Genomic DNA, 144,179 nt, shown 5'->3' with positions numbered 1-144,179 from the left:
AAATGTGTGCATCAAAAAAATTACCCTTTGGGGTTTATCCCCTATTATCATAAAAGAAGAAAACTTGATACACGCACCTGTTATAAAGAAGGCTTAATGATCCTGATTATCTGGTCAGCTGTTGGGCATTTGTCTAAATCCCTGTAGCTTGTATAGTCTAGTAGTGTGTTTCTCCTTTTACTGTCTGGTGCTGGAATCCCGCTCTGTGATGTTGCAGCTTACCTCTCCTCGAAGCCTGCTATAACCAGCGTCCTGGTCCTTCCTCTAGGTGAGTAAGTCTGTGTGGAGCGGTGACCGGCGGCGAGTGTGCACGCTGTTACTCGCTGCTCGTGTGTTCCCGGTACACTGGAGAAGGGGGTGTGGCCAACGCCTTTCACCTGTCCAATGGCGTCTGGCTTCGTCAGGGCATCCTGTGCAAAAACCAAATAGGGATGGTGTATGGGACTAAAGCTACTCACTATTCCAAACCCTACATTGACTATACTTTTTAGCCACATGTTCTGTAATTACTTCATACCCTGGTGATTATGCTGGGCTGTACTTGTGATATTGTTGTATTTACAGTTAAGGTTATGTTTTACCGTGATACAAAACATGTACTTTTTTTTTTTTTTTTATCCATTTGTCTCCCAGTGCCTGCCCTTTATCTACATTCACTACGTACATTTGTTACTTTCCCATAGCATGTCTGCTCACCCCCATACTGTGTTTGAATCAGCCTAAGTATTGGTAACATGTGAGACTGTTATGCTATTTGTTACACCGGAGGTGGGGTATTCATGTTGGCATTAGAGCTTCCTATTGTTTACTTGTGCCAAGGAAATAAGACTGTCTATTCACAAACCTACAAACCCTGTATTCTCACATTTGGTGGCAGCAGTGGGATCAATCTACAAGCGTTTGGATCAAGTCAACTATTGACTAAGGCTAGTGTTGCGAGGGGTATGATAGTGGATAATAGCCCCAGAGGATCCAGCGCCAGCGAGATGTTGAGGAAGAAGTCGCCACGATCGCCATACCACCACTCGAGCAACAGAATCTTCAAAAGAATCCCTCAGGTGAGCGCCAATGAGACCCGGCTCCTGAGCCATTCACAGTTGTGTTTTGGGGAGGGGAAATTGGCTTTTGAGGGGGAAGAATTGAGAGTTAAATTGTTAGATCTCGATGATTACCTTCAGCCCAAGTGCAATCTGTCTCTGGCACTAGGGCAGGAGCCCCACCATGTTACTGCCATTGGGCAGAGTTTAGGGCAGCAGTCTGAGGAGGTGGGAGGAGAGGCCCACACTGTATCGGGAGCCATACCAGAGCGTTCAGTATGTGCCAACTGACACATTTTATGTTTGGGACAGATGGAGAAAATACACTAAAGTACAAGAGGCGAGAGATGTGATGCAACTCCAGGAGGGAAACTGCTCCCAGCCAGCATACCACTATTTGCTTGTTCTCAGATTGTTGCCCATGGAACGAGTAGGAAAGGGGCGGCCTTGTACAAGTGGGTTTTAGACCAAAGCTAATTTGCTACCAGAGACCAGTAAATGGGAATCTGGTTGAGAACTCAAACATTGTAAACCGCTAATCCTAATTCCACCAGACCCAAAAAGCAGTGCACTAGACTCCTCAGGTAGTATGGCCTCATTCCTTTTTGATCCTAGTGAGGTTATTGCACCAGTTCGTTTGTGCTAACCGGGAACATGGACTAAAAAGTGGGTGAGGAATGTAAAGAAACAGGGATTGTGTATGGGACTAAAGCTACACCACTGTATTCCAATTCCTACCCGGACTATACTTTTTAGCGCCATGCTCTGTAATTACTTCATACCCTGGTATTTATGGCGGGCTGTGCTTATGGATTGGGTACGTGATCCTGGCGGTCGGGATGCCAGAGGTTAGAATACAGTCAGCGGCATATTGACAGGCAGAAACCCGACCCATCTAGGTAAGTGTGCTAGCCCTAACCACTAACCCTCAACAGAACCCTCCCCCTAACCCCAATACTTTCGGGATTCTGGCGCCTGGATTCCGACTGCTGTAGGGAATCCGGCACTGGTATAATGAGTTCCGGCATCCCTACCACCGGGATGGTAAATATCCCGAATGTATGATATTGTTGTATTTACTCGCTGTGTCATCTTAATTAGGAAATGTGGATTGTATTCCAATGCCTTGAGATCCTAAAGCCACAGAAGAAAGATGAACACACCCATGAGGCATAAGGCTATTCTGAAAGCATAGGGAGGGGCTACCTGCTAGTATTGGCATGTTGCGTCTTGACAGAGCATCACCTCCTAGCCAAGGCCAGGGAGTGATGCTCTGCCAAGACGTTGGAATTTCAACACTTATGTTGGACCTTGTCTTTGCTAAAGCCATGCAAATAATGATTTAATGAGCTGTAGAGCTGGTCCGGGACCCTTGGGTACGACTGATGTGCACAGGAAATGTGGAGGCTTGATGATACTCTGACTTATGAGTCTACATAGGAGAATAGACACACTACTGACTATGGGCCTGATTCATCAGGAAACGCAGCTGCTAATACACACGCAATTGGTCAATTGTTGCGTTCTGCGTATGAATCGCAGTGCGCGAACTAGCTGTTGGGATCGGGACAGCGATTGCAGAGGCTAAGCTGAGATTCAGCAGAGTGATTGAAAGACTGTGCCGTCTGTGGGAGGGGTTGGCCGAGCGCAGGGGTGCCAGTGCATGGGCGTGCATAAATTATCCACTGCGAAGCCATACGCAGCCTAAGGTCTCATATCGTGCGCTGAAATAAGCAATTTCTGAGGTGAGGTCAGGGCTTGTGCGTAATGGCTCTGATGTTACCAATTGTTTTGCTATGTTGGCCAGGTATACGGATGTGAGTAAGGTGAAGTGGGCGTCCTTATCTCAGGCTGCGATCGCAATGGGAATGCAGACTTTTACATATCACCGTTGATCTTAGTAAATGTGATGCGTGCGTATAAGCAGAATAGCGATGTGTAGTGAATCGGGCCCCTATGTAAGAACCTTGGACTGGTAATATGCATGGGTATGTAACTGGAACTGGAGTGAACATCCAAATCCTCTGGGTGACCCCGAGCCTAGTGACCTGCAAGACCAGGGCCACACTCCAGGGACAAGGGTGACCTCCGGAATGCAGAAGCATACATTACCAGCAGAGCAGAACTCAGAACTCCAGCAATATGAGTCTTATGAAATCAAGGTAGATCTTGAGGAAGCCAAAGCCCTGATACTGCTCTGACGCAAGACCTGGAACCCAGTGAGAAACCCAGGTACTGAGTCCGGATAGGTAATGCAGCTTACCGAGCACCTCCCTGTACACACCGTATACTGCACACAGAACCCTAGCCCTGCTGGAACCTGCCCCCTACTCAGAGCCAGCCCCAGACAATAGCACACAGCACAGGGAAACCAATACAAGTCGGCACAATAGTATAGCCATTTAACCTGCAGTGAACCACAGAGCGTGGCGTTATCAGAATACAGGTAGCGTGCATTCACCCAATAGTAGCAGCCAGCAGCACCGATGTACAGTGGATCCACGGAGATGATACACAGCGGCAGATGGGATGAGCCACAGATGCGTATGCTAGCTCAGTAATGGAGCAGCAGAAGGGAAAGTCTGTATGCAGCGTGGAAGCTGCAGCACTGGCAGATGACCATGGTACACAGCAGCAGGTGGAATGCAGGTAACTGCTCACATACAGTGGCACTGGATAGCTGAGGATGGTAAACAGCAAGTAGCCCACGATGTAACAAATAGAAGTCACTGGAGACACGATAACAGGACACAAGGAATGAGACCTGGAGCCAAGAACTATCCTGGGAAGGAACATGTTGTTCAGGCAACGGGCTGTATCCAGGGGCTGGATTATATAGGGAGTGGTGATATGTCATTGGCCTGGCTGACCAGGTGAGCACACAGATGCATCAGGAAATTACAGGGAAACGTGCTGAAGTGTTTTGAACACAGAATTAATGAGTGTTTCAATCTGTATGGGATGTGAAGATCCCAATTCCTGACACTTTTCTTGTTGGCTTGTCAGCAGTCTGTGCCTAGCCACGGGACATTGTTGGACTCACTACTTCTTTTGTTGGAATTTTTTTATTTCCATGTGTGCATTGCTCTTTTTAACTCTGTTCTGCAGAATAAAACCTCATTCAGTGTTCATCTAGTACCGTGTCTGAGTGGTTTATAAACCCTGTATCCTCACAGTACTCATCAAGGGTGGATCCAATACATGATCTTGAGGAGATGATCTCATAGCACACCCGCTGCCAGTCAGCCTCTTTCGGTGTTAATACACCTTTTGTCAAGGAACACACACTGTGATACCCTGGGGGTAATTTAGCTCAGTAAGAGGTCAGTATTGCCATGTATAGGTGCATAATAAGGGTCCACTCACAGCTTTGCAGTTTATACAAACAAAATAGAGCTTTACTGTCCACATACAGGAACAAAATTAACAACCTAGCCCCCATGCACAACATAATTTCACTTCTTGAACCTTGACTAACAGGGCAGCTAGTCTGCACGTTTAACAGTCTCTTATAGTCCTGTCTCTTATAGGTATGGATAAGGCCTCCCAGCTTCAAGTTACACAAACTCTTTTGGTCCTCCCTGCCCCAAGCAGGTATGGACACTGGCCTCTTGACCTGCAGTTTGGCTGCTACAACTTCACACACACACACAGATTTGTGGTCCTCCCTGCCCCATGCAGGTCTGGACACAGGCCTCCTGGTCCCTACTGGCCTCCAGGCACACTGGGCTCTATAGCTGCCACAGTCCCACTTGGACTGTTTCTACTGGCAGTCTGACTAGTCTGTCTCATCAGCCCCACCTTGGTCACACTTCCTTTTTCTTCCTTGTGTGGGTGGATCCCATCAGTCCCACACATAATCCGTGGCTCACTATCGCCCTCTATTCTGATACTGCCACACATCCCCCTCAGCTCACAACCCTTGGGTGGGTGACTTTGGACGAAGGATTTCTATGATGAAATTTCTCCTCAATTTTTCCATCAGGGTCCTTCTCTACATCCATGAATATCATCCAGACTTTTCTGTCATCTGCTGGTCTCCTCATCCTAGTTCCTGTGTTCTTTTTTTTTTTTTTTTCTGACCTTATGGAAATTTATATGCTTCTGTAAATTGCTCAGCAGTTGTAAGACAATACTTTCAACTTTTGCAACAACTTTCTAAATTTTAACACATTTCAAGTTAATCCTTTTTATGCTTCTTTCGCCATTCCTATACTTTTCTTTGAACATATAGCCTTTTTGGCTGTATTTCAGAATGTTACAAATTTTCCTCATATCAGACGGCAGGAGGCCATGACCTTCGACCTGCACACTTTTTTTTTTTTTTTTTTTTTGAATGTCTAAAGTGGACGTTTTTTTAGACCCTTCTGGTTCAGACAAAGAACGGCTTTTTCTTGGCTTCTTAACAGAATCAAGGTTTCTCTTGCTTAAACCTTACAGCGACACCAATTGACCGACTTCTGCTTGAAACCTATCTAACCGTCAACCTTGAACTGTTTTGGGTACCAGTCTTGTTTCACTGGTACCTCATCCTTTTTCTAAAGCCACTATCATCCTGAGAGCCTCCAGCATTCTAATCTCCAGACATTGGCTTTATGTAACTAAAAAATGTATTGGCATTGCCACTCTGAATCTAGACTCTCTTGTCCTCGTAACATACTCAAATGTTTATTCCACAAACTTCATCTCATGGGTTATCTGCCACTTCAGTTATCTTCCTATCTCTTGGATCTTCTTGGGCATCTGCTTGTTGGGCATTAAAAATATACTTCAACATTTTCCTTCAGACACATTCAGCGTCACTCTCCACAGAGGTTTTTAATTTCAGGTTCTACTTAGCCGGTTTACTTGCTTCATGTCTTGTAGCGTGAGACAAATTGACTTCCTCCAAACAAATTCAGCTTCACTGCATGTTCCATCCAGGTTGCATAAATACAGTTTCATGTAAAGATGTATTACTCTTCACAAGACTGTCAATATTAACGTTCTGTAACTTTTTTTGCTTTCTATTGCAGAAGTATATGAGCTGACCACACTCATTACTCTGGTCACTCGGTATTATTAAAGTCTCATCCTGTGAATTCATAAACATCTCTGTAGGCATCTGTATGTCTTGTACCTTTCCTTCACGGGACAAACGATGACCAATTTGTATTTGTCCGTTCCATATCATTAACTTGAGACACCGCTATATTATCTGGAAATGTAACCCTTTGCGTGTACTGAATACCTTCAGCTATCACTGGGAGCTGAAAGCCACTGCATGGCATTTTCTTTCTTTGCAACAAGTTCCTTTGGGGAATTTCTCAACTTTGATACATCAGCCGCTTCTTGCACACAGGGAAATTATAAAGATGACATCTCCATTGTCCAATTGCTGCTGACGGCTATAATCTTTCTGGAATATCTTACTTTGTTAAAGAACTTCACTGTTTATCTGCTGAGCATCATACAAGTCCCTTTTGCAGCTCTGGCATATCACTCTTTATGGCAGCCCTTCCTTTTCATCCATCTGGGGGATGCCATTACTTCTGGGTTATGCTTAGTGAGGTGTGGAGTTGGACACTAATTAAATCTGGCTCCCACCCCCTATATAACCCCTCCCCTTCCACCTATAAGCTCAGACTTTTTTTTAGTGCCTTGGAGTAAGGCACTAGCTAGGTCCTAGCATTTAGTTAGGTTTAATCTTTATTTTGATGTTTAGGTGCTTAGTTCCCAGCACCAGGTGATGAGCACTAGCAGAGTGGGAGTTAGATAGAATAGAGGATGCTGTGTGGTTTGGGTGGTTAGTTCCTGGCACCAGGTGACGAGCACTAGCAGAGTGGGTGTTAGATAGAATAGAGGTTGCTGTGTGGTTTGGGTGGTTCCTGGCACCAGGTGATGAGCACTAGCAGAGTAGGAGTTAGATATAATAGAGGTTGCTGTGTGGTTTGGGTGGTTAGTTCCTGGCACCAGGTGACCAGCACTAGCAGAGGGGGAGTTAGATAGAATAGAGGACGCTGGGTGGTTAGTTCCTGGCACCAGGTGACGAGCACTAGCAGAGGGGGAGTTAGATAGAATAGAGGACGCTGTGTGGTTTGGGTGGTTAGTTCCCAGCAGCAGGCGACGAGCACTAGGAGAGTGGGAGTTGAATAGAATAGAGGTTTGTGTGACCCCTGTATTCCACTCTAAAGACGGCCCCTGGGAGAGTCGCCATACTACATAGTCCCTGGGTCTCTCTCCATGACACAGACATCTGAGGAGGCCACTGGCAAAGAGAAGGTAAGCTTTATACATGTTATATGTAGAAGACCTTGTTGCCTCTATGTACTGCCTCCCGGCATGCCGCTTTTAAGCAGAGCGGCCGGGTATTATGTAACTCACATGACTGTGCTGTATGGCCGGCGTGTCTCACACCTCCCCGGGCTTCCACAGCACCCGCTGCTTTCAGGACCACGACTGTTCCCTTGGAGGACCGTCTGCTGGGATTATAGAGCAGCAACAGCAGCTTCAGAGCCACGCACAAACAGAGGTTGAGAGCTGCTGGAGTTCTGCTTGGAGGAGACTCACTGCAGATTACAGGGGGATGGCTGTATATTAACAGATAAGCAGTCTAACGGTTTATTACTTTTGGGTATTAACCTGGTGATCTATGTGGGGCTTATAATATCATGGTGTGTGTGTGTGTATATATATATATATATATATATATGTATGTATGTATATATGTATGTATGTGTGTATATATATATATATATATCAACCACAATACTCGGCACTAGCACCTATGGAACTTTACTTGTAGGTGCCTTCCCAGTATATTTGTATCCAAATGCAGAGCAACAGCGGGCGGCACTCAGAGAAACTATCAAAAATGACAGGGACACACCGTGAATCCAGTCAACGTTTCAATTCTTTTAAAGAATTTTCATCAGGACATAAAATACAAAACACAGATACACTTACCTAAATACCCTCCACCAAGGACACCCAACGTGAAGTGCTGAATGGACCTCGCTCACTGCCGTCCGGCATGCAGTCACGGCGGGGCTGACGTCATCAGTGGGAGTCCCGTTGCTAGGTGATGAAGAAGAAACAAATTGATTATACCAACACCCCACAGTGGCTCACGCAGCTAGCCAGCAAGGAATAACATAAAGGAAATACAGTCACCAGGCAAAGCAGTTCAATAGGCATTGTTCATTAAGTCCTAGGTTGCTTCTGCAGAGAGAAGCACGCTGGATCCATAGGTTGGATACGCTGAGTCCTAATGGACTTAATGAGCAATGCCTATTGAACTGCTTCATCTAGCTGTATGAGTTCTTATTGATTTGTATATCTTCCCTTGTGTCACTGACTTTAACTATCTGCATTCCTGCTGTTTACGCTGTTATGGTGCATACACACGATCAGATTTTTCCTTCAGATATGAACGATAACGATTTAAAAATCGTTCAGTCGTTCATATCTGAAGGAAAATCGTTCATATCTGACATGCCTGAACGATGGACAATCAACGATGCGCGTTCCCGTTTGTCAGATAACGATATCTGACATCTGATGGGTTTGCAGTCAGACTTGGACGATTCCATTCATTTTAATGTAGTCAAAAATCGTTCAATCGTTCAAATCGTTCAAAACTTTGGTAAAATCGTTCAGTCGTTCAGTCGTTCATCTGACAAATCTGACAAGTCTGACAAATCTGACCGTGTGTATGCTCCATTAGACTATTTGTTTCTTATCAGATTTATTTATGATTATTGGTTTTTCATTATACTTGGTATGGGGTCCTCCTTTGCCTGGTGACTGTATTTCCTTTATGTTATTCCTTGCTGGCTAGCTGCGTGAGCCACTGTGGGGTGTTGGTATATTCAATTTGTTTCTTCTTCATCATGGTACAGTAGAGTAGAAATAATAATAATAAAACATGAAGATAACCATAGAGTAAAAATAATACAACAAAGTAATAAAATAAAATAGAATAAAACAATATGTGCACCACACAAGGGCATCTCAGTTTATATAATAAGACATGCATTTTTTGTAAGAGTAGTGTGTTACCAGCAGGGTTTCGCAAAGAATTTCCATGTCACACTTGGGTCGTAACTAACAATATTAGAAAGTATAAATACAAGTCTAAGCACTCAAACCCCCAAATCAGGCATCAAGCCATATATAAGATAAAAAGGGATAAATGGTAAAAATGTAATTAAACGTGTATCTAAACAATTTGCCTCTGTAAGAACCATTCCGTATGTTCGAACACCTTCCAGATGTTATCTTGCAAGCGATCAGGTAATTGGATTATATATAATTCCCACTTTCTAGAAAAGGCCAAAATGCCTCTTTCTATATCATACGTGGCCATCCTCCTCTCATGATATAGCACTTCTAGCATAGCATTTTTCCATTCAGATAATGTAGGTGCTGAGCTCGAAATCCAATGTTTAAGGATTAAGTGCTTAGCTACTGTGACCATAACAGTCAACAGAGGTCTCCAAGGTTGCAAAGGATAAATTGATTCCCAAGAGGAGAACTTCGCAAATAGAAATGGCATAGCTGTTTTGGGCAACCGTACTTGTAACGTGGAGTTCATGTGCTCCAATAATTTGTTCCAAAATTTAGCGATCTTGCCACATTGCCACAAATTGTGGGACAATGATGCTTCGGATTGACCACACTTAATGCATTTGCCCGAATCAGAGGGAACAAAATACTTCCTTTGGATGGGAGCTACATAAGTACGATTTAAAGTACGAATGTGTACTTCTTGTAAACGGGCAGATTTAAGGGCTGGCAGAATTTTATCTAGACAATCAATAATTGATTCAAAATCTGATAGATCAGGTAATTCTGATTGCCATGCCTGAATGGTTGATGACCACGTATGAGGAAAAGCTTCAACTAGATGAGAATAAAGGTGTCTGATGCAATATTTAATTAATTTACAGGAAGATAGTATTGATAGTAATACATCTGGGGGACTGAGGATAATCGGAGGAGGGTCCAAGGATTGAATGTAGTGGCGGATTTGTAAGCACATGAAAAAATGTGAGTGGGGGACATCATATTTTTTCCCTCAAATCTGTAAAAGAAAGGAGATGGCCACCTGGATTAAATACTTCCTTAATAGACATTATGCCCTTCTGATACCAAGTTCGGAAATTCGAGTTAGTGAGAGGGGTGAAAGATGGGTTATCCCATAAGGGTATATAGGGAGACTAAAAGGGGTTTCTCTTTAAATTTGTATTTATATTAATCCATGCTCTATATGTGTCCCAAAATAATATATTGGATTTAATCCCTGAGGGAATTTGCGCAGTTGGGGTGTGAAGTAGAGCTGCTGGTGCATACGGATAAAAAAGGGCCTCTTCTAGGACAGGGTCAGTGTAGTTGCTAGTGTGTAGCAGCCAGTCTGATATATAACGAAAGAAGGCAGATCTAGCAAACCCCTCAATATGTGGCACACCGAGACCACCTCTAGTTTTAGGTAAATTAGTACGAGAACGACTCATTCTGGGTTTACGGTAATGCCAAACAAATTTAGAAAAAAATCTGCGTGCATATTAAAGCATCAGCCTTCGTGATCATAACAGGTAGCAAATACGCCAATTTAGGAAATATTATATTTTTGATTACTACTACTCGTCTTAATAATGATAATTTAAGGTCTTTCCAGTGTAGTAATTGAGTTCGGATTTTATGTATGACAGGTGAAAAATTATAACTATATAATGATGAAAGTGTCGTTGGTATAAAGATACCCAAATATTTAAGTTTATGCGATGCAACTGTAAATAGCGAAGTAACAAGAGGGTGAGAGCTTAAGAAAGAGGGTGCATTAATTGGGAGTAGTTCTGACTTGTCTATGTTAATACGGTAGCCTGCAAAGGAGCCAAACAGATCAACAATTTTTAGTATGGCTGGAATAGATTGTAATGGTCTTGAAATGAAAAGCAGCATATCATCTGCAAATAAGGATAGCTTGCATTCCTGGTGACCAACTTTTATACCCGTGAAGTCTTGGTTTTGTTGCAGTGCTATGGCCAACGGCTCAAGGGCAGCTGCAAATAATAGAGGGGAGAGAGGACATCCCTGTCTTGTACCTCTCTGTATGAGAAAGGAGGGCGATTGGTATTTATTAGTTAAAACTTGTGTTTTAGGGGAAGAGTTTAAAGAAGAAATTATATGGATAAAAGAGGCCGGTATGCCAAACCGCTTAAGAGTCTCGAACAGATGATCCCACGTCACCAAGTCAAAAGCTTTTTCAGCATCTAAAGAGAGAAGAAGCCCGGGATCATCTGTCGGAGAGTCACGAAGTAACTGCAAAACAGCAAGAACTCTTCTGATATTAATGGTTGAGCTACGGCCCCATATGAAACCGGTCTGATCTGGGTGTATAATAGAGGGGAGAATAATTTTGAGTCTTTCTGCCAGTAATTTAGTAAAGATTTTATAATCTACATTAAGTAGAGATATGGGCCTATAAGACAAGGGGAGAAGAGGGTCTCTACCAGACTTCGGTAACACCTTCACTATAGCTGAGTTAAAATGTAGTGGAAGGGGTTCCCCAGCTAGTAAAGAGTTATAGAAATCTGTCAATGGTCGTATAAGATGTGGACGCAGTATTTTATAGAACTCCCCACTAAGACCATCCGGGCCCGGTGACTTCATGGGTTTTAGAGATTTTATAGCTCTATCAACCTCATCAGTAGTGAATTTATCAGTTAGGTTTTCCATTTGTGTTTGTGATAATTGCGGCAAAGAAACTCCACTCCAAAAAGCTTGTTTTTGTAATTCAGATATAGGTTCCCGGGAGTACAACTTCTGATAGTATCGATAAAAGATATCTGCTATTTTATCCCCCTTGAAGTGTGTGTTTGAGTATTCATCCTTAAGTGCTGCTATATTAGTGTGACCCTTTTCTCCTTTTAACATATTTGATAACAAACGGCTAGGCTTATTACCATATTGAAAAAAACTAAATCTACCAGACTGATGATATCAGTCATCGATCTGAGTAAGAACTTGGTTAAAATGTTGCCTACAGTCATAATAAGCTGTCCTATTAGTCAAAGAGGGCGATGCTTTAAATGTTTGAAACGGGCAGATTTATACATGGCTTCTTGATCAATTTTATATTTTTTCGTGAAAGATACAATATCACCACGTATAACTGCTTTGGCAGTTTGCCAAAATAGACTAGAATTATTTTTGTGGCTTTGGTTATTAATATCAAACTCTGCCCAAGCAGCCTCCAACCTAGCCTTAAATTTGAGTGAGTAAGCAAGCTTGGCCGGAAACCGCCATTGTGAGCATGGTCCCAGAAGAAACTTCCCCTGTAAATCTATCCAAACTGGTGCGTGATCTGAAATAGAAATAGGTTCGATGGCTGTCCCCAAAACCATTGGAGATAGAGAATCAGAAAGGAAGAAATAGTCAAGCCTGGAAAAAGTATTGTGGGTTGCTGAATAACAGGAATATTCCAATTCATCTGGGTTCCTCACTCTCCAAATATCTGCTAGATTCAATTGGGACGCCATATATGAAAGCCCAATTTGGGTTGGGTAGAGCGAGTGCGTGAGGTAGATTTTCTATCCAAAATTGAAGAGACAACTACATTGAAATCCCCGCCTAATATAATTTGTGTATCAGCGAAAGGGTATAATATATTTATTAAACTCAAAATACATTTTTTATCATAGCTCTTAGGACCATAGACATTACACAGGGTGTATCTTGTACCATCTAAGGTGACATCTGCTACGATATATCGGCCATTTGGATCTATAACAGTTGAATGTATAGTATGAGTAATCCCTTTTCTAATTAATATAGCCACTCCACGCGCTTTGGTAGAGTATGAAGAGGAAGCCAATACTTTTTGATGTAACATGTTTAATTTGTCATGCTCAGAGGTAGAGAGGTGAGTTTCTTGGAGATATGTAACATCTGCTTTCATTTTATTTAGATAAGTTAATATTCGCTTCCTCTTTACCGGAGAGTGGATCCCCCTGACATTCCAGGTGCAAAATCTAAGACTGGAAGTCATAATGAAACAAAAGCATGGAATATACTACGTATCATTAAGTAAAATCGATTTATATACCATCCTCCAAATGGTCCCCTACCAGAGAAATTTAATTCCTGAAGATCATCAAAGAAGCAACATAGACACCAAGAATGACATGGTTAACAGAACAACTCAGAATATTTGAAAGATATTTCCCTCATGCCCTGCAAGCTCTAGTAATGCACCACTGCCGGAAAACACATTTAAAAATATCACATACAAAAAAAAGAAAAAGACGAAAACAAAAATAACAACCGAATAAAATAAAAACATGATAAAGGGAAGGCAAATTTACCATAACAGCGCAGTCACAGCCAAACAGATAAACTGTCAAAAAGTTATAATTGACTAGAACAAAATCAGTGTATAAGAACTAACTAGATGAATTTTAATTAAGACGACCAAAAATTACTAGGAATTATCTAGCAACAAGCTCCTTCAATAAACAAGAGAGCTACATGTAACAAAGATGAGTATAACCCCCATAGTGATTATAAGCGAGGGAAGAATAACTACATATATCAACATTAAATGTATACTTAAGTGAAATTGAGTTTAGGGTCGATATAAATCTTGAAGGGTCAAAGTTCTATCAGTCAGCTTGATCCATATCAGGCGACCCGGTTGCTTGTTCCACTTCCCGAAGGTAGGCTTGAGCATCTGACACTTCAGTAGTCCTTTATGCCATCAGGCGCAAAAATACGAAGCCTGGCTGGGTACATAAGAGTAAATTTAATTCCCGCTTTAATCAATTGGGAGCAAATAGGTGACATATGTCTACGAGCCCGTGAGACTTCGGCTGAGTAGTCTTGAAAAATCAGGAGGCGTTGGCCTTCATATTGCAAAGGACCCTTCTGTTTTGCCGATACCCAGATGAGTTCTTTGTTCGAAGTTTAGACATTTAAAAATTACAGCTCTGGGTCTAGAGTTATTAGAGTCTCTAAAAGGTCCCAGACGATGAGCCCTTTCAATCTCCAATGAGCACAATTCCGAGGACAGGCCTAACAAGCCAGGAAGGTCCGACATCAAAAATTTGGTAAGGTCCGGGCCCCTTACAGACTCCTTCAGGCCTACGAGTCTAAGATTACTACGTCGAGACCTATTTTCTAGGTCGTCCACTTTAGCTAATAAATGCGTTTGATTAGACGTTAGGGATGAAACCTGTTGCTTCAATTCAGAGATCTCATGGAAATTAGTTCCGATTCTATTTTCATTTACAGAGATTTGATGTGTTATTGAAGATATTTGTGATTTTAGATCAGCCACAGCTCCCATGAACTTGTCTGCCTGTTTTTGAAGTAAAGGTTCAACCGTTTCTTTTATAGCTCTGACCATCTCAGCATAGGATAGTGCCGGTATCGCAGAGGTAGAACTGGAATTACGGTCAGTGGTGTTAACTGAAGAAAGAGATGCGTCTTCCACGTTATCCATGGTTTGGTCACCTTTTCTGCCACCGCCCCTAGCTCTTTGTGTTTTAGGGGTGGTTGGAGCAACAAATTAATCCATAGTGCAATCAGTAGGTTAAGGGGAGATAAAATAGCAAAAATGACACTTGATTGATAGTCAATATCGTAGTAGAATGGCTGTGACAATGCCCGTCACGAAGGTTCACATAGCTGTGTACAGTAACTTTTCAATGAGGTGAATTATATCACCATCTAGTGGTGAAAAAAAATTAAATTGTGGATGAAAGAGAAAAAAAGAATATATTATTATAGCCAAGTGTATTATTATCGCTCTAGTGAGGCCTGACCCGCAGAACCACACTCATCCAAGGGACAACCAACTTGGCTTGTGGGGGCTGGGTGATGACAGTACCTGTGGTAGGGAATGCGGGCAAGCACGCTTCAGATGGTGTATGAGACTCAGGACCCCCAAGTAGCGCCTCAGGTTGCAGTAAAGACAATGTCGCCGGTGCCTGTAGGAAGCGGTTCACTTTTAACTTGAGCGGCTGCAGAAACACGTTCAGCCGGTCGGATCACAGGATCACGCGTCTCCGCAGCCGCAAACTGAGGTCGCGGCTCCAGAGATATGAAGAGGCCTCAGCTACTTCCGCGAACCCAGGAATCCGGAGCTCCGGAGATGGTGCAGATGCCCGCGAGCGCTGAACAGCCGGGAGTGTTCTGAGTGAGCCACCGCTTCAGGGGTCACCAATCCAGAGGACCCCGTAAGGTAAATTCACCCGGGCAACTTGAGGTAGGACGCGGGAAGGTCCGTGCTTGGTGTCGCTGTAGGCCGGACGTACCACTCGAGGCCGGGGATGTTAGCAGCCGAGTAGGCCGCGATGTTCCCGCCGGCCCGATTCACTCTCGGGAAACAAGACAGGGAGTCCACCGGGCTACCGACTGTCTAATGTCGCTGTATAACCCTCAGGGCCAGCACAAATCGTCAGGTATAAGGCTTTTTTCCTCGGCAGTTGTAGGAGCCTCGTGATAGCACTTCTGCTCTGCTTGCCCTCCAGGCCACGCCCCCATTCCTGGGTGGATTTACCTGGAGAAGAGGCTTCAGCTACCTCTTCCCAGAAAGAAGGGGAATTGAATTATGACTGGGAATTGAAGTCTGACTCCCATTTTGATTCAGGAGTTTCTATGTTGATAGATGCGGTCAGGTAGACTTTACATCTACGGGAAACAACTATTCCAGTAATTAGTTAAGTATCTGTTTTCCCAGAATTTTCATATTTTGAGGAAATCTCAAAAGAAGCCTGGTTAAAACCTGATTCCAACTTTCATTTTCCGAAAAAAATGTAAGTATCTTTATCCTTTTTCGGAAGAGGATACCCACCATGTGGTGGATGCTGCTATTGCTAGGTTGGTCAGGAATACTATTATTCCCACAACACAGTCTGTAACTCTTAAAGATCCTATAGATAGGAAGAATGAGGTTGTACTTAAATCTATATTCACTTTGTCAGGAGTCTTGCTGCGCCCAATTCTGGCCAGTGCCTGGGAGATAATGCCTATCAATCCCTGGATGAACCAGATGGTTAATGGTTTTTAATTGAGGGATTTGTCTGGAGCTAGCTCTTTAGTTGATCAGATTTTGGAAGCTCTAACCTATATAGGTGATGCTTTAATAGATTCTATTCAGGTACAGTCTCCTATTTCTGCCTTGGCCATTTTCGCCAGGTGTTCTCTATGGATTAAAACATGGAAGGCAGACATAGAGTCCAAACATGCTTTAGAGGGTCTTTGTTCGGTCCAGAATTAAAACTAAAATTATTTCTCAAGTCACAGGAGGAAAAAGTCCTTACCTTCCTATAACACCAAACACCCTGCTGCTAAGCCAGTAGGTCAATCCGCTTTTTCACATTCCGGGAAACTTGGATTCAATCCAATACGGATTTTTGGGTAAGTCAACTAGTAACCAGGTGTTAAATTTTAGATTTAGAGGGTCCTGTTCCAGGAAGATTCTTTTCCACTCCTCTCCCTTTGGATGGTTGCAGAAAGGCAGCTCTCATACAGGCAATTTCTGTGCATTCCGGGTCCAGTACTACAGCAAGGCCAGGGGTTCTACTCCAGTCTTTTCTTGGTAGACAAACCAGACTAGTCGTTTCATCCCATTCTCAACCTCTTGGGGGTAAATGCTTATCTCCATTTGGAAAAATGCAAGATGGAGTCCATAAGGTCAGTCATTTGTTCCATGGAGGAAGAGGAATTTCTGGCCTCCATAGATATCATCAAGGGTGCCTACCGCTATATTCCCATATGGAGGGGTCATCAACATCTTCTGTGGTCTGCAGTGGGGAATCTGCATTTTCAGTTCCAGGCTATGCCATTCTGGCATCCTCAATAGCCCTATTGCAACATCATCTTCAGATTACCTTAGACATGCTCCAGAGATTCGGCTGGATAATCAATCTTTCCAAGTCAAAATTAATTTTATCTCCGAGGATGGTATTTTTGGGTCTTCTTTTCGACACCCAGTTTAGGAGTGTTTGTTCTTCCGCAGGCAAAGATTCAGGATCCTTCAATCCAAGATAAGAACCATTTTACAGGTGTCTCATATCTCAGTGCTCAGGGCTATGCAGCTACTGGGAAATGGTGGCTTCATTTGAAGTCGTTCCTTTAACCAGATTTCAAGCCCAACCACTGCAAAACCAATTGCTTCTTCGATGGGTGAAGCCAGACCCTCGATTTAAACAGGTGAATATTCAGATAATCTCTGCAGACCTGACTGTCACTTCTATGGTGCAAATCTGAACATGGGTTGCCAAGTGTCAGTAATTTGATCATTGTCACCACAGATGCCAGCCTAACAGGCTGAGGGGCGGTGGTTCTAGACAGGCACCTACAGGGATTTTTGTTCGTCCAGGAAGCTTCTCTTTGCATAAATATACTGGAGTTAAGGGTGATTCGGTATGCATTGGTTCAGGCTCATTTACATCTAAGGAGCCTACCAGTGCGAATCCAATCAGACAATGCCACGGCAGTTTGTTACATAAACAAGCAGGGTGACACACACAGCTGGCAAGCAATGAGGGAGATTTCTCACATCCTTCATTGGGCAGAAATTTTTGGTCCAGCTATTTCGGCAATTTACATTCCAGGGGTGGACAACTTGGAGGCAGACTTTAAGTCACCACAGTGTACATCCAGGGGAATGGGAATTACACCAGTAGATATTTGCAGAAATTGTTTCCAGATGGGGATCTCCAGACATAGATCTAATGGATCTCTGTTCCGGGATCTACAGGCATCTCTGGTGGATGCAATGACAGAACCTTGGGTGTTCCAACTGGGATACATCTTTCCTCCTCTGGTAATGATACCAAAAGTAATTCAACGGATTTGATCAGTGGCACGGCCGGTTATTCTGGTGGCTCCAAACGGGCCATGCCGTCATTGGTACACAGTTCTTTGGAACATGTTGGCAGATGTTCCGTATCATCTGCTCCTGCAACCAGATCTGTTACTTCACGGTCCATGACGTCACCCCGATTTGCCTTGCTTGGCTTTGACGGCATGGTTCTTGAATCCAATATCTTGAGGGCCTAAGGTTTTCAGAATCTGTTGAGAAAACCATGATAGACTCACAAACCAGTCTCTTCCCAGATTTATCATCGGATATGGAAGATATATATTTGTTGGTGTGAACGACACAAGTTCAAACCTGAAAGGTTCTGAGTATCTCGTCTCTTGTCTTTTCTGCAAGAGGGGTTAGTTAAGGGTCTTGGATTGTTCTCTCATAAGGGACAAATTTCAGCCCTATTGATCCTGTTTCAGAGAAAATTGACCTCCATTCCTGAAGTTCAAACTTTCTTGCAGGGTGTTCTTCGCATACAGCCTCCTTATTTCTTGCTGGTTCCTCCTTGGACTTAAATTTAGTTTTGGAGGCCCTTCAAAAGGCACCGTTTGAACCTTTGGAAACTGTTGAATTACGATATCTTACTCTTCTGGCCGAGGCAATGGCCAAAAGGAAAACACCCTTCAAAAAGTATCTAGTTAGCGTCTTTCTAGTAAATCTCAGCTTCTCAATTTTCATGAGGATAGGATAGGGTAGGGTTACGCACTAAACCTTTCTTTCTTCCAAAGGTGGTATCTGCTTTCCCCATTAACCAGGATATTGTCCTTCCAGCTTTTTGCCAGGATTCAGTAACTAATGAAAATTCTTCCTTAGCACTGTTGGATGTGGTACGTGCGTTATGCATTTTACTTGGACCGTACTGCGTCTTTGAGGTTAACAGAATTCCTGTTGGTGTTGATTGATACACCAGAAAGAGCTGCCTGCATCAAAAGGATCCATCACTAGATGGGTCACTTCTGCCATTAGGCAGGCATATTTGTCCTCGAATACGATGGTTCCAGCCGCAGTGCTGTTGGGGCTTCTTGGGCTGTACGGCATGGTGCCACGGTTGAGCTGCTGTGCAAAGCAGCTCCCTGGTCATCCGTACACACTTTGACAATGTTACCGCTTCCATACACTTGGCACAAGGGATGCCGGTGTTGGGAGGAAATTCTTAGAGCGGTCTGTTCCAACGCTCCCCCCTCCTTAATTGGCATGTCCCAGAAGTAATGGCATCCCCTATATGGATGAAAAAGGAAATTACATTTTGACTTGCTGTTAAATCGGTTCCTTGGAGTCCATCTGGGGGATGCTGGGACCCCTCCCTTGTTTGGTTTAATACTACGTACCTGTTGGTCTCTGGTTTCCCAGTTCTTCCGTGGGTCTTTCTCCGGCTTTGTTAAACAGTAGACTGAGCTTATTGGTGGAAGGGAAGGGGTTATATAGTGGGTGGGAGCCAGTTTTCAATTAGTTAGTGTCCGACTCAACACCTCACTACACATAACCCAGAAGTAACGGCCTCCCCCAGAAGTAACGGCCTCCCCCAGAAGTAACGGCCTCCCCCAGAAGTAACGGCCTCCCCCAGAAGTAACGGCCTCCCCCAGAAGTAACGGCCTCTCCCAGAGTAACGGCCTCCCCCTGAAGGGCTCCAAGGAAGAGATTTTACGGTGAGTAAAAATCGATTTTTCTTTTCTCTCTTCAGCATGGGGTTTTCACTATTAACCCTTTCCCTGCTGCAATTTCATAAACCATTCCTTTTCTTTGCATTAACACTTCAGCTGCTTTGCAAACAATTGGTCTTCCTCTCCAAAGGAAAAAGTTCTCACTCAGCACTTGTGACTTTGCTCGCTTGCTTTCTAGCGCATTGTACATCACCTATGCAGACCGTTTTCTGGTTACACAACACTTAATCACAGGCCTTCATCACTTACCCCTCCTTGGGTTTCATGCAGGTTGATCCTGTCTTGTTGTCTCCGTTATACTGTGCAGAAAGCATCCATATTTTTGTGTACTTCTCCTTTCCCCATTTCTTAACCCCATGTGACGTCCGGGGTGTAATTTAGCTCAGTAAAGGGGTCAGTGTTGCAGTGTCTAGGTGTACAATAAGGGTCCACATGCAGCTTTGCAGTTTAAACAAAATTGAGCTTTACTTGGTATACAACAACAAAATAATAAATGACCTAGCCCCCATGTAGGGCACTACCTCACTACTTTAACCCCGACAGGGCAGCTAGTCTGCAAATGTAACAGTCTCTTATAGTCCTGTCTCACCAGTATGGACTTGGCCTCTGGCTTGCACAAACTCTCTTGGTCCTCCCTCTGTAGTAACACATTCCCCTTCCTCACCTCTATAATAACACATTCCCCTCTCACTGCTGTTGTAACACAATTGTCAATCAGTGGCGTAACTTCATCCCAGTTGCCCGGAGGCAAGATAAATGTTGGTGCCCCCCCCCCATAAAAATGTACCAGCCCCCCTATGCAGTTCCTCTTATACAGTGCCCCAGTAGTGCCTCTTATACAGTGCCCCCCTATGCAGTGCCCCCAGTAATGGTCCCCCTATGCAGTGCCCCCAGTAGTGGCCCCCCCTATGCAGTGCCCCTAGTAGTGCCTCATACAGTTGCCCCATTTACAGTGCCCTCCTATGTAGTGACCCCAGTAGTACCCCTTATACAGTGCCCCCACTAGTGTGTCCCCTCTATGAAGTGCCCCCAGTAGTGGTCCTCCTATGAGCTCCGTCCGGCTCCCTCAGTGGATACAGCAGCTAATGAGTCTGTCTGACTCTCATTGGCTGCTAAAAGAAACACATTGCCGGTGGCGATGTTTGTTACTGATCGGCAGGCAGGGGGGGTTTCTACTCAGGAACCCTTACTGCGTGCGCGAATGGGCTCAGGCGGGTCGCGGCGTTCACATGCTACATGACGTCCGCGACCATGGAGCACTCCAGCAGCAGCAGGTCATGGAGGTGGAACGCTGATCAGTGCTCCTCCTCCATGTGGCTCCTCTGCTCCCCAGCAGGTGGATACGGAACGGCCGGGTGACAGTGGAGCTGAGTGCCCCCTTCAGGGCTGGCGCCCGGCGGCAAATGGCTTCATTGTCTTCGGGAGTTCCGCCACTGGTCTTTCTCACCTCTGTAGTAACATTCTCTTTCCTCACTATTCAAATAGTGCGGCTCCACTAACTGCCAGTGATGTTTGGTAGCACTTGGGGTGAACCTAACCCTCCCTCCCAGCAGCCTAAACCTAACCCTCCCTCCCTCCCAGCAGCCTAAACCTAACCCTCCCTCCCAGCAGCCTAAAGCTAACCCTCCCTCCCTGCAGCCTAAACCTAACCCTCCCTCCCTGCAGCCTAAAGCTAACCCTCCCTCCCTGCAGCCTAAAGCTAACCCTCCCTCCCTGCAGCCTAAACCTAACCCTCCCCCTGCAGCCTAACCCTCCCCCTAACCTAAATACTTACTGTCGGGATGCTGGGCCGGGATTCTGACTGGTGTCTGGATTCCGGCACCAACATCCCGACCGCTGGGTTTATAACTACATCCCGTGTATAGGACATTATACAGCATGTGGCTGTTAGTAGATTGCACACCGCATATATATGGATGCAATGATACTTTTGTTAGTGAGGCATGATGAATGCCTCTAAAACATCTTTTAAACTTGCAGCGAGTTTAAAACATAGTTATCACTAGTGATAATTGTCATGACTAATAGGCCCCTTATTTATTTCGATTTATATGAACCCGAGGGTTCATGTGGGCATTAACAAAGGTGCATGGATGGATGGATGTAGGTAGGTAGGTAGGTAGGTAGGTATATAGGACATTACAAAGCATGTGGCTGTTAGTAGGTAGGTGTATAGGATTTGAACTGAGCTAAATCAATCGGATAGAAGTGTAGATATTTAGTAAATATAACTTATTAAAACATCTCTTAATAGCACAACTCTATAGGTTCTAACATGGTATATACAGTATATATTCAACATACGACAATTGAACAATGAGTAACATGTATATATCAATCAAAAATGATGAAAATGTTTTTTTCCTTTATCCAATATAATGGGAAAAGAAATTTTCAAAGTCCCAAGAGTAGTGAAAAAATGTATCTATGTATTTGTTAATTTTCTTTAAAAAGTCTGTATTACAGTGGCATAATGAATAAAAATTGTGTGTAATAAAAAATCCACTGAATAAACTAAATAATTCCTTATACAGGTGGTAACATTGTCTGTTATAATGTAGCAAATAATGAATATTCACTCTACTTAGTTGTAAGACGCTACTTGTAGCTGTATTTGTACAGGGCTGCTTATATGAGGGCATCCCTGATCCGTTCTCCACTGTGGCTAGCACCAGGGTTCGTAGTAATCACCGGCGTCTCCGTACAGTCACCTTGGATGAGATCGCCGTCTTTACCCTTGTGGATAGCGGTGTAGCCAGATAATCACGTGTATAGCATCGGCACTCCGTTACGGGGCGTCTCTTTGATGATGGTGTGACGCTGGGTGCTGGTGTTAATCGCTGTAGCTGCTTAACGTGGAGGCAATGAGCTGGATAAACAAGCTTCCTTTACTGGGTCCTTTCAGTGAGTAACAGTACATTAGGGGAGAGTCACAGCAGCTTCCAAACGCGTTTCTTTACACCCTGGTAATTATAATAATATCCTCTGACAAAATTATTATTTGTTACAATACAACAGACAATGTTACCACCTGCTTGAGGAATTATTCAGTTTATTCAGTGGATTTTTTCATTACACACATTTTTTATTAGGTGACTGTAATACAGACTTTTTAAAGAAGATTAACGATATAAATAGATATATTTTTCACTACTCTTGGGACTTTGAAAATTTATTTTCCCTTTTTCGATATTGGATAAAGGAAAAATGTTTTTTCATCATTTTTGATTGATATATACAGTGCCTTGCAAAAGTATTCCCCTCCCTTGGCTTTTTACCTTTTTTGTTACATTACAACCTGTAATTTATTTTTTTTAATGTGATGTAACGATACTGGATTAGAACTGCCTATACCTTCTAAGGATGACACTAATTTGCGTACGCAGTCATACAGTAATAAAGACTTCAGACCTAGAACCTGTGGTTCCAATGCACAAAGTATTATTCAAGTAAAACTACAGTCAGTTACACGCTATTGATCCAGACACAATTCGGCGCAAAGGAATTATACAGACTCAAGTAGAGTATACATACGCAGCGCTTCGGGACCAGATGTTAGGCATCAGCAAGAAACCCCTTCGTCAATCAGCATTCAGCACGAAGACTAAGACCCAGTGTTGGAGCACACATATTTATACCCCCAGCAATAGACAACACAATAGAGAAGTTTGTTGCTGATGCCATTGGTTCCCAAGGGGGATGCATCTGTTACAGAGCGTTTAACAGGCTGATTAAAATAGACCCAACCCAGCCTCCAACAACTGGGGGTCTCTGGATTCCCGCCTCGTGCAACATCCTAACAGTTATTCATATTATATACATTTTGTTGCTTGAAGTCTCTGCGGTCCATTAGTGGAGAATGCATGATGCGATCTCCACACTGATGATACCGGAATACTGTGGAAAGGGTACGCATCAGTACAAAACCAAACACTGCTTACTTATGTATAAAACCTTAGTTACCAAATAATCTTTATTTCACAGCATTTATACTAAATGATCAAACTTAAATCTTGTACCTTAAAGCTTATGGAACCTTGTATGTGAATATGTAATGTGTGAGTATGCGGGGTTTGATATAAGGACGCTAGTTAACTTGGGACAGATGCGTGCAAATAAAGCTAATAAACAGCGTTTTCATATAGGATCTTATGCATTTGCTAATAGGCGACTAGTTAACAGCGTAATTGTGCGTATTAATGTGTATATGAGAAATGGTGAAAGGTGCAATTGCATGGTGCTAATAGTAATATCGCCATATGTACTTAAATGTGAATTTATTTAAAATGGCGCTTGGGCAGCCATTCGCAAAATGGTGTCTTGCGATCTCATTTCCAAGATGGCGTCGCTGCGATTCAATTTTAAACTGATCTTGTCTCAGCCAATAATCCAGCTTCGACAGATGGATCTGCACAAAATAGTCTAATTTGGTGAAGTGAAATGAGAAAAATATATATAGAAACTTATCTTTATAAATTACATATGCACATGCCAATGTTCAGAATTTTATCACCCCCTTTGCTATGAAGCCCCTCAAAAGTTCTGGTGCAACCAATTCCTTCAGAAGTCACATAATTAGATGTCACACGGGGGGACTTCATTTCACTAAGTGTCACATGATCTGTCAGTATAAACTCACCTTTTCTGAGAGGCCCCAGAGGCTGCAACACCACTAAGCAAGAGGCATCACACCATGAGGACCAAGGAGCTCTCCAAACACGTCAGGGACAAAGTTGTTGAGAAGTACAATTCTGGGTTGGGTTATAAAAAAAATATCCAAATCTTTGATGATCCCCGAAGCACCATCAAATCCATCATCATCAAATGGTAAGAACATGGTACCACAACAAACCTGCCAAGAGAGGGCCGCCCACCAAAACTCACAGAACCGGGCAAGGAGGGCATTAATCATAGAGGCAGCACAGAGACCAAAGGTAACCCTGAAGGAGCTGCAGAGTTCCACAGCAGAGACTGGTGTATCTGTGCCTGTGACCACATTAAGCCGCACACTCCATAGAGCTGGGCTTTATGGAAGAGATTGGCCAGAAAAGAGCCATTACTTAGTGATAAAAATAAGAAGACACGATTTCAGTTTCCCAAAAGGCATGTGGGCGACTCCCCAAATGTACGGAGGAAGGTGCTCTGGTCAGATGAGACTAAAATTTAACTTTTCGGCCACCAAGGAAAATGTTATGTCTGGCACAAACCCAATACATCCCATCACCCCAAGAACACAATCCCCACAGTGACACATGGTGGTGGCAGCATCATGCTAAGGGATGTTTTTCAGCAGCGGAAACTGATTTGAGTCGAGGGAAAGATGGTTGGTGTCAAATACAGGGATATTCTTGAGCAAAACCTGTGTCAGTCTGCCTGTGATTTGACACTGGGACGGAGGTTCACCTTCCAGCAGGACAATGGCCAGAAGCATACTGCTAAAGCAACACTCCAGTGGTTTAAGGGGAAACATTTAAATGTGTTGGAATGGCCGAGTCACAGCCCAGATCTCAGTCCAATTGAGAATCTGTGGTCAGACTTGAAGATTGCTGTTCACAAGCGGAAACCATCCAACATGAAGGAGCTGGAGCAGTTTTGCCTTGAGGAATGGGCAAGAATCCTAGGGGCAAGATGTGGCAAGCTCATAGAGACTTATCCAAAGCGCCTGGCAGCTGTAATTGCCGCAAAAGGTGGCTCTACAAAGTACCGACTTTAGGGGGGTGAATAGTTATGCACGCTGAAGTTTTCTGTTATGTTGTCCTAAATGTTGTTTGATTCACAATATAAAAAAAACACAACTTCACAGTTGTAGGCATGTTCTGTGAATGAAATGCACATTTTCACACAATCCATTGTAATTCCAGGTTGTGAGGCAACAAAACATAAAAAATGCAAAGGGGGGTGAATACATTTCCAAGGCACTGTACATGTGTTACTCATTGTTCAATTGTCGTATGTTGAATATATCTACCATGTTGGAAGCTATAGAGTTGTGCTATTGAGAGATATTTAGTAAATATAATTTATTAAAACATCTACACTTGTATTTGGCAAATCCGATTGATTTAGTGCAGTTCAAATTATATCTATTTATTTTGTCCTTTTAAGTTTTCGGAACTGGAGAGTTCCTCAATGTAACAGCTGCTGAACCGATTGTAATTAGTTCATTGATCCAAGCTATACACATTGGTTAAGCCCTGACTGGTTTTCTCTTTATAAGTACAGTATATAGGATATTGCACACTGTATGTATGTAAGTAGGTAAATAGGATATTGCACACCGCATGTATGTATGTATGTAGGATATTGCACACCGTATGTATGTAAATAGGATATTGCACACCGTATGTATGTAGGTAGGTAAATACATACATGCAGTGTGCAATATCCTATTTACCTACCTACATACATACAGTGTGCAATATCCTATTTACATACATACGGTGTGCAATATCCTATTTACATACATACGGTGTGCAATATCCTATATGCCTACCTACTTACATACGGTGTGCAATATCCTATATATGTACTTACATACATGCTGTGTGTAATATCCTATTTACATACATACATGCAGTGTGCAATATCCTATGTAAATAGGATATTACACACAGCATGTATGTAAGTACATATATAGGATATTGCACACCGTATGTAAGTAGGTAGGCATATAGGATATTGCACACTGTATGTTAATAGGTAGGTATATAGGATATTGCACACAGCATGTATGGATGTAGGTAGGTATACAGGATATTGCACACAGCATGGATGTAGGTAGGTATACAGGATATTGCACACAGCATGTATGTAAGTAGGTAGGTATAAAGGATATTGCACACAGCATGTATGGATGTAGGTAGGTATATAGGACATTACACAGCATGTGGCTGTTACTGGGTAGGTATATCGGATATTGCACACAGCCTATATGGATGTTAGTAGGTAGGTATATAGGAGGATACACACAGCTTATATGGATGTCAGTAGGTAGGTATGTAGGATATTGCACACAGCCTATATGGATGTTAGTAGGTAGGTATATAGGAGGATACACACAGCTTATATGGATGTCAGTAGGTAGGTATGTAGGATATTGCACACAGCCTGTATGGATGTTAGTAGGTAGGTATATAGGAGGATACACACAGCTTATATGGATGTCAGTAGGTAGGTATGTAGGATATTGCACACAGCCTATATGGATGTTAGTAGGTAGGTATATAGGAGGATACACACAGCTTATATGGATGTTATTAGACAGGATAATAGTATATATATTACATAGCATGCATGTTGGTGACAGAAGGTAGGAATATAACATTAGAGCATCCTTCCCCACAGATGATGCAGGTGCGCAGTGATCCGCATGTAGCGCCTCCTCACAAGGTCATCCACCCTCTCCATCCTTAGATGACAGAGCTCAGCTGAGGGTTCCGGAAGCGTTTACGTGTGCCTGTACTCCGAGCCCCCGGTCCACGTCAGACTGTGCCTGGCCAGCACCCGTCCGTGACTCCGCTCCCTGCCACGCCTCACTGTAATAACGGGGCCCCGGTTACAGCCAGGGACTACTTGTCGTGGCGGAGGCGGACAGGGCGGCGCCATCTTTGGTCCATTCCATTATCAGCCATTATTGCTGCTGCTGAGCTGAGGGTGGTGGCTGCACATTCCGGGAAGGATGGATGAGGAGTACGATGTCATCGTCCTGGGCACCGGCCTGACAGTGAGTGTCGCTGGGGCTGCATTGTGCATGTGCATTAGGCTCTCGTATCCCTTCTGCACAGAGTACACGGTCAGCTGTTATAGCATAATGTATATATATATATATGGTCAGGATGTACAGCCAGCACATTGCTAAAGGCGGGTCCGCAACGCAATGCTTTCTGCATAGTATTGTGTATCACAGCAGACACCACTGGGAGACTTTGGGGTTCAGGTGACTGAGATGGGGGCAGAGTAGTGAGATAGGGGGCAGTGTAGTGAGATGGGGGGCAGTGTAGTGAGATAGGGGGCTGTGTAGTGGGATGGGGGGCAGTGTAGTGGGATGGGGGGCAGTGTAGTGGGATGGGGGGCAGTGTAGTGGGATGGGGGGCAGTGTAGTGGGATGGGGGGCAGTGTAGTGAGATGGGGCAGTGTAGTAGGATAGGGGGCAGTATAGAAGAATAGGGGGCAGTGTAGTGGGATGGGGGGCAGTGTAGTGAGATAGGGGGCAGTATAGTAGGATGGGGGGCAGAGTAGTGGGATGGGGCAGTGTAGTAGGATAGGGGGCAGTATAGAAGAATAGGGGGCAGTGTAGTAGGATGGGGGGCAGTGTAGTGGGATGGGGCAGTGTAGTAGGATAGGGGGCAGTATAGAAGAATAGGGGGCAGTGTAGTGGGATGGGGGGCAGTGTAGTGAGATAGGGGGCAGTATAGTAGGATGGGGGGCAGAGTAGTGGGATGGGGCAGTGTAGTAGGATAGGGGGCAGTATAGAAGAATAGGGGGCAGTGTAGTAGGATGGGGGGCAGCGTAGTGAGATAGGGGGCTGTGTAGTGGGATGGGGGGCAGTGTAGTGGGATGGGGGGCAGTGTAGTGAGATGGGGCAGTGTAGTGAGATTGGGGGCAGTGTAGTGGGATGGGGGGCAGTGTAGTGGGATGGGGGGCAGTGTAGTGGGATGGGGGGCAGTGTAGTGAGATGGGGCAGTGTAGTGAGATGGGGGGCAGTGTAGTGGGATGGGGGGCAGTGTAGTGGGATGGGGGGCAGTGTAGTGAGATGGGGGGCAGTGTAGTGGGATAGGGGGCAGAGTAGTGGGATGGGGGGCAGTGTAGTGAGATAGGGGGCAGTGTAGTAGGATAGGGGGCAGAGTAGTGAGATAGGGGGCAGTGTAGTGAGATAGGGGGCTGTGTAGTGAGATGGGGGCTGTGTAGTGAGATGGGGGCAGTGTAGTGAGATGGGGGGCAGTGTAGTGAGATGGGGGGCAGTGTAGTGGGATGGGGGGCAGTGTAGTAGGATAGCGGGCAGAGTAGTGGGATAGGGGGCAGTGTAGTAGAATAGGGGGCAGAGTAGTGGGATAGGGGGCAGTGTAGTGGGATGGGGGGCAGTGTAGTAGGATAGGGGGCAGTGTAGTGAGATAGGGGGCAGTGTAGTAGGATAGGGGGCAGTATAGAAGAATAGGGGGCAGTGTAGTGGGATGGGGGGCAGTGTAGTAGGATAGGGGGCAGTGTAGTGAGATAGGGGGCAGTGTAGTGAGATAGGGGGCAGTGTAGTGAGATGGGGGCAGTGTAGTGAGATGGGGGGCAGTGTAGTAGGATGGGGGGCAGAGTAGTGGGATGGGGGGCAGTGTAGTGAGATAGGGGGCAGTGTAGTGAGATAGGGGGCAGTGTAGTAGGATAGGGGGCAGAGTAGTGAGATAGGGGGCAGTGTAGTGAGATAGGGTGCAGTGTAGTGAGATAGGGGGCAGTGTAGTGAGATAGGGGGCTGTGTAGTGAGATGGGGGCAGTGTAGTGAGATGGGGGGCAGTGTAGTGGGATGGGGGGCAGTGTAGTGGGATGGGGGGCAGTGTAGTAGGATAGCGGGCAGAGTAGTGGGATAGGGGGCAGTGTAGTAGAATAGGGGGCAGAGTAGTGGGATAGGGGGCAGTGTAGTGGGATGGGGGGCAGTGTAGTAGGATAGGGGGCAGTGTAGTGAGATAGGGGGCAGTATAGTAGGATGGGGGGCAGTGTAGTGGGATGGGGGCAGTGTAGTGAGATGGGGCAGTGTAGTAGGATAGGGGGCAGTATAGAAGAATAGGGGGCAGTGTAGTGGGATGGGGGGCAGTGTAGTAGGATAGGGGGCAGAGTAGTGAGATAGGGGGCAGTGTAGTAGGATAGGGGGCAGAGTAGTGGGATGGGGGGCAGTGTAGTGAGATAGGGGGCAGTGTAGTAGGATAGGGGGCAGTGTAGTAGGATAGGGGGCAGTGTAGTGAGATGGGGGCTGTGTAGTGAGATGGGGGCTGTGTAGTGAGATGGGGGGCAGTGTAGTGGGATGGGGGGCAGTGTAGTGAGATAGGGGGCAGTGTAGTAGGATGGGGGGCAGAGTAGTGGGATGGGGGGCAGTGTAGTGAGATAGGGGGCAGTGTAGTAGGATAGGGGGCAGAGTAGTGAGATAGGGGGCAGTGTAGTAGGATAGGGGGCAGAGTAGTGAGATAGGGGGCAGTGTAGTGAGATAGGGGGCAGTGTAGTGAGATAGGGGGCTGTGTAGTGAGATGGGGGCAGTGTAGTGAGATGGGGGGCAGTGTAGTGGGATGGGGGGCAGTGTAGTGGGATGGGGGGCAGTGTAGTGGGATGGGGGGCAGTGTAGTAGGATAGCGGGCAGAGTAGTGGGATAGGGGGCAGTGTAGTAGAATAGGGGGCAGAGTAGTGGGATAGGGGGCAGTGTAGTGGGATGGGGGGCAGTGTAGTAGGATAGGGGGCAGTATAGTAGGATGGGGGGCAGTGTAGTGAGATGGGGCAGTGTAGTAGGATAGGGGGCAGTATAGAAGAATAGGGGGCAGTGTAGTAGGATGGGGGGCAGCGTAGTGAGATAGGGGGCAGCGTAGTGAGATAGGGGGCAGTGTAGTGAGATAGGGGGCTGTGTAGTGGGAATGGTGCGTAGTGTAGTGGGATAGGGGGCAGTGTAGTGAGATAGTGGGGGCAGTGTAGTGAGATGAGGTAGTGTAATGAGGCGGGGTAGTGTAGTGAGATAGGGGGGCAGTGTAGTGGGAATGGTGGATAGTGTAGTGAGATAGGGGGCAGTGTAGTGAGAATGGTGGGTAGTGTAGTGGGAATGGTGGATAGTGTAGTGAGATAGGGGGCAGTGTAGTGAGAATGGTGGATAGTGTAGTGAGATAGGTGGCAGTGTAGTGAGAATGGTGGGTAGTGTAGTGGGATAGGGGGCAGTGTAGTGAGATGAGGTAGTGTAATGAGGTGGGGCAGTGTAGTGGGAATGGTGGGTAGTGTAGTGAGATAGGGGGGCAGTGTAGTGGGAATGGTGGATAGTGTAGTGAGATAGGGGGCAGTGTAGTGAGAATGGTGGGTAGTGTAGTGGGATAGGGGGCAGTGTAGTGAGATGAGGTAGTGTAATGAGGTGGGGCAGTGTAGTGGGAATGGTGGGTAGTGTAGTGAGATAGTGGGTCAGTGTAGTGGGAATGGTGGGTAGTGCAGTGAGATAGCGGGGCAGTGTAGTGAGATGGGGATGTGTAGCGAGGTGGGGGGGCAGCGAAGTGGGAATGGTGGGTAGTGTAGTGAGATGGGGTAGTGTAGTGGAAATGGGGGGCAGTGTCGTTAGATGGGGATGTGTTTTGAGGGGGGGGCGGTGTAGTGGGAATGGGGGGCAGTGTAGTGGGAATGGGGGGCAGTGTTGTGAGATAGGGATGTGTAGCGAGGTGGGGAGCAGTGTAGTGGGAATGGTGGGTAGTGTAGTGTGATGGGGGCAGTGTAGTGGGGATGGAGATGTGTAGCGAGGTGGGGGGGCAGTGTAGTGGGAATGGTGGGTAGTGTAGTGAGATGGGGTAGTGTAGTGGGAATGGGGGGCAGTGTTGTGAGATGGGAATGGTGGGTAGTGTAGTGAGATGGGGGTAGTGTAGTGGAAATGGGGGGCAGTGTCGTTAGATGGGGATGTGTAGTGAGGGGGGGGCAGTGTAGTGGGAATGGGGGGCATTGTAGTGGGAATGGTGGGTAGTGTAGTGAGATGGGGTAGTGTAGTGTGATGAAGGCAGTGTAGTGGAAATGGGGGGCAGTGTTATGAGATGGGGATGTTATTGGGGGGGCAGTGTAGTGAGATGGGGATGTGTAGCGAGGTGGGGGGGCAGTGTAGTGGGAATGGTGGGTAGTGTAATTAGATAGTGGGTCAGTGTAGTGGGAATGGTGGGTAGTGTAGTGAGATAGCGGGGCAGTGTAGTGAGATGGGGTAGTGTAGTGTGATGAAAGCAGTGTAGTGGAAATGGGGGGCAGTGTCGTTAGATGGGGATGTGTAGTGGGGGGGGCAGTGTAGTGAGATGGGGATGTGTAGCGAGGTGGGGGGGCAGTGTAGTGGGAATGGTGGGTAGTGTAATGAGATAGGGGGACAGTGTAGTGGGAATGGTGGATAGTGTAGTGAGATAGTGGGTCAGTGTAGTGGGAATGGTGGGTAGTGTAGTGAGATAGTGGGGCAGTGAAGTGGGAATGGTGGGTAGTGTAGTGAGATAGCGGGGCAGTGTAGTGAGATGGGGTAGTGTAGTGTGATGAAGGCAGTGTAGTGGAAATGGGGGGCAGTGTTATGAGATGGGGATGTTATTGGGGGGGCAGTGTAGTGAGATGGGGATGTGTAGCGAGGTGGGGGGGCAGTGTAGTGGGAATGGTGGGTAGTGTAATCAGATAGGGGGGCAGTGTAGTGGGAATGGTGGATAGTGTAGTGAGATAAGGGGGCAGTGTAGTGGGAATGGTGGATGTGTAGTGAGATAGGGGGCAGTGTAGTGAGAATGGTGGGTAGTGTAGTGGGATAGGGGGCAGTGTAGTGAGATGAGGTAGTGTAATGAGGTGGGTCAGTGTAGTGAGATAGTGGGGTAGTGTAGTGAGATAGTGGGGCAGTGAAGTGGGAATGGTGGATAGTGTAGTGAGATAGGGGGGCAGTGTAGTGAGATGGGGTAGTGTAGTGTGATGAAGGCAGTGTAGTGGAAATGGGGGGCAGTGTCGTTAGATGGGGATGTGTAGTGGGGGGGCAGTGTAGTGAGATAGGGATGTGTAGCGAGGTGGGGGGGCAGTGTAGTGGGAATGGTGGGTAGTGTAATGAGATAGGGGGGCAGTGTAGTGGGAATGGTGGATAGTGTAGTGAGGTAGGGGGGCAGCGTAGTGGGAATGGTGGATAGTGTAGTGAGATAGGGGGGCAGTGTAGTGAGATGGGGTAGTGTAGTGTGATGAAGGCAGTGTAGTGGAAATGGGGGGCAGTGTCGTTAGATGGGGATGTGTAGTGAGGGGGGGCAGTGTAGTGGGAATGGTGGGTAGTGTGGTGGGAATGGGGGGCAGTGTTGTGAGATGGGGATGTGTAGCGAGGTGGGGGAGCAGTGTAGTGGGAATGGTGGGTGGTGTAATGAGATAGGGGGGGCAGTGTAGTGTGAATGGTGGATAGTGTAGTGAGATAGGGGGGCAGTGTAGTGAGATGGGGTAGTGTAGTGTGATGAAGGCAGTGTAGTGGAAATGGGGGGCAGTGTCGTTAGATGGGGATGTGTAGTGAGGGGGGGCAGTGTAGTGGGAATGGTGGGTAGTGTGGTGGGAATGGGGGGCAGTGTTGTGTGATGGGGATGTGTAGTGAGATGGTGGGGCAGTGTAGTGGGAATGGTGGATAGTGTAATGAGATAGGGGGGCAGTGTAGTGGGAATGGTGGATAGTGTAGTGAGATAGGGGGGCAGTGTAGTGAGATGAGGTAGTGTAATGAGGTGGGGCAGTGTAGTGAGATAGTGGGTCAGTGTAGTGGGAATGGGGGGTAGTGTAGTGAGATAGTGGTGCAGTGTAGTGGGAATGGCGGGCAGTGTAGTAAGATGGGGATGTGCAGCGTAGTGGGAATGGTGGGTAGTGTAGTGAGATAGGGGGGCAGTGTAGTGGGAATGGTGGGTAGTGTAGTGGAAATGGGGGGCAGTGTTATGAGATGGGGATGTGTAGCGAGGTGGGGGGACAGTGTAGTGGGAATGGTGGATAGTGTAGTGGGGATGGGGGGCAGTGTTGTGAGATGGGGATGTGTAGCGAGGTGGGGGGGCAGTGTAGTGGGAATGGTGGGTAGTGTAGTGGGGATGGGGGGCAGTGTTGTGAGATGGGAATGGTGGGTAGTGTAGTGAGATGGGGGTAGTGTAGTGGAAATGGGGGGCAGTGTCGTTAGATGGGGATGTGTAGTGAGGGGGGGGCAGTGTAGTGGGAATGGGGGGCATTGTAGTGGGAATGGTGGGTAGTGTAGTGAGATAGTGGGTCAGTGTAGTGGGATAGTGGGTAGTGTAGTGGAATGGGGGGCAGTGTTGTGAGATGGGGATGTTACGAGGTGGGGGGGCAGTGTAGTGGGAATGGTGGGTAGTGTAGTGAGATAGTGGGGCAGTGTAGTGTGATGGGGAGCAGTGTAGTGGGGATGGGGATGTGTAGCGAGGTGGGGGGGCAGTGTAGTGGGAATGTTGGGTAGTGTAGTGGGAATGGGGAGAAGTGTTGTGAGATGGGGATGTGTAGCAAGGTGGGGGGGCAGTGTAGTGGGAATGGTGGGTAGTGTAGTGAGATGGGGTAGTGTAGTGTGATGGGGCAGTTTAGTGAGATGGGGTAGTGTAGTGTGATGGGGGCAGTGTAGTGAGATGGGGATGTGTAGCAAGTAATTACTGCTTCAATTATATTAAAATAGAGAAATGTTGGTTTTGTTGCCAGTAGAAAGGTCCGGGATGGGAGGTTCCTAGTTTCCCTATTGGATGTTTGGTGAGATGCAGAAAGGTGTGAGCAGGACTTAAGCTGGGTGCACACTGACCGACCATCATCTGTCTCTGGCCGCAGGGCCTGCTGGCTGGGCGACGTGTCCCGCCTCCTCCCAGTGGCCTCTGCTGCAAGTGCACGGGCCGTCGGCAGACATATTTGCCATCGGTTGTGCAGTAGAGCAGGCGCGATATGTCTGTGAACTACGTCGTTCACGGACATATTGCTGGTACACACTGACTGATGAGCACCTGATATATTGGCCAGTATATATGCCTGTGTGTACCCAGCTTGCAAAAAGGGTTGTTCGGCACCACCAGGGCCTCCCCCCCCCTGCCCAGGGGAGGCCCTGATGGTGCCGAACAACCCTTTTTGCACCCTAAACCTAACCCTCCTGGGGAGGTGCCTAACCCTAACCTCCCCCTGTGGTTACCTAACCCCTCTCCCTGTAATCTAACCCTCCCGGGGCGCGCGAAACCCTAACTCCCCCATCCCCGGCTAAGCACGCATACTTACCGCCGTTCCTACGTTCAGGATGCCGACGCCTGTATCCTGACACTTATCGGGCTATATGCGTCGGCTTTATGCTGGGTGGCGGGATTCCGGTGTCGGTATTTTGACTGTCGGCATATCAACTACATCCCGGAACAAGGTATAGTTTCAGGAATTGATGGCTCAGTAGCTTCAGGTGAGACTGTGCCATGCATTTCCTAAATAGGTGTCTGCACCTGGGGAATACAGATGGAAACAAGGGCTCGGTTCAAGTATATGGCTGGAGGACTGTGGCCGAGCCTCTCATTATGCATTTTCACTGATCAGGTTTCCTCGTCAGGGAGGATGTCACATCCTGGAATTCCAGCTGTACACATCAACTCATGCAAATCTCACTGACAGCTACCGAGCAACATGACGGTCTCTAGGGGACAGTGCCGGGAGTCACACAGCAACATGACGGTCTCTAGGGAACAGTGCCGGGAGTCACACAGTAACATGACGGTCTCTAGGGAACAGTGCCGGGAGTCACACAGCAACATGACGGTCTCTAGGGGACAGTGCCGGGAGTCACACAGCAACATGACGGTCTCTAGGGGACAGTGCCGGGAGTCACACAGCAACATGACGGTCTCTAGGGGACAGTGCCGGGAGTCACACAGCAACATGACGGTCTCTAGGGAACAGTGCCGGGAGTCTCACAGCAACATGACGGTCTCTAGGGGACAGTGCCGGGAGTCACACAGTAATATGACGGTCTCTAGGGGACAGTGATAGGAGTCACACGGCAACATGACGGTCTCTAGGGGACAGTGGCCGGGAGTCACACAGCAACATGACGGTCTCTAGGGGACAGTGCCGGGAGTCTCACAGCAACATGACGGTCTCTAGGGGACAGTGCCGGGAGTCACACAGTAATATGACGGTCTCTAGGGGACAGTGATAGGAGTCACACGGCAACATGACGGTCTCTAGGGGACAGTGGCCTGGAGTCACACAGCAACATGACGGTCTCTAGGGGACAGTGCCGGGAGTCACACAGTAACATGACAGTCTCTAGGGGACAGTGATACGAGTCACACAGCAACATGACGGTCTCTAAGGGACAGTGCCGGGAGTCACAGTAACATGACGGTCTCTAGGGGACAGTGCCGGGAGTCACACAGTAACATGACGGTCTCTAGGGGACAGTGCCGGGAGTCACACAGCAACATGACGGTCTCTAGGGGACAGTGCCGGGAGTCACACAGTAACATGACAGTCTCTAGGGGACAGTGCCGGGAGTCACACAGCAACATGACGGTCTCTAGGGGACAGTGATAGGAGTCACACAGCAACATGACAGCACACATCATACAGGAAACGGTAACATGACAGCACTCATCATACATGATACGGTAACACGACAGCGCACATCATACAGGATACGGTAACACGACAGCGCTCATCATACAGGATACGGTAACATGACAGCGCACATCATACAGGATACGGTAACATGACAGCGCACATCATACATGATACGGTAACATGACAGCGCTCATCATACATGATACGGTAACATGACAGCGCACATCATACATGATACGGTAACATGACAGCGCACATCATACAGGATACGGTAACATGACAGCACACATCATACAGGATACGGTAACATGACAGCGCTCATCATACAGGATACGGTAACATGACAACACACATCATACAGGATACGGTAACATGACAGCACACATCATACAGGATACGGTAACATGACAGCGCACATCATACAGGATACGGTAACATGACAGCACTCATCATACAGGATACGGTAACACGACAGCACTCATCATACAGGATACGGTAACACGACAGCGCACATCATACAGGATACGGTAACACGACAGCACTCATCATACAGGATACGGTAACATGACAGCGCACATCATACATGATACGGTAACACGACAGCGCACATCATACATGATACGGTAACACGACAGCTCTCATCATACAGGATACGGTAACACGACAGCACTCATCATACAGGATACGGTAACACGACAGCACACATCATACATGATACGGTAATATGACAGCACTCCTCATACAGGATACGGTAACATGACAGCACTCCTCATACACGATACGGTAACATGACAGCACTCCTCATACATGATACGGTAACACGACAGCGCACATCATACAGGATACGGTAACACGACAGCGCTCATCATACAGGATACGGTAACATGACAGCGCTCATCATACATGATGCGGTAACATGACAGCACACATCATACAGGATACGGTAACATGACAGCACACATCATACAGGATACGGTAATATAATAAGCCACATCCACAAAAAAAACATTGGGAAACAAATAAAAAGATTCACATAATACAATCAAGCCCCTCCATGTGCCATTCCAGCCCCCGCTCTCTCCCCGGGCCACTCCAGTCCAGCACCCCCTCTCTCCCCGGGCCACTCCAGTCCAGCACCCCCTCTCTCCCCGGGCCACTCCAGTCCAGCACCCCCTCTCTCCCCGGGCCACTCCAGTCCAGCCCCCCCTCTCTCCCCGGGCCACTCCAGTCCAGCCCCCCCTCTCCCCCCGGGCCACTCCAGTCCAGCCCCCCCTCTCTCCCCGGGCCACTCCAGTCCAGCCCCTCCTCTCTCCCCGGGCCACTCCAGTCCAGCCCCCCCTCTCTCCCCGGGCCACTCCAGTCCAGCCCCCCCTCTCTCCCCGGGCCACTCCAGTCCAGCCCCCCCTCTCCCCGGGCCACTCCAGTCCAGCCCCCCCTCTCCCCGGGCCACTCCAGTCCAGCCCCCCCTCTCTCCCCGGGCCACTCCAGTCCAGCCCCCCCTCTCTCCCCGGGCCACTCCAGTCCAGCCCCCCCTCTCCCCAGGCCACTCCAGTCCAGCCCCCCCTCTCTCCCCGGGCCACCCCAGTCCAGCCCCCCCTCTCCCCGGGCCACTCCAGTCTAACCCCCCCTCTCCCCGGGCCACTCCAGTCCAGCCCCCCCTCTCCCCGGGCCACTCCAGTCCAGCCCCCCCTCTCTCCCCGGGCCACTCCAGTCCAGCCCACCCTTTCTCCCCGGGCCACTCCAGTCCAGCCCACCCTTTCTCCCCGGGCCACTCCAGTCCAGCCCACCCTTTCTCCCCGGGCCACTCCAGTCCAGCCCCCCCTCTCTCCCAGGGCCACTCCAGTCCAGCCCCCCCTCTCCCCAGGCCACTCCAGTCCAGCCCCCCCTCTCTCCCCGGGCCACTCCAGTCCAGCCCCCCCTCTCCCCGGGCCACACCAGTCCAGCCCCCCCTCTCCCCGGGCCACTCCAGTCCAGCCCCCCCTCTCTCCCCGGGCCACTCCAGTCCAGCCCCCCCTCTCTCCCTGGGCCACTCCAGTCCAGCCCCCCCTCTCTCCCCGGGCCACTCCAGTCCAGCCCCCCCTCTCTCCAGGCCACTCCAGTCCAGCCCCCCCTCTCTCCAGGCCACTCCAGTCCAGCCCCCCCTCTCCCCAGGCCACTCCAGTCCAGCCCCCCCTCTCTCCCCGGGCCACTCCAGTCCAGCCCCCCCTCTCTCCCCGGGCCACTCCAGTCCAGCCCCCCCTCTCTCCCCGGGCCACTCCAGTCCAGCCCCCCCTCTCCCCGGGCCACACCAGTCCAGCCCCCCCTCTCCCCAGGCCACTCCAGTCCAGCCCCCCCTCTCTCCCCGGGCCACCCCAGTCCAGCCCCCCCTCTCCCCGGGCCACTCCAGTCCAGCCCCCCCTCTCCCCGGGCCACTCCAGTCCAGCCCCCCCTCTCTCCCCGGGCCACTCCAGTCCAGCCCCCCCTCTCTCCCTGGGCCACTCCAGTCCAGCCCCCCCTCTCTCCCCGGGCCACTCCAGTCCAGCCCCCCCTCTCTCCAGGCCACTCCAGTCCAGCCCCCCCTCTCCCCAGGCCACTCCAGTCCAGCCCCCCCTCTCTCCCCGGGCCACTCCAGTCCAGCCCCCCCTCTCCCCGGGCCACTCCAGTCCAGCCCCCCCTCTCCCCGGGCCACTCCAGTCCAGCCCCCCCTCTCTCCCCGGGCCACTCCAGTCCAGCCCCCCCTCTCTCCCTGGGCCACTCCAGTCCAGCCCCCCCTCTCTCCCCGGGCCACTCCAGTCCAGCCCCCTCTCTCCCCGGGCCACTCCAGTCCAGCCCCCCCTCTCTCCAGGCCACTCCAGTCCAGCCCCCACTCTCCCCACATGTCACAAATAAAGGAAAAAAAATGCTGTGGACTGTATGCATCACGTAGGTAGACTCTGGCGTCTGTGACGGCATCCTCCTTGTGGCTGCAGGTTCAGTCACAAATGGAATGCCGCCTCCTATTTGCGGTGTGACATCATAACGTCGCCCATATATGCCTCCGGAGCGGAGCAGACTACTGCAACAAAGGACGAGCCTCCTATGACCAGCTGCGCACGTATCAGTGTCAGTCAGGGGAGTCGCATCAGGAAAACGGAAGAGTCACAGCTTGGCCACCACTGAACTAGAGATGTTTTTTTTTTTTAAACATTTGGTTTAAACCAGATAACCCTGCTCTGGTTATACATGTACTAACAAGTCTGCCAAAGCAGTAAGGGGCACAGTATTCAAAGCGGGGGTTTTATGTGAATGCAGATGAATGTACAGATAGTTATATACTGCCTGTCAGTGCTATGTATATGTCGCCCTTTATGTGAATGCAGATGAATGTACAGATAGTTATATACTGCCTGTCAGTGCTATGTATATGTCGCCCTTTATGTGAATGCAGATGTATGTACAGATAGTTATATACTGCCTGTCAGTGCTATGTATATGTCGCCCTTTATGTGAATGTAGATGAATGTACAGATAGTTATATACTGCCTGTCAGTGCTATGTATATGTCGCCCTTTATGTGAATGCAGATGAATGTACAGATAGTTATATACTGCCTGTCAGTGCTATGTATATGTCGCCCTATATGTGAATGCAGATGAATGTACAGATAGTTATATACTGCCTGTCAGTGCTATGTATATGTCGCCCTTTATGTGAATGTAGATGTATGTACAGATAGTTATATACTGCCTGTCAGTGCTATGTATATGTCGCCCTTTATGTGAATGCAGATGAATGTACAGATAGTTATATACTGCCTGTCAGTGCTATGTATATCTCGCCCTTTATGTGAATGCAGATGAATGTACAGATAGTTATATACTGCCTGTCAGTGCTATGTATATGTCGCCCTTTATGTGAATGTAGATGAATGTACAGATAGTTATATACTGCCTGTCAGTGCTATGTATATGTCGCCCTTTATGTGAATGCAGATGAATGTACGGATTGTTATATACTGCCTGTCAGTGCTATGTATATGTCGCCCTTTATGTGAATGCAGATGAATGTACAGATAGTTATATACTGCCTGTCAGTGCTATGTATATGTCGCCCTATATGTGAATGCAGATGAATGTACGGATTGTTATATACTGCCTGTCAGTGCTATGTATATGTCGCCCTTTATGTGAATGCAGATGAATGTACAGATAGTTATATACTGCCTGTCAGTGCTATGTATATGTCGCCCTTTATGTGAATGCAGATGAATGTACAGATAGTTATATACTGCCTGTCAGTGCTATGTATATCTCGCCCTTTATGTGAATGCAGATGAATGTACAGATAGTTATATACTGCCTGTCAGTGCTATGTATATGTCGCCCTTTATGTGAATGCAGATGAATGTACAGATAGTTATATACTGCCTGTCAGTGCTATGTATATCTCGCCCTTTATGTGAATGCAGATGAATGTACAGATAGTTATATACTGCCTGTCAGTGCTATGTATATGTCGCCCTTTATGTGAATGTAGATGTATGTACAGATAGTTATATACTGCCTGTCAGTGCTATGTATATGTCGCCCTTTATGTGAATGCAGATGAATGTACAGATAGTTATATACTGCCTGTCAGTGCTATGTATATGTCGCCCTTTATGTGAATGCAGATGAATGTACAGATAGTTATATACTGCCTGTCAGTGCTATGTATATGTCGCCCTTTATGTGAATGCAGATGTATGTACAGATAGTTATATACTGCCTGTCAGTGCTATGTATATGTCGCCCTTTATGTGAATGTAGATGTATGTACAGATAGTTATATACTGCCTGTGAGTGCTATGTATATGTCGCCCTTTATGTGAATGTAGATGAATGTACAGATAGTTATATACTGCCTGTCAGTGCTATGTATATGTCGCCCTTTATGTGAATGCAGATGAATGTACAGATAGTTATATACTCCCTGTCAGTGCTATGTATATGTCGCCCTTTATGTGAATGTAGATGTATGTACAGATAGTTATATACTGCCTGTCAGTGCTATGTATATGTCACCCTTTATGTGAATGCAGATGAATGTACAGATAGTTATATACTGCCTGTCAGTGCTATGTATATGTCGCCCTTTATGTGAATGCAGATGAATGTACAGATAGTTATATACTGCCTGTCAGTGCTATGTATATGTCGCCCTTTATGTGAATGCAGATGTATGTACAGATAGTTATATACTGCCTGTCAGTGCTATGTATATGTCGCCCTTTATGTGAATGTAGATGTATGTACAGATAGTTATATACTGCCTGTGAGTGCTATGTATATGTCGCCCTTTATGTGAATGTAGATGAATGTACAGATAGTTATATACTGCCTGTCAGTGCTATGTATATGTCGCCCTTTATGTGAATGCAGATGAATGTACAGATAGTTATATACTCCCTGTCAGTGCTATGTATATGTCGCCCTTTATGTGAATGTAGATGTATGTACAGATAGTTATATACTGCCTGTCAGTGCTATGTATATGTCACCCTTTATGTGAATGCAGATGAATGTACAGATAGTTATATACTGCCTGTCAGTGCTATGTATATGTCGCCCTTTATGTGAATGCAGATGTATGTACAGATAGTTATATACTGCCTGTCAGTGCTATGTATATGTCACCCTTTATGTGAATGCAGATGAATGTACAGATAGTTATATACTGCCTGTCAGTGCTATGTATATGTCACCCTTTATGTGAATGCAGATGAATGTACGGATAGTTATATACTGCCTGTCAGTGCTATGTATATGTCGCCCTTTATGTGAATGCAGATGAATGTACGGATAGTTATATACTGCCTGTCAGTGCTATGTATATGTCGCCCTTTATGTGAATGCAGATGAATGTACAGATAGTTATATACTGCCTGTCAGTGCTATGTATATGTCGCCCTTTATGTGAATGCAGATGTATGTACAGATAGTTATATACTGCCTGTCAGTGCTATGTATATGTCGCCCTTTATGTGAATGTAGATGTATGTACAGATAGTTATATACTGCCTGTGAGTGCTATGTATATGTCGCCCTTTATGTGAATGTAGATGAATGTACAGATAGTTATATACTGCCTGTCAGTGCTATGTATATGTCGCCCTTTATGTGAATGCAGATGAATGTACAGATAGTTATATACTCCCTGTCAGTGCTATGTATATGTCGCCCTTTATGTGAATGTAGATGTATGTACAGATAGTTATATACTGCCTGTCAGTGCTATGTATATGTCACCCTTTATGTGAATGCAGATGAATGTACAGATAGTTATATACTGCCTGTCAGTGCTATGTATATGTCGCCCTTTATGTGAATGCAGATGTATGTACAGATAGTTATATACTGCCTGTCAGTGCTATGTATATGTCACCCTTTATGTGAATGCAGATGAATGTACAGATAGTTATATACTGCCTGTCAGTGCTATGTATATGTCGCCCTTTATGTGAATGTAGATGAATGTACAGATAGTTATATACTGCCTGTCAGTGCTATGTATATGTCGCCCTTTATGTGAATGTAGATGAATGTACAGATAGTTATATACTGCCTGTCAGTGCTATGTATATGTCGCCCTTTATGTGAATGCAGATGAATGTACAGATAGTTATATACTGCCTGTCAGTGCTATGTATATGTCGCCCTTTATGTGAATGCAGATGTATGTACAGATAGTTATATACTGCCTGTCAGTGCTATGTATATGTCGCCCTTTATGTGAATGCAGATGAATGTACAGATAGTTATATACTGCCTGTCAGTGCTATGTATATGTCGCCCTTTATGTGAATGCAGATGAATGTACAGATAGTTATATACTGCCTGTGAGTGCTATGTATATCTCGCCCTTTATGTGAATGCAGATGAATGTACGGATAGTTATATACTGCCTGTCAGTGCTATGTATATGTCGCCCTTTATGTGAATGCAGATGAATGTACAGATAGTTATATACTGCCTGTCAGTGCTATGTATATGTCACCCTTTATGTGAATGCAGATGAATGTACAGATAGTTATATACTGCCTCTCAGTGCTATGTATATGTCGCCCTTTATGTGAATGTAGATGTATGTACAGATAGTTATATACTGCCTGTCAGTGCTATGTATATGTCGCCCTTTATGTGAATGCAGATGAATGTACAGATAGTTATATACTGCCTGTCAGTGCTATGTATATCTCGCCCTTTATGTGAATGCAGATGAATGTACGGATAGTTATATACTGCCTGTCAGTGCTATGTATATCTCGCCCTTTATGTGAATGCAGATGAATGTACGGATAGTTATATACTGCCTGTCAGTGCTATGTATATGTCGCCCTTTATGTGAATGCAGATGAATGTACAGATAGTTATATACTGCCTCTCAGTGCTATGTATATGTCGCCCTTTATGTGAATGCAGATGAATGTACAGATAGTTATATACTGCCTGTCAGTGCTATGTATATGTCGCCCTTTATGTGAATGCAGATGAATGTACAGATAGTTATATACTGCCTGTCAGTGCTATGTATATGTCGCCCTTTATGTGAATGTAGATGTATGTACAGATAGTTATATACTGCCTGTCAGTGCTATGTATATGTCGCCCTTTATGTGAATGCAGATGAATGTACAGATAGTTATATACTGCCTGTCAGTGCTATGTATATGTCGCCCTTTATGTGAATGTAGATGTATGTACAGATAGTTATATACTGCCTGTCAGTGCTATGTATATGTCGCCCTTTATGTGAATGTAGATGTATGTACAGATAGTTATATACTGCCTGTCAGTGCTATGTATATGTCGCCCTTTATGTGAATGCAGATGAATGTACAGATAGTTATATACTGCCTGTCAGTGCTATGTATATGTCGCCCTTTATGTGAATGCAGATGAATGTACAGATAGTTATATACTGCCTGTCAGTGCTATGTATATGTCGCCCTTTATGTGAATGCAGATGTATGTACAGATAGTTATACACTGCCTGTCAGTGCTATGTATATGTCGCCCTTTATGTGAATGCAGATTAATGTACAGATAGTTATATACTGCCTGTGAGTGCTATGTATATGTCGCCCTTTATGTGAATGCAGATGTATGTACAGATAGTTATATACTGCCTGTCAGTGCTATGTATATGTCGCCCTTTATGTGAATGCAGATGAATGTACAGATAGTTATATACTGCCTGTCAGTGCTATGTATATGTCGCCCTTTATGTGAATGTAGATGTATGTACAGATAGTTATATACTGCCTGTCAGTGCTATGTATATGTCGCCCTTTATGTGAATGCAGATGAATGTACAGATAGTTATATACTGCCTGTCAGTGCTATGTATATGTCGCCCTTTATGTGAATGCAGATGAATGTACAGATAGTTATATACTGCCTGTCAGTGCTATGTATATGTCGCCCTTTATGTGAATGCAGATGAATGTACAGATAGTTATATACTGCCTGTCAGTGCTATGTATATGTCGCCCTTTATGTGAATGCAGATGTATGTACAGATAGTTATATACTGCCTGTCAGTGCTATGTATATGTCGCCCTTTATGTGAATGCAGATGAATGTACAGATAGTTATATACTGCCTGTCAGTGCTATGTATATGTCGCCCTTTATGTGAATGTAGATGTATGTACGGATAGTTATATACTGCCTGTCAGTGCTATGTATATGTCGCCCTTTATGTGAATGCAGATGAATGTACGGATAGTTATATACTGCCTGTCAGTGCTATGTATATGTCGCCCTTTATGTGAATGCAGATGAATGTACAGATAGTTATATACTGCCTGTCAGTGCTATGTATATGTCGCCCTATATGTGAATGTAGATGAATTTACAGATAGTTATATACTGCCTGTCAGTGCTATGTATATGTCGCCCTTTATGTGAATGCAGATGAATGTACAGATAGTTATATACTGCCTGTCAGTGCTATGTATATGTCGCCCTTTATGTGAATGCAGATGAATGTACAGATAGTTATATACTGCCTCTCAGTGCTATGTATATGTCGCCCTTTATGTGAATGCAGATGAATGTACGGATTGTTATATACTGCCTGTCGGTGCTATGTATATGTCGCCCTTTATGTGAATGTAGATGAATGTACAGATAGTTATATACTGCCTGTCAGTGCTATGTATATGTCGCCCTTTATGTGAATGTAGATGAATGTACAGATAGTTATATACTGCCTGTCAGTGCTATGTATATGTCGCCCTTTATGTGAATGCAGATGTATGTACAGATAGTTATATACTGCCTGTCAGTGCTATGTATATGTCGCCCTTTATGTGAATGCAGATGAATGTACAGATTGTTATATACTGCCTGTCAGTGCTATGTATATGTCGCCCTTTATATGAATGTAGATGAATGTACAGATAGTTATATACTGCCTGTCAGTGCTATGTATATGTCGCCCTTTATGTGAATGTAGATGAATGTACAGATAGTTATATACTGCCTGTCAGTGCTATGTATATGTCGCCCTTTATGTGAATGCAGATGAATGTACGGATAGTTATATACTGCCTGTCAGTGCTATGTATATGTCGCCCTTTATGTGAATGCAGATGAATGTACAGATAGTTATATACTGCCTGTGAGTGCTATGTATATGTCGCCCTTTATGTGAATGCAGATGAATGTACGGATTGTTATATACTGCCTGTCAGTGCTATGTATATGTCGCCCTTTATGTGAATGCAGATGAATGTACAGATAGTTATATACTGCCTGTCAGTGCTATGTATATGTCGCCCTTTATGTGAATGCAGATGAATGTACAGATAGTTATATACTGCCTGTCAGTGCTATGTATATGTCACCCTTTATGTGAATGCAGATGAATGTACAGATAGTTATATACTGCCTGTCAGTGCTATGTATATCTCGCCCTTTATGTGAATGCAGATGAATGTACAGATAGTTATATACTGCCTGTCAGTGCTATGTATATGTCGCCCTTTATGTGAATGCAGATGAATGTACGGATTGTTATATACTGCCTGTCAGTGCTATGTATATGTCGCCCTTTATGTGAATGTAGATGAATGTACGGATTGTTATATACTGCCTCTCAGTGCTATGTATATGTCGCTCTCTTTACAGGAATGCATCTTGTCTGGTATAATGTCTGTTAATGGAAAGAAAGTCCTACACATGGACAGGAACCCATACTACGGTGGGGAAAGTTCCTCCATCACCCCATTAGAGGAGGTACAGTACGATTCATAGTATAGATTAGTATTTGTCGTTGTGCTCTGATTCCTTGTGTATAGTATTTCTCCTGTGAGTGTTTCTTTCAGGGCTCGTACACACAGACAAACAGTATGAAAAACAGCCAAGGGCATAGACATTAACTTGGTCTTTGAGCTTGATTCAGAGATGAATGGTATTGCCCGGCCGTACAGAAGCAGCTATGTGATACCATCCAACAAAATGTACATGCAGGAGGTGTAATCGCAACCGATGCTCCGCTGACCAGGCTGTGTAACCTGGCCGGTGCTGGGTCACTTGCTAGGCCAGGTAATCTGCGACGCAGACCCTGGCCTCATCCTGCCTGGAAAACAGGAGCGACCCCCCCGTATCCAGGAATGGTGACCAGCCACGCCCCCTAAACGCCACAGCATGTCAATCTTTATATTTGGTGCTAAATGTATTCTTATTTCCAGGTCAGCATAGCCCGCAGCGTCAACCCCTCACTGATTCCTACCTCTTCAGTTGTTAGTGTAGATGCATCCCCTCTGTGCCGGGGCATCCCCTCTGTGCCAGAGAATCCCCTCTGTGCCGGATCATTCCCTCTGTGCCAGAGAATCTCCACTGTGTCAGAGAATTCCCTCTGTGCCGGATCATTCCCTCTGTGCCGGGGCATCCCCTCTGTGCCGGGGCTCCCCTCTGTGCCGGATCATCCCCTCTGTGCCGGATCATCCCCTCTGTGCCAGAGAATCCCCTCTGTGTCGGGGCATCCCCTCTGTGTCGGGGCATCCCCTCTGTGCCGGATCATTCCCTCTGTGCCAGAGAATCTCCACTGTGCCGGATCATTCCCTCTGTGCCAGATCATTCCCTCTGTGCCAGAGAATCCCCTCTATGCCGGGGCATCCCCTCTGTGCCGGGGCATCCCCTCTGTGCCGGGGCATCCCCTCTGTGCTGCAGCATTCCCTCTGTGCCGGGGCATCCCCTCTGTGCCGGGGCATCCCCTCTGTGCCGGAGAATCCCCTCTGTGCCGGATCATTCCCTCTGTGCCAGAGAATCCCCACTGTTCCGGGCATCCCCTCTGTGCCAGAGAATCCCCTCTGTGCCAGAGAATCCCCACTGTGCCAGATCATTCCCTCTGTGCCAGAGAATCCCCACTGTGCCAGAGCATTCCCTCTGTGCGGATCATTCCCTCTGTGCCAGAGAATCCTCTCTGTGCCGGATCATTCCCTCTGTGCCGGGGCATCCCCTCTGTGCCGGGGCATCCCCTCTGTGCCAGAGAATCCCCTCTGTGCCGGATCATTCCCTCTGTGCCAGAGAATCCCCACTGTGCCGGGCATCCCCTCTGTGCCAGATCATTCCCTCTGTGCCGGGGCATCCCCTCTGAGCATCCCCTCTGTGCCGGATCATTCCCTCTGTGCCGGGGCATCCCCTCTGTGCCAGAGAATCCCCACTGTGCCGAATCATTTCCTCTGTGCCGGGGCATCCCCTCTGAGCATCCCCTCTGTGCCGGATCATTCCCTCTGTGCCAGAGAATCCCCACTGTGCCAGAGCATTCCATCTGTGCGGATCATTCCCTCTGTGCCAGAGAATCCTCTCTGTGCCGGATCATTCCCTCTGTGCCGGGGCATCCCCTCTGTGCCAGAGAACCCCTCTGTGCCGGATCATTCCCTCTGTGCCAGAGAATCCCCACTGTGCCGGGCATCCCCTCTGTGCCAGAGAACCCCAACTGTGCGGGGCATCCCCTCTGTGCCAGAGAATCCCCACTGTGCCAGATCATTCCCTCTGTGCCGGGGCATCCCCTCTGAGCATCCCCTCTGTGCCGGATCATCCCCTCTGTGCCAGAGAATCCCCACTGTGCCAGATAATTCCCTCTGTGCCGGGGCATCCCCTCTGAGCATCCCCTCTGTGCCGGATCATTCCCTCTGTGCCGGGGCATCCCCTCTGTGCCAGAGAATCCCCACTGTGCCGAATCATTTCCTCTGTGCCGGGGTATCCCCTCTGTGCCGGGGCATCCCCTCTGAGCATGCCCTCTGTGCCGGAGCATCCCCTTTGTGACGGAGCATACTCTTTAACCGGGGCATCCCCTCTGTGCCGGATAATCCCCTCTGTGCCGGAGAATCCCCTTTCGGCGCACCTGGTCCCATGAGACCCTGCTAGTGCTGCATGGCTATTTTGCAGAAAATCTGTCTAACTCAGAATGCGATGCGACTAGGACACACCAGGAAACCGCGCTGTTTAAACATGTAGCACTGTGAGTCTCTCAGTCAGCATATGAAGTGCTACAATGCAGCAGTCACAGCTATTCTCCATGACAATCACACACAGATATACAAGTGTCACATATCAAATTAATCAGCACAGTCTCCTGGTGCGTCCCAGTCTAATCGCATTGTGACTTGCACATATTTTCTGGGAAAAAAGATGTAGGCACTAGCAGATTTGGGCGACGGCTCACTCACCCCTGGCATATCACGCTGCATGGTGTATTGAGGCTAGATGAGCAAGATCACATCTATAGGTGTGTCAGCTCACTCACCCCAGGCATATCACGCTGCATGGTGTATTGAGGCTAGATGAGCAAGGATCTATAGGTGGGTCAGCTCACTCACCCCAGGCATATCACGCTGCATGGTGTATTGAGGCTAGATGAGTAAGATCACATCTATAGGTGTGTCAGCTCACTCACCCCAGGCATATCACGCTGCATGGTGTATTGAGGCTAGATGAGCAAGGAACTATAGGTGTGTCAGCTCGCTCACCCCAGGCATATCACGCTGCATGGTGTATTGAGGCTAGAGGAGCAAGGATCTATAGGTGTGTCAGCTCACTCACCCCAGGCATATCACGCTGCATGGTGTATTGAGGCTAGATGAGCAAGATCACATCTATAGGTGTGTCAGCTCACTCACCCCAGGCATGTCACGCTACATGGTGTATTGAGGCTAGATGAGCAAGGATCTATAGGTGTGTCAGCTCACTCACCCCAGGCATATCACGCTGCATGGTGTATTGAGGCTAGAGGAGCAAGGATCTATAGGTGTGTCATCTCACTCACCCCAGGCATATCACGCTGCATGGTGTATTGAGGCTAGAGAAGCAAGGATCTATAGGTGTGTCAGCTCACTCACCCCAGGCATATCACGCTGCATGGTGTATTGAGGCTAGATGAGCAAGATCACATCTATAGGTGTGTCAGCTCACTCACCACAGGCATATCACGCTACCTGGTGTATTGAGGCTAGAGGAGCAAGGACATATCTATAGGTGTGTCAGCTCACTCACCCCAGGCATATCATACTACATGGTGTATTGAGGCTAGATGAGCAAGGATCTATAGGTGTGTCAGCTCACTCACCCCAGGCATATCACGCTGCATGGTGTATTGAGCCTAGATGAGCAAGATCACATCTATAGGTGTGTCAGCTCACTCACCCCAAGCATATCACGCTGCATGGTGTATTGAGGCTAGAGGAGCAAGGATCTATAGGTGTGTCAGCTCACTCACCCCAAGCATATCACGCTGCATGGTGTATTGAGGCTAGAGGAGCAAGGATCTATAGGTGTGTCAGCTCACTCACCCCAGGCATATCACGCTGCATGGTGTATTGAGGCTAGAGGAGCAAGGATCTATAGGTGTGTCAGCTCACTCACCCCAGGCATATCACGCTGCATGGTGTATTGAGGCTAGATGAGCAAGGATCTATAGGTGTGTCATCTCACTCACCCCAGGCATATCACGCTGCATGGTGTATTGAGGCTAGATGAGCAAGATCACATCTATAGGTGTGTCAGCTCACTCACCCCAGGCATATCACGCTGCATGATGTATTGAGGCTAGATGAGCAAGGATCTATAGGTGTGTCAGCTCACTCACCCCAGGCATATCACGCTTCATGGTGTATTGAGGCTAGAGGAGCAAGGATCTATAGGTGTGTCATCTCACTCACCCCAGGCATATCACGCTGCATGGTGTATTGAGGCTAGAGGAGCAAGGATCTATAGGTGTGTCAGCTCACTCACCCCAGGCATATCACGCTGCATGGTGTATTGAGGCTAGATGAGCAAGGTCACATCTATAGGTGAGTCAGCTCACTCACCCCAGGCATATCACGCTGCATGGTGTATTGAGGCTAGATGAGCAAGATCACATCTATAGGTGTGTCAGCTCACTCACCTCAGGCATATCACGCTGCATGGTGTATTGAGGCTAGAGGAGCAAGGACATATCTATAGGTGAGTCAGCTCACTCACCGCAGGCATATCATGCTACATGGTGTATTGAGGCTAGATGAGCAAGATCACATCTATAGGTGTGTCAGCTCACTCACCCCAGGCATATCACGCTGCATGGTGTATTGAGGCTAGATGAGCAAGGATCTATAGGTGTGTCAGCTCGCTCACCCCAGGCATATCACGCTGCATGGTGTATTGAGGCTAGAGGAGCAAGGATCTATAGGTGTGTCAGCTCACTCACCCCAGGCATATCACGCTGCATGGTGTATTGAGGCTAGATGAGCAAGATCACATCTATAGGTGTGTCAGCTCACTCACCCCAGGCATATCACGCTACATGGTGTATTGAGGCTAGATGAGCAAGGATCTATAGGTGTGTCAGCTCACTCACCCCAGGCATATCACGCTGCATGGTGTATTGAGGCTAGAGGAGCAAGGACATATCTATAGGTGAGTCAGCTCACTCACCGCAGGCATATCATGCTACATGGTGTATTGAGGCTAGATGAGCAAGATCACATCTATAGGTGTGTCAGCTCACTCACCCCAGGCATATCACGCTGCATGGTGTATTGAGGCTAGATGAGCAAGGATCTATAGGTGTGTCAGCTCGCTCACCCCAGGCATATCACGCTGCATGGTGTATTGAGGCTAGATGAGCAAGATCACATCTATAGGTGTGTCAGCTCACTCACCTCAGGCATATCACGCTGCATGGTGTATTGAGGCTAGAGGAGCAAGGACATATCTATAGGTGAGTCAGCTCACTCACCCCAGGCATATCACGCTGCATGGTGTATTGAGGCTAGATGAGCAAGATCACATCTATAGGTGTGTCATCTCACTCACCCCAGGCATATCACGCTGCATGGTGTATTGAGGCTAGAGAAGCAAGGATCTATAGGTGTGTCCGCTCACTCACCCCAGGCATATCACGCTGCATGGTGTATTGAGGCTAGATGAGCAAGATCACATCTATAGGTGTGTCAGCTCACTCACCCCAGGCATATCACGCTACATGGTGTATTGAGGCTAGATGAGCAAGGATCTATAGGTGTGTCAGCTCACTCACCCCAGGCATATCACGCTGCATGGTGTATTGAGGCTAGAGGAGCAAGGATCTATAGGTGTGTCATCTCACTCACCCCAGGCATATCACGCTGCATGGTGTATTGAGGCTAGATGAGCAAGATCACATCTATAGGTGTGTCAGCTCACTCACCCCAGGCATATCACGCTACATGATGTATTGAGGCTAGATGAGCAAGGATCTATAGGTGTGTCAGCTCACTCACCCCAGGCATATCACGCTGCATGGTGTATTGAGGCTAGATGAGCAAGATCACATCTATAGGTGTGTCAGCTCACTCACCCCAAGCATATCACGCTGCATGGTGTATTGAGGCTAGAGGAGCAAGGATCTATAGGTGTGTCAGCTCACTCACCCCAGGCATATCACGCTGCATGGTGTATTGAGGCTAGATGAGCAAGGATCTATAGGTGTTATCTCACTCACCCCAGGCATATCACGCTGCATGGTGTATTGAGGCTAGATGAGCAAGATCACATCTATAGGTGTGTCAGCTCACTCACCCCAGGCATATCACGCTGCATGGTGTATTGAGGCTAGATGAGCAAGATCACATCTATAGGTGTGTCAGCTCACTCACCCCAGGCATATCACGCTACATGGTGTATTGAGGCTAGATGAGCAAGGATCTATAGGTGTGTCAGCTCACTCACCCCAGGCATATCACGCTGCATGGTGTATTGAGGCTAGAGGAGCAAGGATCTATAGGTGTGTCATCTCACTCACCCCAGGCATATCACGCTGCATGGTGTATTGAGGCTAGATGAGCAAGATCACATCTATAGGTGTGTCAGCTCACTCACCCTAGGCATATCACGCTACATGATGTATTGAGGCTAGATGAGCAAGGATCTATAGGTGTGTCAGCTCACTCACCCCAGGCTTATCACGCTGCATGGTGTATTGAGGCTAGAGGAGCAAGGACATATCTATAGGTGTGTCAGCTCACTCACCCCAGGCACATCATGCTACATGGTGTATTGAGGCTAGATGAGCAAGGATCTATAGGTGTGTCAGCTCACTCACCCCAGGCATATCACGCTGCATGGTGTATTGAGGCTAGATGAGCAAGATCACATCTATAGGTGTGTCAGCTCACTCACCCCAAGCATATCACGCTGCATGGTGTATTGAGGCTAGAGGAGCAAGGATCTATAGGTGTGTCAGCTCACTCACCCCAGGCATATCACGCTGCATGGTGTATTGAGGCTTGAGGAGCAAGGATCTATAGGTGTGTCAGCTCACTCACCCCAGGCATATCACGCTGCATGGTGTATTGAGGCTAGATGAGCAAGGATCTATAGGTGTGTCATCTCACTCACCCCAGGCATATCACGCTGCATGGTGTATTGAGGCTAGATGAGCAAGATCACATCTATAGGTGTGTCAGCTCACTCACCCCAGGCATATCACGCTGCATGATGTATTGAGGCTAGATGAGCAAGGATCTATAGGTGTGTCAGCTCACTCACCCCAGGCATATAACGCTGCATGGTGTATTGAGGCTAGTGGAGCAAGGACATATCTATAGGTGTGTCAGCTCACTCAGCCCAGGCATATCACGCTGCATGATGTATTGAGGCTAGATGAGCAAGGATCTATAGGTGTGTCAGCTCACTCACCCCAGGCATATCACGCTGCATGGTGTAGTGACGCTAGATGAGCAAGGATCTTAAGGTGTGTCAGCTCACTCACCCCAGGCATATCACGCTGCATGGTGTATTGAGGCTAGATGAGCAAGGATCTATAGGTGTGTCGGCTCACTCACCCCAGGCATATCACGCTGCATGGTGTATTGAGGCTAGAGGAGCAAGATCACATCTATAGGTGTGTCAGCTCACTCACCCCAGGCATATCACGCTGCATGGTGTATTGAGGCTAGAGGAGCAAGGATCTATAGGTGTGTCAGCTCACTCACCCCAGGCATATCACGCTGCATGGTGTATTGAGGCTAGATGAGCAAGGTCACATCTATAGGTGAGTCAGCTCACTCACCCCAGGCATATCGCGCTGCATGGTGTATTGAGGCTAGATGAGCAAGGATCTATAGGTGTGTCAGCTCACTCACCTCAGGCATATCACGCTGCATGGTGTATTGAGGCTAGAGGAGCAAGGACATATCTATAGGTGAGTCAGCTCACTCACCGCAGGCATATCATGCTACATGGTGTATTGAGGCTAGATGAGCAAGATCACATCTATAGGTGTGTCAGCTCACTCACCCCAGGCATATCACGCTGCATGGTGTATTGAGGCTAGATGAGCAAGGATCTATAGGTGTGTCAGCTCGCTCACCCCAGGCATATCACGCTGCATGGTGTATTGAGGCTAGAGGAGCAAGGATCTATAGGTGTGTCAGCTCACTCACCCCAGGCATATCACGCTGCATGGTGTATTGAGGCTAGATGAGCAAGATCACATCTATAGGTGTGTCAGCTCACTCACCCCAGGCATATCACGCTACATGGTGTATTGAGGCTAGATGAGCAAGGATCTATAGGTGTGTCAGCTCACTCACCCCAGGCATATCACGCTGCATGGTGTATTGAGGCTAGAGGAGCAAGGATCTATAGGTGTGTCATCTCACTCACCCCAGGCATATCACGCTGCATGGTGTATTGAGGCTAGAGAAGCAAGGATCTATAGGTGTGTCCGCTCACTCACCCCAGGCATATCACGCTGCATGGTGTATTGAGGCTAGATGAGCAAGATCACATCTATAGGTGTGTCAGCTCACTCACCCCAGGCATATCACGGTACATGGTGTATTGAGGCTAGATGAGCAAGGATCTATAGGTGTGTCAGCTCACTCACCCCAGGCATATCACGCTGCATGGTGTATTGAGGCTAGAGGAGCAAGGATCTATAGGTGTGTCATCTCACTCACCCCAGGCATATCACGCTGCATGGTGTATTGAGGCTAGATGAGCAAGATCACATCTATAGGTGTGTCAGCTCACTCACCCCAGGCATATCACGCTACATGATGTATTGAGGCTAGATGAGCAAGGATCTATAGGTGTGTCAGCTCACTCACCCCAGGCATATCACGCTGCATGGTGTATTGAGGCTAGAGGAGCAAGGACATATCTATAGGTGTGTCAGCTCACTCACCCCAGGCATATCATGCTACATGGTGTATTGAGGCTAGATGAGCAAGATCACATCTATAGGTGTGTCAGCTCACTCACCCCAGGCATATCACGCTGCATGGTGTATTGAGGCTAGATGAGCAAGGATCTATAGGTGTGTCAGCTCGCTCACCCCAGGCATATCACGCTGCATGGTGTATTGAGGCTAGAGGAGCAAGGATCTATAGGTGTGTCAGCTCACTCACCCCAGGCATATCACGCTGTATGGTGTATTGAGGCTAGATGAGCAAGATCACATCTATAGGTGTGTCAGCTCACTCACCCCAGGCATATCACGCTACATGGTGTATTGAGGCTAGATGAGCAAGGATCTATAGGTGTGTCAGCTCACTCACCCCAGGCATATCACGCTGCATGGTGTATTGAGGCTAGAGGAGCAAGGATCTATAGGTGTGTCATCTCACTCACCCCAGGCATATCACGCTGCATGGTGTATTGAGGCTAGATGAGCAAGATCACATCTATAGGTGTGTCAGCTCACTCACCCCAGGCATATCACGCTACATGATGTATTGAGGCTAGATGAGCAAGGATCTATAGGTGTGTCAGCTCACTCACCCCAGGCATATCACGCTGCATGGTGTATTGAGGCTAGATGAGCAAGATCACATCTATAGGTGTGTCAGCTCACTCACCCCAAGCATATCACGCTGCATGGTGTATTGAGGCTAGAGGAGCAAGGATCTATAGGTGTGTCAGCTCACTCACCCCAGGCATATCACGCTGCATGGTGTATTGAGGCTAGATGAGCAAGGATCTATAGGTGTCATCTCACTCACCCCAGGCATATCACGCTGCATGGTGTATTGAGGCTAGATGAGCAAGGATCTATAGGTGTGTCAGCTCACTCACCCCAGGCATATCACGCTGCATGGTGTATTGAGGCTAGAGGAGCAACGATCTATAGGTGTGTCATCTCACTCACCCCAGGCATATCACGCTGCATGGTGTATTGAGGCTAGATGAGCAAGATCACATCTATAGGTGTGTCAGCTCACTCACCCTAGGCATATCACGCTACATGATGTATTGAGGCTAGATGAGCAAGGATCTATAGGTGTGTCAGCTCACTCACCCCAGGCTTATCACGCTGCATGGTGTATTGAGGCTAGAGGAGCAAGGACATATCTATAGGTGTGTCAGCTCACTCACCCCAGGCATATCATGCTACATGGTGTATTGAGGCTAGATGAGCAAGATCACATCTATAGGTGTGTCAGCTCACTCACCCCAGGCATATCACGCTGCATGGTGTATTGAGGCTAGAGGAGCAAGGATCTATAGGTGTGTCAGCTCACTCACCCCAGGCATATCACGCTGCATGGTGTATTGAGGCTAGAGGAGCAAGGATCTATAGGTGTGTCAGCTCACTCACCCCAGGCATATCACGCTGCATGGTGTATTGAGGCTAGATGAGCAAGGATCTATAGGTGTGTCATCTCACTCACCCCAGGCATATCACGCTGCATGGTGTATTGAGGCTAGATGAACAAGATCACATCTATAGGTGTGTCAGCTCACTCACCCCAGGCATATCACGCTGCATGATGTATTGAGGCTAGATGAGCAAGGATCTATAGGTGTGTCAGCTCACTCACCCCAGGCATATAACGCTGTATGGTGTATTGAGGCTAGTGGAGCAAGGACATATCTATAGGTGTGTCAGCTCACTCAGCCCAGGCATATCACGCTGCATGATGTATTGAGGCTAGATGAGCAAGGATCTATAGGTGTGTCAGCTCACTCACCCCAGGCATATCACGCTGCATGGTGTAGTGACGCTAGATGAGCAAGGATCTTAAGGTGTGTCAGCTCACTCACCCCAGGCATATCACGCTGCATGGTGTATTGAGGCTAGATGAGCAAGGATCTATAGGTGTGTCGGCTCACTCACCCCAGGCATATCACGCTGCATGGTGTATTGAGGCTAGAGGAGCAAGATCACATCTATAGGTGTGTCAGCTCACTCACCCCAGGCATATCACGCTGCATGGTGTATTGAGGCTAGAGGAGCAAGGATCTATAGGTGTGTCAGCTCACTCACCCCAGGCATATCACGCTGCATGGTGTATTGAGGCTAGAGAAGCAAGGATCTATAGGTGTGTCCGCTCACTCACCCCAGGCATATCACGCTGCATGGTGTATTGAGGCTAGATGAGCAAGATCACATCTATAGGTGTGTCAGCTCACTCACCCCAGGAATATCACGGTACATGGTGTATTGAGGCTAGATGAGCAAGGATCTATAGGTGTGTCAGCTCACTCACCCCAGGCATATCACGCTGCATGGTGTATTGAGGCTAGAGGAGCAAGGATCTATAGGTGTGTCATCTCACTCACCCCAGGCATATCACGCTGCATGGTGTATTGAGGCTAGATGAGCAAGATCACATCTATAGGTGTGTCAGCTCACTCACCCCAGGCATATCACGCTACATGATGTATTGAGGCTAGATGAGCAAGGATCTATAGGTGTGTCAGCTCACTCACCCCAGGCATATCACGCTGCATGGTGTATTGAGGCTAGAGGAGCAAGGATCTATAGGTGTGTCATCTCACTCACCCCAGGCATATCACGCTGCATGGTGTATTGAGGCTAGAGAAGCAAGGATCTATAGGTGTGTCCGCTCACTCACCCCAGGCATATCACGCTGCATGGTGTATTGAGGATAGATGAGCAAGATCACATCTATAGGTGTGTCAGCTCACTCACCCCAGGCATATCACGCTACATGGTGTATTGAGGCTAGATGAGCAAGGATCTATAGGTGTGTCAGCTCACTCACCCCAGGCATATCACGCTGCATGGTGTATTGAGGCTAGAGGAGCAAGGATCTATAGGTGTGTCATCTCACTCACCCCAGGCATATCACGCTGCATGGTGTATTGAGGCTAGATGAGCAAGATCACATCTATAGGTGTGTCAGCTCACTCACCCCAGGCATATCACGCTGCATGATGTATTGAGGCTAGATGAGCAAGGATCTATAGGTGTGTCAGCTCACTCACCCCAGGCATATAACCCTGCATGGTGTATTGAGGCTAGTGGAGCAAGGACATATCTATAGGTGTGTCAGCTCACTCAGCCCAGGCATATCACGCTGCATGATGTATTGAGGCTAGAGGAGCAAGGATCTATAGGTGTGTCAGCTCACTCACCCCAGGCATATCACGCTGCATGGTGTATTGAGGCTAGATGAGCAAGATCACATCTATAGGTGTGTCAGCTCACTCACCTCAGGCATATCACGCTGCATGGTGTATTGAGGCTAGAGGAGCAAGGACATATCTATAGGTGAGTCAGCTCACTCACCCCAGGCATATCACGCTGCATGGTGTATTGAGGCTAGATGAGCAAGATCACATCTATAGGTGTGTCAGCTCACTCACCCCAGGCATATCACGCTGCATGATGTATTGAGGCTAGATGAGCAAGGATCTATAGGTGTGTCAGCTCACTCACCCCAGGCATATAACCCTGCATGGTGTATTGAGGCTAGATGAGCAAGGATCTATAGGTGTGTCAGCTCACTCACCCCAGGCATATCACGCTGCATGGTGTATTGAGGCTAGATGAGCAAGATCACATCTATAGGTGTGTCAGCTCACTCACCCCAGGCATATCACGCTACATGGTGTATTGAGGCTAGATGAGCAAGGATCTATAGGTGTGTCAGCTCACTCACCCCAGGCATATCACGCTGCATGGTGTATTGAGGCTAGAGGAGCAAGGATCTATAGGTGTGTCATCTCACTCACCCCAGGCATATCACGCTGCATGGTGTATTGAGGCTAGATGAGCAAGATCACATCTATAGGTGTGTCAGCTCACTCACCCTAGGCATATCACGCTACATGATGTATTGAGGCTAGATGAGCAAGGATCTATAGGTGTGTCAGCTCACTCACCCCAGGCTTATCACGCTGCATGGTGTATTGAGGCTAGAGGAGCAAGGACATATCTATAGGTGTGTCGGCTCACTCACCCCAGGCACATCATGCTACATGGTGTATTGAGGCTAGATGAGCAAGGATCTATAGGTGTGTCAGCTCACTCACCCCAGGCATATCACGCTGCATGGTGTATTGAGGCTAGATGAGCAAGATCACATCTATAGGTGTGTCAGCTCACTCACCCCAAGCATATCACGCTGCATGGTGTATTGAGGCTAGAGGAGCAAGGATCTATAGGTGTGTCAGCTCACTCACCCCAGGCATATCACGCTGCATGGTGTATTGAGGCTAGAGGAGCAAGGATCTATAGGTGTGTCAGCTCACTCACCCCAGGCATATCACGCTGCATGCTGTATTGAGGCTAGATGAGCAAGGATCTATAGGTGTGTCATCTCACTCACCCCAGGCATATCACGCTGCATGGTGTATTGAGGCTAGATGAGCAAGATCACATCTATAGGTGTGTCAGCTCACTCACCCCAGGCATATCACGCTGCATGATGTATTGAGGCTAGATGAGCAAGGATCTATAGGTGTGTCAGCTCACTCACCCCAGGCATATAACGCTGCATGGTGTATTGAGGCTAGTGGAGCAAGGACATATCTATAGGTGTGTCAGCTCACTCAGCCCAGGCATATCACGCTGCATGATGTATTGAGGCTAGATGAGCAAGGATCTATAGGTGTGTCAGCTCACTCACCCCAGGCATATCACGCTGCATGGTGTAGTGACGCTAGATGAGCAAGGATCTTAAGGTGTGTCAGCTCACTCACCCCAGGCATATCACGCTGCATGGTGTATTGAGGCTAGATGAGCAAGGATCTATAGGTGTGTCGGCTCACTCACCCCAGGCATATCACGCTGCATGGTGTATTGAGGCTAGAGGAGCAAGATCACATCTATAGGTGTGTCAGCTCACTCACCCCAGGCATATCACGCTGCATGGTGTATTGAGGCTAGAGGAGCAAGGATCTATAGGTGTGTCAGCTCACTCACCCCAGGCATATCACGCTGCATGGTGTATTGAGGCTAGATGAGCAAGGTCACATCTATAGGTGAGTCAGCTCACTCACCCCAGGCATATCACGCTGCATGGTGTATTGAGGCTAGATGAGCAAGATCACATCTATAGGTGTGTCAGCTCACTCACCCCAGGCATATCGCGCTGCATGGTGTATTGAGGCTAGATGAGCAAGGATCTATAGGTGTGTCAGCTCACTCACCTCAGGCATATCACGCTGCATGGTGTATTGAGGCTAGAGGAGCAAGGACATATCTATAGGTGAGTCAGCTCACTCACCGCAGGCATATCATGCTACATGGTGTATTGAGGCTAGATGAGCAAGATCACATCTATAGGTGTGTCAGCTCACTCACCCCAGGCATATCACGCTGCATGGTGTATTGAGGCTAGATGAGCAAGGATCTATAGGTGTGTCAGCTCGCTCACCCCAGGCATATCACGCTGCATGGTGTATTGAGGCTAGAGGAGCAAGGATCTATAGGTGTGTCAGCTCACTCACCCCAGGCATATCACGCTGCATGGTGTATTGAGGCTAGATGAGCAAGATCACATCTATAGGTGTGTCAGCTCACTCACCCCAGGCATATCACGCTACATGGTGTATTGAGGCTAGATGAGCAAGGATCTATAGGTGTGTCAGCTCACTCACCCCAGGCATATCACGCTGCATGGTGTATTGAGGCTAGAGGAGCAAGGATCTATAGGTGTGTCATCTCACTCACCCCAGGCATATCACGCTGCATGGTGTATTGAGGCTAGAGAAACAAGGATCTATAGGTGTGTCCGCTCACTCACCCCAGGCATATCACGCTGCATGGTGTATTGAGGCTAGATGAGCAAGATCACATCTATAGGTGTGTCAGCTCACTCACCCCAGGCATATCACGGTACATGGTGTATTGAGGCTAGATGAGCAAGGATCTATAGGTGTGTCAGCTCACTCACCCCAGGCATATCACGCTGCATGGTGTATTGAGGCTAGAGGAGCAAGGATCTATAGGTGTGTCATCTCACTCACCCCAGGCATATCACGCTGCATGGTGTATTGAGGCTAGATGAGCAAGATCACATCTATAGGTGTGTCAGCTCACTCACCCCAGGCATATCACGCTACATGATGTATTGAGGCTAGATGAGCAAGGATCTATAGGTGTGTCAGCTCACTCACCCCAGGCATATCACGCTGCATGGTGTATTGAGGCTAGAGGAGCAAGGACATATCTATAGGTGTGTCAGCTCACTCACCCCAGGCATATCATGCTACATGGTGTATTGAGGCTAGATGAGCAAGATCACATCTATAGGTGTGTCAGCTCACTCACCCCAGGCATATCACGCTGCATGGTGTATTGAGGCTAGATGAGCAAGGATCTATAGGTGTGTCAGCTCGCTCACCCCAGGCATATCACGCTGCATGGTGTATTGAGGCTAGAGGAGCAAGGATCTATAGGTGTGTCAGCTCACTCACCCCAGGCATATCACGCTGCATGGTGTATTGAGGCTAGATGAGCAAGATCACATCTATAGGTGTGTCAGCTCACTCACCCCAGGCATATCACGCTACATGGTGTATTGAGGCTAGATGAGCAAGGATCTATAGGTGTGTCAGCTCACTCACCCCAGGCATATCACGCTGCATGGTGTATTGAGGCTAGAGGAGCAAGGATCTATAGGTGTGTCATCTCACTCACCCCAGGCATATCACGCTGCATGGTGTATTGAGGCTAGAGAAGCAAGGATCTATAGGTGTATCCGCTCACTCACCCCAGGCATATCACGCTGCATGGTGTATTGAGGCTAGATGAGCAAGATCACATCTATAGGTGTGTCAGCTCACTCACCCCAGGCATATCACGCTGCATGGTGTATTGAGGCTAGATGAGCAAGATCACATCTATAGGTGTGTCAGCTCACTCACCCCAGGCATATCACGCTACATGATGTATTGAGGCTAGATGAGCAAGGATCTATAGGTGTGTCAGCTCACTCACCCCAGGAATATCACGCTGCATGGTGTATTGAGGCTAGAGGAGCAAGGATCTATAGGTGTGTCATCTCACTCACCCCAGGCATATCACGCTGCATGGTGTATTGAGGCTAGATGAGCAAGATCACATCTATAGGTGTGTCAGCTCACTCACCCCAGGCATATCACGCTACATGGTGTATTGAGGCTAGATGAGCAAGGATCTATAGGTGTGTCAGCTCACTCACCCCAGGCATATCACGCTGCATGGTGTATTGAGGCTAGAGGAGCAAGGATCTATAGGTGTGTCATCTCACTCACCCCAGGCATATCACGCTGCATGGTGTATTGAGGCTAGAGAAGCAAGGATCTATAGGTGTATCCGCTCACTCACCCCAGGCATATCACGCTGCATGGTATATTGAGGCTAGATGAGCAAGATCACATCTATAGGTGTGTCAGCTCACTCACCCCAGGCATATCACGCTACATGGTGTATTGAGGCTAGATGAGCAAGGATCTATAGGTGTGTCAGCTCACTCACCCCAGGCATATCACGCTGCATGGTGTATTGAGGCTAGATGAGCAAGATCACATCTATAGGTGTGTCAGCTCACTCACCCCAGGCATATCACGCTACATGATGTATTGAGGCTAGATGAGCAAGGATCTATAGGTGTGTCAGCTCACTCACCCCAGGCATATCACGCTGCATGGTGTATTGAGGCTAGAGGAGCAAGGATCTATAGGTGTGTCATCTCACTCACCCCAGGCATATCACGCTGCATGGTGTATTGAGGCTAGATGAGCAAGATCACATCTATAGGTGTGTCAGCTCACTCACCCCAGGCATATCACGCTACATGATGTATTGAGGCTAGATGAGCAAGGATCTATAGGTGTGTCAGCTCACTCACCCCAAGCATATCACGCTGCATGGTGTATTGAGGCTAGAGGAGCAAGGATCTATAGGTGTGTCAGCTCACTCACCCCAGGCATATCACGCTGCATGGTGTATTGAGGCTAGATGAGCAAGGATCTATAGGTGTCATCTCACTCACCCCAGGCATATCACGCTGCATGGTGTATTGAGGCTAGATGAGCAAGATCACATCTATAGGTGTGTCAGCTCACTCACCCCAGGCATATCACGCTGCATGGTGTATTGAGGCTAGATGAGCAAGATCACATCTATAGGTGTGTCAGCTCACTCACCCCAGGCATATCACGCTACATGGTGTATTGAGGCTAGATGAGCAAGGATCTATAGGTGTGTCAGCTCACTCACCCCAGGCATATCACGCTGCATGGTGTATTGAGGCTAGAGGAGCAAGGATCTATAGGTGTGTCATCTCACTCACCCCAGGCATATCACGCTGCATGGTGTATTGAGGCTAGATGAGCAAGATCACATCTATAGGTGTGTCAGCTCACTCACCCTAGGCATATCACGCTACATGATGTATTGAGGCTAGATGAGCAAGGATCTATAGGTGTGTCAGCTCACTCACCCCAGGCTTATCACGCTGCATGGTGTATTGAGGCTAGAGGAGCAAGGACATATCTATAGGTGTGTCAGCTCACTCACCCCAGGCATATCATGCTACATGGTGTATTGAGGCTAGATGAGCAAGGATCTATAGGTGTGTCAGCTCACTCACCCCAGGCATATCACGCTGCATGGTGTATTGAGGCTAGATGAGCAAGATCACATCTATAGGTGTGTCAGCTCACTCACCCCAAGCATATCACGCTGCATGGTGTATTGAGGCTAGAGGAGCAAGGATCTATAGGTGTGTCAGCTCACTCACCCCAGGCCTATCACGCTGCATGGTGTATTGAGGCTAGATGAGCAAGGATCTATAGGTGTGTCATCTCACTCACCCCAGGCATATCACGCTGCATGGTGTATTGAGGCTAGATGAGCAAGATCACATCTATAGGTGTGTCAGCTCACTCACCCCAGGCATATCACGCTGCATGATGTATTGAGGCTAGATGAGCAAGGATCTATAGGTGTGTCAGCTCACTCACCCCAGGCATATAACGCTGTATGGTGTATTGAGGCTAGTGGAGCAAGGACATATCTATAGGTGTGTCGGCTCACTCACCCCAGGCATATCACGCTGCATGGTGTATTGAGGCTAGAGGAGCAAGATCACATCTATAGGTGTGTCAGCTCACTCACCCCAGGCATATCACGCTGCATGGTGTATTGAGGCTAGATGAGCAAGGATCTATAGGTGTGTCAGCTCACTCACCCCAGGCATATCACGCTGCATGGTGTATTGAGGCTAGAGAAGCAAGGATCTATAGGTGTGTCCGCTCACTCACCCCAGGCATATCACGCTGCATGGTGTATTGAGGCTAGATGAGCAAGATCACATCTATAGGTGTGTCAGCTCACTCACCCCAAGCATATCACGGTACATGGTGTATTGAGGCTAGATGAGCAAGGATCTATAGGTGTGTCAGCTCACTCACCCCAGGCATATCACGCTGCATGGTGTATTGAGGCTAGAGGAGCAAGGATCTATAGGTGTGTCATCTCACTCACCCCAGGCATATCACGCTGCATGGTGTATTGAGGCTAGATGAGCAAGATCACATCTATAGGTGTGTCAGCTCACTCACCCCAGGCATATCACGCTACATGATGTATTGAGGCTAGATGAGCAAGGATCTATAGGTGTGTCAGCTCACTCACCCCAGGCATATCACGCTGCATGGTGTATTGAGGCTAGAGGAGCAAGGATCTATAGGTGTGTCATCTCACTCACCCCAGGCATATCACGCTGCATGGTGTATTGAGGCTAGAGAAGCAAGGATCTATAGGTGTGTCCGCTCACTCACCCCAGGCATATCACGCTGCATGGTGTATTGAGGATAGATGAGCAAGATCACATCTATAGGTGTGTCAGCTCACTCACCCCAGGCATATCACGCTACATGGTGTATTGAGGCTAGATGAGCAAGGATCTATAGGTGTGTCAGCTCACTCACCCCAGGCATATCACGCTGCATGGTGTATTGAGGCTAGAGGAGCAAGGATCTATAGGTGTGTCATCTCACTCACCCCAGGCATATCACGCTGCATGGTGTATTGAGGCTAGATGAGCAAGATCACATCTATAGGTGTGTCAGCTCACTCACCCCAGGCATATCACGCTACATGATGTATTGAGGCTAGATGAGCAAGGATCTATAGGTGTGTCAGCTCACTCACCCCAGGCATATCACGCTGCATGGTGTATTGAGGCTAGATGAGCAAGATCACATCTATAGGTGTGTCAGCTCACTCACCCCAAGCATATCACGCTGCATGGTGTATTGAGGCTAGAGGAGCAAGGATCTATAGGTGTGTCAGCTCACTCACCCCAGGCATATCACGCTGCATGGTGTATTGAGGCTAGATGAGCAAGTATCTATAGGTGTCATCTCACTCACCCCAGGCATATCACGCTGCATGGTGTATTGAGGCTAGATGAGCAAGATCACATCTATAGGTGTGTCAGCTCACTCACCCCAGGCATATCACGCTGCATGGTGTATTGAGGCTAGATGAGCAAGATCACATCTATAGGTGTGTCAGCTCACTCACCCCAGGCATATCACGCTACATGGTGTATTGAGGCTAGATGAGCAAGGATCTATAGGTGTGTCAGCTCACTCACCCCAGGCATATCACGCTGCATGGTGTATTGAGGCTAGAGGAGCAAGGATCTATAGGTGTGTCATCTCACTCACCCCAGGCATATCACGCTGCATGGTGTATTGAGGCTAGATGAGCAAGATCACATCTATAGGTGTGTCAGCTCACTCACCCTAGGCATATCACGCTACATGATGTATTGAGGCTAGATGAGCAAGGATCTATAGGTGTGTCAGCTCACTCACCCCAGGCTTATCACGCTGCATGGTGTATTGAGGCTAGAGGAGCAAGGACATATCTATAGGTGTGTCAGCTCACTCACCCCAGGCATATCATGCTACATGGTGTATTGAGGCTAGATGAGCAAGGATCTATAGGTGTGTCAGCTCACTCACCCCAGGCATATCACGCTGCATGGTGTATTGAGGCTAGATGAGCAAGATCACATCTATAGGTGTGTCAGCTCACTCACCCCAAGCATATCACGTTGCATGGTGTATTGAGGCTAGAGGAGCAAGGATCTATAGGTGTGTCAGCTCACTCACCCCAGGCATATCACGCTGCATGGTGTATTGAGGCTAGAGGAGCAAGGATCTATAGGTGTGTCAGCTCACTCACCCCAGGCATATCACGCTGCATGGTGTATTGAGGCTAGATGAGCAAGGATCTATAGGTGTGTCATCTCACTCACCCCAGGCATATCACGCTGCATGGTGTATTGAGGCTAGATGAGCAAGATCACATCTATAGGTGTGTCAGCTCACTCACCCCAGGCATATCACGCTGCATGATGTATTGAGGCTAGATGAGCAAGGATCTATAGGTGTGTCAGCTCACTCACCCCAGGCATATAACGCTGCATGGTGTATTGAGGCTAGTGGAGCAAGGACATATCTATAGGTGTGTCAGCTCACTCAGCCCAGGCATATCACGCTGCATGATGTATTGAGGCTAGATGAGCAAGGATCTATAGGTGTGTCAGCTCACTCACCCCAGGCATATCACGCTGCATGGTGTAGTGACGCTAGATGAACAAGGATCTTAAGGTGTGTCAGCTCACTCACCCCAGGCATATCACGCTGCATGGTGTATTGAGGCTAGATGAGCAAGGATCTATAGGTGTGTCGGCTCACTCACCCCAGGCATATCACGCTGCATGGTGTATTGAGGCTAGAGGAGCAAGATCACATCTATAGGTGTGTCAGCTCACTCACCCCAGGCATATCACGCTGCATGGTGTATTGAGGCTAGAGGAGCAAGGATCTATAGGTGTGTCAGCTCACTCACCCCAGGCATATCACGCGCATGGTGTATTGAGGCTAGATGAGCAAGGTCACATCTATAGGTGAGTCAGCTCACTCACCCCAGGCATATCACGCTGCATGGTGTATTGAGGCTAGATGAGCAAGATCACATCTATAGGTGTGTCAGCTCACTCACCCCAGGCATATCGCGCTGCATGGTGTATTGAGGCTAGATGAGCAAGGATCTATAGGTGTGTCAGCTCACTCACCTCAGGCATATCACGCTGCATGGTGTATTGAGGCTAGAGGAGCAAGGACATATCTATAGGTGAGTCAGCTCACTCACCGCAGGCATATCATGCTACATGGTGTATTGAGGCTAGATGAGCAAGATCACATCTATAGGTGTGTCAGCTCACTCACCCCAGGCATATCACGCTGCATGGTGTATTGAGGCTAGATGAGCAAGGATCTATAGGTGTGTCAGCTCGCTCACCCCAGGCATATCACGCTGCATGGTGTATTGAGGCTAGAGGAGCAAGGATCTATAGGTGTGTCAGCTCACTCACCCCAGGCATATCACGCTGCATGGTGTATTGAGGCTAGATGAGCAAGATCACATCTATAGGTGTGTCAGCTCACTCACCCCAGGCATATCACGCTACATGGTGTATTGAGGCTAGATGAGCAAGGATCTATAGGTGTGTCAGCTCACTCACCCCAGGCATATCACGCTGCATGGTGTATTGAGGCTAGAGGAGCAAGGATCTATAGGTGTGTCATCTCACTCACCCCAGGCATATCACGCTGCATGGTGTATTGAGGCTAGAGAAGCAAGGATCTATAGGTGTGTCCGCTCACTCACCCCAGGCATATCACGCTGCATGGTGTATTGAGGCTAGATGAGCAAGATCACATCTATAGGTGTGTCAGCTCACTCACCCCAGGCATATCACGGTACATGGTGTATTGAGGCTAGATGAGCAAGGATCTATAGGTGTGTCAGCTCACTCACCCCAGGCATATCACGCTGCATGGTGTATTGAGGCTAGAGGAGCAAGGATCTATAGGTGTGTCATCTCACTCACCCCAGGCATATCACGCTGCATGGTGTATTGAGGCCAGATGAGCAAGATCACATCTATAGGTGTGTCAGCTCACTCACCCCAGGCATATCACGCTACATGATGTATTGAGGCTAGATGAGCAAGGATCTATAGGTGTGTCAGCTCACTCACCCCAGGCATATCACGCTGCATGGTGTATTGAGGCTAGATGAGCAAGATCACATCTATAGGTGTGTCAGCTCACTCACCCCAAGCATATCACGCTGCATGGTGTATTGAGGCTAGAGGAGCAAGGATCTATAGGTGTGTCAGCTCACTCACCCCAGGCATATCACGCTGCATGGTGTATTGAGGCTAGATGAGCAAGGATCTATAGGTGTCATCTCACTCACCCCAGGCATATCACGCTGCATGGTGTATTGAGGCTAGATGAGCAAGATCACATCTATAGGTGTGTCAGCTCACTCACCCCAGGCATATCAAGCTGCATGGTGTATTGAGGCTAGATGAGCAAGATCACATCTATAGGTGTGTCAGCTCACTCACCCCAGGCATATCACGCTGCATGGTGTATTGAGGCTAGAGGAGCAAGGATCTATAGGTGTGTCATCTCACTCACCCCAGGCATATCACGCTGCATGGTGTATTGAGGCTAGATGAGCAAGATCACATCTATAGGTGTGTTAGCTCACTCACCCTAGGCATATCACGCTACATGATGTCTTGAGGCTAGATGAGCAAGGATCTATAGGTGTGTCAGCTCACTCACCCCAGGCTTATCACGCTGCATGGTGTATTGAGGCTAGAGGAGCAAGGACATATCTATAGGTGTGTCAGCTCACTCACCCCAGGCATATCATGCTACATGGTGTATTGAGGCTAGATGAGCAAGGATCTATAGGTGTGTCAGCTCACTCACCCCAGGCATATCACGCTGCATGGTGTATTGAGGCTAGATGAGCAAGATCACATCTATAGGTGTGTCAGCTCACTCACCCCAAGCATATCACGCTGCATGGTGTATTGAGGCTAGAGGAGCAAGGATCTATAGGTGTGTCAGCTCACTCACCCCAGGCATATCACGCTGCATGGTGTATTGAGGCTAGAGGAGCAAGGATCTATAGGTGTGTCAGCTCACTCACCCCAGGCATATCACGCTGCATGGTGTATTGAGGCTAGATGAGCAAGGATCTATAGGTGTGTCATCTCACTCACCCCAGGCATATCACGCTGCATGGTGTATTGAGGCTAGATGAGCAAGATCACATCTATAGGTGTGTCAGCTCACTCACCCCAGGCATATCACGCTGCATGATGTATTGAGGCTAGATGAGCAAGGATCTATGGGTGTGTCAGCTCACTCACCCCAGGCATATAACGCTGCATGGTGTATTGAGGCTAGTGGAGCAAGGACATATCTATAGGTGTGTCAGCTCACTCAGCCCAGGCATATCACGCTGCATGATGTATTGAGGCTAGATGAGCAAGGATCTATAGGTGTGTCAGCTCACTCACCCCAGGCATATCACGCTGCATGGTGTAGTGACGCTAGATGAGCAAGGATCTTAAGGTGTGTCAGCTCACTCACCCCAGGCATATCACGCTGCATGGTGTATTGAGGCTAGATGAGCAAGGATCTATAGGTGTGTCGGCTCACTCACCCCAGGCATATCACGCTGCATGGTGTATTGAGGCTAGAGGAGCAAGATCACATCTATAGGTGTGTCAGCTCACTCACCCCAGGCATATCACGCTGCATGGTGTATTGAGGCTAGAGGAGCAAGGATCTATAGGTGTGTCAGCTCACTCACCCCAGGCATATCACGCTGCATGGTGTATTGAGGCTAGATGAGCAAGGTCACATCTATAGGTGAGTCAGCTCACTCACCCCAGGCATATCACGCTGCATGGTGTATTGAGGCTAGATGAGCAAGATCACATCTATAGGTGTGTCAGCTCACTCACCCAAGGCATATCGCGCTGCATGGTGTATTGAGGCTAGATGAGCAAGGATCTATAGGTGTGTCAGCTCACTCACCTCAGGCATATCACGCTGCATGGTGTATTGAGGCTAGAGGAGCAAGGACATATCTATAGGTGAGTCAGCTCACTCACCGCAGGCATATCATGCTACATGGTGTATTGAGGCTAGATGAGCAAGATCACATCTATAGGTGTGTCAGCTCACTCACCCCAGGCATATCACGCTGCATGGTGTATTGAGGCTAGATGAGCAAGGATCTATAGGTGTGTCAGCTCGCTCACCCCAGGCATATCACGCTGCATGGTGTATTGAGGCTAGAGGAGCAAGGATCTATAGGTGTGTCAGCTCACTCACCCCAGGCATATCACGCTGCATGGTGTATTGAGGCTAGATGAGCAAGATCACATCTATAGGTGTGTCAGCTCACTCACCCCAGGCATATCACGCTACATGGTGTATTGAGGCTAGATGAGCAAGGATCTATAGGTGTGTCAGCTCACTCACCCCAGGCATATCACGCTGCATGGTGTATTGAGGCTAGAGGAGCAAGGATCTATAGGTGTGTCATCTCACTCACCCCAGGCATATCACGCTGCATGGTGTATTGAGGCTAGAGAAGCAAGGATCTATAGGTGTGTCCGCTCACTCACCCCAGGCATATCACGCTGCATGGTGTATTGAGGCTAGATGAGCAAGATCACATCTATAGGTGTGTCAGCTCACTCACCCCAGGCATATCACGCTGCATGGTGTATTGAGGCTAGATGAGCAAGATCACATCTATAGGTGTGTCAGCTCACTCACCCCAGGCATATCACGCTGCATGATGTATTGAGGCTAGATGAGCAAGGATCTATAGGTGTGTCAGCTCACTCACCCCAGGCATATCACGCTGCATGGTGTATTGAGGCTAGATGAGCAAGATCACATCTATAGGTGTGTCAGCTCACTCACCCCAAGCATATCACGCTGCATGGTGTATTGAGGCTAGAGGAGCAAGGATCTATAGGTGTGTCAGCTCACTCACCCCAGGCATATCACGCTGCATGGTGTATTGAGGCTAGAGGAGCAAGGACATATCTATAGGTGTGTCAGCTCACTCACCCCAGGCATATCACGCTGCATGATGTATTGAGGCTAGATGAGCAAGGATCTATAGGTGTGTCAGCTCACTCACCCCAGGCATATCACGCTGCATGGTGTAGTGACGCTAGATGAGCAAGGATCTATAGGTGTGTCAGCTCACTCACCCCAGGCATATCACGCTGCATGGTGTATTGAGGCTAGATGAGCAAGGATCTATAGGTGTGTCAGCTCACTCACCCCAGGCATATCACGCTGCATGGTGTATTGAGGCTAGAGGAGCAAGATCACATCTATAGGTGTGTGAGCTCACTCACCCCAGGCATATCACGCTGCATGGTGTATTGAGGCTAGAGGAGCAAGGATCTATAGGTGTGTCAGCTCACTCACCCCAGGCATATCACGCTGCATGGTGTATTGAGGCTAGATGAGCAAGATCACATCTATAGGTGTGTCAGCTCACTCACCCCAGGCATATCGCGCTGCATGGTGTATTGAGGCTAGATGAGCAAGGATCTATAGGTGTGTCAGCTCGCTCACCCCATGATATCACGCTGCATGGTGTATTGAGGCTAGAGGAGCAAGGATCTATAGGTGTGTCAGCTCACTCACCCCAGGCATACCACGCTGCATGGTGTATTGAGGCTAGATGAGCAAGATCACATCTATAGGTGTGTCAGCTCACTCACCCCAGGCATAACACGCTGCATGGTGTATTGAGGCTAGATGAGCAAGGATCTATAGGTGTGTCAGCTCACACCCCAGGCATATCATGCTGCATGGTGTATTGAGGCTAGATGAGCAAGGATCTATAGGTGTGTCAGCTCACTCACCCCAGGCATATCACGCTGCATGGTGTATTGAGGCTAGATGAGCAAGATCACATCTATAGGTGTGTCAGCTTACACAGATGCCCCTCACCAAGGTCCCTGTTTTCTTTTACAGCTCTATAAACGGTTTGAGATCCCAGATGGACCTGCTGAGAGCATGGGGAGAGGACGCGACTGGAACGTGGATCTAATCCCCAAATTTCTCATGGCTAATGGTAAGAATCTGAGTGTGGCTTTCTGGCCGTTCGCTTTATCAGCTACAGTTGTAACCAAATCACCATCGTTATATATGTCTGTGATAATACAGTTATTAAGAATAGGTATTAGTGACATTATTTGGTATTAAAAGGAATATTTGATAAAACGAGTTTGTGTGTATGTGAAATATTAAACTCACTGAATCAAATGCAGATTCTGACCCTGGCAAAGCGTGGGAAGAGGCCATTGTGTCACCCAGCATACCAGAATGTGGCCATGGTGAGAACGCCCTGATTAGCCAAATGTTTCCTACTAAACCTGCAATTGCCAACATTTCCACGTGCCGTAAACGGTCAGATAGGACTTCAGTAAAGGTTGTGTATGAATCTGAAAAGGCGCTGCCCAGCAGAGCGTCTCTGCACATAGACGAGCCTACGGTAATGGGCCAACTAGTACATTTCAAGGTACAAAAAAAGTTTCATAGACTTTTGGGAACACCTCTAAAAATTAATCTGTGTCTCCATTTGCAGACTAGATGTAGTAACTGGAAATACGCAGCGTGCAGACAGCAAAAACGCCACGTCAAGGTCCAGCCTCTGACACTTTAATAGACCCCTCCTATTAATTTCAACTTTTACATTTTTTTGCTAAAATACTAATCGGATTACCCTCATTTATGGTTTATCTTCATAATGAGAGTGTACGGACATCAGGACGACGTTTATTGCATGTGGCAGATTTGTGTGCTTGAATGGTTTCTTGCATTGGTTGAAGTGTGACAGAAATGTGGAGCTGGATGGCGTAAAATATGAAAGGGCAAGACGTGATCGCCGACATCTCAGCGGAGGAGTCATGTTGCTTGGAAACAAAACAGATTGTACGGTCATTAAATCCCTTTAGCTCATTTACATAATCCCACCTGGCAAAATCGGATCTTGTTTTTCATTTTGAAGAAAAGGTTTTACATTTACCTACTGTAGGAGCAACGCAGATTCGCCCAACACCTGCCAATCAGCTAGTGTAACATTTTAAACCGCAGGAAGCTGCCACCTTTGCCCACAAATTCATGTTACGGATATCGGGACAGTTGGGAGGTAAGCCTTTAGGACTGATGTCTAGAAGTATTTCACAGCTCAACAGAATGGTTGGGAAAATGAAAAGATAAACACAGATTAGAAAACATCCCCGTCCGAAACAGGAAGCAAAATCAAAAAATACCACAGACCTGGCAGAGGAAATCCCTAACCGTGTGTATCCCTCCAGCTGAAGCTAAACTACTATACTCATCCACAGCGAAGAGAATAGACCACGTTCCCAGCTTCATTTAATGAAATAAAGAAATCGTTTTAAGGTGCTTAATTATATTTGTTTTGGGGGTTTTTTTTGCAAGAAGAGCCTTAAGCTGGCCATACACCTAAAGCAGGGGTGGCCAGACTTTTGGACTCAGTGATCTACCTATAAAGCTAAAAACCTCTTTCGTGATCCACCGAGTCAGAAAAGGGGGCATGGCATTCAAAAAGGGGGCGAGACCTCGCAGCAAGGGGCGTGGGGTCTGTCTTGCTGATATCACACATACTATCCCTAATTCAAATTACACCACACAGCAACACAATCTTATTCACATTACGCCGTACATAGGAGCTCATTCAGACCCGCTCGCTAGATGCAGTCTCTCGCTCCCAGCGTATGCAAATCCAGCGCACGCCCAGCAATGCAGGCGATCGTATGGCAAGGCATTAGCACGCCCACTATGTCTTGGCGTGCGATCACTTTGTGTATGCAGACGCCCACCAGCCAGTCATAAGACGCCCACTTGCGGACGTCATCTCCTTGAAGTGCATGAAACCATTGGTACATCGAACACCAACGGATGCGATCGCAGCGCTTAAGGTTAACTATACCTTGCCGCAAGCACTGCGATCACTTCAGAGTGAAATACAACCAGGTGATATGTACTATGACGCTGCCTGTTAATTATGCACGCCTCTGAAACGGTGTTTCTAGTTGCCTGCCCCTGTCACCACCCACAAACGGCCTCTCCTGTCACTCACTCTGCAGGGCTGTCTATGCGCAGCAAGCGATCGCTTCCCAAGCATTCGCACTGGTTCGCGCACACGCATTGAGATGCATGCGCAAATTGCAAAAAATCTGCCAGCTACGAGCGATCGCATCCTTGCGAGCGGGTCTAAATCAGCTCCATAGAACCTCTGATTCACATTACACCACATAGTAGTATCTCTTATTCACGTTACGACACACAGTAGTGCCCCTTATACACAATGCCCACAGTAGTAGTGCCCCTTATACACAATGCCCCCAGGAGTAGTGCCCCTTATACACAATGCCCCCAGTAGTAGTGCCCCTTATACACAATGCCCCCAGTAGTAGTGCCCCTTATACACAATGCCCCCAATAGTAGTGCCCTTTATACACAATGCCCCCAGTAGTAGTGCCCCTTATACACAATGTCCCCAGTAGTAGTGCTCCTTATGCAATGCCCCCAGTAGTAGTGCTCCTTATACACAATGCCCCCAGTAGTAGTGCTCCTTATACACAATGCCCCCCAGTAGTAGTGCCCCTTATGCAATGCCCCCAGGAGTAGTGCCCCTTATACACAATGCCCCCAGTAGTAGTGCCCCTTATACACAATGCCCCCAGTAGTAGTGCCCCTTATACACAATGCCCCCAGTAGTAGTGCCCCTTATACACAATGTCCCCAGTAGTAGTGCCCCTTATACACAATGCCCCCAGTAGTAGTGCCCCTTATACACAATGCCTCCAGTAGTAGTGCTCCTTATGCAATGCCCCCAGTAGTAGTGCCCCTTATACACAATGCCCCCAGTAGTAGTGCCCCTTATACACAATGCCCCCAGTAGTAGTGCTCCTTATGCAGTGCCCCCAGTAGTAGTGCCCCTTATACACAATGTCCCCAGTAGTAGTGCCCCTTATACACAATGCCCCCAGTAGTAGTGCCCCTTATACACAATGCACCCAGTAGTAGTGCTCCTTATGCAGTGCCCCCAGTAGTAGTGCCCCTTATACACAATGTCCCCAGTAGTAGTGCTCCTTATACACAATGTCCCCAGTAGTAGTGCCCCTTATACACAATGCCCCCAGTAGTAGTGCCCCTTATACACAATGTCCCCAGTAGTAGTGCCCCTTATACACAATGCCCCCAGTAGTAGTGCTCCTTATGCAATGCCCCCAATAGTAGTGCCCCTTATACACAATGCCCCCAGTAGTAGTGCCCCTTATTCAGTGCCCCCAGTAGTAGTGCCCCTTATTCAGTGCCCCCTGTAGTAGTGCCTCTTATTCAGTGCCCCCAGTAGTACTGCCCCTTATTCAGTGCCCCTAGTAGTAGTGTCCCCAGTAGTAGTGCCCCTTCTGCAGTGCCCCCAGTAGTAGTCCCCCCTCCCAGTGCAGAACTTACCTTACTTCACGCTGGGCTGGCGCTGACGGGATCCAGCAGGCGCACAGGCTCCTCACTTCGCGGGTGACGTCATGATGGATCACTGGGAAGGCAGAGGCTAAATACAGGTTGCTATGTAGGCAAGTTGTTCGCGATCTACCAGCGGGAGCTACCAGTAGATCACACTTGACGTTTTGGCCATGTCTGACCTTAAGATTATCTGTCCAACCATTCAACTAGTTGGCTGGTTAGAACAAAAATATGTTCATGTAACCACAAAAGATCATTTGCTCCTAAACCCTGTAAAACGGTCATTCAGAGAAATCCGTTTGGTTTAACTAATTTGTCTGCACGACCATTATTGTCCGTTTACCCAAAGTGTCGTTTGCTCCCATATATTACCAGATTCCCTCATACATCTGATCTGTGGGACACTGCAGAGCTGATGCTGGGCTAGATGGGCTGGATTCAGGAGCAGGCACTAAACTGTTAACTAACTAGCTCCGCCCCCTATAAAGTTACCATTACCATTATTGTGCTCTCCCCTCTATACACAATATATTTACCTGTGTACATTGTGCCCTATGCAAGGTCCTTTCTCTGATATGGGCTTGTACTTAGTGTGCACTGTAATGTGACTTTAGGTTTATTTCTGTTTTTATATACTTTGGTTCAGCCTCATTTCTGTTTTACTAATTGTCAGTTCTAGCCTGATAACACTACAGCATTTTTCCTTCATTTTATATCTGTGAACTTAGGCAGGATACAGTTACTAGTTACGGAGGATACAGTTACTAGCAAGGCAGCATACAGTTACTAGTTAGGCAGGATAGTTACTAGTTAGGCAGCATACAGTTACTAGTAATTCAGTAGACAGTTACTAGTTAGGCAGGATACAGTTACTAGTAAGGCAGCATACAGTTACTAGTAAGGCAGGATACAGTTACTAGTTAGGCAGGCTATAGTTACTAGTAAGGCAGGCTATAGTTACTAGTTAGGCAGCATACAGTTACTAGCTAGGCAGCATACAGTTACTAGCTAGGCAGCATACGTTACTAGTAAGGCAGGATACAGTTACTAGTTAGGCAGCATACAGTTACTAGTTAGGCAGGATACAGTTACTAGTTAGGCAGGATAGTTACTAGTTAGGCAGCATACAGTTACTAGTAATTCAGCAGACAGTTACTAGTAAGGCAGGATACAGTTACTAGTAAGGCAGGATACAGTTACTAGTTAGGCAGGCTATAGTTACTAGTAAGGCAGGATATAGTTACTAGTTAGGCAGGATACAGTTACTAGTTAGGCAGCATACAGTTACTAGCTAGGCAGCATACAGTTACTAGTAAGGCAGGATACAGTTACTAGTTAGGCAGGATACAGTTACCAGTTAGGCAGGATACAGTTACTAGTTAGGCAGGATACAGTTACTAGTAAGGCAGGATACAGTTATTAGTTAGGCAGGATATAGTTACTAGTTAGGCAGGATATAGTTACTAGTTAGCTTTGCTGTGTCTATTGAGATTGTCCCTGCACTCTCTCTGTGAATTTAGGCAGGATATTACACTCTCCATCTGTTGTTTGTAATTGTCCTCTAACAGCATCACTGGAAAGGGAGAGACAGCCACAAAATCTAAACAGGTTTCTTCCTCTCCACTGTTTTATTCATGTTCTAAATGTGATGCAAACTTGTCCAAACGTCACATACTATCAGGGGCCTTCAGCGCTCTTTGTGTTCCTGGGGTGAATGGCAAGCCACTCAGGGGTGCGTCAGCAGAGTCCACCATCCAAGACTGGGCAAAGTCCATGGCAGATTCTTCCCAGGAGGTGGGTGAACTCCTAGACCCTGATTGGGAGAATCAGACTGATTGGAAGGAGGATTTTCCAGCTAGTTTGGGGTTCGAGGATTTAATTGAGGCGGTCTGACAAGTCTTATATATTAGTCTTAAGGTGCGTACAGACACACAACGCTTTTTGTGAACGATTAACTACAATGATGTCGTTATTCAATCGTTCAAAAAATCGTTCAGTGTAAAACGATGAACGATTATCGTTCATGCACGTTCACGTTTGTCGATTGTAGTTTGTAGTTCAGTCAGACTGACCAACTGAATGATTTTCAATAGAAGTTGCAACATTTTTCCTTCAACACACAGAAAATTGTTTATTAAGTAAAGTAAAACCAATTCCTTTGTAAAACTATTTTCGCTCTCTTTTTCAAGGGAAAAACTGAACGAAAATCGTTTATTGCTTTACATCGTTGTGTGTGTATGCACCTTTAAAAATAATCTGGTTATAATCCTTCCGCCATGGTCTCATTTTGCAGACACTTTGACGGAGGCTTGGCTGGAACCTGATAGAAAATTTCAAATTCTAGGGCGCTTTAAATTTGTTTACCCCTTTTTGGATGATGAAACAACCAATTGGGAGGTTCCAAAGCAAGTGGATTGCTTCTATTGCCATGCTTTCTAAAGCTATGGTTATCCTCATGACGCAGGCTGCGCCCTTAAAGGATCACTCTGATAGAAAGAGAGAGGCCTTGCTCAAATCTGTTTTTCCTTTACAGGGGCCTCCCTTCGGCCAACCTTAGTGACTGCTTGGGTCAACAAAGCTCTGTAGTCTTGGACTGAGTGCTTGTCATTTGGCCTGCAATCAGACAATGATTTTGCGGAGCTCCTCACATTTGTTGATCAGATGCGTGAGACCTTGATATATATGACGCGATGCAGCCTTAGACATAGCTTCATTGTTGTCACTCGATTTCTGCTCTTGCTGTTTTGGCTCTGATCTTGAGAGGCAGGTCCCGATTCCATGTGTACCTTGGAGGGCGTCCCGTTTGTAGGTGACATGCTATTTGGTCAAGAACTAACCAAAATTGTCCCAGTTCCAGTTGATTCTTTTCCACTACTCTTCCCCAAGATCTCATCCGATGGGTGGCCCTCCAGGGGGTTGTTCTTTCACTCCTAGATTCAGGACTTATTGTAACAGTTCCTATAAACCAATGAGGCCACGGATACTCAAATTTCTTTCTGGTGAGCAAGCTGAATGGTTCGTTCCGCCCAATTCTGAACTTAAAACAGCTCAACCCTCACCTACAGTAGTGGCCAAAATTGTGGAAACCTTTTGGAAAATGTGCATTTTTTTAAGTTTAACAGCTTATAGCACTAATATATTTTAGTATTATACCACAAAGCATACATCATTACAATGGCAATTTCATTTAGAACATAGGCCCTGATTCAGAGCCGGACGCTCTGACAGAGCGCTCGCTCTGAATCAGGGCCGTCCCTGCTCCTTTTTGGAGCGGCCTATCAGAGCCAAAAGCACTCCCACTGACATCACTAGTGATGTCAGTGGGGCCGGCCCCAGACGGTTGGCGTTCCCATGGGAACGCCTCCGTCTGGGCAGCAACGCCCCCGGCACACCCACCAAAGGGGGCGTGCTGTCAATCAACATCGACAACACGCCCCCTTTGGTGCGAGACCCATAGCAACGGCTTGGCCGTCGCTATTCGGGTCTCGCGCATGTGCACGACGGAGCTCCCTCCGTCGTGCGCATGCGCACTAGGGCACCATCGACCCGCTTGCGAGCGCGCAGCGCTCGCGAGCGGATCAGAATCAGGCCCATAATACAATGAGCTTTATAACAAAATGCGATATTTATTTTGAAACCAGTTATACGTACTGAACTGTGGGAAAGTACATTTCTTAGTTTTGCACAATATCCATTAGTACTTAGGGCCTGATTCAGAGCCGCTCGTTCACTCTGAGCGATGTTCGCACATCTGCGTATGGGTCGTAATGCGCATGCGCAAACCAGTCATTGCAGTCGGAAATCGTGCGCTCGCAAAACAGCGAGGGGCTGCTAATGTGATTGACAGAATGTACCGTTTGTGGGTGGTAACGGGAAGGTGCTTGAAAAAGGGGGAGTGGAGATCCGAACGCAGGCGTGCCTAACGGTCAAAAGGGCATTTAATGGGAGTGCATAATTAGTAAAGGAGCGTCATCGACCACGTCACTTCTTTTAGCCTGAACTGTTCGCAGTGATAGCGGTAAGAAAAACCTACCACAAGCACGGCAAGCAGTTCAGATGCTTTTCTATGTACCCGATTAATCTAATAAATACCGGAGATGACGTGTGATGCGAACGTCAAAGTGGCGTCTTTACAAAATAGTGAGCTCATTTTTTGTTCGCTCGCTCAGACATAGAGGCGTCAACAAACCGCAAAGAGCGAGCGCTCAATTTAAATAGCCGGCCCCTTTTTTGGAACGACCGTCCGCAAATAGCGTCCGGCTCTGAATCAGACCCTTAGTTTGGAAGCCTTTTGCTGCAATTACATACCTCCCAACATTGGTGGCCAGCGGGTCGGGACCCTTGGCGTGCCGAAGGCGCACTTGTGTCAGGAAAGGGGGTGGGGCCTAGGGAAAAGGGGCGGATCCTTACATCACCCCCGTTTCAGTCATTGTGCTGGTGTGCTCAGTACTCTCAGAGATGCTGGGCTGCCCCCAGACTCTCTCTGCACTGTGAATAGATGCTGTGTGCATGTGAATGGCTTCTATTCACCCGCTGCTTTGCCACGCAGAGCAGCAGTGTGTGCTCACCCCAGCCGCCCCCCTTCCCCACACTGCGGACACTGATGTATTTGCTGCTATTTAAGGTGTCTAGATCACACAAATTCGTCCCACACCTTTTGTTGTCCTACATCCGCACAGTATAATACGAACTGGATGCTTCACAGTAGGAGTTGTGCACTCAGGTAGCAAATCTTCTCCAAGTCTTCTGTGGACATATTTCATTCCATCACTACCAAATATGGATATTCTGGTTTTGTGACTCTAGATGAGACAGTTCCACTTTTCTTCTGAGCAATTAATATTCTTTTTACCCAATTCTAATCTTTTCTGTCTTTGTTTGAGAGATAAAAGCGGCTTTTTCCTTGGAGTTCTGGCGTTTAATACAAAATACTGAAGTCTGCGTAAAACAGCCCTGGCACTGATATTTAGGCCACATTCACGTAAATCATTTTGATTTACCGCAGATGGTTTTCTTCTGTCACTCAAGCGCAGTTTTTTCATTATTCTATCACAGCACGGTGGTGTGCAGGGCCGAGCGTGGCGGTGTGCAGGGCCGAGCGTGGTGGTGTGCAGGGCCGAGCGTGGCGGTGTGCAGGGCCGAGCGTGGGGGTGTGCAGGGCCGAGCGTGGGGGTGTGCAGGGCCGAGCGTGGCGGTGTGCAGGGCCGAGCGTGGCGGTGTGCAGGGCCGAGCGTGGGGGTGTGCAGGGCCGAGCGTGGGGGTGTGCAGGGCCGAGCGTGGCGGTGTGCAGGGCCGAGCGTGGGGGTGTGCAGGGCCGAGCGTGGGGGTGTGCAGGGCCGAGCGTGGGGGTGTGCAGGGCCGAGCGTGGCGGTGTGCAGGGCCGAGCGTGGCGGTGTGCAGGGCCGAGCGTGGCGGTGTGCAGGGCCGAGCGTGGCGGTGTGCAAGGCCGGCCCTGGTGTTGTGGATCTTTTCCTACCTTTACCAGTTTGGTTTTGAATCGACTGAGTCTGTTGATACTTATTCCACAGTTTTGAAATCCCTCCTTTGGTTACTTTCTTCACGTAAAATAGTCAACTCTTTTTACTTTGCTTGTCATCCTAAATAAGTTACACAGCTCACTTCAAGAAATGAAAGTAAAAAAACACATAAAAAACAGTGACCAATTTAGTGTTAATCAAACAACTACATAAGATGTTTTACTATAAATTCTAGTATCTTCAAATGTGCTCCCTATCTTTATTTAGCTATAACTTTTTATGCAATAATGATAATTCATTGCGGTGAACTGCATTATAGTATGTATAAAATGATCTTTCTAGTGATATACACCTTCATATGATTTTGTTTAAAAATAATGCAGTTATACGCAATTAAACCCTAAAAGCACACATTTTCCAAAAGGTTTCCACAATTTTGCCCACTAGTGTATAGTTGGCACACTTCAAGATGGAATCCATATTTTCCGTCATCAGCTCCATGTTGGAAGGGGAATTCTTGGAGTCCCTATGCCTATCTACACAAGGTCATCAGCGGTTGCTCCACTTTATGGTAGGAGACAGTCATTTTCAATTCCAGGCCCTGCCATTCGGTTTATCCACGTCTCCCAGATTGTTGCCAAGGTATTGCTGTTGTTCCCTATTTGGACAACCTCAGTGGGAAGAGGATCCTCCAGAAGAATGAGATCTGGATCTTTCCTCCTCCTTAATCAAGGCAGTACGCCAGATGTTGAACATCTCCGATGCTGACTCCCCGGAGTCTCAGTAGGTGTTGCTCTTCAAGAGAAAGTGAAAACAACTAGTTACTTTTCCTTCCTTTCCTCAGTTGGAGGACTTGCTGTACACAGCATGGATGCATACGGATTTCAAGTTCAATAACTCTTTACCCACTTCAGACCCAGGACATATCCCTTGATGGGTCCCTTAGTTTCCCGGTTGTCCAAAAAGACTACTATCTTGGTACCAGGATCTACTTTGCTGTTTGAAGGTTCGGATCGAAAGCTTGAGTCTATACTTAAGTCCATCTATGTAGCTATGGGAGTTTCCTTTAGGCCCATTTTGGTCTCAGCCTTTGTAAATAAGGCTGTCGGAAAATGGGCAGATCTTCTCGCAGACAGCCATCACTCAGGTGTTCCTCGGGCTAATATTCCTCTGGTTGAGCTCATCATGAAGTTCGATACTTATCTTGGAGAGGATGCTATAGACGCAGGCCTGGCCTGTTCCAAGGTTTCTGCTTCCACCATTGCAGCTCGCAGAGCTCTTTGGCGGCGGACATGGCAAGTTGATGCTGAATCCAAGCGTTCCTTTATAAACTCTTTTTCTGGGGCAGATTTTGTTTGGGCTGGAGCTGGACATAACAACTGGTCTGGCCAGAGGGTGGGAGGGAGGAGGGATATTGGCAACAGTTTCTTTTTACCTACCTCTGTCTCCAAACCTAGGTCTTATTCTGGCCTTCCTTTTGCTCCTTTAGAACCTGGAGTAAGTTGTGTTTTTTTTTATGGTTCCGGGGTTAGTCTCCCTCCACCTGGGGTGGAAAATCAAATGGCTGTCAATCCTGGCCCACTCTTTGGCCGGATGCCAGACCTATCTGCATGACTGGTTATCTTCCCACATAGGGACCCTGTGGTGGGCGCGCATCTTCGTTTGAAAAAAAATAGTTTTTAAACTTATTCCAATGCCTGTGTTTGGAGTATCCTATATGTAGGGTACAAAGTAGAATTTCTCGGCCGTCCTCCTCAGAGGTTCTTTTCCACAGGTCTCCCGACCTCTCGCCAAAAACACTTGGCCTAGAAGGAGGCTGTGAACAAGCATATTGGGGTGGTCATCCAAGTACCAATGGGTCAGAAATCACAAGGCTTTTAATCAAAAGTACTACAGTTCGACGACTTGGTACGATCCATGCTCAATCTCATATTCCCAAAAAGTGCATTTGCATTTCCAGAAATTCAAGATGGAGTCTGTGCGATCCGTGATAGTGTGCATGGAACAAGGAGAACTTCTGGATATTCTGGATGCTTATTTACACATCTTTATCTGGGAACCTTATCAATCCTTCCTTTTGTGATACAGGACACCTACTTTCAATTCAGAGCCCTCCCTTCGGCCTCCTAACTCCATAAGTATTTACCAAAGTGATGGTTATAATGGTGGCTCACTTTCATCCGTTGGGTGTAATGATTGTCCCTTACCTCAATAATCCACTGATAAAGGCCCTCATTCAGAGGCGGTCGCAAGAAGCGAGCGCTCGCTCTGAATGAGGGCGGCCGCTTGAATTTTCAAGTGCGGCCTCCTAGTCACTAGCTCAGCTGTGTACCACCCTCAGCTTTAGCGACCGACCAGGTTGATGGTCAGGTCGCGATGGTCAAGACCATCGCGACCATTGGGGCTTGCGACGAGACCCTAAGGTTGGGTCTCGACAACCGCAAGCCCCAGGGAGCTTCCTGCTCTGATCGAGCAGGAAGCTCCCCACTGACATCACTGCTGATGTCAGTGCGGCCGCCCACAAAACGTCAGGCGTTCCTTAAGGAACGCCTCCGTTTGTGAAACCACCCCCCCGCCACGCCTACAAAACGGGTCGAGCTGTCGTTCAACATCGACAGCCGCCCCTTTTGTAGTGAGCTCCGGAGCGAGAGAATTTCTCTCCCGCTCCGGGGCTTGCGCAGGGCCTAAACATCGACCCGGTTGCGAGCGCTCAACGCTTGCGACCGGGTCTGAATGAGGTCCAAAGTCCCTGATTGTTGACTTCCTTCACTCTCATGTCCATCTAATGCTTCACATTTATATATCATGAGTGGATTGTAAATTTCAAAAAGTCCAATCTGATTATATCTCAGACTTCTATTTCTAGGGATATTGTCCGACACATCCAAGATTCTGGCTATTCAGTCGCTAGTGATACTGGTTCTCAGGAAACGGACTGTTTTCGTCCACTTGTGCATGCATCTTTTGGGGAAGCTTGCCTCCTCCTTTGCGGCTATCCCGTTCGGCAGGTTCCGCTCCAAGGAGTTTCAATTGGACCTGCTGTCCAAGTGGGACGGCTCTCATTCGCCTCTCCCCTAAGGCCTGTCTGTCCCTCCTCTGGTGGTTGGACACCAAACATCTCCATGATGGTCGTCCATTCACAATCTGGGATTGGATGTCGATGAACATGGACAGAAGTATGCAAAGTTTTGATTTGGTGCTTCTCCAGATCAGTTTCAGGGCACTTGGTCTCGGCAGGAAGCGCTGCTGTCCATCAATGTCCTGGACCATCTTCCACGCCTTACTGGCAGCTCAACAGCACCAGGGAGTCTAGTCAGACAATGCCACGGTGATGACATGCATCCATCGACAAGGAGGTTCAAAGAGTCTCTTAGTAGACGGCACGCATCCTCCATTGTGCAGAATGTCATGTACCGGCCATAGTGGCTGTATTCATTCTCTGGGTCGAAAATTGGGAGGCAGGTGGCCTCAGCCCACAAGATCTTTACCCTGAGAAGTGGTCTTTCTTTCAGAATATCTTCCAGGTTCTGGTAGCACGATTGGGCCTAACGGACGTCGATCTTACAGTGGCCTGCCTCAACCACAAGGTCCCTCTTTACTGCTCCAGAACAAGAACTACGGCAGCTCTGGCAGCAGTCGCTTAAATGCTGATCCTTTAGTTGGATCTACTGGTTCGAGCGACTGGTTCCGTTGTCTCCGGATTGGCCATGTCAGTCGTGGAACTCGCACCTATGAAATCTTCTGATAGACAAACCATGGCCTCTTCCACTTCATCTAGACTTGCTGCAATAAGGGTCATTCCTCCACCCCATCTTACCTCGGCTACATTAAAGGTGTGGTTGTTGAGGCCTCCATCCTGAGGGCGAAGGGTATTCCCGAGGCTGTCTCACAAGCTAGTCTCGGCAGCACACTACCACTGCATGTGAGTCTGCACCTGGGATACTTCGGCATGGTCTGTCTTTTTCCAGCACCACTTGGCCTTACTTCCTGAGTTGCCTACGTTTATGCAGGGGGTCCTCCGTATCCAACCCCCCGTTTCTTCTTCCGATGGATTCGTGGTACTTGAAGATGTTTTTGCAATCTGATCTCTTTTGAACCGCCTGACACTGTGGACTTGAAATTCCTTACTTGGAAGACTGTCTTCCTCCTAGCAGCTGCCTCCGACAAGAGATTGCCTGAGCTAAATGCCTTGTCCTATTGCTCTGCCTATCTGGTTCTTCATGGCGACTGGCCGGAGCTCCACTCCTTCTTGCCTTAGGTCGTCACGAAATTCCACATCAATCAACCTATTGTGGTTCTGGTTCTTCCCAGTGACGAGTCTTCCGGTCATCCCTTGGATGTGGTTCGGGCCTTTCAGTAGTACGTTTCCCGTACTTTGGCCGTACGCAAAACGTCCGACTTGCTTGTCATCTATGATTCCCACAAACAAGGTTGGCGGCTCCAAAGCAAACAGTCTCACAGTGGCTTCGGGCGGTTATTCGACAGGCATACATTGCCCGGCTCCAACCATGGCCTTCCAGAGTTTCGGCTTATTCCACTCGGTCTGTGGGCGCCTCTTGAGCAGCTCATCATGGGACATCTGCCGCTCTGTTGTGTCCGGCTGCCACCTGAATTTCTACTCCAGGGTCCTTAGGGATCCGCAGGGATACCTTGGGTATAGGCTTCGGCCATGGGCACCACACAGTTAAATCTGTCATCCCAGGATGCACCAGGCCCACTCCTATACCCCGCCCCAAGGCCAAGGCACCTCAGTTTCAGTAGGTGCCCGGCCGGAGCTGGCTTACCGCACACGGGGGCTGTGTTTCACAGCCCCTGAAGATCTTCAAGAGCAGTAGAATGGACAGTCCAGCGGACGTCCATGCTACCGCTCCGATACCCCTGCCAGCGCCGACCACCGGTAGCGATCCGGGGAACTCGGGGGGCTCTTGGGGGTTCCAATTAGCGGAACCCCCGTGGGTCTTGGATTGTGGCCGGACCTACGGGGGGCATCATAAGGTAAGCAGCGGGCATCTGCGTTAGGCATCCGCTGTTACGCTGTCCAGTGTCCCCAGGGCTGGGGGCTCCCTGGGGACGGCAGTATAGTGGAGCCAGGCACCAAGCCTGCACTCACACTAGACCACCAGGGGCTGGATGCGTTATGGAAGCGCTCCAGCTTCCCGGGGGTTAATGGCCTGCCAGGGGAGGACGCCTTTCCTATTCAGCATAGGAGGCCCCTCCCCTCGCTGCTCTCAGCGCCATCCACTGAGGTTTTGGCGGGCTGAGGCAGCGATCCTCTCCAGGGCCCGCCTCCCTTGATTCCTCTGGCGGCCATTTTAGATGAGCAGACGCTGGTGCAGGGTGCGGAGCCTGGGTGCCCCTTACATACCTCTCCTCCATAATACAAGGTCAGCGTATGTAGCGCTATCACTACTGGGCTGCTGCTCTGTGTAGTGGATAGTGCAATTAGTGCAGACAATTTCTGCATTGTATGTGACTTTATACTAGCGCTGTGTGTCTGATACTTCTCCTGTCAGCCATTTTACTATCCCTAATTCTTCCGGTTCAGCCCTCTCGGTGACAGTACTGTCAGGGCGGGAATCTGCCTCACAGTTTAAAGTGTTTATTACTGTGGGAGAGTCACATACCAATATGTCCAGTGAGGATTCTGTGTCTATGGGAGCACCTCTCCTGTTTTCCTGCTCCGGATGTAAAGCAGGCGTGGGGGAGAGGCGGTACTTCAGGATGGGTTATGTGCTGCATGTTTGGCCATTCCTGGTACCTCTGCTGTACCCAGCACCTCCCAGGAACCACCTTGGGCATGTTTTGCACAGGCCTTGAATGTCCTTGTGAATAGGCTGACAGCCCCCCCGTGTTTCCCCAATTGGGGTTCGCACAACAGGCGGTAGTCCCGTCTCCCGTACTAGGGGTTCTAGCACAGATGGTAATGGCGCAGTGCCCCCCTCAACAAGTTCTTACTCCAGCAGACCCTGTTTAGGCTAATTCTGTGTCAGCTACGGTGCAGAATACTACACTGCAGGATCCACCTAGACCTGCTAAAAGACCATTATTGTCATATCCATCCACACAATATGATGAGGATGACTGGTCGTCTAATGAGGGTGAGATTGAGGTGTGATGCCCATGGATGAAGCCTATACCCCAAGGTATCCCTGTGGACCCTAAGGACTTCATGGAAACAGAGATAACAAAGGTAAGTTCTTACCATATCTCTTGTTTTTCCATACACACTCCTGCCAAATTCTACCATTTTTACACTTTTGCATCCACGGACGCTACTTTTTGCAGGCATAGCGCACTCCCGCCCGTGAAGATTGCTTTGGGACATCGTCCAATGTACTCCAGTGTCCTCCAGTGGATGAAGGAGAAGACAGGATTTTTGTACTTACCAGTAAAATCCATCTTTCCGATTCCATGGGGACACTGGACGTCCTCCCAGCGCTGCTGTGTTTGGGTTACGGCTGTTTGCAGTTGTGAAGTCTTCTGTCAGTTAGTTGGCGTTTTCTCCCATTTGTTTCTATTCCTCTCTCCTTTTCGTCGCTGCTTCTGTTTGGTTAAAGTTATCTGAGATCAGGTGGGGTATAGAGGGGGAGGAGCCACGTTCAAATTAACTACGAATGAAAGTGCCAAGCTCCACACCCCCCACCACCACCACCCCAGTGTTCTCCAGTTCCCCTCATTTTACTGACACAAATATTCAGTGTTTTCTTGTACTGCTAAGCAAGTATCATATATAAGTATATAATTCGGCCTGTACAGATGGCGCATGCATTATTGCAGCATTTAACTTACTTGTTTAACTTATTACATCTTTCCCATTTAAATTAGTGTAACTGTGACATCTACACTGCAGTTAATTTAGAATGTGCACTAAACACTGCTCCACCTGTATGTAATGATTCCACTGTCCAGTTTGTATGCATGTGTAAAGAGGATATAAGCTCACCTGAAAGACATACTAGAGTCTTTCTTCTGACATGACATTAGCGGAACAGCTTTAGCACCTACTAGCACATAATTATACTGGTTTTCTTTTGATCTTTCCAGGGCAATTGGTGAAAATGCTGCTGTACACTGAGGTCACCCGCTATCTGGATTTCAAAGTGGTAGAAGGAAGTTTTGTGTACAAAGGAGGAAAGATCTACAAAGTGCCGTCAACTGAGACAGAGGCTTTGGCCTCCAGTAAGTGAATCTCCAGACCTATTAATAGTGTTTTACTGTACTAAAAATATTAACAGCACACTTGTCATGTTTAGTGTTATTCTTACACCATCTGGACGGTTGCTTTTGTGTAAAACCAACTTTTCACTTGCACCAGTTTTCCCACATACCAGGTTCTAATCTGTGGGAAGTGGGGCCATGGCTCACCCTTCACCACCTCTCTAGAGTCTCTGAGCTTGTTACTTTTTCTGCAGACCTCATGGGCATGTTCGAGAAACGACGTTTCCGCAAGTTTCTGGTCTTTGTAGCCAATTTTGATGAGAATGACCCGAAGACCTTAGAAGGGGTGGACCCAAAAAGCACCAACATGCGAGATGTATACAAGAAATTTGACTTAGGACAGGATGTCATTGACTTCACAGGTCATGCACTGGCGCTGTATCGAACTGATGAGTAGGTGGTTTATTCACCAAGTACTGTGAACATTGAATGCATAGGGGCTGATTCTAAGGCGGGAGCATAGCAAAAAAGGGCCAATAACACTGCACCTGGGTAAAACCATGCTGGCCCCCAGGTGAGGGGGGGTGGAGGGGGCAAATGTAAAATGCGCAGAGAGATTTAGATTTGGAAGGGGTGTATCCAAACTCAATTCTAAATTGCTGTGTAATAGTAAAGCTGACAAGCTCCTCCCTACATCTCCAACCTCATTTCCTGACTGCCCCTACTTACATCTCCAACCTTATTTCCTGACTGCTGCTCTTGACACCTCCATCCTCATTTACTGACTGCTCCTCCTGAAATCTCCATCCTCAGTTACTGACTGCTCCTCCTGACACCTCCATCCTCATTTACTGACTGCTCCTCCTGAAATCTCCATCCTCAGTTACTGACTGCTCCTCCTGCATCTCCAACCTCATTTCCTGACTGCCCCTACTTACATCTCCAACCTTATTTCCTGACTGCTCCTCCTGACACCTCCATCCTCATTTACTGACTGCTCCTCCTGAAGTCTCCAACCTTATTTCCTGACTGCTCCTCCTGTCATCTCCATCCTCATTTTCTGACTGCCCCTACTTACATCTCCAATCTCATTTCCTAAATGCTCCTCCTGACACCTCCATCCTCATTTCCTGACTGCCCCTACTTACATCTCCAACCTTATTTCTTGACTGCTCCTCCTGATACCTCCATCCTCATTTACTGACTGCTCCTCCTGAAATCTCCATCCTCAGTTACTGACTGCTCCTCCTGACACCTCCATCCTCATTTACTGACTGCTCCTCCTGAAATCTCCATCCTCAGTTACTGACTGCTCCTCCTGAAATCTCCATCCTCAGTTACTGACTGCTCCTCCTGAAATCTCCATCCTCAGTTACTGACTGCTCCTCCTGCATCTCCAACCTCATTTCCTGACTGCCCCTACTTACATCTCCAATCTAATTTCCTGACTGCTCCTCCTGACACCTCCATCCTCATTTCCTGACTGCCCCTACTTACATCTCCAACCTTATTTCCTGACTGCTCCTCCTGACACCTCCATCCTCATTTACTGACTGCTCCTCCTGAAGTCTCCAACCTTATTTCCTGACTGCTCCTCCTGACATCTCCATCCTAATTTACTGGCTGCTCCTCCTGACATCTCCAACCATATCTCCTTACCACTGGTTCCTACATGTCCAGCCTCATCTCCTTACTGCTCCCTACATTTCTAGCCGCATTACCTCACACACTCCTCCCTACAACTCCAGCCTCATTTCCTGACTGCTTCTCCCTGCCTATCCAGCCTCATTTCCTTACAGCTGTTCCCTATAACTCCAGCCTCATTTCCTCACTGCTCCTTCCTATATGTCCAGCCTCATCTCCTCCCTACATGTCCAGCCTTATTACCTTACCGCTCTCCCTACATGTCCAGCCTCATCTCCTCACCGCTCTTCCCTACATCTCCTGCCTCATTTCCTCACCGCTCCTTCCTACATGTCCAGCCTCATCTCCTCCTTACTGCTCCTCCTGACACCTCCAGCCTCATTACCTTACCGCTCTTCTCTACATCTCCTGCCTCATTTCCTCACTGCTCCTCCCTCATCTCTAGGTTAATTTCTTCCCTGCTCCTCCCTACACCACCAGCCTCAATACCTCACTGCTCTTCCCTATGCCTCCAGCTTCCTTACCTCACTGCTCATCTGTACATCTCCAGCCTCATTACCTTGCATACTCCCTCTCATGCCTCTCCTCCTTCATGATCACCACGTCCCGCTCACATTCAGGATTTCTCCTGGGCTTCTCCTATCCTGTGCAACGCCTTCCTTCTCTCCATTAGTCTCTCATTCAGCCTTCAAGTATACCCTTATTATCCCTCCTTCCATCCGCCTTACTCTGTAGTCTGTGCCCTCTTCTTCCTATATTGTTCATCCATATCCCTTGTAGATTGTAACCTCATATGAACAGGGCCCTCTTCCCTGTGTCGTCACTACATAATTATGCTAATTAGACGCAGGTTGTTTTTTTTTTAATTTCGGAGGTGGGTGAAGAGAGTCTAGGTAATGGGATATGGTCATCAGATGAGAGGCAAAGAACCGTTATTGGCAAAGAGGAGAGGGCAGAAGTATAAGGTAGGATGTGGCTGGAGACACTGGTGGAACTACCATAGGTGTAAGGGGTGCAGCTGCTATAGGGCTCAGAGCTGAGGGGACATCTTCCTTGTCACATGGGTGTAACTACCATAGGTGTAAGGGGGCAGCTGCTATAGGGCCCAGAGCTGAGGGGGACCCATCTTCCTTGACACATGGGTGTAACTACCATAGGTGTAAGGGGGCAGCTGCTATAGGGCCCAGAGCTGAGGGGCCATCTTCCATTTCACATGGGTGTAACTACCATAGGTGTAAGGGGTGCAGCTGCTATAGGGCCCAGAGCTGAGGGGGCCATCTTCCTTGTCACATGGGTGTAACTACCATAGGTGTAAGGGGTACAGCTGCTATGGGGCCCAGAGCTGAGGGGCATCTTCCTTGTCACCATAGGTGTAAGGGGAGCAGCTGCTATAGGACCCAGAGCTGAGGGGCCCATCTTCCTTGTCACATGGGTGTAACTACCATAGGTGTAAGGGGAGCAGCTGCTATAGGGCCCAGAGCAGAGGGGCCATCTTCCTTGTCACATGGGTGTAACTACCATAGGTGTAAGGGGAGCAGCTGCTATAGTGCCCAGAGCTGAAGGGCCATCTTCCTTGTCACATGGGTGTAACTACCATAGGTGTAAGGGGTGCAGCTGCTATAGGGCTCAGAGCTGAGGGGGACCCATCTTCCTTGTCACATGGTTGTAACTACCATAGGTGTAAGGGGGCAGCTGCTATAGGGCCCAGAGCTGAGGGGACATCTTCCTTGTCACATGGGTGTAACTACCATAGGTGTAAGGGGGCAGCTGCTATAGGGCCCAGAGCTGAGGGGGCCATCTTCCTTGTCACATGGGTTTAACTACCATTGTTATACGTGGGGCAGTTGTTATAGGGCCTAGAGCTGAGGGGCATCTTCCTTGTCACATGGGTGTAACTACCATAGGTGTAAGGGGGCAGCTGCTATAGTGCCCAGAGCTGAGGGGGCCATCTTACTTGTCACATGGGTGTAACTACCATAGGTGTAAGGGGGGCAGCTGCTATAGGGCCCAGAGCTGAGGGGCCATCATCCTTGTCACATTGGTGTAACTACCATAGGTGTAAGGGGAGCAGCTGCTATAGGGCTCAGAGCTGAGGGGGCATCTTCCTTGTCACATGGGTGTAACCACCATAGGTGTAAGGGGGCAGCTGCTATAGGGCCCAGAGCTGAGGGGCCATCATCCTTGTCACATGGGTGTAACTACCATAGTTGTAAGGGGAGCAGCTGCTATAGGGCCCAGAGCTGAGGGGCCATCATCCTTGTCACATGGGTGTAACTACCATAGGTGTAAGGGGAGCAGCTGCTATAGGGCTCAGAGCTGAGGGGGCATCTTCCTTGTCACATGGGTGTAACCACCATAGGTGTAAGGGGAGAAGCTGCTATAGGGCCCAGAGCTTAGGGGCCATCTTCCTTGTCACATGGGTGTAGCTACCATAGGTGTAAGGGGTGCAGCTGCTATAGGACCCAGAGCTGAGGGGCCATCTTCCTTGTCACGAGTGTAACTACCATAGGTGTAAGGGGGCAGCTGCTAGAGGGCCCATCTTCCTTGTCACATGGGTGTAACTACCATAGGTGTAAGGGGGCAGCTGCTATAGGGCCCAGAGCTGAGGGGCCATCTTCCTTGTCACATGAGTGTAACTACCATAGGTGTAAGGGGGCAGCTGCTAGAGGGCCCATCTTCCTTGTCACATGAGTGTAACTACCATAGGTGTAAGGGGGCAGCTGCTATAGGGCCCAGAGCTGAGCGGCCATCTTCCTTGTCACATGAGTGTAACTACCATAGGTGTAAGGGGGCAGCTGCTAGAGGGCCCAGAGCTGAGGGGCCATCTTCCTTGTCACATGGGTGTAACTACCATAGGTGTAAGGGGGCAGCTGCTATGGGGCCCAGAGCTGAGGGCGTCCATCTTCCTTGTCACATGAGTGTAACTACCATAGGTGTAAGGGGAGCAGCTGCTATAGGGCCCAGAGCCGAGGAGGCCATCTTCCTTGTCACATGAGTGTAACTACCATAGGTGTAAGGGGTGCAGCTGCTATAGGGCTCAGAGCTGAGGGGCCCATCTTCCTTGTCACATGGGTGTAACTACCATAGGTGTAAGGGGGCAGCTGCTATAGGGCTCAGAGCTGAGGGGACATCTTCCTTGTCACATGGGTGTAACTACCATAGGTGTAAGGGGTGCAGCTGCTATAGGGCTCAGAGCTGAGGGGGACCCATCTTCCTTGTCACATGGGTGTAACTACCATAGGTGTAAGGGGGCAGCTGCTATAGGGCCCAGAGCTGAGCGGCCATCTTCCTTGTCACATGAGTGTAACTACCATAGGTGTAAGGGGGCAGCTGCTAGAGGGCCCAGAGCTGAGGGGCCATCTTCCTTGTCACATGGGTGTAACTACCATAGGTGTAAGGGGGCAGCTGCTATGGGGCCCAGAGCTGAGGGCGTCCATCTTCCTTGTCACATGAGTGTAACTACCATAGGTGTAAGGGGAGCAGCTGCTATAGGGCCCAGAGCCGAGGAGGCCATCTTCCTTGTCACATGAGTGTAACTACCATAGGTGTAAGGGGTGCAGCTGCTATAGGGCTCAGAGCTGAGGGGCCCATCTTCCTTGTCACATGGGTGTAACTACCATAGGTGTAAGGGGGCAGCTGCTATAGGGCTCAGAGCTGAGGGGACATCTTCCTTGTCACATGGGTGTAACTACCATAGGTGTAAGGGGGCAGCTGCTATAGGGCCCAGAGCTGAGGGGCCCATCTTCCTTGTCACATGGGTGTAACTACCATAGGTGTAAGGGGTGCAGCTGCTATAGGGCCCAGAGCTGAGGGGCCATCTTCCTTGTCACATGGGTGTAACTACCAAAGGTGTAAGGAGGGCAGCTACTATAGGGCCCAGAGCTGAGGGGGACCCATCTTCCTTGTCACATGGGTGTAACTACCATAGGTGTAAGGGGGCAGCTGCTATGGGGCCCAGAGCTGTGGGGCCCATCTTCCTTGTCACATGGGTGTAACTACCATAGGTGTAAGGGGTGCAGCTGCTATAGGGCCCAGAGCTGAGGGGGCCATCTTCCTTGTCACATGGGTGTAACTACCATAGGTGTAAGGGGTGCAGCTACTATAGGGCCCAGAGCTGAGGGGGGCATCTTCCTTGTCACATGGGTGTAACTACCATAGGTGTAAGGAGGGCAGCTACTATAGGGCCCAGAGCTGAGGGGCCCATCTTCCTTGTCACATGGGTGTAACTACCATAGGTGTAAGGAGGGCAGCTACTATAGGGCCCAGAGCTGAGGGGGACCCATCTTCCTTGTCACATGGGTGTAACTACCATAGGTGTAAGGGGAGCAGCTGCTATAGGGCCCAGAGCTGAGGGGACATCTTCCTTATCACATGAGTGTAACTACCATAGGTGTAAGGGGTGCAGCTGCTATAGGGCCCAGAGCTGAGGGGGTCATCTTCCTTGTCACATGGGTGTAACTACCATAGGTGTAAGGGGAGCAGCTGCTATAGGGCCCAGAGCTGAGGGGACATCTTCCTTATCACATGGGTGTAACTACCATAGGTGTAAGGGGTGCAGCTGTTATAGGGCCCAGAGCTGAGGGGGTCATCTTCCTTGTCACAGGGGTGTAACTACCATAGGTGTAAAAAGAGCAGCTGCTATAGGGCCCAGAGCTGAGGGGGTCATCTTCCTTATCACATGAGTGTAACTACCATAGGTGTAAGGGGTGCAGCTGCTATAGGGCCCAGAGCTGAGGGGGTCATCTTCCTTGTCACATGGGTGTAACTACCATAGGTGTAAGGGGAGCAGCTGCTATAGGGCCCAGAGCTGAGGGGGTCATCTTCCTTGTCACATGGGTGTAACTACCATAGGTGTAAGGGGAGCAGCTGCTATAGGGCCCAGAGCTGAGGGGGTCATCTTCCTTATCACATGAGTGTAACTACCATAGGTGTAAGGGGTGCAGCTGCTATAGGGCCCAGTGCTGAGGGGGTCATCTTCCTTGTCACATGGGTGTAACTACCATAGGTGTAAGGGGAGCAGCTGCTATAGGGCCCAGAGCTTAGGGGCCATCTTCCTTGTCACATGGGTGTAACTACCATAGGTGTAAGGGGTACAGCTGCTATGGGGCCCAGAGCTGAGGGGGCCATCTTACTTGTCACATGGGTGTAACTACCATAGGTGTAAGGGGTGCAGCTGTTATAGGGCCCAGAGCTGAGGGGGCATCTTCCTTGTCACATGGGTGTAACTACCATAGGTGTAAGGGGAGCAGCTGCTATAGGGCCCAGAGCTGAGGGGGTCATCTTCCTTGTCACATGGGTGTAACTACCATAGGTGTAAGGGGGCAGCTGCTATGGGGCCCATCTTCCTTGTCATAGTTACATGTGTTATGTCCATTTTTCACTATTAGGTGGTACATAGGGGCCCTTACACACTTTTGCTATGGGACCTTCAAATACTTACTTACGCCCATGGCTGGACATATAGGTGCTTCATAAGTTTTTTGATGGTTAGTGGTCATAAAGTGGCTTGGCTTTTTGGACCGGAGGTGGTTAGGGCTTTGGTTGTGTGGATTGAGGTGTGTCTGTGGATTTAAGTCCTTACATATATACACCATATGCTTTCAGTTATCTGGATCAGCCATGTCTGGAAACCATCAATCGTATCAAGCTGTACAGTGAGTCTTTGGCAAGATACGGCAAGAGCCCGTACCTGTATCCTCTGTATGGGCTGGGGGAGCTACCACAAGGATTTGCCAGGTGAGGGTACCTCACGTTTACTGATTATATTATATTGCCGTATTATAAGAACGCTCATGCAGTAAGATACAGTGCCGCTGTGCTATTGATGTTTGTTGCCATCACACTAGGGGTAGAGTATGGACCCCACATCATGATGGGCATGGGAGAGACGCTGGGGGTTGGTAACAGGACAGGCAGGCTTGTGCTCCTTGTATTGAGATTCAGAGGAGAGAAAATTGCATGTATAATATTTATAATATTGTTCCCTGAGATGTAAAGCTTGGAGGTGGTGGCGATCGTTCCCAGGCATATACCTACAGCTATATAGGGTCATAGCAGGAATGGCTGGCGCCACAGCATCTAAAGACAGCAGGAGATAAACGGAAGATTCCCAAAGACGGATATACAATACAAGATAATCTCTGGCGCTGGTTTTAGTGTATACAGTATAAATGTAACTCTGTGTAAACAGCTTTGATGTGGATAAATAACACCAGGTATGAGCAGGACTTTGGGCTTGATTCAGACCCACTCGCGAGCGGCTGTCCGCTCGCAAGTGGGTCGATGTTATGGACTGAGCATGCGCACGACGGAGGGAGCTCCGTCGTGCGCATGTGCCAGACGCAACGAGCGAAGGAAAGTCCTTCGCTCGTTGTGTCCGATCAAAGGGGGCGTGCTGTCAATGTTGATTGACAGCACGCCCCCTTTGGTGGGCGTGCCGGGGGCGTGCCTCCCGTCAAAAGCCGGCCCACTGACATCACTAGTGATATCAGTGGGAGTGATTTTGGCTCTGATAGAGCCAAAATCACTCCGGAGCTTGCGGTTGAAAACCTCAACCGCAGGCTCCGGCTCGCAAATTCGATGGTCGCGATGGTCACGACCATTGCGGCCATCACAATGCACGCTTGTATAGCCTGTGGGTGGTGACCCACAGCTATACGAGCGTCCAGGAGGACGCTCCATTTTCATGGAGTCCGGCCCTCATTCAGAGCGTGCGCTCTGCTCAGAGCGTACGGCTCTGAATGAGGACCTTTGTCTGTCCAGTCTCCTGCATTACTCACCGAACACGAAGAAAATGAGAACTGTCCACTACAATAGTTTAGGTGTTACGTACATTTCTCTTATTGTAAATAGCAGTAGTCCCCCTGTAAAATTCCATTTTTATTCTATTTTTTACACCACTTAGTAACCTCACAATCCCCGCCACCAGGGGTGTGGGGAATAGCCCCGGGCTATCACCCTGGGGTGTCCCCGGGAGGGGGGACCCCTTTATTGGGGGGGTCCCCATTTCCCAAAGAATCGCCGGCCATGGCTGACAAAATGAAGGTGATGAATGCTTTGGCCGGGGGACCCAGTGAAGCATGTCCCCCAGCTGTGGCTTTAAACCCCCGCTAGAAAGAGCCCGGTGCTGGTTGTGTAAAATACAAGGGACCCCTACATCTTTTTTCCCATTGTTCAAAATGCCAGTCCTGGTTATGAACATTTTTTACACTTACATTTTACATCTGTGAAAAAATATTCTGAAATAGGGCGCAATTAAAATGACAGTGCAGCATAAATCATGTGAAAACGTGCATTCATATGTGCATTTCCAAATTAAACAGTAATAGGAAAAGTAATCCACATAATAACATGCGCTCTGTGTATACCACATTTCCTTAATAACCACCAGAGTGTAGATAATTAAAAGATATATTCACCCTAATATTCTGACTGGGAGTTTCCACTTGTTTGAAGGTCTGTGGGGATAAACCCAAATGTCTCCCATTCCCTTGTATATAGGTTAGGGGAGACACAAGAAGCCAAATATAGTGCAGTTATCCTTTTAAAAGGGGATATTCTAATACAAATTTGTACTCACAATATACACAGATAAAGAAGCATAAAATACTCCAAACAGGCACAACAGCTTCACAGGATATAGTCACCGCAGTCCTAGAATGGAATTAAAGGCAGGATGAATCACAGGATATAGTCACCGCAGTCCCAGAACGGAATTAAAGGCAGGATGAATCACAGGATATAGTCACCGCAGTCCCAGAACGGAATTAAAGGCAGGATGAATCACAGGATATAGTCACCGCAGTCCCAGAATGGAATTAAAGGCAGGATGAATCACAGGATATAGTCACCGCAGTCCTAGAACGGAATTAAAGGCAGGATGAATCACAGGATATAGTCACCACAGTCCCAGAACGGAATTAAAGGCAGGATGAATCACAGGATATAGTCACCGCAGTCCCAGAATGGAATTAAAGGCAGGATGAATCACAGGATATAGTCACCGCATTCCCAGAATGGAATTAAAGGCAGGATGAATCACAGGATATAGTCACCGCATTCCCAGAATGGAATTAAAGGCAGGATGAATCACAGGATATAGTCACCACAGTCCTAGAACGGAATTAAAGGCAGGATGAATCACAGGATATAGTCACCACAGTCCCAGAATGGAATTAAAGGCAGGATGAATCACAGGATATAGTCACCACAGTCCCAGAATGGAATTAAAGGCAGGATGAATCACAGGATATAGTCACCACAGTCCCAGAATGGAATTAAAGGCAGGATGAATCACAGGATATAGTCACCACAGTCCCAGAATGGAATTAAAGGCAGGATGAGTCACAGGATCTAGTCACCGCAGTCCCAGAATGGAATTAAAGGCAGGATGAATCACAGATATAGTCACCACAGTCCTAGAATGGAATTAAAGGCAGGATGAATCACAGGATATAGTCACCGCAGTCCCAGAATGGATTTAAAGGCAGGATGAATCACAGGATATAGTCACCACAGTCCCAGAATGGAATTAAAGGCAGGATGAATCACAGGATATAGTCACCACAGTCCCAGAACGGAATTAAAGGCAGGATGAATCACAGGATATAGTCACCACAGTCCCAGAACGGAATTAAAGGCAGGATGAATCAAGTTGCCAGACACAGGATCCACCATGCGGGTATTTTTGCTTGTATGGTCAATGTCTGACCTTTACTACCAGTCAGAATATTAGGGTGAATATATCTTTTAATTATCTACACTCTGGTGGTTATTAAGGAAATGTGGTATACACAGAGCGTATGTTATTATGTGGATTACTTTTTCTATTACATTTTTACACACAGAAGCCTCCTCGGATCTCACTGATCTGTAAAGACCTCTGCTGTAGACTCTGCTGCTCAGGCTAAACTCTCTAGCTGCAAGCAGGTCTATTACTTTGTCAGTTTTATGTCATTCTGTGCGAGTTAAAAACTCTATTACATTGGGCGAGTTGTATGTTTTCCAAGAGAAAATACCTGGATGCGACTTTGCACCATGTGAGTAGTGAAAATGATAGGAACATGTAACAGAAAATGCGAGTTTAGCGCTACTTTTTCACAACTCGCACCCTATTCCATTAAGCCACAAACATTGGTAAACTGTAGACTTCCTAATTATGGACACTGGGCCTGATTCAGCACGGATCGCAACTGCGTAATCGCACGCAATGCAGCCGCGAAAATATGCTAATGTCTGCCACCACTCAGCCAGCACAGAGATGCCCACTGCTTTTTCACATCCATAATACCTCGCAGTCCTCTGTATACATCTGTAACATCAGCCACAGCACAGCCAGCATAGAGACACCACTACTGCTATCTCACATCTGTAATACCTCACAGTCCTGTGTATACATCTGTAACATCAGCCACAGCAGAGCCAGCATAGAGACACCCACTACTGCTATCTCACATCTGTAATACCTCACAGTCCTGTGTATACATCTGTAACATCAGCCACAGCCCAGCCAGCATAGAGACACCCACTACTGCTATCTCACATCTGTAATACCTCACAGTCCTGTGTATACATCTGTAACATCAGCCACAGCACAGCCAGCATAGAGACACCCACTACTGCTATCTCACATCTGTAATACCTCACAGTCCTGTGTATACATCTGTAACATCAGCCACAGCACAGCCAGCATAGAGACACCCACTACTGCTATCTCACATCTGTAATACCTCACAGTCCTGTGTATACATCTGTAACATCAGCCACAGCAGAGCCAGCATAGAGACACCCACTACTGCAATCTCACATCTGTAATACCTCACAGTCCTGTGTATACATCTGTAACATCAGCCACAGCACAGCCAGCATAGAGACACCCACTACTGCTATCTCACATCTGTAATACCTCACAGTCCTGTGTATACATCTGTAACATCAGCCACAGCACAGCCAGCATAGAGACACCCACTACTGCTATCTCACATCTGTAATACCTCACAGTCCTGTGTATACATCTGTAACATCAGACACAGCTCAGCCAGCATAGAGACATCCACTACTGCTATCTCACATCTGTAATACCTCACAGTCCTGTGTATACATCTGTAACATCAGCCACAGCACAGCCAGCATAGAGACACCCACTACTGCTATCTCACATCTGTAATACCTCACAGTCCTGTGTATACATCTGTAACATCAGCCACAGCACAGCCAGCATAGAGACACCACTACTGCTATCTCACATCTGTAATACCTCACAGTCCTGTGTATACATCTGTAACATCAGCCACAGTACAGCCAGCATAGAGACACCCACTACTGCTATCTCACATCTGTAATACCTCACAGTCCTGTGTATACATCTGTAACATCAGACACAGCTCAGCCAGCATAGAGACATCCACTACTGCTATCTCACATCTGTAATACCTCACAGTCCTGTGTATACATCTGTAACATCAGCCACAGCACAGCCAGCATAGAGACACCCACTACTGCTATCTCACATCTGTAATACCTCACAGTCCTGTGTATACATCTGTAACATCAGACACAGCTCAGCCAGCATAGAGACATCCACTACTGCTATCTCACATCTGTAATACCTCACAGTCCTGTGTATACATCTGTAACATCAGCCACAGCTCAGCCAGCATAGAGACACCCACTACTGCTATCTCACATCTGTAATACCTCACAGTCCTGTGTATACATCTGTAACATCAGCCACAGCTCAGCCAGCATAGAGACACCCACTACTGCTATCTCACATCTGTAATACCTCACAGTCCTGTGTATACATCTGTAACATCAGCACAGCCAGCATAGAGACACCCACTACTGCTATCTCACATCTGTAATACCTCACAGTCCTGTGTATACATCTGTAACATCAGCCACAGCTCAGCCAGCATAGACACCCACTACTGCTATCTCACATCTGTAATACCTCACATTCCTGTGTATACATCTGTAACATCAGCCACAACACAGCCAGCATAGAGACACCCACTACTGCTATCTCACATCTGTAATACCTCACAGTCCTGTGTATACATCTGTAACATCAACCACAGCTCAGCCAGCATAGAGACCCCCACTACTGCTATCTCACATATGTAATACCTCACAGACCTGTGTATACATCTGTAACATCAGCCACAGCTCAGCCAGCATAGAGACACCCACTACTGCTATCTCACATCTGTAATATCTCACAGTCCTGTGTATACATCTGTAATACCTCACAGTCCTGTGTATACATCTGTAACATCAGTCACAGCTCAGCCAGTATAGAGACACCACTACTGCTTTTTCACATCCATAATACCTCGCAGTCCTGTGTATACATCTGTAACATCAGCCACAGCACAGCCAGCATAGAGACACCCACTACTGCTATCTCACATCTGTAATACCTCACAGTCCTGTGTATACATCTGTAACATCAGCCACAGCACAGCCAGCATAGAGACACCCACTACTGCTATCTCACATCTGTAATACCTCACAGTCCTGTGTATACATCTGTAACATCAGCCACAGCACAGCCAGCATAGAGACACCCACTACTGCTTTCTACTTCAGGGTCCATAGGGGGTCCACAGGGTTGACCTTGGGGTATAGGTTGGGAACCAAATCCGGGCACCACGCAGTTAAAGCTTTTAGCTCCCAGGATGCACTGGGTCCACTCTCCCTATAACCCCACCCCCAAGCCAGAGGCACCTCAGTTTAAGTTGGTGCCCGGCCGGAGTCGGGTCACCGTTAGCGCAGGGGGAGCTGATTAGCAGCCCCTAAGCTTATTTTATTTTTTTAGGGACAAAGTTTTTTCATGGACTTTGAACTCTTCAGAGCGGCAGCGTCGGACTGTCCATAGGACATCTAAGCTGCCGCTCCGTCACCCCGCTGGCGCTGAGACGCCAGTACAGATCTGGGGATCTCAGCGGGACCCCAGAGTCTGTACTAGCCGGACTCTGCGGGCGCCCAGGACTGCTGCTGGATCCACGGGGAGCAGGTAAGGTCGCGGATCACCGCTTGCGGTGATCCGCGCATTTCAAATGCAGTCCTGTGCCTCCGGTCTCAGGGGACAGACCGGAGGCGCCGGCAGTGGCGGCGGGCCCCCCATACCCCGTGTGTCCACTAGACCACCAGGGACTTAACGATCGGTGCAGGGAGCCGGCGTCCCGGGGGTTAATAGCCGGCCAGGGGAGGCAGCCTTCCCTGTTACAGCGGCTCCTCCCCTCAGCTCAGCGCGCCTTTCAGAATCCATAGTCTGGCGTCGCTGAGCTGCTTCCTCCGCGGGCCACGCTTCCTCTGAGGTCTCCAGCGGCCATTTTATCTCTGTGGTGCAGCAGAGATCTCTCAGGATGGCAGTGAGTCCAGTCCCCCTGCGTACCTCACCATCAGGTCAGTGTACACAGCGCTGTAGCCTTCCCAGACACTGAATCTGGGTAAGTTGAATGCAGTGTAATAGTGCAGTATATTATATGACATGTTTATGTATATATGTATATATCTGCATTGTATGTGACTTATGCTAGTGCTGACTGTACTTTATTCTCTCACCTGTCAGTGTATATCTATCCCTTTTCTTTATCTGCCCTAATACAGCTGTACTTAGGGTGGTTCTGAGACCTCACATTTATATACTTGTTAATATTTGTGTGGTTTGTCACATACTGTTGCGTGCTGCACGTTGCCATATTTTAGATGGAACTGTGTGTTGCATACGCTGAAAATGGGTCCCTGCAGCTAATTTTTGGCATCAGTCAGGACCAGTATAGTGCTGCTTAATATTTCCGCCAAGATTGGTCAGATATGTCTGACCAGGAGATAGAGCGTTATACTGCACCCATTTTTACTATCCTGCAAGTCATGTGCTGCAGGTGTTAGTGCGGAGGATTTGACTCATAAAGGGTTCTGTATGTGGCGTCATCTGGTGCCGGCCTCTTTCACGACCCCCTTGGGCGGTTTGTTTTCTTGGGATCCTCTCAATTGCGGATCGCCGGGCGGGCCCCATTGTTGTACCTCACTTGGGGTTACTTCACCATACTGCCCTTTTCATCTCAGGGTATCTCGCAGCTTCTTGCACTCTTCCCCTGTGACACAGACTACCGCTCCCTGCAGGGGTTTTTCGCAGTATATGAATTCCCCCTGGTGCCACAATAGTCTGTCATTCCCCTTGCAGGGATTACCACAACAGCCACCCTGGGTGGATGTCGTTTTCTACGAAACGCTAATTGGCGTGGTTGACGCCCTGTGGTTACTTCCCAGTTGGCTCTGCCGTGAACTGGGTACTGTTCGGGGCTCTTTCCCTCTTACACGGGGGGAAGCCTATTTCAGGTATTATTATCCCTGCTTTAGGGCTGGTAGCAGGTCCATTCTGGTTAGAGTGAATGTTGACCTGCACCTGTATCATACACCCTCAGTATTGCGTGCCTTCGGGTTACCTGTTGCTGACTAGCGGGTGGATCGCATAGCAGGACTCTGGCTGTTGCCAGATAGGAGGTGTTACAACAGTGTTTGGCCTCCTGTCCCAAATTCCCTGAGGGTCATCACGAGCCCCTCCTGGGGGGGATGGGCGTGTTACTCGTCTGATTACAGACGTTACTACGCCTCCCATTCCTGCGTGGTCGGATTCTTCGGATCCGTAGGTGGTAACTCTGCCTGAAATCAGTATACTTGCTTTCAGGAGTTGTTACCCATCCTACCATGGCTATAGCATGGTTGGTTAATACTATTGCATATTGGGTTGATGCATTTGTAACGTTTTTTCCCCTCCAACACGTCGGGGGTTCAAATGTATTTGGTCGCTCACGTAATATATGCTGTTGTCATAGGTGGAAATGCCTATATTGGATACCAGTCTCCTAACTTTCAGAGTTCCAGCTGCGACTGTATCCTCCGTAATACCCTATGGCTGCGCTCTGGGAATGCAGAGGTGCAGATACCATCTTTAGGGTTGATATTGTTTGGTCCTGACCTTGACAAGATTGTAGTAACATTGGCAGTATTACTAACGACAAGTTTACCGCTTTCAGCTATGCCCACTACAAGGCCTCAGACTAAGTCTGTTAAGTCTTTTTTGTCCTCTGGGTCAGCCTAAAGGTCTGTTTCTTCGTAGACTGTCGGCATCTACAAGGGCCGACATATCCAGTACCGAGCAGGCCTGGACTGCCAGCCGATCCTGCTTCTGAACCTACGGATATCTCTTCAGTCTGACGGGACAGGCCTACAACTGGGAGATACCGATTTTCTCAGTTCGCCCGGTATTAGTGTCAAGTTGCCGCGGCTACGTGGGTAGGAGGGTACGCCCTCTTTACAAGGGCCTTACAGATCCAGAAAGCTATGCAGTTGTTGCGGTAAGCGGAGCTAATTAGGCCATCCCCACTATCTCAGTGAGGGACTGGTTGTTCTGTTTTCTTTCTGGTGCGGTGGCTGAATGGTCCTCTTTGGCCTATTCTCTGTCTCAGTTCCCTGAACCAGTTCCTAAAGCTACCTGGGCTCAGGAGGAAATCCCTAGGCTCCATCATACGATGTTTGGAACCTGGGGACTTTAGGGTATCACTGGATATACAGGACGCGTGCCTACGGGTACTTACAGAGACCTTTCCTCAGCATGGGCTGAGGTTTGCTGTATCACAGCAACACTTACAATTTTTCGGGCTCTGCCTGTTGGGACTGTCCTCAGCCCCACAGGGGTTTACCAGCGTTTTGGATTTTCTGACAGTTCTTCTGTTCAGTATATCCCAATGCTCCTGTACCTGGACGGCCTCCTGCTCTTAGCGGGATCACCGGGGTACTTTACGGCCAGGTCAGGATGACTGTGGCTTCTTCGGGGTGCAGACGTTTAATCAACGGGGAAAAAGTCCTCCCTGCATCCCTCTCTGGGTATTCTTCATCTAGGATCCCTGCTGGATTCTCAGAATCTGAGAATTCTTCTGGCGTAAGACGGAATCTCCTCTCTTCCATTAGGAGTACATGGTTATCTGCGCAGTCGACAGATGTCTTTACACTCTGGGATGCATGGTGGAATGGGCTCAGTTCCATTCCAGGCCTTTCCATAATTGGCTCATCTCCAGATGGAATGAGTTTTTTCTGTCGGATAACTGTTCAAACGATGATGCTCTCTCCGGAGGCAAGTCGGTCCCTGTCCGGGTGGCTATGGCCATCTCGTCCAGGGTTTTCTTTGCTAGGGACAGTGTCTGGATCGAATCCTTTTTAGTGCAGTTGGACGTCTGTCGATTCCACCCTGTCAATTAACTTACTCTGGCATAACTCTTGTTTCCCGGTGAACCTGAAAAGGTTCAGTCCGACAGGGTCAGGACAGTGGCTTCCTTTTTAGCAACACTGTTCGTTGGGTGGCAATGATAGGTATGTCACATATTCGGACATAGTCCGAGGGTCTCCTCCCGACCATCTCGGCAGCGTTCATTTCAGGAGCTCTCCATTGGGAAGCGGGAGTCCTCAGCCGTCACGACGTGCATCCCGGGGACTAGTCTCTTCCCCAAGAGAGGTTTCATCTCCTGGTGAGCAGGGGGGGCCCCCCTGAGGTGACCCTCATGGCCTTCTGACTTTATCACACTATGGTGTTACAGTTCAGCTCTGGGGATTCTGAAGCAAACTTCAGCGACTCTTTGTCGGTGAAGTGGTCCTTCCACTTTGTGTACCTGTGTTCTCCGGTCTCCCTTCTTCCTCGAGGTCTTTGGAAGTGTTTTCAATCGAGACGGAGATGCTTTCCTGCTGGTGGCTCCTGATTGCCCCAGATGTCAGGGGTACTTGGATCTTCGGAGTCTCTACATCGATACTCCATCCCTGATGCTTCACTGCCCGGACCTGTTGTCTCAGGGTCCTTGGTTTTGCCTTGGACCTGGGTCGTTTGTCTTTGACTGTGTCCTTACAGTGGTCTTACGGCTTCCCTGGCTTTGTCATCGTTGGAATGATTAGAGCACATGGATCAGCTTTTGCTGGGACCTACCACAAACTGTGGCAGCCATAAATCTTATGGTATTGTACCTGTCGATACAATCCTCCGGTGTCCAGGATTTCCAGATATTCTGGCATTCCTTCCGGCTGGCTTGGGTTTCACACTTGGCCTGGTCTTCCTGACAGTGCGGATCTCTACACTGTCAGTATGGTTAAGATATGGAATTGCTTCACTCTGGTATCCAGTTCATCCTTTGGAGTGTTTTCTTGATTATGCCTCCATTTGTCCTCCCTAGGGACTCCTTGGGAGTAAGTAGTGGTTCTTCGTTACCTCCGGGGACAGTCAATGGAACCGCTGGTTGTGATAGCCATTACATGGTCTATTGCTTAGGCTCTCTCTTTCTCTCAGGGTGTTTATATCAACCAGGAGAGTGTCTGAATTGGGAGCGTTCTCATGTGGCTCCCTCTTCTGGAGGGCATCATGTCAGGGTGGGAGTTGCTCTCGCCCTGTGTTTCTTCTTAGTGGTTTTCAGGTTCCATATTCTGGAACTTATGGTACGGCCATTCTGTCCCCAGTCCTCTCGGCTGGTGTGGCCTCATTGACTGTGGTCTGGCCTCTTTGGATTTATGTGATCCGTTCAGGTTCCTTACGGAAATCGGACTCCTTATTGGTGGTCTGAGATTTCTGGTTTTCACAGGAAAGGATGGCCGGCCTATAACCAAATGTTGGCTTGGATGGCCTCGTAGGTCTTCCTCAGGGGCCTACCCATGGGTAGGCCTTCCTGTTGTTGATGCTTGTTTTTTCTCGGGCCATGTGACCCTCGTGTGCGGCTCGCTGTGGCGCCTCGGCTGTTTTGCCTTACTAGGTGGCCACGTGGTCTTCTGTCCACACCTTTTTAAGGTTCTAGGCATTGGTTTCCTTTGCCTCTCAGGATGTTTCTTTTTTGGCGACGGATTCTCCTCTCAGCACAGGAGCGTCCCCACCCTTGGTTGAACTGCTTTGGGACATCCCCAAGGTCAACCCTGTGGACCCCCTATGGACCCTGAAGTAGAAAACAAGAGATATGGTAAGAACTTACCTTTGTTATCTCTGTTTCTACGAAGTCCATAGGGTCCACAGGGCGCCCGCCCTGACGCACCTGGCTTCATATGGGCTGTGTGGCTGGTCACCGGTTTTCCGTCTCCCATTTCGGTGAGTATGGTTATTGAGTGTTCCAGTTTTCTCTCTCTTTTTCTCTCCTCCTCCGGCCTTTGGCTACTTACAAACTGAGGTGCCTCTGGCTTGGGGGTGGGGTTATAGGGAGAGTGGACCCAGTGCATCCTGGGAGCTAAAAGCTTTAACTGCGTGGTGCCCGGATTTGGTTCCCAACCTATACCCCAAGGTCAACCCTGTGGACCCTATGGACTTCGTAGAAACAGAGATAACAAAGGTAAGTTCTTACCATATCTCTTGTTATCTCACATCTGTAATACCTCACAGTCCTGTGTATACATCTGTAACATCAGCCACAGCTCAGCCAGCATAGAGACACCTACTACTGCTATCTCACATCTGTAATACCTCCCAGTCCTGTGTATACATCTGTAACATCAGCGACAGCTCAGCCAGCATAGAGACACCCACTACTGCTATCTCACATCTGTAATACCTCACAGACCTGTGTATACATCTGTAACATCAGCCACAGCTCAGCCAGCATAGAGACACCCACTACTGCTATCTCACATCTGTAATATCTCACAGTCCTGTGTATACATCTGTAATACCTCACAGTCCTGTGTATGCATCTGTAACATCAGTCACAGCTCAGCCAGTATAGAGACACCACTACTGCTTTTTCACATCCGTAATACCTCACAGTCCTGTGTATACATCTGTAATACCTCGCAGTCCTGTGTATACATCTGTAACATCAGCCACAGCTCAGCCAGCATAGAGACACCCACTACTGCTATCTCACATCTGTAATACCTCACAGTCCTGTGTATACATCTGTAACATCAGCCACAGCTCAGCCAGCATAGAGACACACACTACTGCTTTCTCACATCTGTAATACCTCACAGTCCTGTGTATACATCTGTAACATCAGCCACAGCACAGCCAGCATAGAGACACCCACTACTGCTATCTCACATCTGTAATACCTCACAGTCCTGTGTATACATCAGTAACATCAGCCACAGCACAGCCAGCATAGAGACCCCACTACTGCTATCTCACATCTGTAATACCTCACAGTCCTGTGTATACATCTGTAACATCAGCCACAGCACAGCCAGCATAGAGACCCCCACTACTGCTATCTCACATCTGTAATACCTCACAGTCCTGTGTATACATCTGTAACATCAGCCACAGCTCAGCCAGCATAGACACCCACTACTGCTATCTCACATCTGTAATACCTCACAGTCCTGTGTATACATCTGTAACATCAGCCACAGCACAGCCAGCATAGAGACACCCACTACTGCTATCTCACATCTGTAATACCTCACAGTCCTGTGTATACATCTGTAACATCAGCCACAGCACAGCCAGCATAGAGACACCCACTACTGCTATCTCACATCTGTAATACCTCACAGTCCTGTGTATACATCTGTAACATCAGCCACAGCTCAGCCAGCATAGAGACACCCACTACTGCTATCTCACATCTGTAACACCTCACAGTCCTGTGTATACATCTGTAACATCAGCCACAGCACAGCCAGCATAGAGACACCCACTACTGCTATCTCACATCTGTAATACCTCACAGTCCTGTGTATACATCTGTAACATCAGCCACAGCTCAGCCAGCATAGAGACACCCACTACTGCTATCTCACATCTGTAACACCTCACAGTCCTGTGTATACATCTGTAACATCAGCCACAGCTCAGCCAGCATAGAGACACCCACTACTGCTATCTCACATCTGTAACACCTCACAGTCCTGTGTATACATCTGTAACATCAGCCACAGCACAGCCAGCATAGAGACACCCACTACTGCTATCTCACATCTGTAATACCTCACAGTCCTGTGTATACATCTGTAACATCAGCCACAGCTCAGCCAGCATAGAGACGCCCACTACTGCTATCTCACATCTGTAATACCTCACAGTCCTGTGTATACATCTGTAACATCAGCCACAGCACAGCCAGCATAGAGACACCCACTACTGCTATCTCACATCTGTAATACCTCACAGTCCTGTGTATACATTAGTAACATCAGCCACAGCACAGCCAGCATAGAGACACCCACTACTGCTATCTCACATCTGTAATACCTCACAGTCCTGTGTATACATCAGTAACATCAGCCACAGCTCAGCCAGCATAGAGACACCCACTACTGCAGTCTCACATCTGTAATACCTCACAGTCCTGTGTATACATCTGTAACATCAGCCACAGCACAGCCAGCATAGACACCCACTACTGCTTTCTACTTCAGGGTCCATAGGGGGTCCACAGGGTTGACCTTGGGGTATAGGTTGGGAACCAAATCCGGGCACCACGCAGTTAAAGCTTTTAGCTCCCAGGATGCACTTGGGTCCACTCTCCCTATAACCCCACCCCCAAGCCAGAGGCACCTCAATTTAAGTTGGTGCCCGGCCGGAATCGGGTCACCGTTTAGTGCAGTGGGGAGCTGATTAGCAGCCCCATAGCTTTATTTTTTCTAAAGGACAGAGTTTTTTATTTTTCCTTTGGATTCTTCAGAGCGGCAGCGTCAGACTGTCCATAGGACGTCTAAGCTGCCGCTCCGTCACCCCGCTGGCGCTGAGACGCCAGTACAGATCTGGGGATCTCAGCGGGACCCCAGAGTCTGTACTAGCCGGACTCTGCGGGCGCCCAGGACTGCTGCCGGATCCACGGGGAGCAGGTAAGGCGCGGGTCACCGCTTGCGGTGATCCGCGCATTTGAAATGCAGTCCTGTGCCTCCGGTCTCTGGGGACAGACCGGAGGTGGCGGCGGGCCCCCCATACCCCGTGTGTCCACTAGACCACCAGGGACTTAGTGTTCGGTGCAGGGAGCCGGCGTCCCGGGGGTTAATAGCCGGCCAGGGGAGGCAGCCTTCCCTGTTACAGCGGCTCCTCCCCTCAGCTCAGCGCGCCTTTCAGTATCCATAGTCTGGCGTCGCTGAGCTGCTTCCTCCGCGGGCCACGCTTCTTCTGAGGTCTCCAGCGGCCATTTTATCTCTGTGGTGCAGCAGAGATCTCCGGAGATGGCAGTGAGTCCAGTCCCCCTGCGTACCTCACCATCAGGTCAGTGTACACAGCGCTGTAGCCTTCCCAGACACTGAATCTGGGCAGTTGAATGCAGTGTAATAGTGCAGTATATTATATGACATGTTTATGTATATATGTATATATCTGCATTGTATGTGACTTATGCTAGTGCTGACTGTACTTTATTCTCTCACCTGTCAGTGTATATCTATCCCTTTCCTTATCTGCCCTAATACAGCTGTACTTGGGGTGGTTCTGAGACCTCACATTTATATACTATATTAATATTTGTGAGGTTTGTCACATACTGTTGCGTGCTGCACGTTGCCATATTTTGAGTGGAACTGTGTGTTGCATACGCTGAAAATGGGTCCCTGCAGCTAATTTTTAGTTTCAGTCAGGACCAGTATAGCGCTGCTTGATCACAAGGCTTGGTCAGATATGTCTGACTAGGAGATAGAGCGTTATACTGCACCCATTTTTACTATCCTGCAAGCCATGTGCTGCAGGTGTTAGTGCGGAGGATTTAACTCTTAAAGGGTTCTGTATGTGGCGTCATCGGGTGCCGGCCCCTTTCACGACCCCCTTGGGCGGTTTGTTTTCTCGGGATCCTCTTAATTGCGGATCGCCGGGCGGGCCCCATTGTTGTACCTCACTTGGGGTTACTTCACCATACTGCCCTTTTTCATCTCAGGGTATCTCGCAGTTTCTTGCACTCTTCGCCTGTGACGCAGACTACCGCTCCCTACAGGGGTTTTTCGAGTATATGAATTCCCCCTGGTGCCACAATAGTCTGTCATGCCCCTTGCAGGGATTACCACAACAGCCACCCTGGGTGGATGTCGTTTTTCTATGAAACGCAAATTGGCGTGGTTGACGCCCTGTGCTTACTTCCCACTTGGCTCTACCGTGAACTGGATACTGTTTTGGGCTCTTTCCCTCTTACACGGGGGGAAGCCTATCTCAAGTATTATTATCCCTGTTTTAGGGCTGGTAGCAGGTCCATTCTGCACCTGTATCATACACCCTCAGTATTACGTGCCTTTTGGGTCCCTGTTGCTGACTAGCGGGTGGATCGCATGGCGGGACTTTGGCTGTTGCCAGATATGAGGTATTACAACAGTGTTTGGTCTCCTGTCCCAAATTCCCTGAGGGTCATCATGAGCCCCTCCTGGGGTGGATGGGCGTGTTACTCGTCGGATTACAGACGTTACTACGCATCCCATTCCTGCGTGGTCGGATTCTTCTGATCCGTAGGTGGTAACTCTGCCTGAAATCAGTATACTCGCTTTCAGGGGTTGTTACCCATCCTACCATGGCTATAGCATGGTTGGTTAATACTATTGCATACTGAGCTGATGCATTTGTAATGTTTTTTCCCCTCCAACACGTCTGGGGTTCAAATGTATTTGGTTGCTCACGTAATATATGCAGTTGTCATGGGTGGACATGCCTATATTGGATACCAGCTCCTAATTTTCAGAGTTCCGGCTGCGACGGTAACCTCCGTAATACCCTATGGCTGCGCTCTGGGAATGCAGAGGTGCAGATACCATCTATAGGGTATATCTTGTTGGGTCCTGACCTTGACAGTGGCAGTACAAATTTCCCGCCGTCAGCTATGCTCACTACGGGGCCTCAGACTATTAAGTCTTTTTGTCCTCTGGGTCAGCCTAAAGGTCTGTTTCTTCATAGACTGTCGGCCTTTACAAGGGCCGACATATCCAGTTCCGAGCAGACCTGGACTGCCAGCCGATCCTGCTTCTGAACCTACGGATATATCGTCAGCCTGACGAGACAGGCCTACCACTGGGAGAAGGCGATTTCTCAGTTTGCCCGGTACTAGTGTCTAGTTGCCGCGGCTACGTGGGTAGGAGGGTACGCACTCTCTTTGCTCAGGCGGCCTATTTCCATGTGATGGTACGCAGGCCCTTATTCGGAACAGGGCCTTACAAATCCAGAAAGCTATACAGTTGTTGCGGTAAGCGGAGCTAATTGGGCCATCCCCACTTTCTCAGCGAGGGACTGGTTGTTCTGCTTTCTTTCTGGTGCGGTGGCTGAATGGTCCTCTTTGGCCTATTCTCTGTCTCAATTCCCCGAACCAGTTCCTAAAGCTACCTGGGCTCAGGAAGCAATCCCTATGCTCCATCATACTATGTTTGGAACCTGGGGACTTTATGGTATCACTGGATATACAGGACGCGTGCCTACGGGTACTTACAGAGACCTTACCTCAGCATGGACTGAGGTTTGCTGTATCACAGCACTTACGATTTTTCGGGCTCTGCCTGTTGGGACTGCTCTCAGCCCCACAGGGGTTTACCAGCGTTTTGGATTTTCTGACAGTTCTTCTGTTCAGTATATCCCAATGCTCCTGTACCTGGATGGCCTCCTGCTCTTAGCAGGATCACCGGGGTACTTTACAGCCGGGTCTGACTGACTGACAGGGGGGTTGACTGCAGACGTTTAATCAATGGGGAAAAAGTCCTCCCTGCATCCCTCTCTGGGTATTCTTCACCTAGGAGCCCTGCTGGATTCTCAGAATCTGAGAATTCTTCTGGCATAAGACGGCATCTCCACTCTTCCATTAGGAGTACATGGATGTCTGCGCAGTCGACATATGTCTTTACACTCTGGGATGCATGGTCCACTATTCAGTGTCTGCCTTTGGAAGGGTGGAATGGGCTTAGTTCCATTCCAGGCCTTTCCATAATTGGCTTATCTCCAGATGGAACAAGTTATTTCTGTCTGATCACTGTTCAAACGATGATGCTCTCCCCGGAGGCAAGTCGGTCCCTTTTCGGGTGACTATGGCCATCTCGTCCAGGGTATTCTTTGCTAAGGACAGTGTCTGGTTCGCATCCATTTCAGTGCAGTTGGATGTCTGTCGATTCCACCCTGTCAATTAACTGGTTGGAACTTTAGCCTGTCTTGGGCCTTCACTCTGGCATAACCCTTGTTTCCCGGTGAACCTGAAAAAGTTCAGTCCGACAGGGTCAGAACAGTGGCTACCTTTTTAGCAATACTGTTTGTTGGGTGGCAATGTCAGGTATGTCATACATTCGGACATTGTCTGAGGGTCTCCTCCCGACCATCTCAACAGTGTTCATTTCAGGTGCTCTCCATTGGTAAGCGGGAGTCCTCAGCCGTCACGACGTGCATCCAGGGGACTAGTCTCTTCCCCAAGAGAGGTTTCATCTCCTGGTGAGCAGGGGGGGGGGGGTCCTCCTGAGGTGACCCTCATGGCCTTCTGACTCTATCACACTATGGTGTTACAGTCCAACTCTGGGGATTCTGAAGCAACCTTCAGTGACTCTTTGTCGGTGAAGTAGTTCTTCCAATTTGCGTACCTGTGTTCTCCGGTCTCCATTCTTCCTCGAGGGAAGTGTTTCAATCGAGACGGAGATGCTTTCCTGCTGGTGGCTCCTGATTGCCCCAGATGTCAGGGGTACTTGGTTTTTCGGAGTCTCTCCATCGATACTCCATTCCTGATGCTTCACTGCCCAGACCTGTTGTCTCAGGGTCCTGGGGTTGTCTTGGACCTGGGTCGTTTGTCTTTGACTGCGTCCCTACAGTGGTCTTACGGCTTCCCTGGCTTTGTCATCGTTGGAATGATTAGAGCACATGGATCAGTTTTTGCTGGGACCTACCACAAACTGTGGCAGCCATAATTCTTATGGTATTATACCTGTCGATATGATCCTCTGGTGTCCAGGATTTCCAGATATTCTGGCATTCCTTCCGGCTGGCTTGGGTTGCACCCTCGGCCTGGCCTTCCTGACAGTGCGGATCTCTACACTGTCAGTATGATTAAGATATGGAATTGCTCCGCTCTGGTATCCAGTTCATCCTTTGGAGTGTTTTCTGGATTATGCCTCCATTTGTCCTCCCTAGGGACTCCTTGGGAGTTAGTAGTGGTTCTTCGTTGACTCCGGGGAAAGTTAATGGAACCGCTGGTTGTGATTGCCATTACATGGTCTATTGCTTTGGCTTTCTCTCAGGGAGTTTATATCACCCAGGTGAGTGTCGGAATTGGGAGCGTTCTCATGTGGCTCCCTCTTCTGGAGGGCATCTTGTCAGGGTGTGAGTTGCTCTCACCCTGTGTTTCTTCTTAGTGATTTTTAGGTTCCATATTATTCTGGAACTTATGGTGAGGCCATTCAGTCCCCGGTCTTATCGGCTGGTGTGGCCTCATTGACTGTGGTCCGGCCTCTGTGGATTTATGTGATCCGTTCAAGTTCCTGACGGAAATCGGACTCCTTATTGGTGGTCTGAGATTTCTGGTTTTAACAGGAAAGGATGGCCGGCCTATGGCCAAATGTTGGCTGGACGGCCTCGTATGTCTTCTTCAGGGGCCTACCCATGGGTAGGCCTTTCTGTTGTTGATGCTTGTTTTTTCTCGGGCCATGTAACCCTCGTGGGTGGCTCGCTGTGGCGCCTTGGCTGTTTTGCCTTGCTAGATGGCCACGTGGTCTTCTGCCCACACCTTTTTAAGGTTCTAGGCATTGGTTTCCTTTGCCTCTCCGGATGCTTCCTTTTTGGCGGCGGATTCTCCTCTCAGCACAGGAGCGTCCCCTCCCTTGGTTGAACTGCTTTGGGACATCCCCAAGGTCAACCCTGTGGACCCCCTATGGACCCTGAAGTAGAAAACGAGATATGGTAAGAACTTACCTTTGTTATCTCGAAGTCCATAGGGTCCACAGGGCGCCCGCCCTGACGCACCTGGCTTCAAATGGGCTGTGTGGCTGGTCACCGGTTTTCCGTCTCCCATTTCTGTGAGTATGGTTATCGAGTGTTCCAGTTTTCTCTCTCTTTTTTTCTCCTCCTCCGGCCTTTGGCTACTTACAAACTGAGGTGCCTCTGGCTTGGGGGTGGGGTTATAGGGAGAGTGGACCCAAGTGCATCCTGGGAGCTAAAAGCTTTAACTGCGTGGTGCCCGGATTTGGTTCCCAACCTATACTCCAAGGTCAACCCTGTGGACCCTATGGACTTCGTAGAAACAGAGATAACAAAGGTAAGTTCTTACCATATCTCTTGTTATCTCACATCTGTAATACCTCACAGTCCTGTATATACATCAGTAACATCAGCCACAGCTCAGCCAGCATAGAGACACCCACTACTGCTGTCTCACATCTGTAATACTTCAGTCCTGTGTATACATCTGTAACATCAGCCACAGCTCAGCCAGCATAGAGACACCCACTACTGCTATCTCACATCTGTAACACCTCACAGTCATGTGTATACATCTGTAACATCAGCCACAGCTCAGCCAGCATAGACATACACACTACTGCTATCTCACATCTGTAATACCTCACAGTCCTGTGTATACATCTGTAACATCAGCCACAGCACAGCCAGCATAGAGACACCCACTACTATCTCATATCTGTAATACCTCGCAGTCCTGTGTATACATCTGTAACATCAGCCACAGCACAGCCAGCATAGAGACACCCACTACTGCTATCTCATATCTGTAATACCTCAGTCCTGTGTATACATCTGTAACATCAGCCACAGCACAGCCAGCATAGAGACACCCACTACTGCTATCTCACATCTGTAATACCTCACAGTCCTGTGTATACATCTGTAACATCAGCCACAGCTCAGCCAGCATAGACACACACACTACTGCTATCTCACATCTGTAATACCTCACAGTCCTGTGTATACATCTGTAACATCAGCCACAGCACAGCCAGCATAGAGACACCCACTACTATCTCATATCTGTAATACCTCACAGTCCTGTGTATACATCTGTAACATCAGCCACAGCACAGCCAGCATAGAGACATCCACTACTGCTATCTCACATCTGTAATACCTCACAGTCCTGTGTATACATCAGTAACATCAGCCACAGCTCAGCCAGCATAGAGACACCACTACTGCTATCTCACATCTGTAATACCTCACAGTCCTGTGTATACATCTGTAACATCAGCCACAGCTCAGCCAGCATAGAGACACACACTACTGCTTTCTCACATCTGTAATACCTCACAGTCCTGTGTATACATCTGTAACATCAGCCACAGCACAGCCAGCATAGAGACACCCACTACTGCTATCTCACATCTGTAATACCTCACAGTCCTGTGTATACATCTGTAACATCAGCCACAGCTCAGCCAGCATAGAGACACCCACTACTGCTGTCTCACATCTGTAATACTTCAGTCCTGTGTATACATCTGTAACATCAGCCACAGCTCAGCCAGCATAGAGACACCCACTACTGCTATCTCACATCTGTAACACCTCACAGTCCTGTGTATACATCTGTAACATCAGCCACAGCACAGCCAGCATAGAGACACCCACTACTGCTATCTCACATCTGTAATACCTCACAGTCCTGTGTATACATCTGTAACATCAGCCACAGCTCAGCCAGCATAGACATACACACTACTGCTATCTCACATCTGTAATACCTCACAGTCCTGTGTATACATCTGTAACATCAGCCACAGCACAGCCAGCATAGAGACACCCACTACTATCTCATATCTGTAATACCTCGCAGTCCTGTGTATACATCTGTAACATCAGCCACAGCACAGCCAGCATAGAGACACCCACTACTGCTATCTCATATCTGTAATACCTCAGTCCTGTGTATACATCTGTAACATCAGCCACAGCACAGCCAGCATAGAGACACCCACTACTGCTATCTCACATCTGTAATACCTCACAGTCCTGTGTATACATCTGTAACATCAGCCACAGCTCAGCCAGCATAGACACACACACTACTGCTATCTCACATCTGTAATACCTCACAGTCCTGCGTATACATCTGTAACATCAGCCACAGCACAGCCAGCATAGAGACACCCACTACTATCTCATATCTGTAATACCTCACAGTCCTGTGTATACATCTGTAACATCAGCCACAGCACAGCCAGCATAGAGACACCCACTACTGCTATCTCACATCTGTAATACCTCACAGTCCTGTGTATACATCTGTAACATCAACCACAGCTCAGCCAGCATAGAGACACCTCTACTGCTATCTCACATCTGTAATACCTCACAGTCCTGTGTATACATCTGTAACATCAGCCACAGCTCAGCCAGCATAGAGACACCACTACTGCTATCTCACATCTGTAACATCAGCCACAGCTCAGCCAGCATAGAGACACACACTACTGCTTTCTCACATCTGTAATACCTCACAGTCCTGTGTATACATCTGTAACATCAGCCACAGCACAGCCAGCATAGAGGCCCCACTACTGCTATCTCACATCTGTAATACCTCACAGTCCTGTGTATACATCTGTAACATCAGCCACAGCTCAGCCAGCATAGAGACCCCCACTACTGCTATCTCACATCTGTAATACCTCACAGTCCTGTGTATACATCTGTAACATCAGCCACAGCTCAGCCAGCATAGAGACCCCCACTACTGCTATCTCACATCTGTAATACCTCACAGTCCTGTGTATACATCAGTAACATCAGCCACAGCTCAGCCAGCATAGAGACACACAATACTGCTTTCTCACATCTGTAATACCTCACAGTCCTGTGTATACATCTGTAACATCAGCCACAGCACAGCCAGCATAGACACCCACTACTACTATCTCACATCTGTAATACCTCACAGTCCTGTGTATACATCTGTAACATCAGCCACAGCACAGCCAGCATAGAGACATCCACTACTGCTATCTTACATCTGTAATACCTCACAGTCCTGTGTATACATCTGTAACATCAGCCACAGCACAGCCAGCATAGAGACACCCACTACTGCTATCTCATATCTGTAATACCTCACAGTCCTGTGTATACATCTGTAACATCAGCCACAGCACAGCCAGCATAGAGACACCCACTACTGCTATCTCACATCTGTAATACCTCACAGTCCTGTGTATACATCAGTAACATCAGCCACAGCTCAGCCAGCATAGAGACACCACTACTGCTATCTCACATCTGTAATACCTCACAGTCCTGTGTATACATCAGTAACATCAGCCACAGCTCAGCCAGCATAGAGACACCCACTACTGCTATCTCACATCTGTAACACCTCACAGTCCTGTGTATACATCAGTAACATCAGCCACAGCACAGCCAGCATAGAGACACCACTACTGCTATCTCACATCTGTAATACCTCACAGTCCTGTGTATACATCAGTAACATCAGCCACAGCTCAGCCAGCATAGAGACACCCACTACTGCTATCTCACATCTGTAATACCACAGTCCTGTGTATACATCTGTAACATCAGCCACAGCACAGCCAGCATAGAGATGCCCACTACTGCTATCTCACATCTGTAATACCTCACAGTCCTGTGTATACATCTGTAACATTAGCCACAGCACAGCCAGCATAGAGACACCCACTACTGCTATCTCACATCTGTAATACCTCATTCCTGTGTATACATCTGTAACATCAGCCACAGCACAGCCAGCATAGAGACGCCCACTACTGCTATCTCACATCTGTAATACCTCACAGTCCTGTGTATACATCAGTAACATCAGCCACAGCTCAGCCAGCATAGAGACACCCACTACTGCTATCTCACATCTGTAATACCTCACAGTCCTGTGTATACATCTGTAACATCAGCCACAGCACAGCCAGCATAGAGACACCCACTACTGCTATCTCACATCTGTAATACCTCAGTCCTGTGTATACATCTGTAACATCAGCCACAGCTCAGCCAGCATAGAGACACCCACTACTGCTATCTCACATCTGTAATACCTCACAGTCCTGTGTATACATCTGTAACATCAGCCACAGCTCAGCCAGCATAGAGACACCCACTACTGCTGTCTCACATCTGTAATACCTCAGTCCTGTGTATACATCTGTAACTTCAGCCACAGCTCAGCCAGCATAGAGACACCCACTACTGCTATCTCACATCTGTAACACCTCACAGTCATGTGTATACATCAGTAACATCAGCCACAGCTCAGCCAGCATAGACACACACACTACTGCTATCTCACATCTGTAATACCTCACAGTCCTGTGTATACATCTGTAACATCAGCCACAGCACAGCCAGCATAGAGACACCCACTACTGCTATCTCATATCTGTAATACCTCACAGTCCTGTGTATACATCTGTAACATCAGCCACAGCACAGCCAGCATAGAGACACCCACTACTGCTATCTCACATCTGTAATACCTCACAGTCCTGTGTATACATCTGTAACATCAGCCACAGCACAGCCAGCATAGAGACACCCACTACTGCTATCTCACATCTGTAATACCTCACAGTCCTGTGTATACATCAGTAACATCAGCCACAGCTCAGCCAGCATAGAGACACCACTACTGCTATCTCACATCTGTAATACCTCACAGTCCTGTGTATACATCAGTAACATCAGCCACAGCACAGCCAGCATAGAGACACCCACTACTGCTATCTCACATCTGTAATACCTCACAGTCCTGTGTATACATCTGTAACATCAGCCACAGCACAGCCAGCATAGAGACACCCACTACTGCTATCTCACATCTGTAATACCTCAGTCCTGTGTATACATCTGTAACATCAGCCACAGCTCAGCCAGCATAGAGACACCCACTACTGCTATCTCACATCTGTAATACCTCACAGTCCTGTGTATACATCTAACATCAGCCACAGCACAGCCAGCATAGAGACACACACTACTGCTATCTCACATCTGTAATACCTCACAGTCCTGTGTATACATCTGTAACATCAGCCACAGCACAGCCAGCATAGAGACACCCACTACTGCTATCTCACATCTGTAATACCTCAGTCCTGTGTATACATCTGTAACATCAGCCACAGCACAGCCAGCATAGAGACACCCACTACTGCTATCTCACATCTGTAATACCTCACAGTCCTGTGTATACATCTGTAACATCAGCCACAGCACAGCCAGCATAGAGACACCCACTACTGCTATCTCACATCTGTAATACCTCACAGTCCTGTGTATAAATCTGTAACATCAGCCACAGCACAGCCAGCATAGAGGCACCCACTACTGCTATCTCACATCTGTAATACCTCACAGTCCTGTGTATACATCTGTAACATCAGCCACAGCACAGCCAGCATAGAGACACCCACTACTGCTATCTCACATCTGTAATACCTCACAGTCCTGTATATACATCTGTAACATCAGCCACAGCACAGCCAGCATAGAGACACCCACTACTGCTATCTCACATCTGTAACACCTCACAGTCCTGTGTATACATCTGTAACATCAGCCACAGCACAGCCAGCATAGAGACACCCACTACTGCTATCTCACATCTGTAACACCTCACAGTCCTGTGTATACATCTGTAACATCAGCCACAGCTCAGCCAGCATAGAGACACCACTACTGCTATCTCACATCTGTAATACCTCACAGTCCTGTGTATACATCTGTAACATCAGTCACAGCACAGCCAGCATAGATACACCCACTACTGCTATCTCACATCTGTAACACCTCACAGTCCTGTGTATACATCTGTAAGATCAGCCACAGCTCAGCCAGCATAGAGACACCCACTACTGCTATCTCACATCTGTAATACCTCACAGTCCTGTGTATACATCTGTAACATCAGCCACAGCTCAGCCAGCATAGAGACACCACTACTGCTATCTCAAATCTGTAATACCTCACAGTCCTGTGTATACCTCAGTAACATCAGCCACAGCACAGCCAGCATAGAGACACCCACTACTGCTATCTCACATCTGTAATACCTCACAGTCCTGTGTATACATCTGTAACATCAGCCACAGCTCAGCCAGCATAGAGACACCCACTACTGCTATCTCACATCTGTAACACCTCACAGTCCTGTGTATACATCTGTAACATCAGCCACAGCTCAGCCAGCATAGAGACACCCACTACTGCTATCTCACATCTGTAATACATCACAGTCCTGTGTATACATCTGTAACATCAGCCACAGCTCAGCCAGCATAGAGACACCACTACTGCTATCTCACATCTGTAATACCTCACCGTCCTGTGTATACATCTGTAACATCAGCCACAGCACAGCCAGCATAGAGACGCCCACTACTGCTATCTCACATCTGTAATACCTCACAGTCCTGTGTATACATCTGTAACATCAGCCACAGCACAGCCAGCATAGAGACACCCACTACTGCTATCTCACATCTGTAATACCTCCGTCCTGTGTATACATCTGTAACATCAGCCACAGCTCACCCAGCATAGAGACACCCACTACTGCTATCTCACATCTGTAATACCTCACAGTCCTGTGTATACATCTGTAACATCAGCCACAGCACAGCCAGCATAGAGACACCCACTACTGCTATCTCACATCTGTAATACCTCACAGTCCTGTGTATACATCTGTAACATCAGCCACAGCTCAGCCAGCATAGAGACCCCCACTACTGCTATCTCACATCTGTAATACCTCACAGTCCTGTGTATACATCTGTAACATCAGCCACTGCTCAGCCAGCATAGAGACGCCTGGTTACACGCAGTGAGGCTGCGTTGGTAATCACTATGGCTAATTTATGCATGCCTTTCTGCATCCACTCCCTCGTCACCACCCCCAAACAGTCTTGGCTTGTCACTCACTCTGCAATCGACTCCTGTGGGCCTCCGTAATCGCAGTGCTTTCGCCGCGCTGTGCAGTGCATACGCAGTAAACAACAATTGGCCGATCTGCATACGCGGTTGCAATTGCGATCCATGCTGAATCAGGGCAACGGTCAGTAACCAAAGCACTCTCTGGCAACTCATTCAGTAGCGCGTTTCTGCAGAAGATCACCCTTTGCATTTGGATGTCTATAGATTATTTTAAACGCCATCTGCAAATATGATGACTTACAGTGAGAGCAGTGAGTTCTAGGTAATCTGGTATTCAGCTTAACATTAGACCCTAGTCATCTGAGACTTTTTAGAAATACGTTGTAAAGCCTTAGACATATCTGGAACACAAAGCATTGGATGCATGGCTACACGCATTTGGCTACATACATGGCTACACACATATGGCCACACGCATGGCTACACGCAAACCTTCTCTGATGTCTTCAATTACAGACACTGTATCACAAAATGTTATTGAGTTATTACTATCTTATAACTGGTCTCTTCCTTTGTGCTCCTCTCATTGTACAGGCTTAGTGCCATATATGGTGGGACATATATGCTAAACAAAAGTGTAGATGAGATTGTGATTGAGAAAGGAAAAGTAGTTGGCGTAAAGTCAGAGGGAGAGGTAAGTTCCTAGGAGTGATTAGATGGTGTACCTGAAAACTAAAATGTCTGGTGAGCCTCCGAGCATTATCTTGCTGTGGGGTGAGCCTCCGAGCAGGGCCTGGATGTCTGGTGAGCCTCCGAGCATTATCTGGATGTCTGCTGAGCCCCTGCGCAGGGCCTGGATGTCTGCTGAGCCCCTGCGCAGGGCCTGGATGTCTGCTGAGCCCCTGCGCAGGGCCTGGATGTCTGCTGAGCCCCTGCGCAGGGCCTGGATGTCTGCTGAGCCCCTGCGCAGGGCCTGGATGTCTGCTGAGCCCCTGCGCAGGGCCTGGATGTCTGCTGAGCCCCTGCGCAGGGCCTGGATGTCTGCTGAGCCCCTGCGCAGGGCCTGGATGTCTGGTGAGCCTCCGAGCATTATCTGGATGTCTGGTGAGCCCCTGTGCAGGGCCTGGATGTCTGGTGAGCCCCTGTGCAGGGCCTGGATGTCTGGTGAGCCCCTGTGCAGGGCCTGGATGTCTGCTGAGCCCCTGTGCAGGGCCTGGATGTCTGCTGAGCCCCTGTGCAGGGCCTGGATGTCTGCTGAGCCTCCGAGCAGGGCCTGGATGTCTGGTGAGCCTCCGAGCATTATCTGGATGTCTGGTGAGCCTCCGAGCATTATCTGGATGTCTGCTGAGCCCCTGTGCAGGGCCTGGATGTCTGCTGAGCCCCTGTGCAGGGCCTGGATGTCTGCTGAGCCCCTGTGCAGGGCCTGGATGTCTGCTGAGCCCCTGTGCAGGGCCTGGATGTCTGCTGAGCCCCTGTGCAGGGCCTGGATGTCTGCTGAGCCCCTGTGCAGGGCCTGGATGTCTGCTGAGCCCCTGTGCAGGGCCTGGATGTCTGCTGAGCCCCTGTGCAGGGCCTGGATGTCTGCTGAGCCCCTGTGCAGGGCCTGGATGTCTGCTGAGCCCCTGTGCAGGGCCTGGATGTCTGCTGAGCCCCTGTGCAGGGCCTGGATGTCTGCTGAGCCCCTGTGCAGGGCCTGGATGTCTGCTGAGCCCCTGTGCAGGGCCTGGATGTCTGCTGAGCCCCTGTGCAGGGCCTGGATGTCTGCTGAGTACCAGAACAGTGTTCATGAGCTCCATCATATATACATTTCTTGTAGCATATACTCAACTGAGATAGATAATGTTAACTAAAGTTCACTGTTAAACATATCCACTAGAGGTACATCCTATCATGGGTTTTCTAATCTAGACGTAACTCTCATTGTCTGCCGCAGGTGGCACGTTGCAAGCAGCTAATCTGTGACCCCAGCTATATCCCTGATCGGGTGCACAAGGCTGGTCAGGTGATCCGTGTCATCTGCATCCTGAGCCATCCCATCAAGAACACCAATGATGCCAACTCTTGCCAAATTATCATACCACAGAACCAGGTCAACAGAAAATCAGGTGAGATGGAGGAGAGGATGGCCTGGCAGAGGAGGTCTCATTAGTATTTATTTAGAATAGGCTGGAGAATGAGCAAAACATGAAAGAGACGCTCTAAAGATAATCCTGTACAAATCCCCCATTACAGATATTTATGTCTGCATGATTTCGTACGCACACAACGTGGCCGCACAAGGGAAGTATATCGCTATCGTCAGCACCACGGTGGAGACAGCCGAGCCTGAAAAGGAGATTGAGCCAGCACTGGAGCTGTTGGAGCCTATAGACCAGAAGTAAGGACATTATCATTATCCTTTATTTATAAAGTACTGACATATTAAGCAGCGCTGTACATTGTGCCCAAAACACAAATAATACTACATACAGTGACCTAAACCAGTGGGTAAATATGGGGAATCGGTATGAAATCCCAGCACTCAAGATGCCTGCTGTCAATATACCGACAATGGCACTCCGATGCTCAGGATCCCGACAAGGGTCCGGTAGGTATGTTAACGGTCCCTTCTTCTCCCCCATACCCTCCTTTTCTGTATCCTAACACTAAGCCCCACCCCACCCTATCCCTCCCCGTTAGTGCCTAAACCTAACTCTCCCCCCATGGTGCCTAACTCTAAACCCCCCCCCCCACAACCAGTTGTGTCTAACCCACCGCCGGGGGGTGCCTAGCCCTAACCTCCCCTAGCCTAACCCTTACACCACCCCCCTTCCTGTGACGCCTTAACCTAACCCATCACTCCCCGCGGTACTTACGATCGGCATCCCGGCTGTCGGGTTTCCAGCGTTGGGATGTCCACTACTGTCATTATTCCGGCGCCGGTCTTCTGGCCGGGTAATGACATTCCGGCGCTGGGATTTCGTCAGCCAGGATGCCGGCTGTAGGTATCTTAACTACATCCCATAAAGGCCTGCCTGAATAACAATCTAAGGGGAACAATTGATACATAGAGTTGTAGAATAAAAATTCTAACTGGTGATGGGGGAGTGTACGCAGTGGTATACGTTCAGGAAGCCGGCGGACGCAAAGATGGCTTCCCGACTGCTTAATCCCGGCGGGGGTTAAATGACAGGCGTCTAAATCTAGCCGCCTGTCATTTTACCAGTGCTCTGCATCCCGATCGAAGGGATGCCGAGCGCGGACAGCTGCGGGTTAGATATAGGGCTCCTGGGGGGACTTAGGGATAGGCACCCCGCCGGGAGGTTAGGGACAGGCTAGGGGAAGGGGGGGGGTTAGGCACCCCCGGGGGACTTAGGTTTAGGCAGCGGGGAAGGGAGGGTTAGGGTTAGGCACCCCCGGGGGACTTGGGTTTAGGCAGCGGGGAAGAGGGGGTTAGGTTTGGGCACTTAGAGGGGGGATTAGGGTTAGGCACGGGGGAGGTTAGGGTTAGGCACCACTAAGGGAGGGTTAGGGGGTAGAATTAGGTTAGTTTATACTTACTTTTAGGACGATCGGGATTTCCTCCTCTGCCGGGATGCCGCTGCTGGGATTTGCGGTAAATCGTACCGAATGCGTATGCCGCGTCTGTATTATATATACCAAATATTAGAGATGTTACTGCACTCAGATAAGGATACAGATCCCAGAGTATTCACTGAAGCAGCAGAATATTTTGTATTTTCTCTTAAATTGACATAATCATACATATCATGTACATTTTAAACATAACACTAAGAAGCATATACAGCGGCTGTAAGAGGGACTCACCTCCTGACAAATGGACCCTCTGATCACCAGAAATGACAGTATATATATATATTACAATCTGCAGTATTAATGCTGGCGTGACTGAATGTTATTTGCAGTGAATAAAAAGGCTAAATTTCAGGCAAATTTATTATTAAACATCTCTGATAAGAGCCCGTCCAGACGAAGAGCTGGGAGCACAGTGATATCTCACCCTGCTTCCTTGTTTAGCGTGAGCGCGTACTGCACATACGTAGCTGTCGGCCTGCGCATTGCGGTCAGAAATGGAGGTACTGTGGAAGTGAATTGGGGGGTACGTTGCTCAGTAGAAGCATGCATGGAAAATGTTCACCTATTAGCAAAGCTGCGCACGTCTCCCAATGTGACCACCTCTGCATTGCGCCCGCTTTGCTACCAGTGCTCTTCCCCTACCCTATGATCTGCCCCCAAGCAGGCGTGTTGTTGCTGCCGTCCAGGTCTGCATGTCGTTGGTGTGCGGCAGGAGCTGGATCATCATTTACACAGTGAGGCTTCTTTTAAGAAGCCCAAGCTTTATTTTATATTTTCTTTTATTTGGTTTTACTGAAGAGCAGGGAGCGCTAGGCAGTCCTCTGGATGCCAGCGTTGCTACTCCATCACCCCTCCGCGGCGTCACAACGCCGGCCCCAGGCTTGCTACATATGGTGGGTCACCGGGTGGCTTGGCTACCATGGCTACACGGGTGGACCCCAGACTGCTATCAGGACACTGGACAGGTAAGGCGGGTTCCAACTCGCGGGAATCCGTGTCTATTCGTCCGGGACTCCACTAGACCACCAGGGCATAAAATTATACTGGCGTAGGGAATAAACAGAGGCCAGGGACCCGGTAGTTGATGTCAGCATAGGGGAGGTCAGCCCTCTCCCTGCAGCCCCTCCTCCAGCTCAGGGCGCTATGCCACTGCGGTCTTGCCGTCCCTGAGCTGCTCCTCCTTCACCCTCCACCACCTCAGAGACTCACGGCGGACATTTTCTTAAAAGCAGCCACAGGTATCCGGGAATGCTGGGTCCAGTCTCCCTGTACACCTCTCCTAGGAGCCAGGTTATACAGCGCTATTTCCTACCAGTCACTGCGGTCTGTGCAGTTGAATCTAGTGCCCGTTATATTGTATACTTTGCATTGTATGTGATTTGTGCTAGCGCTGCTGTCTGGTTTTTTTTCTCTCCTGTCAGCTTATAACCTTTCCCAATAACCCTGGGATACTTGTGTATAGAGGGTTCACTGTACTTCACATCTACCTGTATTTGTGAAGGCTGTCACATACTGCATGTGTTGCATGCTGCTCAGTGCCATATTGTGTGTTATACTATCCTTGCAGCTATGTCTAGCAAAGGCAAGGGTAACAAACAGGCTCCTTCTCCTATACTGCTCTCATACAGGTCCTGTTCAGCAGAATTAACCCAGGAGGATTTAATTCAAGATGGTCTATGTGCACCTTTTTATACTGCCCCAGGCCAGTCAGCCCCTCCAGCCCCTGCTCAGGACACCCCCCCCCCCCCCTTCTTAGAGGATGGTACATCTGGGAGCCCTTCTGGATTCTCAAGTTCAGAAAATCTTCCTGACAGCAGACAAAATCTCCGCACTGCAGCAACGAGTGCGCAGATTACTCCACAGTCGCCGAGTGTCCATTCACTCAGCAATGCAGACCTTGGAGTCCATGTTATCCACCTTTGACATGGTGGAGTTCGCTCAGTTCCACTCCAGGCCGCTACAACACCTAATCCTCTCCAGGTGGAATGGGCTGCCCCAACTGATCAGATCTCAAGAGGATTGTTCTATCTCCAGAAGTATGTCCATCCCTCTCCCAGTGGGTTACAAGCGTCGTCCCTTCTGGATCCCAGATTGGGTGCTCCTCACCACTAACGCAAGCCTCCACAGGTGGGTAGCAGTGACTGGCCAGCACTCCTTCCAGGGTCGTTGGGCTCACACCGAGGAGGTCTTACCAATCTACGTCCTGGAGATCCGAGCCATCTACAGAGCCCTCACTCTGGCTCAGGAAAGTCTTCAGGACAGGCCAGTACAAGTACAGTTCGACAATGCCACGGCGGTGGCCTACCTCAATCACCAGGGAGGCACTCGCAGTCAGACTTCTATGGCAGAAGTGCCACGCATTATCACGTGGGCTGAATGTCATCTCCCGGCCATTTCCCCGGTGTTCATTCCGGGGATTCTCAATTAGGAAGCGGATTTCCTCAGCCGTCACGAAGTACACGCCGGGGAGTGATCTCTACACCCAGAGGTCTTTCAGCTCCTGGTGGACAAATGGGGTCTTCCAGACGTGGACCTCATGGCTTCATGACACAAGCTTCCAGTGTACGGGTCCAGGACAAGGGACCCCAAAGCAGCCTTCATGGACACCTTGTCATTGAAGTGGACCTTCCATCTTCCCCGCAGTTTCCCTTCTTCCTCTGGTCCTTCGGAATTTCTAACATGAAGGGGCCTTGGTTCTGTTGGTAGCTCCGGCTTGGCCCAGAAGCCATTGGTACTCTGATCTTCAAAGTCTCTCCATAGACGCACCTCTCCAAATTCCTCAATGGCCGGACCTGTTGTCTCAGGGTCCTTATCTACATACGGACCTAGCCCATCTGTCTTTGACAGCGTGGCTCTTGAGACATCCCTCCTATCGTCCAAAGGGTTTTCTCGCTCCGTGGTCTAGACCAGTGATTCCCAACCTCGGTCCTCAAGGCACACTAACAGTCCTGGTTTTAGTGATATCCATGCTTAAGCACAGATGGTTAAATCAAAATAACTGAGGTACTAATTAAGTCACCTGTGCTTAAGTATGGCTATCCTTAAAATCTGGACTGTTGGTGTGCCTTGAGGACCGTGGTTGGGAACCCCTGGTCTAGACCATGCGCAGAGCACGTAAGCCGGCCTCCAGGTGTGGCATACATACTTCCAGTGGTGTGCTACCAGAAGCTATGACCCTCATGTTTTTCGGGTTTCTCGGATACTTGCCTTCCTTCAAACTGGATTGGATCTCTGACTCCGTCTGGCCTCTCTGAAAGTGCATGTCTCGGATCTGTCCATCTGGTTCCAATGCAGAATTGCTCCACTGCCGGATGTTCACACCTTCCTTCAGGGTGTCCTCCGTATACAACCTCCCTTTGTCCCTCCTTTGGCTCTGTGGGATTTGTCAGTGGTTCTCCATGCACAACAGGGGCCTAAATTTCAACCCCTGGACTCAGTAGACTTCAAATGGCTCACTGCAAAGACTCTTTTTCTTCTGGCTATAGCGTCTATCCATAAGGTGTCAGATTTGGGGGCACTCTCCTGTTGCTGTCCAATTCTGATCTTTTATCAGGACATGGCTCACCTTGGCTTCCTTCCCAAGGTGGTCTCTCGTTTCCACATTAATGAGGAAATTTTAGTTCCGGACTTCCAATCTCTCGAGGCAGGTTAGGGCTCCTTAGATGTGGTCCGTGCTCTGACGATATACTGTACGTGGACCGTACTGGTTCCATCAGGAAAATGGATTCCCTCTTTGTCCTATATGGATTCCACAAGAAGGGCTGGCCAGCTGACAAACAGACTCTGGCCGGGTTGTTTCGCATGACTCTTTCACAGGCTTAAACACCGGCTGGTCTTCCTGTGCCGGCTACAGTATCTGCTCATTCTAGTCTATGGGTCCCTCGTGGGCAGCCCGCCGTGGTGCCTCTGCTGAACAGCTATGCAAGGCGGCCACATTTTCTTCTGTCCACACCTTTCTTAGGTTTTATGCCTTTGATACCTTTGCCTCTCAGGATACTTCCTGTGGGCGTCGGCTTCTCCTTTCAGCTCAGGAGCATCCCCGCCCTTGAACAACTGCTTTGGGACATCCCCATTGTCTCCCTTATTACACTGTGCGCCTGATTCAGAGGAGGACACAGTGATAAGGTTTGCCACCCTTAGTGCCCGTGCACGCTGTAATACCGATTGGTGCGTTATCGTATGCCACCATCAGTCGCCCTTTTCTCCATCTGACCGTGGCCTCCTACGCCTGTGACACACCCATAGCGCCCTCTGTGCACTACCAACCACTGTCCAGGAACACACATCACTTTTCCGGCACACTTCTGATACCGTCCGTCTGTTGCAGCAGCACTCTGTGTAACGCATCCACCATAAGGGTCTCCACAATCTTTGCACAGTTGCAAATAATCGTTGAACTACGTCAGCATTGCCTCAGAATCCGACCCAGTGTATGTATAATCTACAATAGTGTCCCTTTAACAGTCTGACAAAACTCTGTTCCTATAGGTAATTTATTGCAGAAACTCCATTCTCTATTTTACAATTATCTGGTCAGAAATGTGACAATTAGGAACATGTTCTCTTTACAGATTTGTCGCAATCAGTGACCTGTATGAAGCAACTGAAGACGGCACAGAAAGCCAGGTAATGAGAGCCTATTGTCACCATAGTGTATGGACCTAGTCTCCCATTGTCACCATAGTGTATGGACCTCGTCTCCCATTGTCACCATAGTGTATGGACCTGGTCTCCCATTGTCACCATAGTGTATGGACCTGGTCTCCCATTGTCACCATAGTGTATGGACCTGGTCTCCCATTGTCACCATAGTGTATTGACCTGGTCTCCCATTGTCACCATAGTGTATGGATCTCTTCTCCCATTGTCACCATAGTGTATGGACCTGGTCTCCCATTGTCACCATAGTGTATGGACCTGGTCTCCCATTGTCACCATAGTGTATGGACCTGGTCTCCCATTGTCACCATAGTGTATGGACAGTCTCCCATTGTCACCATAGTGTATGGACCTGGTCTCCCATTGTCACCATAGTGTATGGACCTCGTCTCCCATTGTCACCATAGTGTATGGACCTGGTCTCCCATTGTCACCATAGTGTGTGGACCTCTTCTCCCATTGTCACCATAGTGTATGGACCTGGTCTCCCATTGTCACCATAGTGTGTGGACCTCTTCTCCCATTGTCACCATAGTGTGTGGACCTCTTCTCCCATTATCACCATAGTGTATGGACCTGGTCTCCCATTGTCACTATAGTGTATGGACCTGGTCTCCCATTGTCACCATAGTGTATGGACCTCGTCTCCCATTGTCACCATAGTGTATGGACCTGGTCTCCCATTGTCACCATAGTGTATGGACCTGGTCTCCCATTGTGACCATAGTGTATGGACCTCTTCTCCCATTGTCACCATAGTGTATGGACCTAGTCTCCCATTGTCACCATAGTGTATGGACCTCGTTTCCCATTGTCACCATAGTGTATGGACCTCGTCTCCCATTGTCACCATAGTGTATGGACCTGGTCTCCCATTGTCACCATAGTGTATGGATCTCGTCTCCCATTGTCACCATAGTGTATGGACCTGGTCTCCCATTGTCACCATAGTGTATGGACCTGGTCTCCCATTGTCACCATAGTGTATGGACCTGGTCTCCCATTGTCACCATAGTGTATGGACCTGGTCTCCCATTGTCACCATAGTGTATGGACCTGGTCTCCCATTGTCACCATAGTGTGTGGACCTCTTCTCCCATTGTCACCATAGTGTGTGGACCTGGTCTCCCATTGTCACCATAGTGTGTGGACCTCTTCTCCCATTGTCACCATAGTGTGTGGACCTCTTCTCCCATTGTCACCATAGTGTATGGACCTGGTCTCCCATTGTCACCATAGTGTATGGACCTCTTCTCCCATTGTCACCATAGTGTATGGACCTGGTCTCCCATTGTCACCATAGTGTATGAACCTCATCTCCCATTGTCACCATAGTGTATGGACCTGGTCTCCCATTGTCACCATAGTGTATGGATCTCGTCTCCCATTGTCACCATAGTGTATGGACCTGGTCTCCCATTGTCACCATAGTGTATGGACCTGGTCTCCCATTGTCACCATAGTGTATGAACCTGGTCTCCCATTGTCACCATAGTGTATGGACCTGGTCTCCCATTGTCACCATAGTGTATGGACCTGGTCTCCCATTGTCACCATAGTGTATGGACCTGGTCTCCCATTGAATTTCCCCCTTAGCCATGTGCCATGTCCCATTATTTGCGACCACACAGGCGTTTCCCTGACTTATCACACGCGATGCGCGCTGTCAGAAGTACAGTGGGTGCTGTAGGATGATAATCTTCCAGCAGCCGCCACTAGTAGAGGGTCCTTCCGGCCCCTGTGCATCCCTGCACCCTCCCCCAGTGACGTGCTGCTGATTGGTCAGGACCCCCAGTCCGGTAGCTGCAGAGATAAGCAGCAGCTGGGGAAATGTAAATGAACCACCCCCGAGTGTATACCTGGCGGCTGCTTAAAGTAGCAATGCTCTGAACATCCGATATATCAATGGGCGATATAAACATTTATGTCAATGTTATGTGTTTAAAACAAATCTATTTTATTTATTTTTTAATAAAATTGTGTGGTTCAGTTTTAAATTAGATGTTCTTGACCCAAGTCGATCATAAAAAAAAAACGATATTTTTTTCTCCAAAAACTGCTAAAAAATTAAGTCGCCAGTTAAGTGGTTAAACGCTTCCTTCTCCCGACTGGTGAAAAGATTTCTCCCCCCAAGTGATAACGTGCTGCATAGTGAAAACGCTCTTCTCCTCTGTTGCAGGTGTTTTGCTCGCGCTCCTATGATGCCACCACACACTTTGAGACCACATGCAATGACATCAAGGATATCTACAAGAGAATGACTGGAACAGACTTTGACTTCGAGAACATGAAGCGCAAGCAGAATGACGTTTATGGGGAAGAAGACCAGTGAACAGGGCGTTGGATAGGAGGTGGGTGGGGGGGGTTTAACGGTCAGGTGAAAATGAAAAACATCTATGGTTAGGGTTTTTTTGAAAGGAAAGTTTAGCATGTGTTGAATCATGTATCAATCTAAAGATGGGAATGGAGGTTGTGTAGGATAGGATGTGGGAATATATAGCTAAAGCTTCCATTCTCCCTTTGGTCCTCATGACTCCAGATTAAGTTATTAAGCTTTGGGCTAACACTGTGGTGGAGCTTCAACCTAGAGACTGTTGTGAGGTCCGGTTCTCAAAGTATCTCAGCTGTAAAAACAGCCAAATATTTGTTGACAAAAAGTTTACAATGTTAGTACAGTTTGCCCGGGCATTCCTTGTCTAAACACCGAGCAACAACATGTATTGATAAAGCATTTGCTACGTCTTTTGTTATTTAATCTTCTCTTTTTTCACTTGCTACTGCCGCCTAGAGGAGCTTGGGAAGCAGATTCAGGTCATACAGTGATGGACATGGGCTTCATTTTCTGTGTCTGTTGGGATAATTAGGATTTAAACATAATGTCATAGAATCGTAGATCCTTCCGGTTAATAAATTGGGCAGTGTCCTAAGTTGCATGACATTGTAATGCAGAGCTCCTACAACCAGTTAGCTTGATCGTTCCATGCTATGTGCAGGTCTTAAATCAAAAGTTGGCTTTAAAGATTCCATTATAGGCTATCTCAATGTCATACATAGGCCCTTACAGCCAGCTGGCTCAATGTCATACGTAGGCCCTTACAGCCAGCTTGCTCAATGTCATACGTAGGCCCTTACAGACAGCTGGCTCAATGTCATACGTAGGCCCTTACAGCCAGCTGGCTCAATGTCATACGTAGGCCCTTACAGCCAGCTGGCTCAATGTCATACGTAGGCCCTTACAGCCAGCTGGCTCAATGTCATACGTAGGCCCTTACAGCCAGCTGGCTCAATGTCATACGTAGGCCCTTACAGCCAGCTTGCTCAATGTCATACGTAGGCCCTTACAGACAGCTGGCTCAATGTCACACGTAGGCCCTTACAGCCAGCTTGCTCAATGTCACACGTAGGCCCTTAGAGACAGCTGGCTCAATGTCATACGTAGGCCCTTACAGCCAGCTGGCTCAATGTCATACGTAGGCCCTTACAGCCAGCTGGCTCAATGTCATACGTAGGCCCTTACAGCCAGCTTGCTCAATGTCATACGTAGGCCCTTACAGCCAGCTTGCTCAATGTCATACGTAGGCCCTTACAGCAGCTGGCTCAATGTCATGTAAAAGTCTTAAGGCCCCCATACATCAGAGATTGATTGCAGCAATCGTGCAATTTGCAATCGATTGTGTATAAAAATCTTTCCCTTTTTCAATCGATTGCAGAATTGCCACAATCGATTGAAAAAGGGAAAGATTTTTATACACAATCAATTGCTGATGTATGGGGGCCTTTAACCAGGTGGCTTTAAAGTTTTATTTCACTTTGAGTCATTCAGAAAAATCACTTTTGCGAAGCTCCATAACTTTGAACCCCCCCCCAAAAAGATACTTATGTTACATGCAGTTTTCTCTGTGGACAGCAGAGATAAGATATAGGACCCTTTTCCCACTAATAAATTAATTCGTCAGGAAGGTAAGCCATTTTGATTTTAAGAATTCAAGTGGCAAAACTCATGGTGCATACACACGGTATGGTCTGTACCACCAACGACATGAAAGATATCTCTCAGTGAAGTCCTCCTGCCACATCTCTGAACAGTTAAAGTTGACAAAATCGTCCAAGTTAACCTGCATGTACGGACGATCATAGAGATCTTTATCGTCCATACGGGAATGCGCATCATTAGTCGTTGTCAGGTTGGTGACTGCAAAAAAGTGAACAATATGAATGATAACGATATGAACCGTATCATTCATGAAAGTCGTACCGTGTGTACGCACCACCGTCCTTGGAAAGTAGAATGCATGGGACCGCTACGCATTTAAAGAAAAACATCATCATGTTCTAAAGACCTACTATTGACATGTTCATCTTCAGGTACTACTGCCATAGAGTACTTTACCACGTGAAGGCTCCAAAGGTGGGCATACAAGTCATGTAGAGTGCCTTCAACAAAGTTCCTAGAGTAAGTTTTATAGAGGTTGTGTTCAGTACCTAGAGCCCCTCCAATGAAAGGTCCATCCCCTAGCTTACTCACTTAGCTAAGTAGCCATGGTTATCAAGTGTCCTGGGTATCACGGATAGTTTGTTATGCTTCATGTGGAAGCCCATGTTATAGCATTCCGTCAAGTAGCTTTTTCATTTAGGCTTCCACAGGTTAGCTACTCATATTTCAAACAGGGAACCCAATGTACTATTAACACAAATGCAAAGTGTTTTCTAGGAAAGTTTTTCACCTTATCCAAATGTTACTGTACCTAATTAATTAGTTTAGAGCCTTGAGAATTCATCTCCTCCATCTCAAGTGTTTCTCTAAGAAGTGGCTTAAGAATTACATTACATTTTTTATCTCCCAAACCTAATTTATTTAACTTATTAGAGATTTCACACAGTATGTGGGAGTTATGGGAAAACACCAAGATAACAATAACAGCCTTTTATGGTCCTAGTAACCGGTTTACTGATTCTGGGGTGAAATTCACTCTATTCTCACTGTATGTGACTCTGCACTGTGGGATGAATATTCCCGTACGCTTATCAAACAAAACTGTAGTTTTGGAGAAGCCAATTTGTGGACTTTCTGGGCCATTTTTCTGAGAATGTGCCTTAATGATCTCATTGGTTCCTAGTAAATAGATTGCATTCTCGTGGACATTAAGCACACAAAATGGCTCCCTCATTTTTACCTCAGTGATTCCACTTTGATCCTATTGACTGTTGGTTGAGCCCAGAAAATGGCTGCCTGTAGGATTTAGTCCGGTCATGACACAGGACCACCTTCAGTACTTCAGTCATGACTTAGAACACTATACTCTGAAAAGTAACACACTACAGTACTTGATTGAAGGCTGTGCTGTTTATTTTGTGTAGTTCCTGTAAAATGTAGGGGCAACGCAGAGAAATGATTCATTCCAGTAATGAGACATTTCTGTTTAGTTTAATTCCACACACATTAGATCCAGCTCAGTGCTTAGTACATATCTAAGATAAAAAATATATACGAGTTGCACCTCTGGAGTTTTAGTCCTGCAACAGATTCGTCAGGGGTGGTCACTATATAGTGTATGGATTCATTCTCTTTTAACATAACATCATATATAAATACATACATATACATATTTTCTTTTCTGGTGCAATACAATATGTCTTCTGTGTTGATCATCATAGAGTATGGACCTCGTCTCTCATTGTCACCATAGTGCAGGGTTTCTCAACCTAACTCACAAATAACACCAGTTAAATGTAACTAAAAATAACTTTACTGTAAAAATAAAAAAAATGTAAAATAATTGTGTCTTTGGAAAACATAAGGAGTAATTTGTCAGAAAAGTTGGGAAACCTTGTCTTAGGGCATAAATGTTTAGTGGTCACCAAAGGTTATGGATCTTATCTCATGTGGTGGTCTCCAAAGGCTATGGATCTTATATCATGTGTTGGTCACTATAGCATATGGATCTTATGTCATGTGGTGGTCACTATAGTATATAGATCTAATCTCATGTGGTGGTCACCAAAGGCTATAGATCTTATCTCAAGTGGTTTCCAAAGGCTATGGATTTTATCTCATGTGGTCTCCAAAGGCTATGGATTTTATCTCATGAGGTCTCCAAAAGCTATGGATCTTATATCATGTGGTCACTATAGCATATGGATCTTATGTCATGTGGTGGTCACTATATAGCATATGGATCTTATCTCATGTGATGGTCACTATAACATTTGGCTCTTGTCACACTGGGGTTCCATGTAGCGTATGGATTTAGTACCTTATATTGATCACGCTTAAAAGTTTGGGTTTAGTTGCATATGGTGTTCACGCTAAAGTTTGGGTCGTGTTCTTTGTGAAGGTCAGCTTAGACTATGGACTTTATAGAGTATGGACACTATAGAGTATGAATAATGTCTCTGATGCTGATCATGCTAGAGTATGGACTTTAGCTTTTGTGGTGGTCACCATATAGATTATGGATCCTCTCTCGTGTGGTAGGCTTCTTCCAGATCCAGCTTATTCCATTTTGAAGTCTGTTTTATTTATTTTTGAACCTTTATTTTTTCCCTCAAACTATCAGCTTCTTTGCATTGTCTGACCCTTATAAATTATCTTCTTACTAGTAAATGTTATTGATTTACTGTGTTTGACAATACAATATCAAGTAAAAATGTTGTGGAAACTTTGTGTCCTGTTTTGTTTTAAAACTGACTTTCTTTTATAACCACACTTTGAAGTTTGTACATAAAACTGACAATTTATGTCATGAAATTAAAAAACATGTTTTGTTTTTTTGGTTCCATTAACTTCTCAAAATAGGGAAACAGTGGACTGCTAACAAATTATAATTGTGTAAACCAGTTCTTCTCAAACTCAGGGCCTGATTCAGAGCCGGACGCTCTGAACGAGCACCCGCTCTGAATCAGGGCGTTTTTATTTTTGTTGCGTCCTCCTGGACGCTCGCATAGCTGTGGGTTACCACCCACAGCTTATGCGAGCGTCCATGATGATGGTCTTGACCATCGGGCTTGCGACGAGACCCTGCGGTAGGGTCTCAGTGACCGCAAGCCCTGGAGTGATTTTGGCTCTTATCAGAGCCAAAATCACTCCCACTGACATCACTAGTGATGTCAGTGGGGCCGGACCCAGACGGTAGGCGTTCCCATGGGAACGCCTCCGTCTGGCAGCCACGCCCACCAAAGGGGGCATGCTGTCACTCACCATCGACAGCACGCCCCCTTTGGTGCGAGACCCGGAGCGACTGCTTCCCCATCGCTAGCCGGGTCGCGCGCATGCGCACGACGGAGCTCCCTCCGTTGTGCGCATGCGCACTAGGACACCATTGACCCGCTTGCGAGCGCTCACGAGCGGGTCTGAATCAGGCCCTCAGTCCTTCAGACATACGAACAGTTCAGGTTTTAAGGATATCCATGCTTGACCAGAAATGGTTAAATTAAAATGACGGCAGTACTAATTAAGTCACATTTGCTCAAGCATGGATACCCTTAAAACCTGGACTGTTAGTGTGTCTTGAGGACTGAGGGCCTGATTCAGAGCTGAACGCTCTGACCAGAGCGCTCGCTCTGAATCAGGGCCCTCCTCCATGAAAATGGAGCGGCCTCCTGGCCGCTCGCATAGCTGTGGGTGACCACCCACAGCATATGCGAGCGGCCAAAAAGATGGTCGCGTTGGTCTTGACTATCGCGACCATCGGACTTGCGACGGAGACCCTGCGGTAGGGTTTCCCAGCCACAAGCCCTGGAGTGATTTTGGCTCTATCAGAGCCAAATCACTCCCACTGACATCACTAGTGATGTCAGTGGGGCCGGCTTCAGACGGTAGGCGTTCCCATGGGAACGCCTCCGTCTGGCAGGCACGCCCCCGGCACACCCACCAAAGGGCCCCCTTTGGTGCGAGACCCGGAGCGATGGAAAGCCCGTCGCTCCCCGGGTCTCAAGCATGCGCACAACGGAGCTCCCTCCGTCGTGCGCTTGCGCAGTGGGGAACATCGACCCGCTTGCGAGCGTACTGCCGCTCGCGAGCGGGTCTGAATGACCCCCTGAGTTTGGGAAGCACTGGTGTAAACCAATGACCAACTCCTCTTCTGGAGAATGGACTTCTGGGGAATTTGCACTGCAGGCCTTTCAGTTATTTGCCCATTGGGTATTGAATGACACAGTACCCACAAGTAACAATAATTTTCATGCTTTGAATACCCCTTTGAATTGTTGCTTTCATACGGGATCGGTATGAAATACCGCCGGACGCATGGTTCAAAATCCCGACGCTGGAAGACAGGCAACAGAAGATCCCGACAGGTACGTTTTTTTTACTATTACTAACCCTCTCTCTCTTCCCCCCACGCCGTCCCCCCCCAACCCTCCCTTAGGGGTACCTAACCCTAACCTCCCCCCAAGTGCCTGTGCCTAAGCCTAACCCCCCCTTCCTCGCAGCCTAACCCTAACATTCCCCCGGGGGTGCCTAACCCTCCCTAGGGGGTGCCTAACCCTAAGTCCCCCCCGGGAGCCCCTCTCACCCCCCCATGGCTGTCCACGCCCGCCCCCCGGCTTACCTTCGTTCTGTATGCTGGGTGTCAGGCTCCCGGCGTAGGGATAATGATAGGTGTCGAGAAAAGGTGGCATCTTATTATTGGGACCAACTCCGCTTTAGGCGGGGTCCATCACAAATGTTGGTGGGGTAGCAAACTGTTAACCGTAGCTACATTACAATAGAGAGCTTCCAAATTACCGCAATACAATCCAAATAGCATTCTAGTGACCACCATTCAGTACAAAGAGCATTTCAGTGACAGCCAAACAGTATTGACAGCATCCTAGTGACCATCATACTGTACCAAGAGCATTCTAGTAACTGCTATAGAGTACTGACAAGATCTTAGTGGTCCATAAAGTATATTTTGCATCCTTGTAATTGCCATACAGTATATCGAGCATCCCAGTGCCAGCCATACAATACTGACCGTATCCTTGTGACCGTCTTACATTACTGACAACTAAGTAGTACATTGAGTATCCAAGTGACTGCCAAACAGTACTGACAGCATTCTAGTGACCACCATACAGTACAAAGAGCATTTCAGTGACCACTATCCAGTACTAAAAGTATCCCAGTGACTACCATACAGAGTAAAGAACATTCTAGTGACCACCATACTGTACAAAGAGCATCCCAGTGACTACCATACAGCACTAAAAGCATGTTAGTGACCACCATACAAGGCTAATACTTCCTCCACCAGGGAGGATTGTGGGTAGTTTCTGCCGTCTGCATACACTTACTGCAAAGAGGCTGGTGAGTGTCAGGGTGAGGACCTCTGTTTTGTCACCCTTAGGATGATGTCGTCTGAGATATTGTTCTCACCTCATGGGTGGAATGTCCAATTTACCCATTGCACAATCTCCGTTTCTTCCTCTTATTGAAGCACAGCAAACAATCTAGATTTGAGAAGACCATTCTATCTGGCAAGTTTATTATGGCCCAAACAGCAACTCAGTGGTTGTCATAAAAATGGGCAGCCAGGAGCACTGAGTTACCGGGTGATTGTGCCCATATGCTTCGAAATTACAGTACATAATACTAACTTACTACCATAATACATGCTAAAATATTGATATCTAGCGCGATCAATAATAACAAATTTATGTGTGAACACAGCGTGAAAATGGAAGAATGTTTATAGTGTAACACAATAAAGGTAATCATTACAGTTTAGTCTTGTTATTCATTTGTGTGTGTTTTCATGCTGGTTTCACATTGTACAGCTCCATGTTCCCCCTATCTGCAAGAGGGCAGTTTGGAAGTAGTAAAAGACTGTCGGAAATGCTTGAGGGTTTGGAGCACTGGGAGTACCAGCATTTTCTTCATGCCACCCTTAGTCCGAAAGTTTCTAATTGAAAAATTCAACAAAAATGACAAAAGGTGGGGGACACTTCTATTTGTTCTGATTTTTTATTATTGGCAGGTCAGCCACATGCAGGCCAACCAGGCGATGCATGTCTAATAGTCTAGAGAAAGCTAACCTAAGCAAAATGCGCATTGGCGTCTGCTGTGCGCTGTCTATATCTTTGAAATGTAAAAATATGTATGTGTGATTTAAAGTATATGCATTTGCGAAAATAACGCCTGGTGCATAAGACAGATGGCACTGAGTGAAATACCGGTCCCGGTATCCTTGGTGTACTGTATATCAGAGATCTAGACTACGTCATATGTACAGTATGTGTTTTTTTAATTATATGTGTCTGTAGAAATCCCACCCGCTAATCACAGGATATTTCTCAACAAGAGAGGTGGTACAGGACAATATTGCTTGTGCTGTTTGTAGTGTAGAGCACCATTTATATACAGGACCGGACACAATGTGCATATGGGTCATAATCAAATGGGTCTGTAGAAATATCCTCTGGGATTATGGAATAAGCTGCACTCAGCAGAGCCATAACTAGACTTTTTGGTGCCCTGTGCCAGAGAGAGCATTGCCACCCCCATTTAGCCACAAAAGTCGCTTCCCTATTTACTGAGGCAGAAAAGACCACAGATTCTGGTTCTCCTAGTCTAGGGGAGACTCCTTCCGTGCTGTTAGAAAGGAGCTTCCAGAGCTTTTGGCGTCCCAAACTCTCTGAGGCTGAGTGCCAGCGATGAAAGGATCACCTGCTATACATGTATGGTGGAAGCGCAAGTCCCTTCATTAATGACTGCTCCTTCCGCAGCTCAAGAAAAAGTGACGCTCAACATCTCGAGGTACAGACTGACATGTCACCTCAAGTGGTTATTCCAGACCCCCTAACTGTCAATAATGGTGCCAAAAGTTCCCAAGAAGGGGATCAGGTCTATAACTGGGGTCCTCTGACCCGGAGCCCCAAGTTAATATTTGGGAACCAAAAGAGGAAATGCAAATCTCCCATTCTCAGAGTAATCCCTGATCCTATAACCCTAATGTATACAATCGGGAAACCGGCTGCCTTAATACCAGCAACCGGCTTCCCGACTGTCAAATCCCGGCGAGGGTGAAATGCTGGGCGTCTAGATGCCTGACATTTCCCTGACGCCGGGAGGGCACCCGGGGGGGACTTAGGGTTAGGCTAGGGGGAGGGAGGGTTAGGCACCCCCGGGGGGGACTTAGGTTTAGGCAGCGGGTAAGGGGGGGGTTAGTGTTAGTCACTTAGAGGGGAAATTAGGATTAGGCACTTGGAGGGGAGGTTAGGGTTAGGCACCCCTAACGAGGGTTAGGGGGTTAGGTTAGTATATACTTACCTTAGCGACGATCAGGATTTCCAGCGCTGCCAGGCTTCCCTTGCCGGGCTCTGCTCATCTGTCGGCCAGGCGCTGCCGGGAATCGAACCATGTGGCCGGCGGTATTTCATACCGATTCCAACCCTAGGAGGTACATCTAACACTACCATTTGTGGAGGGCAGTGGCGTAACTATGAATTTTGTTCCCCCCTGCCAAAAATGTTTCTGTCCCCCACACACACACGGCATGTTGGTAAAATAATTACGGGGCCATTTATACGCAATTTGGCTCCCAGTGCAAAAGTTAAAAATGTGCTCCCACCCCCCTAGACAGTTTACAGTATTTTTCCTACTTGTAGTACTGTCCCTTACACATTATAATTGGTGGTCTGGGCTAGAATCATCCAGAAGGTTCTGAATGCCTAAAACCAGTTAGAGCTAGTACTGATGACTGTGCACACTGACACTGAGGAGAAGTGACAGTTGGAGAGAGGGATCAGTTAGAGCTAGTACTGATGACTGTGCACCATGACACTGAGGAGAAGTGACAGTTGGAGAGAGGGATCAGTTAGAGCTAGTACTGATGACTGTGCACCATGACACTGAGGAGAAGTGACAGTTGGAGAGAGGGATCAGTTAGAGCTAGTACTGATCACTGTGCACCATGACACTGAGGAGAAGTGACAGTTGGAGAGAGGGATCAGTTAGAGATAGTACTGATCACTGTGCACCATGACACTGAGGAGAAGTGACAGTGGGAGAGAGGGGTCAGTTAGAGCTAGTACTGATCACTGTGCACCATGACACTGAGGAGAAGTGACAGTTGGAGAGAGGGATCAGTTAGAGCTAGTACTGATCACTGTGCACACTGACACTGAGGAAAAGTGACAGTGGGAGAGAGGGGTCAGTTGGAGCTAGTACCGATCACTGTGCACACTGACACTGAGGAGAAGTGTCAGTTAGAGCTAGTACTGATCACTGTGTGACACTGAGGAGAAGTGACAGTGGGAGAGAGGGGTCAGTTAGAGCTAGTACTGATCACTGTGCACACTGACACTGAGGAAAAGTGACAGTGGGAGAGAGGGGTCAGTTAGAGCTAGTACTGATCACTGTGCACCATGACACTGAGGAGAAGTGACAGTGGGAGAGAGGGGTCAGTTAGAGCTAGTACTGATCACTGTGCACCATGACACTGAGGAGAAGTGACAGTTGGAGAGAGGGATCAGTTAGAGCTAGTACTGATCACTGTGCACACTGACACTGAGGAGAAGTGACAGTGGGAGAGAGGGGTCAGTTGGAGCTAGTACTGATGACTGTGCACACTGACACTGAGGAGAAGTGACAGTTGGAGAGAGGGATCAGTTAGAGCTAGTACTGATCACTGTGCACACTGACACTGAGGAGAAGTGACAGTGGGAGAGAGGGGTCAGTTGGAGCTAGTACCGATCACTGTGCACACTGACACTGAGGAGAAGTGTCAGTTAGAGCTAGTACTGATCACTGTGTGACACTGAGGAGAAGTGACAGTGGGAGAGAGGGATCACTTAGAGCTAGTACTGATCACTGTGCACCATGACACTGAGGAGAAGTGACAGTTGGAGAGAGGGATCAGTTAGAGCTAGTACTGATCACTGTGCACCATGACACTGAGGAGAAGTGACAGTTGGAGAGAGGGATCAGTTAGAGCTAGTACTGATCACTGTGCACACTGACACTGAGGAGAAGTGACAGTGGGAGAGAGGGGTCAGTTGGAGCTAGTACTGATGACTGTGCACACTGACACTGAGGAGAAGTGACAGTTGGAGAGAGGGATCAGTTAGAGCTAGTACTGATCACTGTGCACACTGACACTGAGGAGAAGTGACAGTGGGAGAGAGGGGTCAGTTGGAGCTAGTACCGATCACTGTGCACACTGACACTGAGGAGAAGTGTCAGTTAGAGCTAGTACTGATCACTGTGTGACACTGAGGAGAAGTGACAGTGGGAGAGAGGGGTCAGTTAGAGCTAGTACTGATCACTGTGCACCATGACACTGAGGAGAAGTGACAGTGGGAGAGAGGGGTCAGTTGGAGCTAGTACCGATCACTGTGCACACTGACATTGAGGAGAAGTGACAGTTAGAGCTAGTACTGATCACTGTGTGACATTGAGGAGAAGTGACAGTGGGAGAGGGGTCAGTTAGAGCTAGTACTGATCACTGTGCACACTGACACTGAGGAGAAGTGACAGTGGGAGAGAGGGGTCAGTTAGAGCTAGTACTGATCACTGTGCACACTGACACTGAGGAGAAGTGACAGTTGGAGAGAGGGATCAGTTAGAGCTAGTACTGATCACTGTGCACACTGACACTGAGGAGAAGTGACAGTGGGAGAGAGGGGTCAGTTGGAGCTAGTACCGATCACTGTGCACACTGACACTGAGGAGAAGTGTCAGTTAGAGCTAGTACTGATCATTGTGTGACACTGAGGAGAAGTGACAGTGGGAGAGAGGGGTCAGTTAGAGCTAGTACTGATCACTGTGCACACTGACACTGAGGAAAAGTGACAGTGGGAGAGAGGGGTCAGTTAGAGCTAGTACTGATCACTGTGCACCATGACACTGAGGAGAAGTGACAGTGGGAGAGAGGGGTCAGTTAGAGCTAGTACTGATCACTGTGCACCATGACACTGAGGAGAAGTGACAGTGGGAGAGAGGGGTCAGTTGGAGCTAGTACCGATCACTGTGCACACTGACATTGAGGAGAAGTGACAGAGCTAGTACTGATCACTGTGTGACATTGAGGAGAAGTGACAGTGGGAGAGAGGGGTCAGTTAGAGCTAGTACTGATCACTGTGCACCATGACACTGAGGAGAAGTGACAGTTGGAGAGAGGGGTCAGTTAGAGCTAATACTGATCACTGTGCACACTGACACTGAGGAAAAGTGACAGTGGGAGAGAGGGGTCAGTTAGAGCTAGTACTGATAACTTGCACACTGAGGAGAAGTGACAGAGCTAGTACTGATCACTGTGCACAGTGACACTGAGGAGAAGTGACAGTTGGAGAGAGGGGTCAGTTAGAGCTAGTACTGATCACTGTGCACACTGACACTGAGGAGAAGTGACAGTTGGAGAGAGGGCCCAGGGCCTGATTCAGACTCGCGAGCGCTGAGCACTCGCAAGCGGGTCGATGGTGCCCTAGTGCGCATGCGCACGATGGAGGGAGCTCCGTCATGCGCATGCGAGAGACCCGCACAGCGACGGCCAAGCCGTCACTATAGGTCTCGCACCAAAGGAGGCGTGCTGTCGATGGTGAGTGACAGCACGCCCCCTTTGGTGGGCGTGCTGGGGGCGTTGCTGCCCAGACAGAGGCGTTCCCATGGGAACGCCTACCGTCTGGGGCCGGCCCCACTGACATCACTAGTGATGTCAGTGGGAGTGCTTTTGGCTCTGATAGAGCCAAAAGCACTCCTGGGCTTGCGGCAGCGAGACCCTACCGTAGGGTCTCGTCGCAAGCCCGATGGTCTTCACCATCGCGACCATCTTTTTGGCCGCTCGCATAAGCTGTGGGTGGTCACCCACAGCTATGCGAGCGGCCAGGAGGCCTCTCCAATTTTAGGTAGGAGGGCCCTGATTCAGAGCGAGCGCTCTTGTCAGAGCGTCCGGCACTGAATCAGGCCCTCAGTTAGAGCTAGTTCTGTTCACTGTGCACACTGACACTGAGGAGAAGTGACAGGTCAG

At 48.2% G+C, this 144,179-nt stretch overlaps 1 protein-coding gene across 1 annotated transcript; it reads left to right on the top strand.

Moving 5' to 3' along the window:
- Nucleotides 1-26,985: 26,985 nt before the first annotated feature.
- Nucleotides 26,986-135,936, top strand: GDI1 (GDP dissociation inhibitor 1). Its single transcript, XM_088459659.1, has 11 exons — nt 26,986-27,279; nt 45,943-46,050; nt 71,425-71,524; nt 87,468-87,602; nt 87,836-88,034; nt 94,830-94,961; nt 121,591-121,690; nt 122,930-123,101; nt 123,229-123,373; nt 129,144-129,198; nt 131,411-135,936. The coding sequence occupies exons 1-11, from the start codon at nt 27,235-27,237 to the stop codon at nt 131,561-131,563; spliced, it is 1,344 nt and encodes a 447-aa protein (XP_088315785.1). The 5' UTR covers nt 26,986-27,234; the 3' UTR covers nt 131,564-135,936.
- Nucleotides 135,937-144,179: the final 8,243 nt, after the last annotated feature.

This window comes from Taudactylus pleione, unplaced genomic scaffold (genome assembly GCF_031769625.1).
Source record: "Taudactylus pleione unplaced genomic scaffold, aTauple2 ptg000925l, whole genome shotgun sequence".
Classification (NCBI taxonomy): domain Eukaryota; kingdom Metazoa; phylum Chordata; class Amphibia; order Anura; family Myobatrachidae; genus Taudactylus; species Taudactylus pleione.
The sequence above is the reverse complement of the archived record's forward strand: the minus strand, read 5'-3'. Positions and strand labels throughout refer to the sequence as shown.

Coding starts and splice junctions, on each gene's coding strand:
- GDI1 (XM_088459659.1), top strand. CDS start 27,235: ATGGATGAGGAGTACGATGTCATCGTCCTGGGCACCGGCCTGACA. Junction 123,102..123,228: donor CCAGGTCAACAGAAAATCAG/GTGAGATGGAGG, acceptor CCCCCATTACAG/ATATTTATGTCTGCATGATT. Junction 123,374..129,143: donor TTGGAGCCTATAGACCAGAA/GTAAGGACATTA, acceptor TTCTCTTTACAG/ATTTGTCGCAATCAGTGACC.